At 41.7% G+C, this 144179-nt stretch overlaps 2 protein-coding genes across 10 annotated transcripts; both read left to right on the top strand.

Annotated features, from left to right (window-relative positions):
- Positions 1-1077: 1077 nt before the first annotated feature.
- On the top strand, positions 1078-54025 carry LOC123999216 (general transcription factor II-I repeat domain-containing protein 1-like). 6 transcript variants are annotated; one of them, XM_046304768.1, is made up of 27 exons: positions 1078-1179; positions 12995-13127; positions 19342-19483; positions 21590-21766; positions 22809-22995; positions 23143-23474; positions 23844-23927; positions 25277-25360; positions 25668-25851; positions 26727-26752; positions 26939-27065; positions 27385-27428; positions 27822-27902; positions 33088-33207; positions 38560-38613; positions 38977-39054; positions 40473-40656; positions 41208-41269; positions 41668-41748; positions 41981-42248; positions 42409-42437; positions 51487-51534; positions 51745-51822; positions 52007-52199; positions 52412-52449; positions 52577-52686; positions 52971-54025. In XM_046304768.1, the coding sequence occupies exons 2-27, from the start codon at positions 13002-13004 to the stop codon at positions 53037-53039; spliced, it is 3006 nt and encodes a 1001-aa protein (XP_046160724.1). In that variant the 5' UTR covers positions 1078-1179; positions 12995-13001; the 3' UTR covers positions 53040-54025. The 6 variants fall into 6 exon arrangements, with proteins under 6 accessions (XP_046160724.1, XP_046160720.1, XP_046160723.1 ...); XM_046304764.1 differs by lacking the exon at positions 1078-1179 and adding an exon at positions 1559-1848; XM_046304767.1 differs by lacking the exon at positions 1078-1179 and adding an exon at positions 1559-1843.
- A 4034-nt stretch (positions 54026-58059) lies between these two features.
- Positions 58060-83566, top strand: LOC124000192 (probable E3 ubiquitin-protein ligase DTX2). 4 transcript variants are annotated; one of them, XM_046306392.1, is made up of 10 exons: positions 58060-58878; positions 60265-60850; positions 68434-68492; positions 71092-71244; positions 72769-72836; positions 73480-73638; positions 77811-77837; positions 80048-80209; positions 80442-80531; positions 82809-83566. In XM_046306392.1, exons 1-10 carry the CDS (start codon positions 58566-58568, stop codon positions 83073-83075), a joined length of 1884 nt encoding a protein of 627 aa, XP_046162348.1. In that variant the 5' UTR covers positions 58060-58565; the 3' UTR covers positions 83076-83566. The 4 variants fall into 4 exon arrangements, with proteins under 4 accessions (XP_046162348.1, XP_046162350.1, XP_046162351.1 ...); XM_046306394.1 differs by lacking the exon at positions 71092-71244; XM_046306393.1 differs by lacking the exon at positions 77811-77837 and having other exon boundaries at positions 58064-58878.
- The last annotated feature ends 60613 nt before the right edge of the window (positions 83567-144179 follow it).

Genomic DNA, 144179 nt, shown 5'->3' on the forward strand with positions numbered 1-144179 from the left:
GTTCTATGTACAAAAGTGCTGTAATTTATAAAAGGTTCACCCGATATGGATGAAAATACCTTCAAATTAAAGCTGACAGTCTGCACTCAAACCCGTAGACATTGTATAAATTCAAATCCAAAGTGCTGGAGTACAGATCCAAAACAACAACAAAAATTGTCACTGTCCCAATAATTTTGGAGCTCACTGTGTATTGTGCACTACTTTTGACCCGGGCTCTACCCCTGGTCTAAAGTAGTGCACCATTTTGAATGCAGACTCTGTCTTTGGGAGAACATTATTTTGATGTGACTAATGTGGAATGTAAGACTTGGGGATTGACATTTCATGGGCAAAGTGTAGGGCTGGCCTCTGGTCAGTGAAACTGAAGCTACAAATTGTCATTGGATATTGTATATGGCCTTTTTCAGATAGGAAACACTTCGTACCCTTAATGCTGTAATGATTTCTGAGATTGAGTCATTAAATGTTAACAATGTGGGCAAAGGATTATGGTGTTTTATTTAATGTGCACATATTTTCTGATGTGTTAAGCATTTATTCATGTCGTGTGCAGACTACGTAATGAGCAGCTGACCAATTACGTAAGGCTTTAGCTCTGGGTTAACTGAGATTAGGCCTTTATTGAACACCCATTTACAATTTTCTCACTCACAAATAAATCCTGTTTGTAGTTTTCTTACCTGCTGGACATGGGCACACACACACACACACACACACACACACACACACACACACACACACACACACACACACACACACACACACACACACACACACACACACACACACACACACACACACACACACACACACACACACACACACACAGCTCCCACTTGGTGACTAATGGTGTCACAATAAACATTTGACTCAGTTGTGGAAGTGATGTATCCTTCATGGGAAAATGGCCATGATAGAGGCTGTGAAGCCCAAAAAAGTGCAGCAACAAATGCTGTGAAGGTGTTCAGAAATGTACTTCTAAAAGTGAGACCAGACAGAGTACAATACTGTACTCAAACACTAGGGGCAAAGTAGGCTGCTATTCATGATTTATGCACTTGGCCAATGTCACCAAGGATATGAAGTGAACTAGATCACATGCAAAGGGACAGTTTGGACACTGCTCAGGTGGCTGACCAAAATAGTTCACAATTCAACTCTTGATGATATACAGAGGTAACGTATTGTTATCATATTACATGTTGAAATTATATATTGTAGGTGTTCCTTTTTCACTATAGTTGAGTCAATTCTAAAAAGCATCTAAATTAATTGACCAAATAATACATTGTCCATTATATATAATCATCCTTTATAATACATTATATTAGTCCCAATTAGTTTTAAGACCAGTTTTTGTGCAGTCAAGTCTAAATATTTAGTTAAATGTTTAATGCGGAGTGTGATATTTGTTTGTTTGTTTTTACAACAGGTTTAACTCACGACCCTCTCCATGCGAGTTTCCCCCCATGGTTTCCCAGAGGTTCCTTAATCCTAGCTATATGTAAATTACAGCCAATAGATGCTGTTGTTGAGTTGGACCGGGATTAGTGGAGGCGAATGAGTTTCAATTTTACTGGATTAGCTACAGAACAAAGAAACGGGACACACTCCACTGTTAAAGAAAATAGAAAAAACGGGGGAAATAGAAAAATAATCTCGGTGATAACGTTTTGCTAACGAATTTTGTGCAGTAATGCTTCAGATTACAAGGTTTCGAAATCCCGATATTATTGCTAGATTTTAGATGGGAATTCTACCCAGCAATTTCGGTTGGATTAAACGGGGAATAACCATATTCCGAGATTGACAGTGTAAAACAATTTAAACGTTGATGTTGGTAAGGTATGCATCATGTTATTGTAACATTTATCAACATTCAAACATAAAACCGTGTCTTTTGTATACACGTGACTTTTTATGATTGAACAAATTGTGAAATTACAGATTAGAATTCTGGGGGAGGAGATGGGCCAGCTCGATTGAACCTTCTCGCTATTTCCATAGCTAGCTAGCTAGATGCGGACAATGGTATGGGCTAAACTGTATTTATGTTGCTAAATTGTGTATTTGATATGTGTACAGCCAACTGAGCAACATAATTTCGCAGAATGATACGATGTACGACGAGTCTTGGTTGGGTGTTCGCACGGATGGTTTAGCTAACGTTAGCAAGAAAGCGAATTTAGCTAGCTAGCCAGCTATCCGGTCATTGTTTTGTTGCCTGTTATTAGCTCAAACGGGTGGCATATTACATTTTGTGTGTTGAGTATAAATTAAGACATTTTTCAAGAGCACGTCAACCATTTTACTTTAGTGAAAGCTTACTGGTTAGCTACCTAGCCAGTTTAGCTAGCTAATTAAATTAGACTCGAGCGTTTTGTTCAATCTTGTCAACGTGATCTATAGCGAGCTAGCAGGCAGCCCACATAGACATTGGTTAAAAAACACTTTCACAACTGTCGTGCACAGTTTTCTCTTCCCAATCTCATCCACTATTTTTGCATTGATACTAACTACTCCTCTGGAGCTAACGTTAGGTAATTAGACTACATAGCTAGCTAGGTAGCTACAGTCAGGATTCAAAACTCCCCATTGTAGCTAACCTGGAGTAGGGCGTGTGGCTAGCTAGTGTACTATAGCCAGCAGATTCTGACCCAACTGATGTTATGATTGTTTAAACTGAGCTGCACTGGGGTCTACGGTATTCATTGTTAGATTAAGACAATGCGGAGCAGGCACGAGATATAGGTCGGTAAACGTACCTGCAGGGATGGGATGTGCCACTGTTATGCAAATTTGACCTATATCCAAACTGATACATTAAGAAGATTGAAATATTGCTATTTTACTGGAAAACTGCCCTTGTTCTAGGGCTAGATTGTAGAAGCCACCACTGCCATTCCAGCCAATCAGCTCCTTTGTTGTGGAATGGCACACAATGGCTGCTGTGGGTACTGCTAGCTAGCACGAGGATGAAAAGGCAGCTTTCCAGAAAAAAATAGCAGTCGTTCAATCTTCCGTGTTTAACAGGTAGGATAATGGGCCAAATCGGAGTACAATGCAATTTCTAAATCACTGGATTTAGGTATGTTTTCGACTCAGTGCAGCTCAGTGTAAACAAGTGTAACGGTAGGGTCTTAATCTGCTGACTAGCTAGTTTACTATCATGTCATGAAGATATCACTTGAAGTTCACCTCAAACAAGCTTCACATGCAGTTTACCCAATGCATGCATTACCTGAGACATGATGTAAAAGCAGCTAGCTACAGTAACCTATGCCCTGACAATAGATTCTAAATTATATTAATTTAGTAGCCACTCTTATCATACCTCTAATTGCTCCTGTAAATCGCTATGTGCCTGGCAGATGACTTGTGGTTACTGGCCCAAAGATCTTAACCGCGAGGCTACCTCAGTAAATATACCTCAGTAAATGTTACAAGTAGGAATGTGACAAATGGACAATTTTACTTTAAGGTGCGTGTAGCACCTAGGATATTTAGGAATTTTTGGATTGTAAATTAAAAAATGTCCATAATATATCTGCATCAATAGTGGAATGATAGTGTTTCACAGTCTTACTTGCCCACCAGTGTTGTGATATTCATCTATTGATTTCTCCTGCTGGTCTGGCATCTCAAAATGGGGAAAACTGTTTTGAGTTTGTGGCTGTGTTGTCTAGGGAAATCGGGTCAAGTGGCCAGTGTAGAAAGCGCTCTGTCATTTCCTGGTTGCTAAAACTTGTACACGGTTTGCTCAATTGCCATTTGCGTGAGAAAACATTGCTGTGAAATGTCTTTTCGATTTCAATAACAAACAATATAGTTTTTACAGCTGTTTGAAGCTGGTGGACCAAAACTGAAAGTAAAAGGCGCGAGTCTCTGCCAAATTGCAGGGGATGAGGGAGATTGGTTTTGAATGCAGCCTAGTGGTGTTGTAATTCACCGATCTTCCATTTAATGTTGAAACTTTAAAAAAATTGGTTTTCCCTTTAAACAACAAGAAAATAAACATACAATTCCACATCAATTCACAATGCAGAATAATGGTTATATTGCATATATATTAGAGGTTGACCGATTAATACGAATGGACGATTAATTATGGCCGATTTCAAGTTTTCGTAACAATCAGTAATCAGCTTTTTTGGACACCGATTATGGGCGATTACATTGCAGTCCATGAGGAGACTGCGTGGCAGGCTGACTATCTGTTATACGAGTGCAGCAAGGAGCCAAGGTAAGTTGCTAGCTAGCATTAAACTTATCTTATAAAAAAACAATACATCTTAACATAATCACTAGTTAACTACACATGGTTGATGATATTACTAGTTTATCTAGCTTGTCCTGCGTTGCATATACCATAAACATCAATGCCTTTCTTAAAATCAATACACAAGTATATATTTGTAAACCTGCCTATTTAGTTAATATTGCCTGCTAATATGAATTTCTTTTAACTAGGGAAATTGTGTCACTTCTCTTGCGTTCTGTGCAAGTAGAGTGTGGGTATATGCAGCAGTTTGGGCCGCCTGGCTTGTTGTGAACTGTGTGAAGACCATTTCTTCCTAACAAAGACTGTAATTAATTTGCCAGAGACTTAGGGATGCCACGCGTTAGATAAAATACGGAACGGTTCCGTATCTCACTAAAATAATAAATGTTTTGTTTTCTATATAATAGTTTTCCGAATCAACCATATTAATGACCTAAGGATCGTATTTCTGTGTGTTATTATAATTAAGTCTATGATTTGATAGAGCAGTCTGAGCGGTGGTAGGTAACAGCAGGCTCGTAAGCATTCATTCAAACAGCACTTTCCTGCATTTGCCAGCAGCTCTTCGCTGTGCTTCAAGTATTGCACTGTTTATTACTTTAAGCCTATCAACTCCCGAGATTAGGCTGGCAATACTAAAGTACCTATTAGAACATCCAATAGTCAAAGGTATATGAAATACAAATGGTATAGAGAGAAATAGTCTATAATAACTACAACTTAAAACTTCTTACCCGGGAATATTGAAGACTCATGTTAAAGGGAACCACAAGCTTTCATATGTTCTGAGCAAGGAACTTAAACGTTAGCTTTTTTACTTGGCACATATTGCACTTTTACTTTCTTCTCCAACACTTTGTTTTTGCATTATTTAAACCAAATTGAACATGTTTCATTATTTATTTGAGACTAAATTTATTTTATTGTTGTATTATATTAAGTTAAAATAAGTGTTCATTCAGTATGGTTGTAATTGTCATTATTACAAATATATCTAAAAATCGGCCGATTTAATCGGTATCGGCTTTTTTGGTCCTCCAATTATCGGTATCGGCTTTTTTGGTCCTCCAATTATCGGTATCGGCTTTTTTGGTCCTCCAATTATCAGTATCTGCGTTGAAAAATTATAATCAGTCGATCTCTAATATATATGACCTTCTCAGGAAATAATTTCAAAGTGCCACTGAACGTGCATATTGCTTTTATTTTTGTATTTTATTTTACCAGGTATGTTGACTCACGCTGACCACACAGCTCACATGCGTGAGCGCTGCAAAATACATTTACACATACATGTTATTCAATCATTGCACCCACCCTGACCGCGCACCCCAACGAGCGTCCGCGTGGCCAAGCGCTAAAATAGAAATAGGTTCTATTTGTGACGCTCAACGCGCGCTGTATGTCCAGCCTCTCCCATCTCCTCATTGGTTTTTAAGAGCATATACCCATGTGCCATCTCCTCATTGGTGTTTAGGAGCATATACCCACGTGGGTGATTGAAAGATTAACTGACATCCACACTACAGTCGGTTGTAGTAATGCATCGTAAAGATGGTTGCCAACCGCCATATAAAGTCCAAAGAAGTAAAAAGAAGCCTGAGGAAGGAGGAGAGATAACGAGAAAGGAATTCAGTTTACCGTTTTATTTGTGGATTAATTGTCGGAATAGAGGACCTTGTGCATTTCAGGTAAAATAACAACCCAATGTTGATATCCCAGGACAAATTAGCCAGCAACAGCAAGCTAGCTAAATTGCCATAAATGTTATTAATGCTTTTTGACCTGTCTATGATATTTCAATCTGCGTGTCGGTTTCGTGTCTGGTGTGGGTGTACAAAATCAACATGCATGTGTGCGTCAGCATGTAAGACGCCAACCTTACTAGTTACCACAGTCAGAAAGTCATATACCCAGCTTCTTTCTACAATTTATCTTCTTAAAATGTGATTTTAAACCTAACCTTAATCACACTGATAACCTTGTGCCTAACCTTTAAATGAAGACCAAAGAACACATAAAAAAAACTTTTTATGCATTTTTACGATATAGCCAATGTTGACATTGTGGCTGTGGTAACTAGTGGAAACCTTACTGAAGCATGTTATTCCTACTACTCTCAATTGGCCTCCCCTTACTCACAGGGAACTTCTTAGGATCTCTCTCCCTGGACCCATCTTCCTCTACTACTCTCTTCACTGCCTCTTCATATGACACCTGTACTACCTGGGGCTATATAGTGCTACCATTTTACTCACATATGTACCTACATATTTCAGCTGTGCAACCTGGAATTATATTATTTAGATGCCCCAAGTAATAACTCTAGCTTTATTATCTCAAATATTTGTCATTGTGCTCCTAAATGTCTTTGTGTGCACTTACAGTTTTCAACTTAGGTGTGCTCCTTGTAAAATAAAAAAGTCCAGCATAGAACCCTGCTACTCTGACCCTGGCAACCTTGACCTGTCTTTCTCTTGCTGGACACTTTTGATCTCCAGCAATATGGTTACCCCTACAGTTAACATGAACAGCTTTCCCCACTAATACTACATATTCCTTTGTCTCATGCCCTCCTGCACACTTCTCACATCTAGGAATCTCCCTCCTACACACTGCTGCATCATGGTCATAAGATGAACCTGTGAACCTCAGTTGTTCCGTGTGTTTGAACTAATCCAGAACTAGCTGGATCTCCAAACTGCATTCTGCTCCGACGTAGCAATCATCAACCAATGTGTGCAACGTCATCGACTGCAGGTGGGCACCAGACTACTATACCATATGATGTGGTAAGCTGATACGTAAAATACTTATCCAGGTGTTATAAGATCTGGCATACGTCAGCAACGTCTGAGCAGAGGAATGACTCATGGCGATGCCTATCCCACAACGCAGGCGTAATAGCCTAGCTGATGCAAGTCTACAGCCTCTGGGATCATGCCTGGCATGCCAAAGATCAACATAATTCATTAAAAGTCATGATCAGCACTGAGCCTAACAATTTAGATACCGTTGTGGTCTTCAAAAGGTCTCTGGGCTGTAATGGCTTGTTAAGGGGTATAAGCAAGTGTTGTGTATCAATAGCAGCGAGTGCCACAAGCCTCTTAGTGCAAAACCAGCTCAGAAAACCCTTATACCCCTTCTGAGTACATTGTAGCCGAATAACTCTGGCTAAATAATTATTGGGCAATTATTCAACAAGTAAAGGATCAGCTTAGCCCTCTGTAGCCTGCAGAGGTTTACATGACATGAAGGAAATAACAGTGCCGGCTTCCCGGGGGGACTCAAATGGGTTAGGATGTCATTAGCTGGAGCATTTAAGCACGGCAGCTAGAGCAGCATTTTATCATTTTAAGATCAAGGCGTTACTCTCATACCAGGGAAGTGTTCTGAAGTGTAGCCATACTGTTGTGGTTATTTTTTGTTTCTTAGGTAGAGGCTAGTTTATCTCACAATCAAGGCACAGGCAAAACATTTTAGGTACTGTAGCCTGGTGGTATCATACATGTTGTAAGACTAAGCTATATTTGGGCTACAGTCTGAAATGATTTGCTATAAGGCAAGAGAGGCTACAATTGCAAATAGTTGAGTTGTTTTTGTTTTGTCCTTGCCAAAGGTCAAAGATGGCAATGTTTTTTTTTTTAGATTTGCCCTTTTGTATTCCTATATATATTATAAATTACCAAAGCAACAAACCTAAAGCTTTTTCAGTCACATGCACCTACATTAATAATTGTGTTTGACATCTACAAGTGAAATTGGAACCGGAACCATATTGGTTCATTTGCATTTTTCCATCTCAACATCAGTGACTGTCAATTTCCATGCTCTTTGTTTTGACATGTGTACTTGTGACATTGCATTTGAAGTAGCCTCACCACTGCCAGCCAGAAAACACTTCATTTGAGTTCACTGGTGGCGGCTTTCTCTGGCTGCGAACAAAATGACGGTGCCCCCCTTCTCAATTTTTCGTGTGCTTCTGTTGCCTTAAAAATGGGAGTGAAAGAGGCCATCTATTTCGGTGGTGTAATAGTTTAAGGGGCTTATGTTTGCTGTTGGTTCAGGGGTCGGCCCTATTCAGACATGCATATTGGTGCAGTTGAGACTGTCTCTCTGTCTGCCCTCCCTCACTGTCTATGGTTTGGGGCTGCCCTGAAAGGCTAGGATAATGACTCCCAGTGTCTGGAGAGATTAAAGGCCGGAGCTGCATTGTTCAAATGCCTCGAGATTAGTTTCCAAGGAGCAGATTGCTGTTGCCATGAGAACGCAGTGCCTGGAATTAGGATGGGGGGGGTTCTTCTTTTTATATGCCCCACTCTTTCCATCCCACTTTTATTTACCCTTTCTTTCCTTGACTTTCTATTGACACTGATTATATTGTCCAGTTAACATGTTTGTGATGAATGTTAGGCCTACTCCCCTGCAAATAGACTAATTGACCCTTTTCTATGCCCCACCCCCTTGGTTACTGTTGAGCAAGAGCAACGTGAAGTTCATAGGTGCACATCAAATTTGGTGTCAGATGACAGCTGAGTCTATTTATTTTAAGACATACACTGTATACACTTTTTTCTAAAATGTTCCATCCTAAAAATGTGGAATTGATTTCTGTTCAAACAGATGGAAAGGTGGTCTTAGAAAACATCTAGCTGGGAATCTTAGAAAACATCTAGCAGGGAAAGTCTTAAAATGTATTAGAAATACATCAAACCACAATTATGTTAAAAACCCTGGCAACTATATCAACATTTTATATTGTTTTTCAGAAATTATTTTCATTCTGTAAGTAAAAATAAATAAATATGTATCCTAGTGTCTTGTCATTGTGTTACCATAAATCGACATATCTTTAAGATATTTTATAGTTTCTGTCCTTCATGAGGGAGGATAATGAAAGTTCACAAAAGTAACAAGTAATGGTAGACCTACCAATTAGTTTGTATTTTTGTGATAACAATGAGCTTTTTCGATTTATTAAGTAATTAAAACAAGTCATTCTGTTACCAAATTGGTAACATAAACCCTTAAAAATCGGTAACAGATTACTGCAACTGAATTGGCTACAATGGGAATTTATAGTAGTCACAAACCAGTTGGGTCACCTGCTACTATCCTCCCTTCCACTAGCATACTGTTAAGCTCAGCACAATGTTTTCTTTCTGTTTCTGTCCTGTGGTGGTCAAAACAAGAGTGTGAAAAACGTCTGGACAACCGCTCCCTCTCTCTCTTCTATCTCACTCTCTCCAGTTAATGTCAGCTCTCTCTGTCTTTTACTGACACCTACCCATGAGCCCCCTCTCTTTCCATACTGTAACCAGCCTTCTCACCCACAGAGCACCGACTGACATCAGACGATGAGAAGTAGTTGAAATTTGATCAGTCAAAATCTGAACCAATCATAAACAACTGTTTCACAAGTTTGGACAGCAGAGTAAAGAAAAGTAGAGTATAGTACTGTACAGTAGAGTTTAGAACAGTACAGTAACTCTACTGTGCTGTACTGTGATGTCTATGATTGGTACAAATTTGTTCCGGACCAACCACATTTGGTTTTGTTCGAGGGAGGAGCTCATTAGAATAATAGCCAGTGTGTAGAATAATACCCAAACATGCAAAGGAGGCTAGGAAATGTGTGTACCTATTTAGGATACATCACAATGAAGAGAATGATATTCATAATTGTGCATTTCTGTATAGTGTAGTGTTTGTATAGTGTTTGACATTCTTTTAAAGTGAAAAATCGGAATATCAGCGTCATTGGAACATTGCCCTATGACAACTCGGACAACATTTTTCTGGGAAGCCCAATTCCCCGTTCAAACTAGTGGAGAAAACCCCTCAGAATGATTTCAGACTGAGTTTTTATTACTCGGTGAAAATAAATAAAACACAAACTAACCTTTGCTAATCAGGAGCCTCTCGGATATGTTGTGGTGGACTGTTATAACAATAGCTTCACTGGAACCTGGTAAAATATATATTTTTTAGTGTGGCTAGCCACTGGATGACTGAATGCACTGTCAGCATGTAGCTACTAACCACTTTTGGAGCTAATGAATGCTCTCAAATCATATCCTGATGTTGACAGCAGATGAGGGTTAAATACATAATATAGCTAACTTAGCTAGCTAACATACATTTGGTGAAAACAAGGTATAATGAACTGGCTAACTAGCATTAGCAGCATTTTCAATGGTGGCCAGTGCAGCTAGCTAACAGTTTGTAACAGTTGCCATCAAATGGAGCACTGTGATTGATTGGGTGGGATTTAGCGAAGGTTCAAACGGCTGTCCGTTTCCCCAATTACATTGAACATTTAGGGCTGTTATGGTCATGGGATTTTGGGTGACTGTTATTTGTCAGCCAAATGACTGCGGTGATTGCTATAAAATATGCACTTTTTCTCTTTTCCACCGCTCCTGAATGCGGGGGGCTCAACGAGAAACGAGAAAGTTTCACCACATTGTTACCATGGAAACGGACTCAACCACAGGAATGCCTGTCTATCCCATCCATATATATCCACTGAGTGTACAAAACATTAAGAACTTGTTAAATCCACTTCAATCAGTGTAGATGGAGGAGAGCAGATGGGTTAAAGAAGGGTTTTTAAGCCTTGAGACAATTGAGACATGGATTGTGTATGTCTGCCATTCGGAGGGTGAATGTGCAAGACAAAATATTTAAGTGCCTTTGAATGGGGTATGGAAGTAGGTGCCAGGTGGACCGGTTTGAATGTGTCAAGAACTGCAGCGCTGTTGGGTTTTTCACGCTCAACAGTTTCGTATGGGTATTAAGAATGGTCCACCACCCAAGGACATCCAGCCAACTTGACACAACTGTGGGAAGCGTTGGAGTCGACATGGGCCAGCATCCCTGTGGAACGCTTTCGACACCTAGTGGAGTCCATGCCCCGACGAATTGAGGCTGTTCTGAGGGGGAAAAAGGGGTGCAACTCAATATTAGGAAGGTGTTCCCAATGTTTTGTACACTCAGTGTAGCATGACCATACTATTTTTAAGGTCCCCGTCTTCAGTCAGATGTTCGTTTCACATACAAAAAAAAGCATAAAGCATTTATGATGATCTTCATCTATAATCGCCTGTTACACGATTATACAATTTCCGTGCCAGCCCTAATTCGAAATTAGGCCTAATCAGGAGCAAATGGAATTTGGGTACATTTTTCTTTCAATTCCAACCTCTACAGGTATTTGCTGAGCTACCTTCTAAGGAGAGCAAATGAAGGATGAAGAGATTCAAATAAATATTCAGAGCTATCTTTAATTGGCTGACAAAGGCTTATCATAATTAGCTACTTTCGCATGTGTGTGATGGATTTGGGTATTAGCATATTACATGGAGGGTATTACCGCCACTTTTAAAAGCCTCTTAATGAGAATAAACTTCCCCCTCCACCCAAATGACCCCCATCCAACTGCCATGTTTTATCACTATTCAAAATGCAGCCAAACCTTGTTGTCAAATCAAATGGGCTTCTTGTTGTTTTATTGGTGCGATGAATGGCAGATCAACGTCGTGTGCATTTGGTTACTGCTCAATAATTTGTAGGCTTTAGCTACCTTAAATGGCAGGACATGACTTTGTCTACCTAGCATATGCCATATACTTAGACCATGGGTACACAACCTCCTTTTCTACAGACGTGGGTAAAACTGAATCATTGTTCAGTGTTTTACTCAGAACCGAGCTCTGGGGTGAAGTTTCCTCTAGTACAGATCTGGGATCACCAATCATAACATCAACCACTAGTGAGTAAAATTCTAAACTGACCCTAGATCACCCTAGATCAGTGGGGCGGCAGGGTAGCCTAGTGGTTAGAGCGTTGGACTAGTAACCGAAAGGTTGCAAGTTCAAATCCCCGAGCTGGCAATGTACAAATCTGTCATTCTGCCCCTGAACAGGCAGTTAACCCACTGTTCCTAGGCTGTCATTGAAAACAAGAATTTTGTTCTAAACTGACTTGCCTAGTTAAATATAGGTCAAATAAAAAATAAATATGTAATGTGGGTATTTCAGTGTGTTTGGACCCCAGGAAGAGTAGATTACTGCCTTGGCAGGCCAAAAAATGTATGGAAGTGGATAGGATATTTCCACGTCAAAGGTATATGGGTCATTAATTCTTTAAGCATCTGGTACAAATGTTGCCCCCGGCGATTCTTGTTCTCCCTTTGTCACATATCTGATAATATCACAGACATAATTGGCATTATTAAGCTTTGCAGTCAGAGCTCATAACCTCATTGCATCACTAGATTTGATATTGACAGCACATATAACAAATCCTGATTGAGCCTAACAAGAAACTGACAAAACCATTACATTCATTACATTACGGCAGGGTAGCCTAGTGGTTAGAGAGTTGGGCTAATAACCGGAAGGTTGCAAGTTCAAATCCCCGACCTGACAAGGTACAAATCTGTCGTTCTACCCCTGAACAGGCAGTTAACCCTCTGTTCCTAGGCCGTCATTGAAAATAAGAATTTGTTCTTAACTGACTTGCCTAGTTAAATAAAGGTAAAATAAAAAGTGTAGGAGCAACTTCATCCTACTCCCAGAAGTGACTGATGGGATGCAGACGAGATACCATCCACATTTATGTAATCTACACAGGCAGACACAAATGACTGTTTCGGTTCATCTTCTTGATAACTTCATGAAAGCCCTCTATTTTGTGTCCCCCCAGAAGAGGAATGGCACAGATGAGGAAGTCGGGATGTGACGGGATAAGGACTAACTCCCGGACTGAGCTGTGGGTCCCACAGGTGTCGGCCAGACAGGAGATCCTCACCAGCCTAGTGTCTGCGCTGGACTCAGTGGTAGGACCACTAACATACAGACATACACATACGTTATTAGTTTTGCCATGGAAAAAACATGAAAGATTGATTTGTCAGGCAGTGTTATTTCAATGACTTCTTACAAAATCAAATTTGGCAATTCCATGGGAGCTGAAAATATTTTTGGTAATTTGGATTGTTCTGGCAATTCTCACATTGGCAGGATGGATATTTGAAATGCTTTTTACATTTGTTTTGCAAACCATTAAAAACATGATTAAAGTGGTCATTTTTGGCTATTTCTTTTAGACCTATACATGCCCCCTGTAAGACCCTATGATCTGTGAACTACATGATACAGACAACATCTTGGTGTCATTATACTCCTTACGGTGTTCTCTCAAATATATGTATTGATTCCAAATTAAAATGTCACATTAATTTATTCAACATTAAAAATATTAATTTCTCAACTACCCATTTTAAGACTTTGTTTAGAACAATATACTCTAGAATTACATCAAATTGCCAGAGTGGGCTCTCTGCTAATTGTGAAGATATGCTACATTTTCTGAGCACCACCAACACAGTGAATGGGAAAATAAATTCAAAGGGAACTCCCGCTGCTGGTCACTTGCTGAATGTGCAATCCTAAAGGAGACTGATTGTAGTTAATGTTAATTTATATGTATAAAATGGGTCATATCATGAAAGGGTAACTCAACCCCAATTTCAGCCTTTGCCCAACCCCCTTCAATTAAAAAATGCAGTCAGGGGAGAAGTTGTGGGTGGGGGAAATTGCTCATAAACAGTCATTGTGGGTGTGGATAAACATAGTTGTACCTGATCCCAACACTTTCTCACTAAAGAGTACTTACCAGAAGTCCACTGGCACGCTCTGATAATAAAATGACGTGCAACGCGAGCAGTTACGGCTCTGTACAGTTAGCTCACTGTGGTAAGGTACCAACCAAGTTTCTGACATTACATTTTCAATTTAGCAGACGCTCTTAACCAGAGCAACTTACAGGAGCAATTATGGTTAGGTGCCTTGCTCAAGGGCACATCGACAGATTTTTCATCTAGTCTGCTGGGGATTCAAACCAGAGACCTTTTAGGTTACAGGCCCACCGCTCTTACCGCTAGGCTAGCTGTCGCCCCATCTATTGCCACTTGCGGTGTAAGTTCGAATACCCCATGGGGCACAAAATACATCTTTTGAAATTTGTATTTTTGGTACTGTGTTGGGAAGAAAAGTGCAATCGTCACCTTAAATGAAGATTAGGTGGTCAATTCAATCCAGCCCGCATTGCTGGGGCAGCAGGGTAGCCTAGTGGTTAGAGCGTTGGACTAGTAACCAAAAAGTTGCAAGTTCAAATCCCCCAGCTGACAAGGTACACATCTGTCGTTCTGCCCCTGAACAGGCAGTTAACCCATTGTTCCTAGGCCGTCATTGAAAATAAAAACAACTTCTTAACTGACTTGCCTGGTTAAATAAAGGTTAAAAATATATATTTTAATTGCAATATTTATGCAGTAGCTATTTTTCCAATGGTCAAATTAACTAAGATTGGTTTTGGGTACTGTATGAAAACCTACAACTGCTGCCGATGTGACCCCTCTCACAGGTATAATTTGACTTTTTAGAAGTGTGTGGGCACTGTATGAATGTTGTAAATAAGGGAGTAGCATTCACAACCATTGAACTATGAGCTAACTCTTCGTGGACTGTGCCACCAATCAGTAATAGTGGTTGGTAAAAAAAAAAAAAATACAACAATTTAACATGACCACCATTGTCATCTATTTCATTGTTACGATGGTGGTAGCTACGAATATAAATGTATAGTCCTCATAGCCTACATTTTTTTTCTTCGTAAAATCACCGATGTGTATGAAACAGTAAGCAAAAACATTGAATTTGGTCATATGCGGAAATGTTCCTTACACTCCACTTACCAGGACCATTGCCAAATTGGGTGCGCTGTCATCTGCTTTTATAATAAGCCTTGAGGTGTTACCACCCAGAAGAGTTTATTTCATACCGAACCCCTCCCTTGAGATGACATAGAGGGACCTTCTCAAGGTGCCTCTCTACATCATGATTTCAATGGTAGAGTTGAACCGCTAGTGGCAAAAGGAGCTAGATTTACTACTAAAATACCAAAAAATAGCACTTTTGTAGCGAACTGTCAAAATGAAGAACAGAATTGGAATGTTTCACTAGAATGCCAAGAGTGTGCAAAGCTGTCACAAGGGCAAAGGGTGGCAACTTTGAAGAATCTCAAATATATTTGGACTTGTTAAACACTTTTTGGTTACTAAATGATTCCATGTGTGTTAATTCATAGTTTTACATTCTTAACTATTCCACAATGTAGAACATAGTAAAATAAAATATATATGCAGTTGAAGTCGGAAGTTTACATCAACCACTCTACAAATTTCTTGTGAACAAGCTATAGTTTTGGCAAGTCAGATACGACATCAACTTTATGCATGACACAAGTCATTTTTCCAACAATTGTTTACAGACAGATTATTTCACCTATAATTCAATGCATCACAATTCCAGTGGGTCAGACGTTTACATACACTAAGTTGACTGTGCCTTTAAAAAGCTTGGAAAATTCCAGAAAATATCATGGCTTTAGAAGCTTCTGATAGGCTTGTTGACATAATTTGTGTCTATTGAAGGTGAACTTGTGGATGTATTTCAAGGCCTACCTTCAAAATCAGTGCCTCTTTGCTTGACATCATGGAAAAATCAAAAGAAATCAGCTAAGACTTCAGAAAAAAATGGTAAACCTCCACAAGTCTGGTTCATCCTTGGGAGCAATTTCCAAACGCCTGAAGGTACCATGTTTATCTGTACAAACAATAGTACGCAAGTATAAATACCATGGGACCACGCAGCCGTCATACCGCTCAGGAAGGAGACGTGTTCTGTCTCCTAGAGATGAACATACTTTGGTGCGAAAAGTGCAAATCAATCCCAGAACAGCAGCAAAGGACCTTGTGAAGATGCTGGAGGAAACGGGAACAAAAGTATCGATATCCACAGTGAAACGAGTCCTATATCGACTTAAAAGGCCGCTCAGTAAGGAAGAAGCTACTACTCCAAAACCGCCATAAAAAAAGTCAGACTAAGGCTTGCAATTGCACATGGGGACAAAGATTGTAATTTTTGGAGAAATGTCCTCTGGTCTGATTAACCAAAAATTGAACTGTTTGGTCATAATGACCATCGATATGTTTGGAGGTAAAAAGGGGGAGGCTTGCGAGCCGAAGACACCATCCCAACCATAAAGCACGGGAGTGGCAGCATCATGTTCTGGGGGTGCTTTGCTGCAGGAGAGACTCATGCACTTCACAAAATAGAGGGCATCATGAGGCAGGAAAATGATGTGGATATATTGAAGCAACGTCTCAAGACATCAGTCAGGAAGTTAAACTTTGGTCGCAAATGGGTCTTCCAAATGGACAATGACCCCAAACATACTTCCAAAGTTGTGGCAAAATGGCTTAAGGACAACAAAGTCAAGGTATTGGAGATGCCATCACAAAGCCCTGACCTCAATCCTATAGAAAATGTGTGGGCAGAACTGTAAAAGCATGCAAGGAGGCCAACAAACCTTATTCAGTTACACCAGCTCTGTCAGGAGGAATGGGCCAAAATTCACCCAACTTATTGTGGGAAGCTTGTGGAAGGCTACCCAAAACATTTGACCCAAGTGAAACAATTTAAAGGCAATGCTACCAAATAGTAATTGAGTGTAATCTTCTGAACCACTGGGAACCACATGTGATGAAAGAAATAATAGCTGAAATAAATCATTCTCTCTGCTATTATTCTGACATTTCACATTCTTAAAATAAACTGGTGATCCTAACTGACCTAAAACAGGGACAACTGAGTTTAAATGTATATCGAAATTAGTAGGTGTGTCCAAACTTTTGACTTGTACTGTATATACACTGCTCAAAAAAATAAAGGGAACACTAAAATAACACATCCTAGATCTGAATGAAATAATCTTCTGAAATACTTTTTTCTTTACATAGTTGAATGTGCTGACAACAAAATCACACAACAATTATCAATGGAAATCAAATTTATCAACCCATGGAGGTCTGGATTTGGAGTCACACTCAAAATTAAAGTGGAAAACCACACTACAGGCTGATCCAACTTTGATGTAATGATCTTAAAACAAGTCAAAATGAGGCTCAGTAGTGTGTGTGGCCTCCACGTGCCTGTATGACCTCCCTACAAAGCCTGAGCATGCTCCTGATGAGGTAGCGGATGGTCTCCTAAGGGATCTCCTCCTCCCACCCCACACCATGACTGACCCACTGCCAAACCGGTCATGCTGGAGGATGTTGCAGGCAGCAGAACGTTCTCCATGGCGTCTCCAGACTCTGTCATGTCTGTCACATGTGCTCAGTGTGAACCTGCTTTCATCTGTGAAGAGCACAGGGCGCCAGTGGCGAATTTGCCAATCTTGGTGTTCTCTGGCAAATGCCAAACGTCCTGCACGGTGTTGGGCTGTAAGCACAACCCCCACCTGTGGATGTCGGGCCCTCCTACCACCCTCATGGAGTCTGTTTCTGACCGTTTGAGCAGACACATGCACATTTGTGGCCTGCTGGAGGTCATTTTGCAGGGCTCTGGCAGTGCTCCTCCTGCTCCTCCTTGCACAAAGGCGGAGGTAGCGGTCCTGCTGCTGGGTTGTTGCCCTCCTATGGCCTCCTCCACGTCTCCTGATGTACTGGCCTGTCTCCTGGTAGTGCCTCCATGCTCTGGACACTACGCTGACATACACAGCAAACCTTCTTGCCATGCCATCCTGGATGAGCTGCACTACCTGAGCCACTTGGGTGGGTTGTAGACTCAGTCTCATGCTACCACTAGAGTGAAAACACCGCCAGCATTCAAAAGTGACCAAAACATCAGCCAGGAAGCATAGGAACTGAGAAGTGGTCTGTGGTCACCACCTGCAGAACCACTCCTTTATTGGGGGTGTCTTGCTAATTGCCTATAATTTCCATGTGAAATTTGTCAATCAGTGTTGCTTCCTAAGTGGACAGTTTGATTTCACAGAAGTGTGATTGACTTGGAGTTACATTGTGTTGTTTAAGTGTTCCCTTTATTTTTTTGAGCAGTGTATATTTAAAAACAAATTGGCGTCAGAAAACATTGTGAAGTGAACCACTGTGTAATATAGTTAAATATGTGTACATGCCAATACAACCAAAAGTATTTATACAGCAAAAATGGCTAGGGATTGTAAGAAGTTGGAAGAAGAGTCAATGAATAGAACAATATTCTAAATGTTGATTAAGTGTACTTTGAGCCTCACAGTAACACTAGGAAATGTTTTTCTTTATTCACTCTGAAGCTGTGTTCGAATACTCAAACTAACCGTACTATTTGTGACGTAAATTGATAATGTAGTATGCTTATTGGTCATAGTATGGATTTTAGTAGTATGCCAAAAGATGTACTGCATTCGCCAAATTACGAAGTATACAAGGAGTGGACACTATTTCCAGGCTCTTAGGGCCCATAATGTAATTATTCAGAAAATGGGTGTGGATTCACAACATTTTCAGATTTGAAGAAAATTGAGGAAAATATACTGCCGAAGTCCGACGAGAGCGGATTCAAATTCATTGCATTAACTAATTATGACAACTGTTGAGCAATGTAATGACTTTTCAAATAAGTTACACGTTATGGTGGCTGACAATTTGTTAGCTACGCTAGCCTTACAAACTACATAGCATATAATTTCTGCAGTTGCTTGTATATACCGATATGTAACGTTAGTTGGCTACTAACACATCAAACTTGACAGTATATTAACTATATGCTATCTAACGACCCAACATTTATTGACTTGATTATTCACGTCATTCTTAGCTTTGTTAAGTGGTATAGTCGTTATGCTTTCTCAATGGACATTGTTATTGAAGTCGTAAGATGTCTAGCTAGTAATTTGTCCGCTATGTTAACAATCTAGCAAGAAGTTGCATAGCAACAGCATCTACTTCCGGTAGAAAGACGAAGTGCTAGTACACTCAACTGAAATGATACCGTTCATTTACAGTATACTAAAATGAACTAATAGTATGTAGTATATACTCATTAAATATGTAGTATACAGTTTGTTAGTATGGGTTTTCGAACACAGCTTTAGTCTTGCTTGAGAAGGTGACCTATGACCTTGTCTTTTAACCTGTGTTCCAGTGTACAGCCATGTCAAAGCTCAATGCCGAAGTGGCTTGCGTCACAGTGCACGAGGACAGCGTGATCGCCGTGGGAACAGAAAAGGGAAGAGCTTTCCTCAACTCACGGAGGGAAATACAAACAGACTTCCACAAGTTTTGCAGTGAGTGCTTCGCTATGTACTGGGCAAAAAAATATGAATCTGGTATAATTTGCCCAAATCACATAACATGATATGGCTACATTTTTCACTTGGAGCACAATTGCTACAACATTTTCCTCACAGGTCCTGCTTTTGTCTTAGAGTTGAACTTAGTTTTTTTATTTTATCTGCGCCTAAAAATGTTTTGTCTTATTTAATTAAGTCTTATTTAAGTAATTCAATCTCTAGTTTTACATTTACATTTGAGCCATTTAGCATTTGCTCTTATCCGGAGTGTAGAACCATTTTTATTGTTTGTATCTCTGTAATGTGTCTCTATCCATGTAACTGTATACTGAATGTATCTGTAAACTTTTAAAAAATGGGACCACAATGGAAATAAGTCCCTGACTTTATTGTGCAATCCCAGTCAAGTTAAAAAAAAAAATGATGTACTGTGTAAATACGTATTTTTTCTTTTTTACTGATAAATAAATCTATCATTCAATTCTAAAGCAATTGAGAACCAGAATAGCCCAACTTTGAGTGAAACTGGCAAGGTGAAAAGTGGAGATGTACAGTGAGGGGAAAAGTATTTGATCCCCTGCTGATTTTGTACGTTTGCCCACTGACAAAGAAATGATCAGTCTATAATTGTAATGGTAGATTTACTTGAACAGTGAGAGAAACAAAAATCAGAAAAACGCATGTCAAAAATGTTATAAATTGATTTGCATTTTAATGAAGGAAATAAGTATTTGACCCCCTCTCAATCAGAAAGATTTCTGGCTCCCAGGTGTCTTTTATACAGGTAAAGAGCTGAGATTAGGAGCACACTCTTAAAGGAAGTGCTCCTAATCTCAGTTTGTTACCTGTATAAAAGACACCTGTCCACAGATGCAATCAATCAATCAATCAGATTCCAAACTCCACCATGGCCAAGACCAAAGAGCTCTCCAAGGATGTCAGGGACAAGATTGTAGACCTACACAAGGCTGGAATGGGCTACAAGACCATCGCCAAGCAGCTTGGTGAGAAGGTGACAACAGTTGGTGCGATTATTCGCAAATGGAAGAAACACAAAAGAACTGTCAATCTCCCTCGGCCTGGGGCTCCGTGCAAGATCTCACCTCGTGGAGTTGCAATGATCATGAGAACGGTGAGGAATCAGCCCAGAACTACACGGGAGGATCTTGTCAATGATCTCAAGGCAGCTGTGACCATAGTCACCAAGAAAACAATTGGTAACACACTACGCCGTGAAGGACTGAAATCCTGCATAGCCCGCAAGGTCCCCCTGCACAAAAAAGCACATGTACATGCCCGTCTGAAGTTTGCCAATGAACATCTGAATGATTCAGAGAACAACTGGGTGAAAGCGTTGTGGTCAGATGAGACCAAAATGGAGCTCTTTGGCAACTCAACTCGCCGTGTTTGGAGGAGGAGGAATGCTGCCTATGACCCCACAAACAACATCTCCACCGTCAAACATGGAGGTGGAAACATTATGCTTTGTGGGTGTTTTTCTGCTAAGGGGACAGGACAACTTCACCGCATCAAAGGGGCGATGGACAGGGCCATGTACCATCAAATCTTCGGTGAGAACCTCCTTCCCTCAGCCAGGGCATTGAAAATGGGTCGTGGATGAGTATTCCAGCATGACAATGACCCAAAACTCACGGCCTAGGCAACAAAGGAGTGGCTCAAGAAGAAGCACATTAAGGTCCTGGAGTGGCCTGGCCAGTCTCCAGACCTTAATCCCATAGAAAATCTGTGGAGGGAGCTGAAGGTTCGAGTTGCCAAACGTCAGCCTCAACCTTAATGACTTGGAGAATATCTGCAAAATCCCTCCTGAGATGTGTGCAAACCTGGTGGCCAACTACAAGAAACATCTGACCTCTGTGATTGCCAACAAGGGTTTTGCCACCAAGTACTAAGTCATGTTTTACAGATGTGTTTTTCTGGATTTTTTTTGTGTTATTCTGTCTCACTGTTCAAGTAAACCTACCATTACAATTATAGACTGATCATTTCTTTGTCAGTGGGCAAATGTACAAAATCAGCAGGGGATCAAATACTTTTTTCCCTCACTGTATGCCTTTAGTTTCTCATGCTTGATTCTTTCAGGGGTGCACTGTCTGCAAGGGCTGACCACAGTGAATGCCCATGCAAAAGTCCAGGAGAGTGAATCCAGCAAGCTTGGCAAAGAGGGCGGGCACGGCAAACAAAGGGCGTCAACAGATGCCCACTCTAACATCTTTGTCTTGAGGAAAATGGTGGAGGAAGTCTTCAGTGTGCTTTACAGTAAGGGCTTCAACATAGCTCACCAAACAAAGATATACTTTTTTAGGCCTGCGCTATCGGAATTATTTCTATTTTCTAATTTAGCTTCCTAATTTCTACCTTCTCATAATTGAAATCAAATGTTAAACACATGATTGAATGTTAATATTTACAGTAATTTGACATGCAAAGTTTCAGATGAAACGTTCCTTTTCTAATCTCTACCTTCTCATAACTAAAATCCTATTTCTGACACGTGATTGAATGTTTTTCTATTGTTAAATCAAACTTTATTTGTCTCGTGTACAGGATGCAACAGTTGTAAAACAGTCCAGCGAAATGCTTGCTTACAAGCTGTTTCTCAATAATGCAGCTTGTAAGTAAGCATTTCGCTGGACTGTTTTACACATGTTGATTCTTTAAAATTTTATTTCATGTGATTAGTAATTCATTTACGTCTGTCCCTCATCTTAAGGTCAACCCTCTTATGTGAACTAAACTCTCATTTATTATTGTGAAACTATTCCTTTAAAAAAAATTAAAATCTAAAGCAACATTGAACATCTAATGGTCAAATTATAGTGTAAAAGCAGGTGGAGCTTGCATTCAATTGCCACTTCCTGTTGCACACAGCAAGCTTCCATTCCTCCTGCCACAATGGGGTTTTATGGCTGATTTAAGATGAAATCATCAACCTTGTTACTGTCAACCCTGTAACTTTCTTTGGCACATAATAGGAACTTAATATAGTTTTTTTTGAGTTGGGGATAACTAATAGTTTTTATGATGTTGACATAATTTTTAAATTAGGTGAAATCAAAAAAACATTTGACCAAGTTACACTTCTCAAAAGGCACAGAATTAGTGGAACGACCAAGTAATAATAACAATAGAAGCAGCAGTGTATATATTATAGGTGAACGTGCGTGTGCATGTGTCAGTCATTTGACATGCCCTTTTCTAATTTTTAGCATCTCACAACAGAAAGCATGTTTCTGACAAGACATGGAATGTTGCCATTTACAGTCATTTGACATGCTGTATGTATGTGATAATTTTCCAGGTGAGGCTGTTGGGAAGAGCAATAGCCTAGTCCCTGTGCCTTATGAGTGGATCCTGAAGGACCCCAGCTCTGTGGTGGCCCACGGCCTGCCTGAGGGGATCGCCCTGAGGAAACCTGCTGAGTATAACACCAAGACCTTAATGAAGATCCTGGAGCAGAGCAACCGCATCTACTTCACTGTCAAAAGGTGATCTCACTCCATACAGTACCTCATGACGTACCTGCATAAATGGCAGAAGTAAGGCAGCATAATTAGGATTGATCCAGGGCTGGTCTTGTTATTGACACAGCTTTATCTTCTCCCGTTTCCTTCTTCTTCATCATCTGTTTATAGGGGAACAGAGGAGCCTTTGCGCGAGACTAAGTCCAGTGCCGGCAACGTCAGCAACCACAACTCCTTCTCGGGCACCACCAAGATCCTAGCCAAACACGGCCCAGCCTCCAAGCCTGCCTCCACCGCCCAGGAATTGTCCACCGCATCAGTCTCGGCCAGCAACTCCATGCTCTCCAGCTTCCTGTATGGCATGCCCATGTCCTCCCTGCCGCACCCTGACGGCAAGCTGGACCTCAAGCCCACATCCCTCCTGAATCTGGACAAAGACCGCCTGGGGGCCTGGGTGGCAGGGGCGGATAAAGGGATGGCCGCCAAGGACAGTTCCGACAATGGTAAGATATATAACGTGACCTCACAGGAAGAAGCTGTTGCTAAGGTAGCAGATGATGGAGATCCAGGTTACTACTGACAAACCCTTCACTATTTTGAGTCACCGTTCATTTTCTGTCTCTGTAATTTAATTAATTTGGCAGGGTTACTATTCTCCCTGTCATTTTTGCTAGTGGTTATACTACTGGCTGTCATTTCACATAATTTATTTGATCGAGAATCACTTTTGATGATGGACATTTTCATTTTTCAAAATTTGCTTGGCCTTGAAAGCATAATTTAATGGCTTTAAATAGGCTTTAAAATGTGCTTTTGATGCTACCCTTGTGAGTATGTTTATCAATGTTTAATTTCCTGCATTTTGCGGATAGTACTCCAAGGGGAGTTGGGCCAGAGTCCTCCCAGCATCCACGTCTCCAAGCGCCTCCTGTTTTCCCTCGTACATGAGAAGTCAGGTAGGCTTGAACTGAAACTGGATACAGACAGTAGGCCTGTAGGCCACATACTTTTCTCACCAACCCGTTTGTGCTGTCTCAGATATTTTCCATTCACATTGTTCATGGATGTAGCGTCTATGGTGGATGTGTAACCGGTACAGCTTAGCTCAGTTTGACTCTGCCCAGTAGTGTGAAACATTTTTTGAAAGGGGTCTTTAGGCATCTCACCCCACCCCCCCTGCCAGACAATACATATACTCTACATCCGGGTATAGACAATCTCTCAAATGTGGTCTTAGAGAATGACTTGTCGGCTCACTTAATGGCTCTTTTTGTCATGTGAATCCCACATTGCAGTTTATTAAAAACCAATGGTTTTCCCCTTACGCTATAGACTTCTCTCCTTTGTTGTATGACATGATTGAGAATTATAGTTTTTAATTTGTTAAAATTTGATTTCATATTATTTTTTACATTTTATACAGTGGTATGGCATTACCAAAATATATTGCAGTTTAGAGTGAAGCAAAACAGTGCACTTACACAGAGTATCTGAACATGTGCACAGTTGTGCTTCATGCTGCTGGAACATGATAGCTGCCTGACGAAAACAGTGTGAAGTTTATGCTAGCGTGTCATACTCTAAGTTGTGAGAGTTTGTCAGAGTTTATTCTACATAGTAAATTATTGGGTGGGCCGTCTAAGGCCATACAGTATATTTTTAGAAATACATTTTGGGGTTGGTAAAACACATTCAGTGTTAACTTTAAGGGATATTTTGGCACTTAGGTTCTTTATCTACTTTCCCAGAGCCACAAATTATTTTCTAATTGAATCCCTTATACCTGTAAATCCCATTCCAATGTTTAGGTAAAATGTAATTCCAAATTCAATATTATTCCACAAATTCAATTCCATCAGGCTGATAATGTAATTGTTCAGAAAGCCTAGCTAAACTGGAAATATAGGAATAGCAGTTAAAATTATCTAAAACAAATCCTGTTGTTGATACTAAGTGCATTATTTCCATTAACTGGGAAATATACAAATATTGAATTCTAATTCAATTCCAAATATTTCTTTTTTTACAATTCAAATAGAATTTAAATTCCATAACTTGAACATTTTTGAAATTCGAATTGATTTCCACGTAAATTTTCCACTTCATGATTGAATTCAATAATTGAATAGGAATTTAAATTGATTTGGATTTGACCCCAACCTTGATAACCACCACCAAAGCCCCTTTTTTGATTTAGAAAAAACCCCTCAGTGTACATGTGGAAAGTAGACATACAGATTGAAGAACTTTTATTTTTCTTCACCTATTTTCTTATGTTTACGTTATTCTCTTCTGCGCTCAACAGAAAAATGGGATTCGTTCATTCGAGAGACAGAGGACATCAACACGCTGAGAGAATGTGTGCAGATCCTGTTCAACAGTCGCTATGGTGAGATGGTCAACCACTATTTCTCAGCATGGTTTCCTATTGTAGGGCATTAGCAACAAACACTTTTAGGGTTTTAACAACTTTCCAGTTTCCCGGACCCAGATTAAGGTTAGTCTCAGTCCAAAAAGTACTTTCAGTGGAGATTCTCTGTGAAAACGTTTTACTATAGAATGCTTGTGTTTAGTCAGTTTCCAGCTGTCATTACTGCATATAAATCTATCCATACGTTATAACCTTATTAAGACCGCATTGTAGGGCCTCATGATTGAAATCCGTCAATGATTTCTGACAACCCCCTTATTTTCAGCGGAGGCCCTGGGCTTGGACCACATGGTTCCAGTGCCGTACCGGAAGATTGCCTGCGACCCAGAGGCTATGGAGATAATTGGCATCCCAGACAAAATCCCCTTCAAGAGGCCCTGTACCTACGGCGTACCCAAACTCAAACGCATCCTGGAGGAGCGCCACGGGGTCCGCTTTGTAGTGAAAAGGTAAACACTGATCTGAGATCAGTCTGGAAAAGTCTGTCATTTTTCTCTCTCATTCGTCACTCCAAAAATAAGAGATTGCACTGTAGTGTGTAGTGCACCCATATAAGGGCTGCATAACACATCATTCCAGGGTTGTGTTCATTAGGCTCCAAAATATATATATTTTTTACTGAAACAGGAAAGAACTACAACTAATGCAGTTGTCCAATAAGAAACATGCTCTAATGAAAACAATCCGTTTTGAGGACCACTGTTTGATGAGCTACAAAAGAATGCACAGCATCTCATCTATCTCTAATTTCCTATTTGGAAAACTGAATCAATGAAGGCAGAAGTGTCAAACCAGGCCATCTGTCGGTTAAATACCCTGCCCTCCTCTAATAGACAATGCCCCGCTGACTGGTAACCACCACCGCACACCACACAGCATGGTGCCTCCTGCTCTCTGACATATTGAGCCAACGTCTCGCTGTCATTCATCCCATTTGATGAAATAAATGTAGATTGGGCAACAGGCTTAGTTTGAGTTAACACCGGTATCAGCGCATGGCCCATGCACAAGGCGACATGGGCATGTCATTAATATTAATACAATTAGAGCAGATTGAAGATCATATTTTTATCCAGGAGAGATACACTCCTGACTTTGTTTTTGATATTTGTTGTTGTTACTGTTGTTTATTCAAGATGGCCCAGATATAGACCGTGTAGAGATGTCTGTTTAATCTCGTGACATGTTGTCTGTTCAGTTCCCTTGTTGACATGTGCACTGTTGTTCACCAACAGTTTACTACAGGGTGCTCTCCTTACTTGACTGTTATCAATGATCAATAATCACATTTATAAACAATAACAACCCTCTGTTCTCATTCCAGAATGTTTGATGAAAGGATTTTCACAGGTAATACTGAGTATTATTTTCATCTTGCATTGTTGATTTCTAAAGAGGCCCTTAGCATGCCTTTTAGCAATGGCATGTCCTTATTTTTCTTCTGATACCATGGATGTTTAGCTGTAATAGCTTGTAGTCCATCATGGCTGACCTGATTGATTGATCTGATTGATTCTGTTATGTTGTGTCACAAAGCTGCTGGTAAGGTGGCCAAGGAGGAGGGGAAGCATGACATAAACTCCACCTTTGAGGACGGTTTCCCTGACAACCTCCAGGTCCCGTCAGCTGCACTGGAGCTGGTCACCAATCCTCACAGCAGCAGGTCTGTACGCGAATCCTAGGACTTAGCCATTAATGTAGAGGGTGTAGTGACGCAAGATGCTATTTGGAATCATCAGAACAATCTGTTCCGCACCTGATTTTAGCCAATCTGCATCCAGAGCTGTAACAGACAATTAGATCAGAAGAGAATACAAACAAACATTTCAACCCGTTGTAATATATTGATAGAGCCATTCATTCATTGAATGCTACATGTCTATCACTTGGTAATGGAAGGCCATACCCTGACACACCATAATTTATCTATGCTAATGAATTTATGTTATAATTCGAAATTGTGCATTTGTTTTCCTTTTCAGATCTACAAGCTCTTGTGTGAGTCCATTGGCTGACTGCGAAGCAGGTTAGTGACAAGGCAATGCGATAGCATACTATAGTAATACTTTCATGCAAACCCAATAGGTGAACACAGGTTCGCACTCCTTTTTACAGTAGTCTAATACGTTTCATTTTGCATATCCACTCTTTAACTGTCCCTTGGGATTCGCAAATGAAAACTTAAGCCACCTGATACAGAACATACTTACTTAAAGCATTTGAAACACATCTATAAAAATCCAATGTCACACATTCTGGGAGAAAGATCTAGCTTTACCTCAGATGGAACCATATTCCCTATATAGTGCACTACTTTTGACCAGAGCCCCATGGTCCCAGGTCAAAGTAATGCACTATATAGTGTGCCATTTGGGAGGCAGCACTGCTATATGAACTGTTTTTACTGTTACTCTTTAAGGGCCTTCAGGAGATTGTATTCCCTTGAAAAAGATTAAAACGGAACCCCCAGATGGGGAAATCATCCAGGTGACTGTACCAGGTAAGTGGTGCACCTCCGTCATTATAGTACCTTTTGAAATAGCTTTAGCTGTTAAACCAGATAGCATCTGGGGAGCAGCAAGTCAATATAGCGTAGATATGCAGTACCAGTCAAAAGTTTGGACACACCTACTCATTCCAGATTATTTTTATTTTTACTATTTTCTACATTGTAGAATAATAGTGAAGACATCAAAACTATGAAATGACACATGGAATCATGTAGTAACCAAAAAAGTGTTAAACAAATCAAAATATTTTTTTATTTGAGATTCTTCAAAGTATGACATCTTTGCACACTCTTGGCATTCTCTCAACAAGCTTCATGAGGTAGTCACCTGGAATAACCAGGTAGGCTAGTTGAGAACAAGTTCTCATTTGCAACTGCGATCTGGACAAGATAAAGCAAAGCAGTGTGACACAGACAACAACACAGTTCCACATGGAGTAAACAATAAACAAGCCAATAACACAGTAAACAAATAAATGACACAGTATAAAAAAGTATAAAATACAGTGTGTGCAAAAGGCATGAGGAGGTAGGCAATAAATATGCCATAGGAGCGAATAGATCTGGAAGGAAAGGCGGCCAAATGAGGTGTTGGCTTTGGGGATGATCAGTGAGATATACCTGCTGGACCGTGTGCTACGGATGGGTGTTGTTATCGTGACCAGTGAACTGAGATAAGGCAGAGCTTTACCTAGCATAGACTTATAGATGACCTGGAGACGAATATGTATCGAGGGCCAGCCGACTAGAGCATACAGGTAGCAGTGGTGGGTGGTATAAGGTGATTTGGTAACAAAACGGATGGCACTGTGAAAGACTGCATCCAGTTTGCTGAGTAGAGTGTTAGAAGCTATTTTGTAGATGACATCGCCGAAGTCGAGGATAGGTAGGATAGTTAGTTTTACTAGGGTAAGTTTGGCGGCGTGAGTGAAGGAGGCTTTGTTTGCGAAATAGGAAGCCTATTCTAGATTAGATTTTTGATTGGAGATGTTCAATATGAGTCTGGAAGGAGTCTTTACAGTCTAGCCAGACACCTAGGTATTGCATTTCCATTAACAGGTGTGCCTTGTTAAGTTGTGGAATTTATTTTCTTGAAGCGTTTGAGCCAAACAGTTATCATGTGACAAGATAGGGGTGGTATACAGAAGATAGCCCTATTTGGTAAAAGACCAAGTCCATTTTATGACAAGAACAGCTCAAATATAAGCAAAGAGAAACGACAGTCCATCAATACTTTAAGACATGAAGGTCAGTCGATCTGGAAAATGTCACAAACTTTGAAAGTTTCTTCAAGTGCAGTTGTAAAAACCATCATTAAAGAATGGAAGACCCAGAGTTACCTCTGCTGCAGAGGATAAATTCATTAGAGTTACCAGCCTCAGAAATTGCAGCCCAAATAAATGCTTTAGAGTTCAAGTAACGGAAACATCTCAACATCAACTGTTCAGAAGAGACTGCGTGAATCAGGTCTTCATGGTCGAGTTGCTGCAAAGAAACCACTACTAAAGGACACAAATAAGAAGAAGAGACTAGTTTGGGCCAAGAAACACGAGCAATGGACATTAGTCCGGTGGAAATCTGTCCTTTGGTCTGACGAGTTCAAATTTGAGATTTTTGGTTTCAACCGCCGTCTTTGTGAGAGACGCAGAGTAGATGAACGGATTATCTCCGCATGTGTGGTTCCCACCGTGAAGCATGGATGAGGATGTGTGGGGGTGCTTTGCTGGTGACACGGTCTGTGATTAATTTTGAATTCAAGGCACACTTAACCAGCATGGCTACCACAGCATTCTGCCATCCCACCTGGTGTGCGTTCATTTGTTTTTCAATGACCATGCTGTGTAAGGGCTATTTGACCAAGAAGGAGAGTGATTGACTGCTGCAGATAACCTGGCCGCTACAATCACCTGACCTCAACACATTTGAGATGGTTTGGGATGAGTTTGCCCGCAGAGTGAAGGAAAAGCAGCCAACAAGTGCTCAGCATATGTGGGAACTCCTTCATGACTGTTGGTAAAGCATTCCAGGTGAAGCTGATTGAGAGAATGCCAAGAATGTGCAGAGCTGTCAAGTCAATGAGTGGCTGCTTTGAAGAATCTAAAATAAAATATATATTTGGATTTGTTTAACACTTTGTTTGGTTACTACATGATTCCATGTGTTATTTCACAGTTTTGATGTCTTCACTATTATTCTACAATGTAGAAAATAGTAAAAATAAAGAAAAACCCTTGAATGTAGTCTGTCCAAACTTTTGACTGGTACTGTATGTAAAAGGGAGTCTTGGAAAATGTTTTCTGTGTTTTAAGCGATCTGTCTTTTTCAGCCATATTTTTTTAAAACAAATTCTTATTTACAATGACTGCCTAGGAACAGTTGGTTAGCTGCCTTGTTCAGGGCAGAACAACAGATTTTTACCTTGTCAGCTCGGGGATTCAATCTAGCAACCTTTTGGTTATTGGCCCAATGCTCTAACCACTAGGCTAACTGCTGCCCCATTTTTGAGGGGTGCAAAAGACCATTTGTCACCGAAATATCACTGGATTGCTACTCTTTCATACTATTGCTTTTGCCTGGCATTTTTTCCGTTACCGCTTTAACAATGTTGTGAAATTGGGAAAAGTTATATTTTAATGCAGTTGAAATGTTTACAAATTACATGCGCTGAAATGAAAGCAACTTCCCAAAAACAAACATTCGGATTATAGTGATGTTATGTCTGATCTAGCTAGCAATGTAAAGTATGAATAGATAGGTGTAATCTAGAGCCAAGCGTGTTGATTTTTTTTTATCCAAGGGTATCCTGTTATTGACACACCTGTTGAATTATGCAAGAGAACGTGACAACAACAGTAATTAATGAGTTAGTCTAGACAGTGCAGGTAGGTCTAGACAGAACAAGTCTTTGGTGGTTGCAGCCCTGTGGTTGCAGCCCCATTAACCCCTTTGTTAATGTATTCTGTTAAATAAAGGTTACATATTATTTTTTTGAAATACAAATGTATTCATGTCTGCAAATACACCATGTGTTTATGCAAAGGAGGCACATATAATTGTATTTGTTTTAACACAAAATCTAAAAACAATGCCTGTTACCATTAGAAAATGTGCATATGAGTACATTCTAAGGAGAGAGAAAAAGTGACATTTGACAATCAATGTAATACCAGAGTTCCCATCCCTGAACTCCTCCAGTAAAAAATTGTATGCGCTATAAATTTGTGAATATCTGATGGATTTGAAAGATTCAAAAAGTTTGTAGAATCTAAATCCATTGTCCAGCTGTTGCATTTATTAGAATTAGCTTTTAAAACATTTTACCAATTTTGATGACCTTTACTAGATTGAGGTGGAGTGTTGGCCTGTTTGGGATAGGGGGCAGCATTTTCACTTTTGGATGAAATGCATGCCCAGAGTAAACTGCCTCTTACTCAGTCCCAGATGCTAATATATGCATATTATTAGTAGTATTGGATAGAAACATTCTGAAGTTTCTAAAAACTGTTTGAATTATGTCTGTGAGTATAACAGAACTCCTATGGCATGCGAAAACCTGAGAAAAATCCAACCATGAAGTGGGAAATCTGAGGTTTGTAGTTTTTCAAAGCTTGGCACAACGAACACACTGTCTATGGGGTTAAGTTGCACTTCCTAAGGCTTCCACTAGATGTCAACCGTCTTTAGACACTTGTTTCAGGCTTCTGCTATAAAGGAAGGGGGAATGGGAGCTGAATGAGTCAGGTGTCTGGCAGAGTGTCTCAGACTCGTGACGCGCGGTCCCGACAGAGTTAGCTCTTGTTCCAGTACTTTTCTGCAGACAATGGAATTTTCCAGTTGGAACATTTATTGAAGTTTTATGTTAAAAACATCCTAAAGATTGATTTCATACATCGTTTGACATTTTTCTACAACCTGTAATGGAACTTTTTGAGTTTGTCTGGACGTAGTGCCCACTCCTCATGAAGATGGATTACTGGGCTGAACACGCTAACAACAAGTGGCTATTTGGACATAGATTATGGACTTTCTGGAACTTTATGGAACAAATCAGTAATTTATTGTCGAACTGTGATTCCTGGGAATGCATTCTGATGAAGATCATCAAAGGTAAGTGAATATTTATAATGTTATTTCTAACTTCTGTTGACTCTAACATGGAGGATATTTCTTTGGCTGGATTGGGCTCTGAGCGCCATTCTCAGATTATGCTTTTTCCGTAAAGTTTCTTTGAAATCTGACACAGCGGTTGCATTAAGGAGAAGTCTAGCTTTAATTCTGTGAATAACACTTGTATCTTTTATCAGTGTTTATTATGAGTATTTCTGGGATTTGATGTGGCTATCTGCAAAATCAACGGATGTTTTGGAATCAAAACATTACTGCACGTAACGCGCCAATGTAAACTGAGATTTTTGGATATAAATATGCACATTATCGAACAAAACATACATGTATTGTGTAACATGATGTCCTATGAGAGTCATCTGATGAAGATCATCAAAGGTTAGTGATACATTTGATCTATATTTCTGCTTTTTGTGACTCCTATCTTTGGCTGGAAAAATGGCTGTGTGTTTTTGTGACTTGGCTCTGACCTAACATAATCATATGTTGTGCTTTCGCTGTAAAGCCTTTTTGAAATCGGACATGATGGTTAGATAAACTTATTGTTAATCTTTAATTTGCTGTATTGGACTTGATAATGTGTGAAAGTTACATATTTAAAACAAATAGTTTAGAATTTCGCGGAATGTTGTCGAGGGGTTCGGCTAGCGAAACGCCTGCGCTTCAAAGTTTAACAGGAATCCAATACCGCTGGATTTTACTTTGTGTGTGGGTGGTAGGAGGCGGAAGAGGAGTGTTATTCCACACCTGTTTCATTTACTCTGTCCTGATCGTCTATGTTCCCCAACCATATTTTGTGCCAGTTCGCGGGAAGTGATCCTGACAAGTTATTTCCTCTAGTTACCCTTGCCTTGTGGAGCTGTTTCCCTTTACACTTACCGTACTTACACGACAATGAAAGCAGTGGAGTTAGCAAGAGCATAAACAGATCTGGGACCAGGCTGGTACTGTCTCTCCTCTCTCACGTGACTGTCCTGATATCCAGTACTCTAACACTGTGCCGCATGTCTTTATTAAGTACCCTAACCATGTGCCGTCTCTCCTCCCCCAGATGCCAGTGTTTCAGTGGAGGAGCCAAGTGAGCCTCGGGCTGACCCAGTTGCAGCAGCAGTGTTGGCAGTGGCCACCCCGGCGCAGGCTGCTCCCTGCCGCCCTTTGGAGACCCACGCAGGTAACTGCAGCCTCGCCTTCCTTCTCCACCTCACGGCTGCACCAGGACAGCCCAGACCCGGCGCCAATGGGCCTACTACCGCCAACACGGTCTCTCCCTCTGTTAGGGAGCTAGATTACCAGCACACGTATGGAATCACTTTTCACAGATACTCCCTGCCTCCTTTCCCCTCCTCTCACACTTCCTACCCCACCCAGAGTCACTAGTACCCAGTATCATCTCTTACACCCCACCTACTCTCTGCCAAACCTGTAACACACTAAGGAAGTAATATGCCGGCTGCTCTGGACACACACTGTCCATCAGTTTTTTTTTTATCCCATTTTTTTATGGTATCGATGAATTTGGCTATCATCTTTGGAAATCAGACCTTTTTAAGAACTTTTTCATTTTAGAATATGATGGATGGTGCGGAGATCTAGTATCCATAAGCAATACCTCAGATTAAACACAGTTTTCACAGTAAAGCCTGTGTTCCCACAAAACATATTCAAAGAAAGATTGGTCAACAATTTTGCAAACATCCAGATTTGAGGTCGACCGATTATAATTTTTCAAAGCCGATACCGATTATTGGAGGACCCCCCCCCAAAAAAAAGCCGATGCCGATTTTAGAATAAAAATGTATTTGTAATTATGACAATTACAACAATACTGAATGAACACTTATTTTAACTTAATATAATACAACAATAAAATCAATTTAGCCTCAAATAAATAATGAAAGCGTTCAATTTGGTTTAAATAATGCAAAAACAAAGTGTTGGAGAAGAAAGTAAAAGTGCAATATGTGCCATGTAAGAAAGCTAAAGTTTAAGTTCCTTGCTCAGAACATGAGAACATCTGAAAGCTGGTGGTTCCTTTTAACATGAGTCTTCAATATTCCCAGGTAATAAGTTTTAGGTTGTAGTTATTATCAGAATTATAGGACTATTTCTCTATACGATTTGTATTTCATATACCTTTCACTATTGGATGTTCTTATAGGCACTTTTTAGTATTGCCAGTGTAACAGTATAGCTTCCGTCCCTCTCCTCGCTCCTACCTGGGCTCGAACCAGGAACACATCGACAACAGTCACCCTCGAAGCAGCGTTACCCATTGCTCCACAAAAGCCGCGGCCCTTGCAAAGCAAGGGGAACAACTACTCCAAGTCTCAGAGCGTGTGACGTTTGAAACGCTATTAGCGCGCACCCCGCTAACTAGCGGATAGGCTTGAAGTCATAAACAGCGCAATGCTTGAAGCACAGCGAAGAGCTGCTGGCAAAACGCACAAAGGTACTGTTTGAATGAATGCTTACGAGCCTGCTGGTGCCTACCATCGCTCAGTCAGACTTCTCTATCAAATCCTAGACTTAATTATAACATAATAACACACAGAAATACGAGCCTTAGGTCATTTATACGGTCAAATCCGGAAACTATCATCTCGGAAACAAAAAGGTTTTATTCTTTCAGTGAAATACGGAACCGTTCCGTATTTTATCTAACGGGTGGCATCCATCAGTCTAAATATTAATAATTACGTAAAATTCTGGCAAATTAGTTCGCAACGAGCCAGGCGGCCCAAACTGCTGCATATACCCTGACTCTGCGTGCAATGAACGCAGGAGAAGTGACACAATTTCACCTGGTTAATATTGCCTGCTAACCTGGATTTATTTTAGCTAAATATGCACGTTTAAAAATATATACTTCTCTGTATTGATTTTAAGAAAGGCATTGATGTTTATGGTTCGGTACAGTCGTGCAACGATTGCTTTTTTCGCAAATGCGCTTTTGTTAAGTTATCCCCCGTTTGGCGAAGTTGGCCTTCTTTGTTAGGAAGTAATAGTCTTCACACAGTTCGCAACGAGCCAGGCGGCCCAAACTGCTGCATATACCCTGACTCTGTTGCAAGAGAAGTGACACCATTTCCCTAGTTAAAATAAATTCATTTTAGCAGGCAATATTAAATAAATATGCAGGTTTTAAAATATATACTTGTGTATTGATTTTAAGAAAGACCTGGATGTTTATGGTTAGGTACACATTGGAGCAACGACAGTCCTTTTTCGCGAATGCGCACCACATCGATTATATGCAATACAGGACACGCTAGATAAACTAGTAATATCATCAACCATGTGTAGTTTTAACTAGTGATTATGATTGATTGTTTTTTATAAGATAAGTGTAATGCTAGCTAGCAACTTACATTGGCTTCTACTGCATTCGCGTAACAGGCAGGCTCCTCGTTGAGCAGGTGGTTAAGAGTGTTGGACTAGTTAACTGTAAGGATGCAAGATTGAATCCCCGAGCTGACAAGGTAAAAATCTGTCGTTCTGCCCCTGAACAAGGCAGTTAACCCACCCGTTCCTAGGTCGTCATTGAAAATATGAATTTGTTCTTAACTTCTTGGCGCACCCATCCCGTTAGTGGGATCATTTTCGTCAACATCCGCTGAATTGCAGAGCGCCAAATTCACAAAAGTTACAAAAGTCAGAGAAGCAATAAAATGAATTGCTTACCTTGGATGATCTTCGGATGTTTGCACTCACAAGACTCCCAGTTACACAATAAATGTTCCTTTTGTTCGATAAAGATTATTTTTATAACCAAAAACCTTCATTTGGTTGGCGCGTTTTGTTCAGAAATCCACAGGCTCGTGCAGGTCATGATTGGCAGATGAAAATTCCAAATAGTATCCGTAACGTTGGTAGAAACATGTCAAACGTTTTTTATAATCAATCCTCAGGTTGTTTTTACAATAAATAATCGATAATATTTCAACCGGACCGTAGCTTTTTCAATAGGAGAGAGAGAAAATGTCTACTCCAAGCTGTTGCGCATGCGAAACTCTGCTGGCACCCAGCCATCCACTGACGCGATGTGATCGTTCTCTCTCATTTTTCAGAATAAAAGGCTGAAACTATGTCTAAAGACTGTTCACACCATGTGGAAGCCATAGGGAAAGGAATCAGGTTGATATCCCTTTAAACGGAGGGAAGGCATGCAATGGAACAGGGAGGTTTCAAAATAAGAGGCACTTCCTAGTTGGATTTTCCTCAGGTTTTCACCTGCAATATCAGTTCTGTTATACTCACAGACAATATTTTGACAGTTTTGGAAACATTAGTGTTTTCTATCCTAATCTGACCTTTATATGCAATTATATTATATTTTAGTTTCATTTGGGTACGTTTTTCATCCAAACATCAAAATACTGCCCCCTACACTCAACAGGTTAACTGACTTGCCTAGTTAAATAAAGGTGTACAAAAACAACAAAAAATCGGCCAAATTGGTGTCCAATTAATACCGATTTCCGATTGTTATGAAAACTTGAAATCGGCCCTAATTTTAATCGGCCATTCCGATTAATCGGCCGACCTCTAATCCAGATCGGTTTCAGTTTCCTAATATAATAACTGCAATAGAAAACCTCTATTTATAAACAAATGTCATTTGAGAATTGACCAAAACCGGGTTTATTTTGTCCAGTTTGTGATTTTCACTGAAGATATATGTTTTTAATTTGGACTCTGTCTCAGGTTTGACGGTACAATTCATGCACCCTACACAAATTCTTGTCTCAACCCCGGCCAACGGCCCCTGCAGCCCAACCCCCTACCCTAGTCACCCACGCCCTAGGCCTAAACATCCATCCCCAAGCCCTGATTGTAGTCAAGTAGCACGAGGTAACTAAGGACACTTGAGTACACTACATTCTCTTTCTGAACCTCAATTCTAAATTGTGCTATACTTGTGGAACTATACTAGCCTGAGTGCCAGTCTGTTTGTGCTATCATGTCACTCATTGTCATGTTTGGCTCATTATTTGAACATTCGTAGAGAAGAGAAGAGGAAAGAAAAGGAATTTTACTCAAGTGTCCATGCTAACCTCTTGTCTAGATCCTTAGACATTTTGTTTGTTTTATTTGGTTGCTGTGATGTTATGTTCAAGTTTTTTCTTTTCCAACGATGATCATGAAGGGAAAAAACACAGGTAAGTGCAGAAAAATATCATGCATTTTTTTCTACATCATATTACCAGATTAACAAATTATGTACAACAATATCTTTGCCTTATGATCAATGGTGAGACACAATGTCAGGTTTTTTTTTTAAATCAAAAGGTGGCATAGGTGGTGGGTGTGGCAGGGGGTGCGTTCAGCCTGTCTGCACGGTTGAATTTTAGAGGGAAACGTTTTTTTGCATTAAGGCATTTTCCTGCAATTCTCCATGGAGTTGAGAGGACATGTGGCAGTTTTAAAGCTAATTTCCTGCAATTCTTTGCATGTTGAGATGTCTGTTACTTGAATTCTGTGAAGTATTTATTTGGGCTGCAATTTCTGAGGCTGGTAACTCGAATGCGCTTATCCTCTGCAGCAGAGGTAACTCTGGGTCATCCTTTCCAGTGGCGTTCCTCATGAGAGCCAGTTTCATCATAGCCCTTGTTGGTTTTTACGACTGCACTCAAAGAAACTTTCAAAGTTCTTGACATTTTCCGGATTGACTGTTCTTCATGTCGTCAAGTAATGCTGGACTGTCGTATCTCTTTGCTTTTTGAGCTGTTCTTGTCATAAAATGGACTTGGTCTTTTCCCAAATAGGGCTATCTTCTGTATACCACCCCTACCTTGTCACAACACAATGCGCTCAAACACATTAAGAAGGAAATAAATTCCACAAATGGACTTTTAACAAAGCACACCCGTTAATTGAAATGCATTCCAGGTGACTCCCTCATGATGCTGGTTGAGAGAATGCCAAAAGTGTGCAAAGCTGTCATTAAAGCAAATGGTGGCTACTTTGAAGAATCTCAAATATAAAATATATTTTGATTTGTTTAACTCTTTTTTTTGTTTGTTACTATATGATTCCATATTTGTTTTTTCATAGTTTTGATGTCTTCCATATTATTCTACAATGTAGAAAATAGTGTAGATTATAAGGATAAACCTTTAAATGAATAGGTGTGTCCAAACTTTTGACTGGTACTGTGTGTGTGTATGTATGTTTATCCTTATATATATATATAATATATATAATATAATATTTTGTCATGTCATAGTAAATATTTGTGTTTTTAGCAAATGTAAGCAACATCTATGTTTATCGGTAGCCTGTAAAAGTTAGTTGTTTTTTAATTTAATACGTCCTCCTCATTTTATATTTCCATTTCGGTTGACCGGTCAGTCTGTATTTCTGAGGTTTGTATCTTTGAGGTTCTACTGTTGTTTGAGCGTTGTCATTTTTTAAACAGTATATCTTGGCTTGACAAACAGTAGCATGAGTTGTAAGTACCAATGTGAAACCTTTTTAACTAGACTTCCCAACCCTGCTCACCTCTTTGCCGTCTTCCTTTCAGATGAAGCACTTTCATCTAAACCATCTTCTCAAGGCCTCAGAAGATCTTCAGAAGGTAAAAATAGGATGGACAACCTGTCTCTAAGATATTTCAGCTGTATGCACTGTGTTCTTACATTGGACAAAGCCTAACAAATCCATTTCAAATGATTGATTGTTAAAGGTGTAATCTGGGATTTTTCACTTTTGCTCTTTTAAATTGATTCTGGATTAATATAATGTATAAATGCCTCCATGAGTTTAGTTCAACTGTTTTATCACTTCAGGCCATTGTTGATTCAGACTGCAGTTTTAATGCATTGGAATCTGTTGTAACTTTTACATGTATCACATTCTTCTTCACTAATCAGGTCGTTTTCTACAGCTCTGAATAAAACACTCGTGAACATTTTTCTTCATTTGCTTTTTTTCCGGAAAGGAAATCTAGCTGAGGACATAGGTGAAATTATCCTCCAGCTTCGGAGGCAAGTGGAAAGCCTATTCAGCACTAAGTATGGTAAGCTGCCTAATACACTTACCTGCACACTCAATGTTCAGACTCTGGCCAAGCGAGAGCAACTGACTCGAGCAATAAATCATAAATTATAGACTTCATCAACCGTTTCTACACAGCCTCATAATTTTATGTCCTTGTTAAGATGCCACAGAGAAAGCAATGATTCTCCCAAAAAAATGTTTTAACAATCCTGGGTATAATTCCAGTTGGTGCTGTATATGAACGAATATAAATGGTTTTTACTTGAACAATCATTTGTTAGTTTACAATTGTACAATTTATGCTCTGTGCATGTAAAAACCACTGCCGGAAAGCCCTGAACACAAGATTGTAATTTCTGACTCACACAGTGGAGGAATATATTGCTGGTAGACTCCTCTACATGGTTATATGGCACGCACCACGTGGCACTTCACTTTTTAGTATGAGTAGCATTCCAGTTTAGCTCGCACTCAGCAGGCCATATATAAAACTCCCCTAGAGCTACAGAACAGACTAATTACCGCAACGCGCAGCCCCCACATATTCCATATTCCGTTCCTAAAATCTGCCATCAGTACAGTGTAGGGAATATCTTCGAGTAGCCCATAGAAGATGGTAGAATAAAATTCTGCTGCAGGTGATGCATCAACCCGCGCGGATCCATAAGACGAGCCATCCACACACACAGTTCAGCCCCAGCCATAGGACTCTATACAGTAACCATGACCTCTGTAGCGGCCAAACCTACTCTTTCCCATAGGCTTGTACTATCTATAGTAGGACAGTACCAGCAGTTAGCTTCCAACAGCTGGCAGACATGTTTACATTTGGTTAGTTTTATCAGTGTTATTTAGATGGAAGATGTGAACTACATGTGGTAGCTCTATAGCTAGTAAATGTTAGCATAGAGGTAGAAAGCTAGCTCTTTCACTTCCATGCTCACTGAAGCCTGTGATAATGCTCAGTCTGCTGATGCTGCTGGCTGTTTGAGATGCTTTAGAAGTCACGTTGATGGTAGCGACATTAATCACTTTGAGAAGCAAGTTCTTGCTGATGCCCTCCTTCCATTGTTGATAGCTGTGGAAATTCCCAGGGATTAAATATGACATGCAGATTGACCATAGACACCCAATTCGCCAAAATATGTTTTGAGTTAGTCTGATCGGAATCTGTGATGTCATCAGCCTCCCCCTTGCTTGAGGAACAATGGAGGGGAAATAGAGAACAAAAGAGGAAAGGCCCACCCTCCCACTTGTGCTATGCCATGACTTACCTGGACCACCTATTGAGATGTGCCTTTTGTTTAGTAAATCTGGTGTTTAATGAGGTGAAAAGGAGACTGGAGTGCCACTTTAAATATTGAACAGCATAGGGCTTTTGCATAAAATTAATCACCCATATTCCTCTCCATTTCCCATCCCCCTCTCTTTCTGTAGCCGAGGCCCTTGGACTACCTGAGTCTGCAAAGGTGCCCTACTCCAAGTTTCAGATGTACCCAGAGGAGCTGTGTGTCACAGGGCTCCCAGAGGGCATGACTTTCCGTAGGCCCAACTGTTTCGGAGCTGCCAAGCTGCGAAAGATCCTGGCTGTTGGCAGCCAGATCCACTTTGTTATCAAAAGGTCAGAGGCCATACATTGTCACGGGGGCAGGGTGCATTCCAATAATATCTCCTTTCTCCAGAAGTTTGCAGTTGTTCACATCCCTTCATTGATTTGAAAGGAAATGACTGATATATGGAAACCCTCTAGCCCTACACCAATCTAATTATTTTGTGGGGAGTAGTGAACAAGTACACACTTCAATAGGATTATTGGAACGCAACTAAGGTATTGGTCGCATTCCAGGCTGATTACATTGCAGATGTTGCATTACATCAACCAACGGTTGCATCATCGACTGCCCAGTCGGGCATCAGACTGCTATATCATATGATGTGGTTAACTGATGTGTGAAACACTTATCCAGGTGTTGTGAGATATAGAAGGCATCTGCAATATAGTCAGCCTGGAACACAATCCTTGTTTGGATATATTATTATTATTGTTGTATGAAGAGGATCTAGGTAAAACGTTGTATAAGTTGGTGCAGGAATTAAACACAAAAGCATTATTTGTGTGCAAGCTTCTCTTTATGAAGTTCTAACCATGTTTTGTTGTGGTATACTATACAGGCCAGAACTGTTAACAGATCTTGTCAAGCTAGAACCGCCTCCACTCCCAGCCTGTGATTCAGGTGACTACATCTTCATCCTAAATTCCAGCTGATTTAATGATTGTATCACAGTTGATTTGAACAATTTTAACATTCAAAAACACAAAGTAAGTTTCCAAACTAGATTAAACATCCCCACTGAATATAATGGCCAATATCTCAATAGTTTGAAATAAGTTAGAATTTTGGTTCAATGTCAATTCATTACTGAATTGATTGAGTGAAAATGGGCCCAGCCCTCTTATAATGTTCTCCACTGTGTCCTTTACCATTAGGCCCTTTTAAAGCAACTATTATTCTACACATGATCAGTTCAAAATCTTGAGCCCATAAATTAGAATTAACTCTGTAATTAATTAAAATTAGCTGGTAATTACACATTTAAGGCAGTGGTTTGGATCCATTCACCGCTTTTTTAGACTTTTTTTCCACAGACCTGGACTCCAAAGATGCTTTGTCAGAAGACGTAGGGGCTGCAATGCAGAGACCAAGCTTCCCAGGTAATAAGGAGACCAAGTACTTGATTCAATATCGGTACATTCATTTACCCTCCTATACTTTGAGTAATACATAGTGGATATCATTTGGAGCCTGGTTGCGATTGTTTTTTTCCTCTTGCTTGTTCACTTTTTCTCTAAAATGAGAAGCACTATTTATATGTTGCAAAGGTGTATATGAAATAAATTAAACAAAACTACTCCATCTGATGTTGTCATATGGTTCTGTTGACAGACAGCTTAGAGGCCAAGCTGTCTAGGATCGACCTGGCCAACACCCTGAGAGAGCAGGTCCAGGACCTATTCAACCGGAAGTATGGGGAGGCACTTGGCATCAAATACCCCGTCCAAGTGCCTTACAAGAGGATCAAGAGCAACCCGGGCTCGGTGATCATCGAGGGCCTTCCCCCTGGCATCCCCTTCAGGAAACCCTGTACCTTTGGCTCGCAGAACCTGGAGAGGATCCTGGCAGTTGCAGACAAGATCTGCTTCACCATCACCAGGTGGGTAGTTCTCCTTCACGTTTTCATGGGGTTGTGGAAATAAGACATATGGCAGGGATGTTCAGCTACTGGCCCTTGGGACAAACTATTGCTACTTTTCTTTTCTCCCTGGTAGTTGATTGGTTGATGTTAAGATTCCATCTTTGTTTATCTCTTGCAGACCTTTCCAAGGACTCATCCCTAAACCAGGTAACTCTCCATATATTTTATGAAGCAGATTAGAGGTCGACCGATTAATCGGAATGGCCGATTTAATTAGGGCCGATTTCATGTTTCCATAACAATCGGTATTTTTGGGCGCAGATTTAAAAATATATGTATTTATTATTTTAAACGTTTTTTTTAATAACCTTATTTAACTAGGCAAGTCAGTTAAGAACACATTCTTATTTTCAATGACGGCCTGGGAATGCTGGGTAAAACTGCTTTGTTCAGGGGCAGAAAGACAGATTTTCACCTTGTCAGCTCGGGGGACCCAATCTTACAATCTTAGTTAACTCGTCCAACGCAATAACGACCTGCCTCTCTCTCGTTGCACTCCACAAGGAGACTGCCTGTTACGCGAATCAAATCAAATCAAATGTATTTATATAGCCCTTCGTACATTTACATTTACATTTAAGTCATTTAGCAGACGCTCTTATCCAGAGCGACTTACAAATTGGTGCATTCACCTTATGACATCCAGTGGAACAACCACTTTACAATAGTGCATCTAAATATTTTAAGGGGGGGGGAGGGGGGTGAGAAGGATTACTTTATCCTATCCTAGGTATTCCTTAAAGAGGTGGGGTTTCAGGTGTCTCCGGAAGGTGGTGATTGACTCCGCTGTCCTGGCGTCGTGAGGGAGTTTGTTCCACCATTGGGGAGCCAGAGCTGATATCTCAAAGTGCTGTACAGAAACCCAGCCTAAAACCCCAAACAGCAAACAATGCAGGTGTAAAAGCACGGTGGCTAGGAAAAACTCCCTAGAAAGGCCAAAACCTAGGAAGAAACCTAGAGAGGAACCGGGCTATGTGGGGTGGCCAGTCCTCTTCTGGCTGTGCCGGGTAGAGATTATAACAGAACATGACCAAGATGTTCAAATGTTCATAAATGACCAGCATGGTCAAATAATAATAAGGCAGAACAGTTGAAACTGGAGCAGCAGCACAGTCAGGTGGACTGGGGACAGCAAGGAGCCATCATGTCAGGTAGTCCTGGGGCACGGTCCTAGGGCTCAGGTCCTCCGAGAGAGAGAAAGAAAGAGAGAATTAGAGAGAGCATATGTGGGGTGGCCAGTCCTCTTCTGGCTGTGCCGGGTGGAGATTATAACAGAACGTGGCCAAGATGTTCAAATGTTCATAAATGACCAGCATGGTTGAATAATAGTAAGGCAGAACAGTTGAAACTGGAGCAGGAGCATGGCCAGGTGGACTGGGGACAGCAAGGAGTCCTCATGTCAGGTAGTCCTGGGACATGGTCCTAGGGCCCAGGCCAGTTGAAACTGGAGCAGCAGCATGGCCAGGTGGACTGGGGACAGCAAGGAGTCATCATGTCAGGTTGTCCTGGGGCATGGTCCTAGGGCTCAGGTCCTCCGAGAGAGAGAAAGAAAGAGAGAAGGAGAGAATTAGAGAACGCACACTTAGATTCACACAGGACACCGAATAGGACAGGAGAAGTACTCCAGATAAACAAACTGACCCTAGCCCCCCGACACATAAACTACTGCAGCATAAATACTGGAGGCTGAGACAGGAGGGGTCAGGAGACACTCTGGCCCCATCCGAGGACACCCCCGGACAGGGCCAAACAGGAAGGATATAACCCCACCCACTTTGCCAAAGCACAGCCCCCACACCACTAGAGGGAAATGCAGTAAGCCAAGGTAAGTTGCTAGGTAGCATTAAACTTATATTATAAAAAACAATCAACCATAATCACTAGTTAACTACACATGGTTGATGCTAGATAATATCTAGTAATATCGTGTCCTGCGTTGCATATAACCTGACTGAGCATACAATTTATCTAAGTATCTGACTGAGCGGTGTTATGCAGAAGCAGGCGCATAAACATTCATTCAACATTCAAACAGCACTTTCGTGTGTTTTGCCAGCAGCTCTTCGTTGTGCTTAAGCATTTCGCTGTTTATGACTTCAAGCCTATCAACTCCCGAGCTGAGGCTGGTGTAACCGAAGTGAAATGGCTAGCTAGTTAGTGCGCGCTAATAGCGTTTCAAACGTCACTCGCTCTGAGCCTTCTAGTAGTTGTTCCCCTTGCTCTGCATGGGTAACGCTGCTTTGATTGTGGCTGTTGTCGTTGTGTTGCTGGTTCGAGCCCAGGGAGGAGCGAGGAGAGGGACTGAAGCTATACTGTTACACTGGCAATACTAAAGTGCCTATAAGAACATCCAATTGTCAAAGGTTAATGAAATACAAATGGTATAGAGGGAAATACTCATATGTTTTCATGTTCTGTGCAAGGAACTGAAACGTTAGCTTTCTTACATAGCACATATTGCACTTTTACTTTATTCTCCAACACTTTGTTTTTGCATTATTTAAACCAAATTGAACATTTCATTATTTACTTGAGGCTAAATTGATTTTATTGATGTATTATCATTTACATTTAAGTCATTTAGCAGACGCTCTTATCCAGAGCGACTTACAAATTGGTGCATTCACCTTATGACATCCAGTGGAACAGCCACTTTACAATAGTGCATCTAAATATTTTAAGGGGGGGGGTGAGAAGGATTACTTTATCCTATCCTAGGTATTCCTTAAAGAGGTGGGGTTTCAAGTGTCTCCGGAAGGTGGTGATTGACTCCGCTGTCCTGACGTCGTGAGGGAGTTTGTTCCACCATTGGGGAGCCAGAGCAGCGAACAGTTTTGACTGGGCTGAGCGGGAACTGTAGCGAGCAGGCCAGAGGTGGATGAACGCAGTGCCCTTATTTGGGTGTAGGGCCTGATCAGAGCCTGGAGGTACTGAGGTGCCGTTCCCCTCACAGCTCCGTAGGCAAGCACCATGGTCTTGTAGCGGATGCGAGCTTCAACTGGAAGCCAGTGGAGAGAGCGGAGGAGCGGGGTGACGTGAGAGAACTTGGGAAGGTTGAACACTAGACGGGCTGCGGTGTTCTGAATGAGTTGTAGGGGTTTAATGGCACAGGCAGGGAGCCCAGCCAACAGCGAGTTGCAGTAATCCAGACGGGAGATGACAAGTGCCTGGATTAGGACCTGCGCCGCTTCCTGTGTGAGGCAGGGTCGTACTCTGCGGATGTTGTAGAGCATGAACCTACAGGAACGGGCCACCGCCTTGATGTTAGTTGAGAACGACAGGGTGTTGTCCAGGATCACACCAAGGTTCTTAGCGCTCTGGGAGGAGGACACAATGGAATTGTCAACAGTGATGGCGAGATCATGGAACGGGCAGTCCTTCCCCGGGAGGAAGAGCAGCTCCGTCTTGCTGAAGTTCAGCTTGAGGTGGTGATCCATCATCCACACTGATATGTCTGCCAGACATGCAGAGATGCGATTCGCCACCTGGTCATCAGAAGGGGGAAAGGAGAAGATTAATTGTGTGTCATCTGCATAGCAATGATAGGAGAGACCATGTGAGGTTATGACAGAGCCAAGTGACTTGGTGTATAGCGAGAATAGGAGAGGGCCTAGAACAGAGCCCTGGGGGACACCAGTGGTGAGAGCGCGTGGTGAGGAGACAGATTCTCGCCACGCCACCTGGTAGGAGCGACCTGTCAGGTAGGACGCAATCCAAGCGTGGGCCGCGCCGGAGATGCCCAACTCGGAGAGGGTGGAGAGGAGGATCTGATGGTTCACAGTATCGAAGGCAGCCGATAGGTCTAGAAGGATGAGAGCAGAGGAGAGTTAGCTTTAGCGGTGCGGAGCGCCTCCGTGATACAGAGAAGAGCAGTCTCAGTTGAATGACTAGTCTTGAAACCTGACTGATTTGGATCAAGAAGGTCATTCTGAGAGAGATAGCGGGAGAGCTGACCAAGGACGGCACGTTCAAGAGTTTTGGAGAGAAAAGAAAGAAGGGATACTGGTCTGTAGTTGACATCGGAGGGATCGAGTGTAGGTTTTTTCAGAAGGGGTGCAACTCTCGCTCTCTTGAAGACGGAAGGGACGTAGCCAGCGGTCAGGGATAAGTTGATGAGCGAGGTGAGGTAAGGGAGAAGGTCTCCGGAAATGGTCTGGAGAAGAGAGGAGGGGATAGGGTCGAGTGGGCAGGTTGTTGGGCGGCCGGCCGTCACAAGACGCGAGATTTCATCTGGAGAGAGAGGGGAGAAAGAGGTCAGAGCACAGGGTAGGGCAGTGTGAGCAGAACCAGCGGTGTCGTTTGACTTAGCAAACGAGGATCGGATGTCGTCGACCTTCTTTTCAAAATGGTTGACGAAGTCATCTGCAGAGAGGGAGGAGGGGGGGGAGGGGGAGGAGGATTCAGGAGGGAGCAGAAGGTGGCAAAGAGCTTCCTAGGGTTAGAGGCAGATGCTTGGAATTTAGAGTGGTAGAAAGTGGCTTTAGCAGCAGAGACAGAGGAGGAAAATGTAGAGAGGAGGGAGCGAAAGGATGCCAGGTCCGCAGGGAGGCGAGTTTTCCTCCATTTCCGCTATTATATTAAGTTAATATAAGTGTTCATTCAGTATTGTTGTAATTGTCATTATTACAAATAAATAAATAAAAATTGGACGATTAATCGGCTTTTTTGGTCCTCCAGTAATCGGTATCGGCCTTGAAAAAAAATCATAATCGGTCAACCTCTAAAGCAGATATTCATATTTCTGAATAATCAAATCAAATTGTATTGGTCACCTACCTACACATGATTAGCAGATGTTAATGCGAGTGTAGCGAAATGCTTGTGCTTCTAGTTCCGACCATGCAGTAATATCTAACAAGTAATTACATTTACATTTAAGTCATTTAGCAGACGCTCTTATCCAGAGCGACTTACAAATTGGTGCATTCACCTTATGACATCCAGTGGAACAGCCACTTTACAATAGTGCATCTACATATTTTAAGGGGGGTGAGAAGGATTACTTTATCCTATCCTAGGTATTCCTTAAAGAATTACTTAAAATTAATCTAACAATTTCACAACTACCTTTGACACAGGTGTAAAGGAATGAATAAGTACATATAAATAATATGTACGTATAAATATATGGATGAGCAAGGGCCGAACGGCATAGGCAAGATGCAGTAGATGGTTTAGAGTACAGTATATACATATAAGATGAGTAATGTAGGGTATGTAAACATTATATAAAGTTGATTGTGTAAAGTCACAAGTGATACATTTATTACATCCAATTTTTTATTATTAAAGGGGCTAGAGATTTGAGTCAGTATGTTGGCAGCAGCCACTCAATGTTAGTGATGGCTATTTAACAGTCTGATGGCCTTGAGATAGAAGCTGTTTTTCAGTCTGTCGGTCCCAGCTTTGATGCACATGTACTGACCTTGCCTTCTGGATGATAGCGGGGTGAACAGGCAGTGGCTCGGGTAGTTGTTGTCCTTGATGATCTTTTTGGCCTTCCTGTGACATTGGGTGGTGTAGGTGTCCTGGAGGGCAGGTAGTTTGCCCCCGGTGATGCATTGTGCAGACCTCACTGCCCTCTGGAGAGCCTTACGGTTGTGGGTGGAGCAGTTACCATACCAGGCGGTGATACCGCCCGACAGGATGCTCTCAATTGTGCATCTGTAAATGTTTGAGTGTTTTTGGTGACAAAACAAGGACAAATTTCTTCAGCCTCCTGAGGTTGAAGAGGCGCTGTTGCCACGCTGTCTGTGTGGGTGGTCCATTTCAATTTGTCCTTGATGTGTAAGCCGAGGAACTTAAAACTTTCCACCTTCTCCACTACTGTCCTGTCGATGTGGATAGGGGGCTGCTCCCTCTGCTGTTTCCTGAAGTCCATGATCATCTCCTTTGTTTTGTTTACGTTGAGTGTGAGGTTATTTTCCTGACACCACACTCTGAGGGCCCTCACCTCCTCCCTGTAGGCCGTCTCGTCGTTATTGGTAATTTTTTTATATTTTTTATTTCACCTTTATTTAACCAGGTAGGCTAGTTGAGAACAAGTTCTCATTTGCAACTGCGACCTGGCCAAGATAAAGCATAGCAGTGTGAACAGACAACACAGAGTTACACATGGAGTAAACAATTAACAAGTCAATAACACAGTGGAAAAAAAGGGGAGTCTATATACAATGTGTGCAAAAGGCATGAGGAGGTAGGGGAATAATTACAATATTGCAGATTAACACTGGAGTGATAAATGATCAGATGATCATGTACAGGTAGAGATATTGGTGTGCAAAAGAGCAGAAAAGTAAATAAATAAAAACTGTGGGGATGAGGTAGGTGAAAATGGGTGGGCTATTTACCAATAGATTATGTACAGCTGCAGCGATCGGTTAGCTGCTCAGATAGCTGATGTTTGAAGTTGGTGAGGGAGATAAAAGTCTCCAACTTCAGCGATTTTTGCAATTCGTTCCAGTCACAGGCAGCAGAGTACTGGAACAAAAGGCGGCCGAATGAGGTGTTGGCTTTAGGGATGATCAGTGAGATACACCTGCTGGAGCGCGTGCTACGGATGGGTGTTGCCATCGTGACCAGTGAACTGAGATAAGGCGGAGCTTTACCTAGCATGGCCTTGTAGATGACCTGGAGCCAGTGGGTCTGGCGACGAATATGTAGTGAGGGCCAGCCGACTAGAGCATACAAGTCGCAGTGGTGGGTAGTATAAGGTGCTTTAGTGACAAAACGGATGGCACTGTGATAAACTGCATCCAGTTTGCTGAGTAGAGTGTTGGAAGCAATTTTTTAGATGACATCGCCGAAGTCGAGGATCGGTAGGATAGTCAGTTTTACTAGGGTAAGCTTGGCAGCGTGAGTGAAGGAGACTTTGTTGCTGAATAGAAAGCCGACTCTTGATTTGATTTTCGATTGGAGATGTTTGATATGGGTCTGGAAGGAGAGTTTGCAGTCTAGCCAGACACCTAGGTACTTATAGGTGTCCACATATTCAAGGTCGGAACCATCCAGTGTAGTGATGCAAGTCGGGCATGCGGGTGCAGGCAGCGATCGGTTGAAAAGCATGCATTTGGTTTTACTAGCGTTTAAGAGCAGTTGGAGGCCATGGAAGGAGTGTTGTATGGCATTGAAGCTCGTTTGGAGGTTAGATAGCACAGTGTCCAATGACGGGCCGAAAGTATATAGAATGGTGTCGTCTGCGTAGAGGTGGATCAGGGAATCGCCCGCAGCAAGACCAACATCATTGATAGATACAGAGAAAAGAGTCGGCCCGAGAATTGAACCCTGTGGCACCCCCATAGAGACTGCCAGAGGACCGGACAGCATGCCCTCCGATTTGACACACTGAACTCTGTCTGCAAAGTAATTGGTGAACCAGGCAAGCCTACCACTCTAGTGTCGTCTGCAAACTTGATGGTTGAGTTGGAGGCGTGCATGGCCACGCAGTCATGGGTGAACAGGGAGTACAGGAGAGGGCTGAGAACGCACCCTTGTGGGGCCCCAGTGTTGAGGATCAGCGGGGTGGAGATTTTGTTTCCTACCCTCACCACCTGGGGGCGTCCCATCAGAAAGTCCAGGACCAAGTTGCACAGGGCAGGCTCGAGACCCAGGGTCTCGCGCTTAATGATGAGTTTGGAGGGTAATATGGTGTTAAATGCTGAGCTGTAGTCGATGAACAGCATTCTTACATAGGTATTCCTCTTGTCCAGATGGGTGAGGGCAGTGTGATTGCGTCGTCTGTGGACCTATTGGGGCGGTAAGCACATTTCCTAACAAGTACATGACTTGTTAAGAAATGTCCCGTGTCAACTGTGAATAGATAGTGTAGTAGTTATAAACACTGAGTGTACAAAGCATTAGGGACACATTGCTAATATTGAGTTGCATCTCCTTTTGCTTCACACAGGAAACTGTTGTGTAGAAAACCCATCAGTGTTGCAGTTCTTGACACACTCAACCCGGTGTGCCTGGCACCTACTACCATACCCAATTCAAAGGCACTTAAATATTTTGTCTTGGCCATTCACCCTCTGAATGGCGCACATACACAATCCATGTCTCAATTGTCTCTAGGCTTAAAAATCCTTCTTCCCCTTCCTCTACACTGATTTGAAGTGTATTTACCGTAATTGCTGGACTATTAAGCGCACCTGAATATAAACCGCACCCACTGAATTATTAAAAAATATGTATTTTGTACATAAATACACCGCACATGTCTATAAGCCGCTGGTGCCTACCGGTACATTGAAACAAATTAACTTGGTCACTATCTTCCTCCTCCTGTGCACTGAAACCACTGAAGTAATCTCCTTCGGTGTCGGAGATGAATAGCCTCAGAATTGCTTCATACGATGTTGGATCGTTTTCATTGTCGCTCTCGTCACTTTCATCCGGAGGCAAATACCCCGCTGAGCTCATGCTTCCCCTTCAACACGCAGCAGTCCAGCCTTTCGAAACCAGTTGATGATAGTGGATTTTTTGACATTGCTCCACGCTGTCAGGACCCACTGGCAGACTTGACCATAAGTTGCTCTTCACATGCAGCCCGTTTTAGTGAAGGATTTCTCCCCACTTGTCATCCAAGACTCCCACTGAACAAGGAGCGCCACCTTAAATGCACAATTTACACTGATGTCGAGTGGCTGCAAATACTTTGGGCCATCTGCTTTTCTTCCCTCTGAAAGCCTTTGTTGTCTTTTTGCACTGAGTCAGTTCCTCACGCTGCTGTTTCCAACGTCTTATCATCGACTCATTAAGGCCAAGCTCCCGTGTAGCAGCTCTCTTTCCTTTTCCAACAGCCAGATCAATCGCCTTCAACTTGAAAGCTGCATCATATGCATTTCTCCGTGTCTTTGCCATGATGACGGTGACAAAATTACTACCGTAATCAGAATGATGGGAAGTTTGAGCACGCTCGATTTTACGTCACATTATGTGACGGTGCTCAGTTTTTTGGCGGCATGAATCTTGTGAAAGCGGGAAAAATCCATAAATTAGCCGCGTCATTGTATAAACTGCGAGGTTCAAAGGGTGGGAATAAAGTAGCAGCTTATAGTCCAGCAATTACGGTAACAAGTGACATCAATAAGGGATCATAGCTTTCACCTGGTCAGTCTATGCCAGGGAAAGAGCATGAGCAAGAATGTTTTGTACACTCGGTTGTATAATGACATTACATTTGTCTCCCTCTTAGCGCCTCGTCGGATCACTTTATTGAAGAAGGCCTACGCCTCAATAAGCGGTGAGCATTATAGTTGTGTTGCATATTCATTTTGATGCCGTATGAACACTTCATTTGAAATTGTCATGAATGCATGCACTAAATATGAGCATTCAGATACCCAGAGCAAGCAAAAACAAAGTAAACAGTGCACTTATCAGAGTCAACTGCATACATATATTTATTTTATTTTCCCACCAATTCTGTTTGACTCTCCTCCTGAAATGACAGATGAGGAAGAGGTCAACTGTATCGGTGAGAAAGTGATACTTCGCGAGCAAGTGAAAGAACTCTTCAACCAGAAATATGGTCAGTGTATATCCTTCATTCATACTGTATGCTTTATCTATCTTAGTGAAAAAGATTATTCTAACTTACATTCAAGTTTAATATTCACTTAATCTCTCATGATATCCATGCATGACTTAGTGAAAATTCAACCTAAGTTGAAGTTAAGATCCGCCCAAAACTGACTGAAAACATTCTTGTTAAGGTGATGCTTTGGGCCTGGACCACTCTGTCCTGGTCCCATACAAGCTGATCCGTGCCAGTCCCGAGTCTGTGGAAGTTAGTGGCCTTCCAGACGATATTCGCTTCAGAAATCCCAACACTTACGACTTAGTCCGCCTGGAAAAGATTCTTCAAGCCCGAGATGAGATCAACATCAACATCAAAAGCCAGCTACAGTGAGTGTCTGTGTAATTGTGATGATAGTGTCAATCTGAAGTTTGTGGAAATATCCCAGATTATGGATACAAAGTCTAAAATGTGAAAGAAGGACATGAAAGAACTGTACACTTTGAAATTATAGTGAAGACTCACTCTTAGGTAATGCCAGGCTCACATCTGGTCATTTACAGAAATTAAATTCCTATTTAATGAATTTTCTTTTCTACAGGCCTTTTGCAGAAATATGCACCCAAACATGTAACACAGGTAAGGATTGTTCTATAGTAACCTATTTATTTTAAAAAAATATATATTAAAAAAAAGCAATGCAGTCTATAACGACATGTACTTTAGCAGTATGTTCAAAAAGGCATTATTGTTTTTGTGTTTTAAGAAGGGAATGAGGTTTCTACCAATCGACGCAAACGCAAAAGAGTCCTGGAGAGCAGCCGGGTGTCCTTACCCTCCGAGTCAGGGGTATCAACCAATCAGATTCCAGTGATGGTACGTGGTAATAACAAAGCTATTATATAACAGTTTGTTGTATTTACGTGATCATTCTCAATCATTATCAAAAATACATGACTGAAATACTCTGATTTGATAATTTCGATGCAGATTACATTATATTTATAAATGTATATTATATTTGTAGGTATTAAAGGCATTTGTGAATGGCACTAATGGTTGTGTAATTGGACAGGAATTTGCTTCTGCAACAGCATAACTAGTCTCCCTCATGCTCACTCTAATGATCCTTCTATTGCTTTGTCTCTTTCTGCTTGTAGCAATGGCCCATGTACATGGTGGACTACAGTGGAGTGAATGTGCAAGTCCATGGGAAGGTGAAATACTAGTAGAGGAAAAATATGCTATGCTACAGGAAGAGAATAGACATGAGAGGACTTTATCAAAGCTGTACTTATAACCACATCTCCAAGTTTCAGCTTTGCGCGTGTGCTGTTGCTTAAATACTCTTCTGACTGAAAATATAGGTTTGGATGTGTGTTTTGGAATGGTGGCGATTGCCAATATTAGGTGGCTTGGGTGGAAAGGTGAGGAGGAACTATAGAATCTGTGCATAATTTGTTGCAGGATGCTTTCTTTTATTTTGTCTTCCCCCACAAGTCCTGATGGGCTTTCTTGATACACCTATTTCAATAGTGCTTAAAAAAAACACTATTCAAACCGACTGGGGTTATGTTATGGCACTAAGCTTATGGAACTCACAATTACTCACCCTTTTAGATCATTTTTATCAGATCCAACATGGAGACTTTCGTTACGGGGTGTAACTACGGCACAAATGTATTGGATCAATCTGGTTTTACAACATTCAGATATTTGTATGAGTATTTATTTATTTATTTTGAAGATGGAAAAAAAACATGTGCAGGGATGTAAATTACAATGTTCAGTAATCTAAGTACTGAATCAAATGTCTCTACAATGCTAACTACTACTGTATGTAACTCAAAAAGTATATCAGTTGAAATATGTTTGCCTTCAGGTGTGCGTACCGGTATTCTCCGTGGTAGGAATAACCCAAGGTGATAGCACTATATCTAAGAACAATTTCATATTTTGTATAACTACATGGATTTTCTTTTATCACAGTACTTGTACATGGAGTTGAGATTTCTCAACTCGGCTTTTCTTATGTTTGTTCCACATCTGCGCTAAGTTGAAATGTCTCATTAAGTCAACATGAATGTAACGTGTGTAAAAGAAAGAATGGTCTGTGTTATCCTGTAACGATTGTCTCTGGATTCACCAGTATTTATATGCTGTACCTTAATGCCATTTAGGCCTTTGAAATAAAATGTGTTGCCTTGCACTTTCATTGGACTGCAGTGACTTTGTGTGTGATGAATGCAAGTTAAAAAAAATATATATATCTATATATAATTCTAAAGAAAGTTTAAACCTACTACTTTTGTATTCGTATTGTGTCGTTGACTGTCATGGTATCATTAGAGAAATTAAAAGTATATGATGGAGCTTTGAAAGGACAATTGACAGCTAAGTGCTTTTAACTACCTAAGACTTAGAGGCTTAAACATTTTTAAATTACATTTAAAAAAAACATCTGGCTGTCAGTAGCTTATGACAACAAGGTTAATATTAATATAGACGCTTATACCACACAAAAAAAAAGCTAATCCTGTGTCAAACACTATACAAGTAACTTTAGCATATTTGACTCAGACACTTAAGATGAGTTTTAATTTTCGGTTTCATTCACATGTCCTCATTTGCCAAGCAACTATTGTTGTTCAGACACAGAAATAGAATGAATAGAAAGGACATTGAAGCTCTTGGGTGCACTCAAAATGTCTGACTGGTATTGTGGTGCAATAACTTCCCTGGTAATTTGAAATGTTCTATCAACCAATGCTGGATTGCCATGGTAATGTAGAATGTTCATTCAAAAGATGCCGATTTGGGCTATGCAATGGAATGTATTTTTTTATAATGTCAGTTGAGTTGACTCAACAATTCACAGCACATATTGAAAGGTACACGTCCTGCTTTAACTCTAGGTTGAAGACAACGGCATCACAATAATGCAGAGGTTCTACCGCTCCGAATCAACTATAGGACCAGCTCAAGCGTTGTAGCTACGCTGCCTAGGCAGAAGGCAAGCTGTCTGCAGCATATAAGGTTGGTGAAACAAGAAAACCATCTCGCTAGCTAACGTCTTGGTTGAAGATTACAAGTTTAAGATTTTACTGAGTTATAGTTCATATAAGGAAATCATGCATTGGCCCTAATTTATGGATTTCTCAAGACTGGGAATACAGATATGCATCTGTTGGTCACAGATACCTTAAAAAGAAAAAAGAGGTAGGGGTGGGGATCATACATATCAGTGTGGATGACGGATCACCACCTCAAGCTGAACTTCGGCAAGACGGAGCTGCTCTTCCTCCCGGGGAAGGACTGCCCGTTCCATGATCTCGCCATCACGGTTGACAACTCCATTGTGTCCTCCTCCCAGAGCGCTAAGAACCTTGGCGTGATCCTGGACAACACCCTGTCGTTCTCAACTAACATCAAGGCGGTGGCCCATTCCTGTAGGTTCATGCTCTACAACATCCGCAGAGTACGACCCTGCCTCACACAGGAAGCGGCGCAGGTCCTAATCCAGGCACTTGTCATCTCCCGTCTGGATTACTGCAACTCGCTGTTGGCTGGGCTCCCTGCCTGTGCCATTAAACCCCTACAACTCATCCAGAACGCCGCAGCCTGTCTATTGTTCAACCTTCCCAAGTTCTCTCACGTCACCCCGCTCCTCCGCTCTCTCCACTGGCTTCCAGTTGAAGCTCGCATCCGCTACAAGACCATGGTGCTTGCCTACGGAGCTGTGAGGGGAACGGCACCTCAGTACCTCCAGGCTCTGATCAGGCCCTACACCCAAATAAGGGCACTGCGTTCATCCACCTCTGGCCTGCTCGCCTCCCTACCACTGAGGAAGTACAGTTCCCGCTCAGCCCAGTCAAAACTGTTCGCTGCTCTGGCTCCCCAATGGTGGAACAAACTCCCTCACGACGCCAGGACAGCGGAGTCAATCACCACCTTCCGGAGACACCTGAAACCCCACCTCTTTAAGGAATACTTAGGATAGGATAAAGTAATCCTTCTCACCCCCCTTAAAATATTTAGATGCACTATTGTAAAGTGGCTGTTCCACTGGATGTCATAAGGTGAATGCACCAATTTGTAAGTCGCTCTGGATAAGAGCGTCTGCTAAATGACTTAAATGTAATGTAATGATGTAAATGATCAGAAAACCTGTCAGTATCTGGTGTGACCACCATTTGCATCATGTAGCGCAACATTTCTTTCACATAGAGTAGATCAGGCTATTAATTGTGGCCTGTGGAATGGAGTGCATCCCAAACATGTCTGGTGAGTATGCAGGCCATGGAAGAATGAACATTTTCAGCTTCCAGGGGCTATGCATTATCATGCTGAAACATGAGGTGATAGTGTAGGATGAATGGTACAACAATGGGCCTCGATCTCATGGCGGTATCTCTGCATTCAAATTGCCATTAATAAATGCAATTGTGTTTCTTGTCCGTAGCTTATTCCTGCCCATACCATAGCTCCACCGCCACCATGGGGCACTCTGTTCACAACGTTGACATCAGCAAACTGCTACCCCACACAATTGCCATCTGCCTGGTACAGTTGAAACTGGGTATCATCTGTGAAGAGCACACTTCTCCAGTGTGCCTGTGGCCATATATGGGCTCTTGAGTGGCACTGCAACTCAGTGATAGAGGCATCACTGGTTCAAATCCAGGCTGTATCACAACCGGCTGTGATTGGGAGTCCCATAGGGAGGTGCACAATTGGCCCAGCGTCATCCGGGTTTGGCCAGTGTAGGCCCTCATTGTAATTAAGAATTTGTTCTTAACTGACTTGGCTAGTTAAATAAAGGTTACATTTTTTTAAATGGATATAAATACAAAAATTAATCAAAGGTGAGCATTTGCCCACTGAAGTTGGTTATGACGTCAAACTGCAGTCAGGTCAAGACCCAGGGGAGGGTTACGAGGAAGCAGATGAGCTCTCAGATGGTCCCGTAGGTGAAGAAGCCGGATGTGGAGGTCCTGGGCTGACGTGTTTACATGTGGTCTGCGGTTGTGAGGGTAGTTGGATGTACAGCCAAATTCTCTAAAACAACTTTGCAGGCAGTTTATGGTAGAGAAATTCATATTTAATTCTCTGGTGAACATTCCTGTAGTCAGCATGCCAATTGCACACTCCCTCAAAACTTAAGACATCTGTAGAGTTGCCTTTTATTGTCCACGGCACAGGGTGCACCTGTGTAATGATCATGCCGTTTAATCAGCTTCTTGATATGCCACACCTGTCAGGTGGATGGATTATTTTAGCAAAGCAGAAACGCTCACTAACAGAGATGTAAAACACATTTGTTCACAAAATGAGAGAGAAATAAGTTTTTTTGTGTATATGTAACATTTCTGGGATCTTTTATTGCAGCTCATGAAACCAACACTTAACATGTTTATTTTAGTTCAGTATAGATAACTAACCCTGCTTTTAAGATGCCGAAAAACTGTTACATACCGATTTGTTTGAACAATAGGAGAAAAGGCCACTAAATTAAATTATATCAACTGCCCAAGGACCAGATTAGGCTAAACTCACGGTTAGGCTATTATGCCACGATGATGATGTAAAACTGTGGGTTTCGGTTACTCGACACATTTATGTGTTCGAACAACTTCATCACTTGTTTGTATCGAACTAGCTATGTGTATTGCGGAAAGCTTGCTCGTTAGCTTGTAGTAAGGACGAGTGAGCTGTATCGGTCAAAATAACAGCTATAATTTTCCTCTGCATTTGGATATTTATGCAAAACTGCAGATTCCACCAAGTAGGTGTAGTTATCGCCATAAACTACTTTGGGCCATTTGGTAGGGTGTCTCCCCAGCTTTTCGGTCTCTGTCAAGTTGAAAATACATAATATATATAGGCAAGCCAACAATAATCAACTTTTCTAAATACCTCGACATTTCCAAGGCAAGCAAAAACATGGAAGTAGTTACACAACATATCTAAGACTCGCGAATTAGATCTAGATTAATTTACCTTGATAGCCAGCCAGCTAACAGGCGAAAAAGCTACGCGAATTAGATCTAGATTAATTTATCTTGATAGCCAGCCAGCTAACAGGCGAAAAAGCTAGAAGTAAACAAACGGTGACTTAAGTATAACGCGACGGCTTTACCTTCAGCGTTAGAAGGTCTGGTAACAAATTAGTGGCTGAATAAAATAAAAAAATTAGGGTGATGCCCAAGTTACCCGTAATCGGGGGCGTGGTCATGTAAAGCTATGCCTCGCGGTGTGTATCTATTATTGGGTTTGAATGGGGAAGGCCCTTCTATTCATTCTATTTCTGTGGTTCAGACAGATTGGTGGTTGGTATACAATGTATGATTAGCATAGATATATACATTTCCGAATCGAAGGATTGCTTCGCCAAAATGTTTTTTATACGTTTGCTTGAACGTTTACCGACTGACCTGGAATCAGTCGTATTGTAAAAATGAGGCATTTTAAGAATCCAAGCTAGATGGCTAGCTTTGCTAGCGTAACGTTAGCCAATTTGCTAGCTAACCGTTAGCGGACTAATCGTGTAAACGTTAGTTATTTTGGTTTTCTAGCTAACGTTACATTTTACTGATGGGATACCGTTAGCTGGCAAGGTGTCCTGTAGTTTGTCCCTCTGACTTCCTAAACCTATCTAACGTTCGTTTACCAGCCTCCGCCTTATTTCCTTAACTATCGTTTCGTTTACTGGATTTGACGTAACATTAGCTGGCACTGGCTAGTAGCTGCAAGATATGGCCACTGCCTCTAGCTCCTGTGTGGGGAGAAATGTGTCTAGAAATGGACCCTCTGTCTCGACCCCGACCTCGGGAGCACCTGGACAATCACAGCCTATGGTCGTTGTATGGGAATGGCAGGATGATCTTGGCGTCTGGCTACCGTACAGCGGCCAGGTGAGCGGCTACATAGAACAATGTTTATCATCTCCGCGGGGACACAGGAGTGGGGGTCCTGGCTCCACCAGTATCTGGCTCGGACAATCAGATCCCAGTTTGTCGCCTTATCTTATAGACATACCAAGCTTGAAGCAGTTCCGCCAAGATACAGGTAAGGAAATTAAGCCACTGCCCTATGTATGCTTTACATTACAACTCAACTGAAGCCTTAGCTTAGAGCTTTAGTTTTAATGCCCTAACTAGCGCAGTGCTATATAGCTAGCTGTTGTTGTGATCATGTGTGAGCCACCATAAGCCAAACATAATCGCATTGCTAAACTTGATAACAGCTATAGCGAAGAGTCAGCTACTTGTCTATTTCCCAGCGATGGCAACGCTTTCTTTGGCTAACTAGTTAGCTGGCTAACTGTAACTGAAATCTCACAGATTATATTAAGCCAGGGATATACACTACGTGACCAAAACTGTGGACACTTAAATTACTCATCGAACATCTAATTCCAAAATCAAGTGCGTTAATATGCATTTGGTCCCCCTTCGCTGCTATAACAGCCACCACTCCTCAAATCCAACTTTATTGGTCACATACACATGGTTAGCAGATGTTATGTTAATGCTTGTGAAATGCTTGTGCTTCTGGGAAGGCTTTCCACTAGATGTTGGATCATTGCGGGGACTTGCTTCCTTTCTGCCACGAGCATTAGTGAGGTCGGGCACTGATGTCAGAGTATCAATTCATCCCAAAGGTGTTCAATGGGGTTGAGGTCAGGGCTTCCACATTGATCTCAACAAACCATTTCTATATGGACCTTGCTTTGTGCATGGAGGTATTGTCATGCTGAAACAGGAAAGGGCCTTCCCCAAACTCTTGCCACAATGTTGGAAGCACAGAATCATTTACAATGTCATTGTATGTTGTAACATTAAGATTTCCCTTCACTGGAACTAAGGGGCCTAGCGCTTCTTAATCAAAGCATTTACAGTTGACCGGGGCAGCTCTAGTAGGGCTGAAATTTGACGAACTGAGTTGTTGGAAAGGTGGCGTCCTATGACAGTGCCACATTGAAAGTCACTGAGCTCTTCAGTAAGGCCATTCTACTGCCAATGTTTGTCTATGGAGATTGCATGACTGTGTGCTCAATTATATACACCTGTCAGCAACAGGTGTGGCTAAAATAGCAGAGTCCATTAATTTGAAGGGGGGTCCACATACAATATATATGTATACACAAAAGTATATAAAATGGACAATCCATTTTAATGCAGACTAGATCTAAACATTAATAATCGAAAATGACAAATTACCCAATGGCTCATGATAATTTGATGGTTAAAAAGTGGGGGTGCAGATGCTCTGCTCAGGCGTTAATGGATGTTCAGTGTACTAAGTTGACATCATTAACCACACTACTACTAGACTAAGACTATAATTAATAAATAGTTTGGCATTCACAGATGTCTATTGCATAATCTTCTGTGCAAAGCACTTTTACCTCATGAGTACATTATTAATTCTGTGTTGTTCTTTTCTCTCTAGGGAAAACGCGGTCTGTACGCCGTCAATTGTTTGCCCAGTCCTCAGGCTTGGGTAGCGGAGTATATTGGGAGTGGGTGAATGACGAAGGAGGATGGACTCCATACGAGACTCGCACTTCTATCCTACTAGAACACAGCTACCAGGCACGGCAGGCCACGGCGGACATTGTCTCACACGGCTATAACTACATAGTGGACCTCACGGCGCTGGCCCAGGTCAACAAGGCCACGGGCTACCGGCGACAGGTACGACGGCAGGGTAACCTCCCCTACCCACTGGCATCTGGTGCATCCGTCATACACTCGGGCCCGGCCTGCTCCTGCCAGCAGTGTCTGAGCCACAGCAGCACTGGCCCCATGTCCAGCCGCTCGCGCCATTCCTTCTCGTCGGGGCAGCTGAGCCGGCCTAGCCTCCAGGTCCCTAGCAGGGCGACTGGAGCTCATCCCACCTCAGTGTACTCACCCTACCCCAGGAGGCCACTTTCTGTGGGGGGAATGGCGTGGGGAAGCCCCTGGCCACTGGCACCCTCCGCTAGTCAACTCCCTGGAGCTCAACTGGCCTTGTCCACCAGTGCCAATGGCTTAAGGTGGGTCCTCAGGTCCATTTTATGGCCTTTTCAACCAGCTTTGTTGACATTGTTTGAAAAGTAATTGTTGACTCATTTAGGAGCTTATCCATTTATACTAATAATCTTTGAGTTGAGTAAGGCATAGCCTACTGATAGAGGGTCTGATTGACATTTAGGCAGAGTTTACACAGGCAGCCCAATTCTGATCTTTTTCCCAATTATTGGCAAATTATCAGATCTGATTGCTCAAAAGACCAATTAGTGGCAAAAGATCAGAATTGGACTGTCTGTAAACGCCGCCTTAGACCCAATTGTTGTTTTGAACCAATTTACTTCTATGATCTATAATTTCATCTTGAGCTAAGTGACATATTGTTATGATTTGGGGTTAAACTGCAGTATGTCATAGAGTGCTGAATCTGAAAGATTCACAAACACTGTGCGAAAACACCAGGATAAGCTGTTTTGTTGACCTCCACTAAAGAGGAAGTGGTGTTACGCAGGATAGGAAACAAGATTTGTGACCCAAAGCTCTGCTTGGTCAATACGCCGCTGATGTTTTTAAAGGGTTACATTACATCAACTGCTGCGTGTCACACACACTTCCTCCCATTGTTGTCACCATGTGGTCCCTGGTTGTAGTAGGCTTAGGCTATGTCACACCATGTGACGAACAAAGCACCCGGACGAAAGCTTTTGAAGGTCATATAGCATTTTTGTTTTCAATAATACCTTAGTGGCACTATTTCTGAATGTTTTGAAGCAGACTTGATGCCACACAGCGCCTGCCAAATATTCCTAAAATAACTTGAGTGAAAAGTGGCAGCATTCAGCAATGTTGAACATAAACATTCACATTACTCCAGATCCTTATCAACTTGTAGAGAAAGCACACAAAGTACAGTGCATTCAGAAAGTATACAGACTCCTTTTTTCACTATTTATTTTTGCCCCAAAAAACAAAACAGATACCTTATTTACATAAGTATTCGGACCCTTTGCTGGGTCAACGATGTATGTACCTTCCAACAGGACGACGACCCTAAGCACACAGCCAAGACCACGTAGAAGTCGCTTTGGGACATATCTCTGAATGTCCTTGAGTGGCTGAGCCAGAAGCCGGACTTGAACCCGATCGAACATCTCTGGAGAGACCTGAAAATAGCTGTGCAGCAACGCTCCCCATCCAACCTGACAGCTTGAGAGGATTTGCACAGAAGAATGGGAGAAATTCCCCAAATATAGGTGTGCCAAGCTTGTAGCGTCATACCCAAGAAGACTCGAGGCTGTAATCGCTGCCAAAGGTGCTTCTACAAAGTACTGAGTAAAGGGTCTGAATACTTATGTAAATATGATATCAGTTTTTATTATTGATACATTTCTAAACTTGTTTTTGCTTTGTCATTATGGGGTATTGTGTGTGTATATTGATGAGGGGGTGAGAACAATTTAATCAATTTTAGAATAGGTCTGTAACGTAACAAAATGTGGAAAAGGTTCAAGGGGTCACAATACTTTCCAAAGGCACTGTATCTGACGCACTGGATTAGGGCTGGGAATTGCCAAGGACCTCACAATACGATATTATCGCAATACATAGGCTTGTAATTGCAATTCTAAGGGTTCTATATGTATTGCTATTTGATTGATCAAATATTGATCACTATATATCTGCTGCAGAGGGGTGAGAAAACAAGTTTTGATCAGTCAGGAAAATAAAAGTGCTGAAAACATGTTAGCTCACCACTTAATAAGATGCCGAACCAAATTTGTAGGATGAAAAATACTGGCTTTTTGGAGCAGGTACAGATGACTACTGGTAGCTAATGCTACCTACAGTATTAAAACTATATACACTGATTAAAAAAAAATGGAACACTAAAATAACACATCCACATCTGAATGAATGAAATATTCTTATTAAATACTTTTTTCTTTACAAAGTTGAATGTGCTTACAAAAAAATCACAAAAAATTTTTATCAATGGAAATCAAATTTATCAACCCATGGCGGTCTGGATTTGGAGTCACACTCAAAATTAAAGTGGAAAACCACACTTCAGGCTGATACAACGTTGATGTAATGTCCTTAATACAAGCCAAAATGAGGCTCAGTAGTTTGTGTGGCCTCCACGTGCCTGTATGACCTCCCTACAATGCCTGGGCATGCTCCTGATGAGGTGGCGGATGGTCTCCTGAGGGATCTCCTCCCAGACCTGGACTAAAGCATCCGCCAACTCCTGGACAGTCTGTGGTGCAACGTGGCGTTGGTGGATGGAGCAAGACATGATGTTCCAGATGTGCTCAATTGGATTCAGGTCTGGGGAACGGGCGGGCCAGTCCATAGCATCAATGCCTTCCTCTTGCAGGAACTGCTGACACACTCCAGCCACATGAGGTCTAGCATTGTCTTGCATTAGGAGGAACCCAGGGCCAACCACACCAGCATATGGTCTCACAAGGGGTCCGAGGATCTCATCTCGGTACCTAATGGCAGTCAGGCTACCTCTGGCGAGTACATGGAGGGCTGTGCGACCCCACACCATGACTGACCCACCGCCAAACCGGTCATGCTGGAGGATGTTGCAGGCAGTAGAACGTTCTCCACGGCGTCTCCAGACTCTGTCACATGTGCTCAGTTTGAACCTGCTTTCATCTGTGTAGAGCACAGGGTGCCAGTGGCGAATTTGCCAATCTTGGTGTTCTCTGGCAAATGCCCACGTTGTTGGGCTGTAAGCACAACCCCCACTTGTGGATGTCGGGCCCTCATACCACCCTCATGGAGTCTGTTTCTGACCGTTTGAGCAGACGCATGCACATTTGTGGCCTGCTGGAGGTCATTTTGCAGGGCTCTGGCAGTTAGTCCTGCTGTTGCCCTCCTACGGCCTCCTCCATGTTTCCTGATGTATTGGCCTGTCTCCTGGTAGCGCCCTCCATGCTCTGGACACTACGCTGACAGACACAGCAAACCTTCTTGCCACAGCTTGCATTGATGTGCCATCCTGGATGAGTTGCACTACCTGAGCCACTTGTGTGGGTTGTAGACTCCGTCTCATGCTACCACTAGAGTGAAAGCACCGGCAGCATTCAAAAGTGACCAAAACATCAGCCAGGAAGCATAGGAACTGAGAAGAGGTCTATGGTCACCACCTGCAGAACCACTCCTTTATTGGGGGTGTCTTGATAATTGCCTATAATTTCCACCTGTCTATTCCATTTGCACAGCAGCATGTGAAGTGTGTCAATCAGTGTTGCTTCCTAAGTGGACAGTTTGATTTCACAGAAGTGTGATTGACTTGGAGTTACATTGTGTTGTTTAAGTGTTCCCTTTTATTTTTTTGAGCAGTGTATATTACAGTTGATGTCGGAAGTTTACATACACCTTAATCAAATACATTTAAACGAAGTTTTTCACAATTCCTGACATTTAATCCTAATAAAAATCTCTTCGGTCAGTTAGCATCACCACTTTATTTTAAGAATGTGAAATGTCAGAATAAAATATTTCCTTCAGATTTTATTTATTTCATCACATTCTCAGTGGGTCAGACCTTGACATAAACTCAATTCGTTTTTGGTAGCATTGCCTTTAAATTGTTTAACTTGGGTCAAGTGTTTCGGGTAGCCTTCCATGAGCTTCCCACAATAAGTTGGGTGAATTTTGTCCCATTCCTCCTGACAGAGCTGGTGTAACTGAATCAGATTTGTAGGCCCCCTTGCACACTTTTAGTTCTGCTCAAACATTTTCTATAGGACTGAGGTCAGTGCTTTGTGATGGCCACTCCAATACCTTGACTTTATTGTCCTTAAGCCATTTTGCCACAACTTTGGAAGTATGCTTGGGGTCATTGTCCATTTGGAAGACCAATTTGCGACCAAGCTTTAACTTCCTGACTGATGTCTTGATGTTGCTTTAATATATCCACATTTCTCCTTCCTCATGATGCCATCTATTTTGTCAAGTGCACCTCCTGCAATAAAGCACCCCCACATCATGATGCTGTCATCCCCTTGCTTCACGGTTGGGATGGTGTTCTTCGGCTTGCAAGCATCCCCCCTTTTCCTCCAAACATAACGATGGTCGTTATGGTCAAACAGTTCTATTTTTGTTTCATCAGACCAGAGGACATTTCTCCAAAAAGTACAATCTTTGTCCCCATGTGCAGTTGCAAACCGTAGTCTGTTTTTTGTATGGCGGTTTTGGAGCAGTGGCTTCTTCCTTGCTGAGCGGCCTTTCCGGTTATGTCGACATAGGACATGTTTTACTGTGGATATAGATACTTTTGTACCTGTTTCCTCCAGCATCTTCACAAGGTTCTTTGCTGTTGTTCTGGGATTGATTTGTACTTTTCGCACTAAAGTACGTTCATCTCTAGGAGACAGAACGTGTCTCCTTCCTCAGAGGTATGACGGCTGTGTGGTCCCATGGTGTTTATTCTTGCATACTATTGTTTGTACAGATGGACGTGGTACCTTTAGGCGTTTGGAAATTGCTCCCAAGGATGAATCCAACTTGTGGAGGTCTACAATTTAATTTCTGACGTCTTGACTGATTTAGTTTGATTTTCCCATGATGTCAAGCAAAGAAGCACTGAGTTTGAAGGTAGGCCTTGAAATACATCCACAAGTACACCTCCAATTGACTCAAATTATGTCAATTAGCCTATCAGAAGCATCTAAAGCCATGACATCATTTTCTGGAATTTTCCAAGATGGGCACAGTCAACTTAGTGTATGTAAACTTCTGACCCACTAGAATTGTGATAGTGAAATAATCTGTCTGTAAACAATTGTTGGAAAAATGACTTGTCATGCACAACGTAGATGTCCTAACCGACTTGACAAAACTATAGTTTGTTATCAAGAAATGTGTGGAGTGGTTGAAAAAGAGTTTTAATGACACCAACCTTAGTGTATGTAAACTTCTGACTTCAGTTGTATATACAGTACCATACACATGTTTCTTTATTTTTTCTATTGTCTACTTTGTAGAATAAGAGAGCAGAAATCAAAACTATGAAATAACATATGGAAACGTGTAGGATGCAAAAAAGTGTTAAAACAAATCAATATATTTTCTAATCTTTAAAAGAGCCTCCCTTTGCATTGATGACAGCTTTGCACACTCTTGGCATTCTCCCAACATTCTTGAAGGAGTTCCCATATATGTTGTGCTCCTTAGTGGTGCAGCGGTCTAAGGCAATGCCTTGCAGTGCTAGAGGCATCACCACATAGGCCGTGATCGCCCAGGGCCCAGGGCCGTGATCGAGAGTCCCATAGGGCTGCGCACAATTGGCCAAGCGTCGTCCGGGTTAGAGGAGGGTTTGCCTGGGCTATTCCGTCATTGTAAAATAAGAATTTTTCATAACTTACTTGCCAAGTTAAATAAATTAAAATATATGTTGCACATTTGTTGGCTGCTTTTCCTTCACTTCGCGGTCCAACTCATCTCAAACCATCTCAATTGGCTTGAGATCGGGTGGTTATGGAGTCCAGGTCTTATGTGGCACTCAATCACTCTCCTTGGAGTCACTCCATCACTCTCCTTGGAGTCACTCCATCACTCTCCTTGGAGTCACTCCATCACTCTCCTTGGAGTCACTCCATCACTCTCCTTGGAGTCACTCCATCACTCTCCTTACACAGCCTGATAGGTGTGTTGGGCCATTTTCATGTTGAAAAACAAATCATAAACATACTAAGCACAAACCAGATGGGATGTTGTATCGCTGCAGAATGCTGTGGTAGCCATGCTGATTAAGTGTGCCTTGAATTCTAAATAAATCAGTAACTGTCACCAGCAAAGCACCATTACACCACCACCTCCATGCTTCACGGTGGGAACCACACATGCGGAGATCATCCGTTTACGTATTCTGCGTCTTACAAAGACATGGTGGTTGGAACTAATAATGTCACATTTAGACTCGTCAGACCAAGGACAGATTTAGCCTAGTCTGATGGCCATTGCTATGGTTTCTTGGCCCAAGCAAGTCTCTTCTTATTATTGGTGTCCTTTAGTAGTGGTTTCTTTGCAGCAATCGACCATGAAGGCCTGATTCACGCCGTCTCCTCTGAACAGTTGATGTTGAGATGTCTGTTACTTCAACTCTGAAGCATTTATTTGGGCTGCAATTTCTGAGGCTGGTAACTCTCTAATGAACGTATCCTCTGCAGCCGAGGTAACTCAGGGTCTTCCTTTCCTGTGCTGTTCCTCATGAGAGCCAGTTTCATCATAGCGCTTGATGGTTTTTGCGACTGCACTTGCAGAAACTTTCAAAGTTCTTGACATTTTCCGGATTGGCTGACCTACATGTCTTCAAGTAATGATGGACTGTCGTTTCTCTTTGCTTATTTGAGCTGTTCTTGCCATAATATGGACTTGGTATATTTTACCAAATAGGACTGTCTTCTGTAAACCACCCCTACCTTGTCACAACATAACTGTTTGGCTCAAATGCATTAAGAATGACTTTTTATTTTATTTACATAGGCAAGTCAGTTAAGAACAAATTCTTATTTACAGTGACGGCTTAGGAACAGTGGGTTAACCGCCTTGTTCAGAGGCAGAACGACAGATTCTTTACCTTGTCAGCTCGAGGATTCGATCTAGCAACCTTTCGGTTACTGGCCCAACGCTCTAACCACTATGCTAAAGAAATTCCACAACTTAACTTTTAACAAGGCACATCTGTTAAATGAAACGCTTTCCAGGTGAGTACCTCACGAAGCTGGTTGAGAGTGCCTAGAGTGTGCAAAGCTGTTATAAAGGCAAATGGTGGCTACTTTGAAGAATCTAAAATATACACTTTTTTTGGTTACTACATGATTCCATATGTGTTAATTTATAGTTTCATGTCTACACTATTATTCTACAATGTAGAAAAATAAGAAAATCCTGGAATGAGTGTGTCCAAACTTTTGACTGCTACTGTATACATATACACACTGTAGGTATCGGTTCACTAGATATGCGTAACTGTGGTAGGCTCTCTCTGCATGTGTTCTGGAATACTTGCAGCAGGACTTCTCTGCTTTTGCTCTGCTCTCTCTTGGGCACCACTGAACACAGGCCTCAGTGGAACAACATGACAGTTTTGGAAACCAGGAGGAAATACTGCACAGTGCACCGTAGTACCCCTGGCCATTGTCTGACGTGGAGCAGGAAAGCCAGATTTCTGGGGGTCCATTGTTCTCCTCCTCATGGGGGCAGGTTCAACTCTGAACACAGGCAGGCATGTTTTAGCAAGGCCACGCTAGCTCCCCATCCATCATTAATCAGAGGAAGGACATTTATCTTCTGTGGATTTCCTAGCTTTTTAGTTTAGAATGTCGAAAGTTGAGAAATTCAAATCGTAACCTTTTAGTATTGTTATTGATATAATTGTTAACCTGCAGTGACACGCCGCAGAACTATTCAATACAGATGATATCGTGGATGGATTCTGCAGTGTCTAGAGCTTTTTTTTTTTTGAGAGAGGAACCACCACATCAGTTCTTCATTTAATTGCTTATGCAATGGTGTGTACGGATTCGTATGTGTGCCTTTTGGCCTTCACCATGCTCCGTTAATGTCTGTTTTCCTGTTTCTTCTGCCACAGTATCCCCGCCATCCCTGTGCAACTGAATGGATCCACCAGTGTGAGCTCAGCCCTGGCAGGTAAAGAGGTCCCAAGTAAATTCATCCAATTTTCACATCCCCAATGGTGGTACTACCTGTATTCTTACAGTCCCCATCCATGTGAATTCTAGCGGTTTCGGTAAAGCATTGTTTTTCTTGTTGACGATGGCAGAACCTTCTGCTCCATGAGGTTACGTCTCAGTGTGAAAGTAAGAGGGTGAAAAAGTGTTGCGTTTTCACACTCATAAGTTTTAAAATCGATGTTCGTTGACATACTTTGTTTCAGCCAAATGTGTAGCCTATGGCAAGCTTTAGTAAGCTTATCTGATAGACCTGACAGATTTTAGAGGCACCGCTTTTGTTGACCAGTCATTAAAGCAGTGATACAGAGAACTCCTTTGTGATTTCATGGCAATGGCCTGTCACTGTCTATGGTGTGAAAGCCATTGTGTCTCTCTGGACAACTAGCCTAGCACCTCAGTTTATCGCTGTGCACATTCTCCACAGACCAGGCCCTTGTGCACCAACCAGGCTTGTTTCTTGTCAGTTGCCCAGCCCATGATGTAATTTATTTTCCAGGGTAGTCTCAGGGGTTTGTGGTCTTAATGAAAAGGAATAGTTAAAGCAATAGTTCACTTTTTTTCTTTCTCGTTACATTTTCCGTTACACTTAGGATGTTGTCGTTTTTTCCAAACCGTTTTTTTTATTTGTTATATGGTTATTTCGCAAAATGTCCTAGCTAGCAGGTAATCTTTTTACGCAAAAAAAAAATCTCATTCCTGTTGAGCCAGCAGATAGGCCACCAGAGAGACAGACTGAGCATATATACAGTGGGGCAAAAAAGTATTTAGTCAGCCACCAATTGTGCAAGTTCTCCCACTTAAAAAGATGAGAGGCCTGTAATTTTCATCATAGGTACACTTCAACTATGACAGACAAAATGAGAAGAAAAATCCAGAAATTCACATTTGTAGGATTTTTTTATTAATTAATTTGCAAATTATGCAAATAAGCAAGATTTCTGGCTCTCACAGACCTGTAACTTCCTCTTTAAGAGGCTCCTCTGTCCTCCACTCATTACCTGTATTAATGGCACCTGTTTGAACTTGTTATCAGTATAAAAGACACCTGTCCACAACCTCAAACAGTCACACTCCAAACTCCACTATGGCCAAGACCAAAGAGCTGTCAAAGGACACCAGAAACAAAATTGTAGACCTGCACCAGGCTGGGAAGACTGAATCTGCAATAGGTAAACAGCTTGGTTTGAAGAAAATCAACTGTGGGAGCAATTATTAGGAAATGGAAGACATACAACACCACTGATAATCTCACTCGATCTGGGGCGCCACGCAAGAACTCACCCCTTGGGGTCAAAATGATCCCAAGAACGGTGAGCAAAAATCCCAGAACCACACGGGGGGACCTAGTGAATGACCTGCAGAGAGCTGGGACCAAAGTAACAAAGCCTACCATCAGCAAGGTCATTGAAGATGAAACGTGGTTGGGTCTTTCAGCATGACAATGATACCAAACACACCACCCGGGCAACGGAGTGGCTTCTTAAGAAGCATTTCAAGGTCCTGGAGTGGCCTAGCCAGTCTCCAGATCTCAACCCCATAGATAGTCTTTGGATGGAGTTGAAAGTCTGTGTTGCCCAGCAACAGCCCCAAAACATCACTGCTCTAGAGGAGATCTGCATGGAGGAATGGGCCAAAATACCAGCAACAGTGTGTGAAAACCTTGTGAAGACTTACTGAAAACGTTTGACCTCCTGTCATTGCCAACAAAGGGTATATAACAAAGTATTGAAATAAACTGTTATTGACCAAATACTTATTTTCCACCATAATTTGCAAATAAAATAATTAAAAATCCTACAATGTGATTTTCTGGATTTTTTTCTCTCATTTTGTCTGTCATAGTTGAAGTGTACACATCATGAAAATTACAGGCCTCTCTCATATTTTTAAGTGGGAGAACTTGCCCAATTGGTGGCTGACTAAATACTTTTTTGACCCACTGTATATGCATGTGTGACCAACAGCAATTCAGCTTATTTTGCATGTGAACACTTTTGGTCCAGTTGGACTTTAGCTAAAATATTTTGTAGAGTGCATTTTTGAAGATTTTCTTTGTCACATTTTGTAAATATTTGTTTTTGTGCTCTTTTAAAACGTACCCTTAATGAAATAACAGATTTGTTCCCACATAGTTGGTTCAGGGATTCGACTCGGCAACCATTCAGTTACTGGTCCAACGCTTATAACCACTAGGCTAAATGCTGTCCAGAATCGAGGCAGAACCTTACAATATGGCTTTAAAAAGGAAATCTGTACCTTTATCACATCAGCCCACATTTATTACTGCTGAATGTTAGTCAAACACATTTTCTTTACTGTACAAACATTGAATCCAAATTACTTCTTATTCCTGAATCCAATGTTCTCTATTTTGACCAAGCAGAATTGGTCTGGAAGCTTCCCAAACTTCCCAATACTCGCCCTCTTTTCCCACCAGTCAGTCACTGCTTTATCCACCATGTCGCATCCCTTTGGTCCCGATCCCCTTCCAACCCCCCCCGTCCCCCACCCCCTCTGCATGTCTCCACCGGTCCTCCCCTGGCCACCCACTCCAGGCATAGCCTCCATTTTGATGTCAGCAGTGGGACTCGGCGTGCGCTTCATGACTGCCTCCTCCTCCGCTCCTCCTCCCCCCATCAGCAGCAGCAGGCCCGCGGGCTCCAAAAGTCGCAGCTCGGTTAGGAGGGAAAAGAGGCAGCACAGGACAGGTAGCTACGCCCCCCCCCCCCCCATTGTGGGCCTGCATCCAGCTCTGTGCCTTGTCACATCCAATGCTTTCCATTGTGTTGTCATCTTGAGTTATCCCAAACAAGTTGTAATATATGTTCAAATATGATTATGATTTTTTTTTTTATTCCTTGTGTTTTTGTGGTGGGAAACTAATATGCCTGCCAGGTGAGACATTGGCGATATCCGAGCTAGGAATTCCTATTCTCACTCAGTTTTAGGATCTCAATAGTCACTACACAAGACTTGGGATCAATGGGAGTGATGGGGGCAACTGAAATCAACTCATTGCTTTGGTTTGACTTGACTTAAAGGTGATTTGGCCCAAAATATATCATGGTTGCCCCTATCACTCCCATAGATTTTTCACTAGAGGTGGCTAAAGTTAGCTCAAGTTAGTAGTGGCTTTTTAAATAAACCTGAACCATGGATTACATTTCCCCTGGCTGATATACTACTATCAGTGTAAGGAACCATTTATCATTAAGTTGTGTGTGTATTTTATATATATATATATACATATACACACACATTTCAAAATGTAACCTGAAAAGGCATCTCAGGCAGTGTGTTTTTGATTGTTATCTGCAGGCTAGTATAGCGTCCTTTTATCTTACATGTGCTCACTCTTATCTCATTCCATCGCATACTTGTCTCTGTACAAATCATTTGCCCTCCCGTGACTCCCTCATTCATATCCACAAATCAGTGTTGTGATGTTGCTTGGCGGTGAACACCGTATTCATTAGCTAACAAACATTGGTGTGTTTCCTTCAGAACTAATCGTGTTCCTGCTTTTTGGATCCAGCTTATCTTCATATAATGCCTTTTTATTTTCGAAGGTGTTATATAAAGATGGCAGAGCGAACTGACATTCACAAATCGAACTCTGAGGAAGCATCCCAAATTGGCACCATATTCCCTACATAGTGCACTACTTTTGACCAATGTAGGGAAAAAGGTGGCATATGTGACGCATACTGAGGAAGGAAGAGCAAGAGGGTGCGTTTGGCACATTCGTAGATTAGTGTCAATATCTTACCCTCTTCTCTCATTCAGCCATAACTGTCAAACATGAATACTGTGTGTCTCAAACTCGTGTCACATTCTCGAGCAGTGCTCTTGCATGGTACAGATATGCCAACGAAGCCTGCCTAAAGTCTGAGCTGCAGCGAAGTGTGTAGGCTACTTCTGCAGAATGAGTTGGAAATTTTTGCTTTAGGCTTTCAGAAGGCAGAAATATAAAATACAGCGAAAATGAAGTGTCAGTTTAAAATGTTTTGGGATTTAACTATAGTCTATAAAATCTAGGCTATTATTTCTGTGAACATAATTTGTTCGCAAACTGCAAAACAACTAGGCAACCACTGTAGTTTCAACCACTGAAAGCCATGGATTTAAAAAACAAATGTCTATACAATTTCTGTCATGATAATACCACCTGTGTCCTGTGTATGTGGTTGGCTTCTCCCCAACTCTGTTCATTGTGTCCACTATCCTCTCAGTCCCCGCCCAGAAACCAGAGGATGTCATTCACCGCTACATGGAGGAAGTTGCCTCTGCTCAAGACGAGGTACGCATGTCAATGTCAATCTCCCTCCTCCCCTCGCATCTTTATTTATTTGTTTTTTTTGTATAGGGTGAATTTGCCCCTAGACGCTGATCTTAGGTCAGTTTAGCATTTTCCCCCCTAATGGTTAAGGTTAGGATTGGGGGAAGGGAATCTTATCCTAGATCTGTACCTAGGGGGAAATTCTCCTGAAGTAGTGCTCTTGCAGGAGAATCAGTCGTGTGTTTCCTCGTTCTGGTACACTGGAACTCATTGTAAACATGCAATTAATTACACCTGCTTTAGTTTGCATGTAGTCTCTCAGACTTAAACTATTTTTGTAAAAAATTATACATTCATGTGAAGGTGATGTGATTTTTTTTTTATACAAAGCAACTAATTGTATTTGTATTGAAGAAATACATTTTATTTTGCAAAGAATTTGCAGTATGCAGGTTGAAAGCAATATGATTTCTCTAAAATGAACACACGCTTGGCCTATTTCTAAAGCAGTATGAGCAAACCAACTGCTGTTTTGTATACAATACCCATCTGTATCCCCAAGTTATCCCAACCACAATTTCTAGACTTGCAATATAATATCATAGAGATCCTGTAATACTTGTTCTCATGTAATTGTATTATAACATTCTCCCTGTGGTTTCAGGACTGCATCATCTGTATGGACCGGCTGTCTTGTCCATCGGATTATGACGTGGCGTCTGAGGGAGCCCAGCCCATCCAGCCTGGCGCCGTGGGCAAGTTCAAGTGTGGACACACCCTCCACATGCTCTGCATGCTGGCCATGTACAACAATGGTACCAAGGTGGGTGCCACAGAGATCCTAAATGTAATTCAGTTGGTTGCCTGGAAGACACGAGTCCACATATTGTACTGCATGGAGGCATTAACATATTATAAGCCTTATAAGGCATTATAATGGCTTGTACATGCTTATAACAAGTAATGAAGCGTTGTACTTGCAGGCTAAAAGTTAAGTGTTACCCACAACGTGACATATTACAGTGACTTCAGAAAATATTCACACCCCTTGACTTTTTCCACATTTTGTTGGCCGGTGATTTGTCAAGCAAATAACTGCCGGTCTCACGGCAATTGACTGTTATTAAACACATGTAGCATCTCCTGGCTTCCGCTGATGTAGACCATAGGAACATCTACATTTTAAAAAGTCTAATAAATCCATGTAATATAGCCTACACCATCACAGTAAATCCATGATGTATTTTAGACAGGTCTAAAGAAACATGATATGAAGATGTTGTCTATTTCAAAGTCCATATGTTAGGCCCTGATTAGGCTATGCCATATGGCTGTGGGCTACGCTGTGGGTTACACTAGTTAATTTAGCCTACAAGATTTGCTTAGAATTCCATGCCATTATTTTATAGTTTTGAAGAATACAATTGAAAATGGCTGAATAAAATAAAGGATATTTTCTCAAAGATTTGAGTGCGCACATGTGGCTATTCTGTGTTGATCGGTTAACAAAGAAACGGGTATATTTGTAACTTTTGTTGTGATACAAATGTTGGGCTATATGTTGTGATTTTTTTGATACATTCTAAGGCTCCATGATGCGACTCCAATGATTTGAGAAAAAGTCACATGAAAGGCACGAGCTCTGCTTTGTTTTTTTGCGCAGGCTGTACATTATCAGTCTCTCATTCACAATTTGACAAGCACTTGACAATGCCTCAAATTTCCCGGCTAACCACCCTTTTTGTGGCCGTAATGCCCCCTAAAAACATCCCTGCCTTCTGCGGCCGCTGTGCCCTTGGGCTGAATATAATAATTATAATTCCCTTCTCCCCACTGTGTGTCGAAGCACCTCACTCACATGGCTCTCTGTCACATGATCGGGTCTTTCTCTTTCGACACATTGGGGACGCAACTGTGTGCGTCCTTATCCAATTCCAAAGTGCATATTGAAGATATTGGAAGAACTGTCCACATTTACTTTGTCAGCCAACGAGATGAGTAGGCCTAACAAACGGCAAAAGCACAAGCCTGTCAATCTACTATCCCCCACAGTACAAAAGTTGACTCATGTCTCTACACCTGATGTAAAGCGTATTAATGTGCTTCATTTTAAGAAGTGAATTGGACACTTTTAGTGGTGATACAAACATATAGGCTACATGAGGTGTGTGACTGATTTTAAAGTTGCGGGGAAAAAAGAAGCACTCTATTTCTTGCATCATTCACAAGTGATAGGCTAATATTGTCAGCCAGCGTAATATTCTTAATTTAATCTAGTCTTTACATATACTAAATAATCTGTGTGAAATTTGATTTAGAATGAACCATTATCATGCACCTGTCTTGAAACGGGCAGCTGAAAAATACATGTCCTACTTTCGCTAGCCTGTAGAAAGCTGATGAGATCCTCCAAACATTTAATAGAGGCCATCAATCTGTTTTCTCACGCAGTTGCATAGCCTATAGAAATGTTGCACAACATGGGCTCTCATGAAGGGTTTGATTACGTTTGCATTGATGTCAGTGATTTAGAGGGACAATGTAGTGTTGAGTACCAGGCAGTTAGCAAGTTTGGTAGACTACTAATGAGCACCATCAGCAGCATCGGAGCTTGGAGAAGCTTAATTACTGTGACTAAACGGTCACATGAAATTTGACTGCCGGTGTGGAGGTAATATGGTCATCGTAACAGCCATAGTTTTGAGTTTTAAGTATTCGCCTTTGTTATGGCAAGCCTAAATAAATTAAGGAGTAAAAATTTGCTTAACTCACATAAGTTGCATGGACTCACTCAGTGTGCAATAATAGTATTTAACATGATTACCTCACCTCGGTATTCCACACATGAAATTCTGTAAGGTCACTCAGTTGAGCAGTGAATTTCAAACACAGATTTGACCACAAAGACCAGGGAGGTTTTGCAAAGCAGGGCACCTATTGGTAAAAATAAAATAAAGCAGACATTGAATATCCCTTTGAGAATGGTGAAATTATTTATTACACTTTGTAGTGACTGGGTGTATTGATACACCATCCTAAGATACAGGTGTACTTCCTAACTCAGTTGCCGAAGAGGAAGAAAACCGCTCAGAGATTTCACCATGAGGCCAATGGTGACTTTAAAACAGTTACAGAGTTGAATGGCTGTGATAGGAGAAAACAACTGAGGATGGATCAACAACATTGTAGTTACTCCACAATACTAACCTAAATGACAGAGTGAGAAGGTAGCCTGTACAGAAAAAATATATATAATGCATTCTTGTTTGCAACAAGGCGGTAAAGTAAAGCAAAAAAATTGTCAAAGCGATTAACCTTTTGTCCTGAATACAAAGTTTTATGTTTGGGGCAAATCCAATGCAACACATTGAGTACCACTCCATATACAGTACCAGTCAAAAGTTTGGACACACCTACTCATTCAAGGGTTTTTCTTTATTTAAACTATTTTCTACATTGTAGAATAATAGTGAAATATGAAATATTCATATGAAATAACACATGGAATCATGTAGTAACCAAAAAATTGTGTTTTAGATTCTTCAAAGTAGCTACCCTTTGTCTTGATGACAGCTTTGCACACTCTTGGCATTCTCTCAACCAGCTTCACCTGGAATGCTTTTCCAAAAGTAATGAAGGAGTTCTCACATATTATAAGCACTTGTTGGCTGCTTTTCCTTCACACTGTGGTTCAACTCATCCCACATCACCTCAATTGGGTTGAGGTTGGGTGATTGTAGAGGCCAGGTCAACTGATGCAGTACTATCTTTCTCCTTCTTGGTCAAATAGCGCTATCTATAGTGCTATTTATTAGAGCGGGGTAAAGATTTTGTTCGATAGAAGAGAGATCTTAGCTGTGGTTTTCAGGCTTGCAGTTGTCCCGTCTGACCGTCCAATGGTTTGTTGGTTTGTATGTCAAAGCTTCGCAACAATGTTGCTACTAATTCATGCGATCCATAACAGGTGCGGTTCCAAACGTTCACGACCTAGAGCGGTCACACCGATCATTGAGTTAAATACTTTATAAACTACACACGCTGAAAATAAACAAGGACATCTGCAGCATAGCATTCACAACCAACTGTCGCGCCAACCAAGAGCCCCTCCCCAGAGAACTGAAAGAGCTGTCTGTCTTTATTTCCCCCTTCCTTACTGCTGATGCACTCTTAAAGTCGCACGGTGAAGGCTCCGTGCAGGATTTAGCCACAAGCCCTTACATAGCCTGGAGGTGTGTTTTGTGTCATTGTCCTCTTGACAAACAAATTATTTTTTATATTTTAGTTAGGCAAAGTCGGTTAGGAACAAATTGTTATTTATAATGTCGGCCTACCGGGGAACAGTGGGTTAACTGCCTTGTTCAGGGGTAGAACTACAGATTTTTACTTTGTCAGCTCGGGATTTGATCCAGCAAACCCCTGAGCTGACAAGGTACAAATCTGTCGTTCTGCCCCTGAACAGGCAGTTAACCCACTGTTCCTAGGCCGTCATTGAAAATAAGAATTTGTTCTTAATTAACCTGTTATGGATCATGCGCATTTTCGCAGCTAGGCCGTCATTGAAAATAAGAATTTGTTCTTAACTGACTTGCCTAGTTAAAGGTAAATCTCAAATATAAAATATATTGTGATTTTGTTTTTTTACTACATGATTCCATATGTATTTCATAGTGTTGATGTCTTCACAATTATTCCACAATGTAGAAAATAGTAAAATTATAGAAAAACCCAGGCATGAGTAGGTATGTCAACTTTTGACTGGTACTGTATGTAAATTACATATTTCTGTATTTCATTTTCACTTTGTCATTATGGGTTATTGTGTGAGAAATATAATCCTTTTTGAATTCAGGCTGTAGCACAACAATGTCAAGGTGCCTTCAAAAAGTACACTGTACAGTGTATTCGGACCTCTTGACTCTTTCCATGTTTTGTTACAGATTTTACTCATACTCTTTATTCTAACCCCCTTCTTCCATCTTGTCTCATCGCTGCAAGTCCCCAGCGGGCTCGGGAAAGGCCACGGTAGAGACATTATTTATTTGTTTTACCTTTCATTGAACTAGGCAGGTCAGTTAAGAACAAATTCTTATTTTCAATGACAGCCTAGGAACCGTAGGTTAACTGCCTTTCAGCTCAGGGATTTGAACTTGCAAACTTTCGGTTACTAGCCCAACACTCTAACCACTAGACTACCCTGTCACACCCCAAAACATGCTCCTTAACACCCACACCAATGTGTCGGCGGAGACACTTTCCAACTGTAGTAACACCTCTACCACTGCGATGCAGTGCCTTAGACCACAGCGCCACCCGGGAGACACATTACAGCCTTACTCTAAAAATGGATTCAAAAAATATTTCTCATCAATCTACACACAATATAACAAAGCGAAAAAAGTTTTTTCAAAATGTTTGCAAATTTATGAAAAACATAAAAGATTTATGATTTAAAAAAAAGATTTACATAAGTATTCAGACACTTTGCTTTGAGATTCAAAATTGAGCTCCGGTGCATCCTGTTTCCGTTGATCATTCTTTAGATGTTTATACAACTTAATCGCAGTCCACCTGTGGTCAATTCAATTGATTGGACATAATTTTGAAAGGCACACACCTGTCTATATAAGGTCCCACAGTTGACAGTGCATGTCAGAGCAAAGAAGCAAGCCATGAGGTTGGAGAAATTGCCCGTAGAGCTCCTGAGACAGGATTGTTTTGAGGCACAGATCTGGGGAAGTTACCCAATCATTTCTGCAGTGTTGAAGGTCCCCAAGAACACAGTGGCCTCCATCATTCTTAAATGGAAGACATTTGGAACCACCAAGACTTCCTAGAGTATTCAGACCCTTTAACCTTTACTTTGTTGTAGCACCTTTGGCAGCGATTACAGCCTCAAGTCTTCTTGGGTATGATGCTACAAGCTTGGCACACTTGTATTTGGAGAGTTTCTCCCATTTCTTCTCTGCAGAGTCTCTCAAGCTCTGTCAGGTTTGATGGGTAGTGTCGCTGCACAGCTATTTTCAGGTCTCTTCAGATTAGTTTGATCGGTTTTAAGTCTGGGCTCTGGCTGGGCCACTAAAGGACATTCAGAGACTTGTCCCGAAGCTACTTCTGCGATGTCTTGGCTGTGTGCTTAGGGTCGTTTTCCTTTGCCCCAGTTTGAGGTCCTGAGCGCTCTGGAGCAGGTTTTCATCAAGGATCTCTTTCCGCTGATCCTGACTAGTATCCCAGTCCCTGAAAAACAACCCACAGCATGATGCTGCCACCCATGCTTCACCGTAGGGATGGTGCCAGGTTTCCTCCAGACGTGACACTTGGCATTCAGGCCAAAGAGTTCAATATTGGTTTCATCAGACCAGAGAATCTTGTTTCTCGTGGTCTGAGAGTCTTTGGGTGCCTTTTGGCAAACTTCCAGCAGGCTGTCATGTGCCTTTTTACTGAGGAGTGGCTTCCGTCTTGCCACTACCATAAAGGCCTGATTGGTGGAATGCTGCAGAGATGGTTGTTCTTCTGGAAGGTTCTCCCATCTCCACAGAGGAACTCTGGAGATCTGTCAGAGTGACCATTAGGCTCTCGTTCACCTCCCTGGCCAATGCCCTTTCCCCCCAATTGCTCAGTTTTGGCAAGGCGGCCAGCTCTTGGAAGAGTCTTGGTGGTTCCAGACTTCTTCCATTTAATAATGATGGAGGCCACTGTGTTCTTGGGGACCTTCAGTGCCACAATTTGTTTTGCCTTGACACAATCCTGTTTCGTAGGTCTACAGACAATTCCTTCGACCTCATGGCTTGGTTTTTGCTCAGACATGCACTGACAACTGTGGGACCTTTTATATAGAAAGGTGTGTGTGCCTTTTCCAAATCATGTCCAATCAATTGAATTTTCCACAGATGGACTCCCATCAAGTTGTAGAAACATATCAAGGATGATCAATTTTGTCTCAGCGAAAGATCAGAATTCTAATGTAAATAAGGTATTTCTGTTTTTTATTTTTAGTAAATTTGATACAATTTCTAAAAACCTGTTTTCACTTTGTCGTTGTGGGGTATTGTGTGTAGATTGATGAAAAATATTTTAATCAATTTTAGAATAAGGCTGGAACAAAGTGTGGAAAAAGTCGAGGGGTCTGAATATTTTCCGAATGCACTGTACATGTGCCTTTTGGTATTTTGTAAAGAAAGTCTGCCTCCGTTGGGTGTCTTCTAAGGTGGTTGACTGCCTGTTCTCTATTCCAGGATGGCAGCCTCCAGTGCCCCTCATGCAAGACAATCTATGGGGAGAAGACTGGGACCCAGCCCAAGGGGAAGATGGAGATCTATAGAGTCTCCCAGTCCCTCCCTGGCCACCCTGACTGTGGAACTATCCAGATCATTTACAGCATCACCCATGGGATACAGGTACACACACAACATTTACATTTAAGTCATTTAGCAGACGCTCTTATCCAGAGCGACTTACAAATTGGTGCATTCACCTTATGACATCCACACAAGACACACACAATACACACAGTCACACAGTCACACAGTCACTCACTCACTCACTCACTCACTCACTCACTCACTCACTCACTCACTCACTCACTCACTCACTCACTCACTCACTCACTCACTTCCTCACTCTCTCCAGGGTCCAGAGCACCCTAATCCCGGGCAGTCGTACACCTCTAGAGGCTTCCCTCGCTTCTGCTTCCTCCCAGACAACAAAAAGGGCAGAAAGGTAAGCAGCTAACACTGCATCTATCTTACATCGAACCAACACACTGCAAACAGTTCACAACACCCTGGACGTGCTCGTAAGGGCACGCAACAGAAAATGAGCAGTTCTCATTGGACAAGTCCACGTAGTTCCTCCCTGTTTTAGTATGTTTTTTTCCAGTTTGCTCCCTAATGAACACAACATTTTGACTCTGTTCTGCTCATGTAACCGGTGCTGTACTGCACTGCCGTAGCTCCGCTGTGTGTGTGTGTGTGATCCTTTTGTAGCTCCGTTGGTAGACGATGTGGACTTCGGTGATCAGGCTGTTTTCAGTGTAATGAGTTTCTTCTGCTTCCATAAGAAAATATAAAAACATTTGTAGAGCACATATGTTCTGCCAATCATTTCCTCTCTCTACAGCAGACACAATACAAAGGACGGTGATCCGTCAAGGAGCTAGCCACCAGTCACACATACAACACACTAGCTAGCTAACAACCACATGTTGAATTCAAAATGTTATTATCATCTGTAAAAATAATACTTACAATACCATCAATTTGAGTAAACACTAAATGTACACCATTGTTTATGAACAAAACAGTGTGTCTTGTGCTTATTACATGTAACATTTCTGAAGACGACATAAAAAGCGTGCCTACCTCTATGCGTCCAAATTATTTGAGCATGCAGGACAAACCGTAAGTACGCGCTCCCCTATTTCCCAGGATTCAGGCAAGCATAATAACTTAACATGCTATATGAATATACGAACCTGGTGAAATTCACAAAATATTTGAATAATTGTTACACTCACACATTCCTCGTATGTGCAAAAACCAGTCTAGGAAATCTGACAACAGTTTCAAGAGGGAAAAATATTTCATTTTCATGTGTACCATTCAAAATAGTGAAACCTCTCACTTAAATATCTTGTTCCAATTCCTCATTACTATTTTAATTTGATTTGCCATTCATTGCGACCAACTCCGCTACTCTGTTGACTATATTTAATAAATGCTTATTTTACTGTACAGTGTGAGGTAATTGTTTTATTGATAATTCATCCAAATGTTCTTGCCAAAGAAATCCATTTCTATATCTGATTTCCTGTCGATGTGAAATCAAATGGGCATACCTCTACCATAACCTAGAGACAATGCAGACCACCTTAAAAGGGACATTCAGTATTTTTTAACTTAATGTTAGAAGGTTCCTCACCCTGAAACTAGTCTATGGGCCAGGATAAACATTAAAGGCGGCTGAACTGACAGATTTTGTCTCGGTTTTCCTCATTTAAGAACACAAGATTTGTGTGTGTGTGTGTGTGTTTCACACGTGGGAAGCGTTTGTACATTAAATGTATGCACACATGACTGTAAGTCGCTTTGGATAAAAGCGTCTGCTAAATGGCATATATTATTATATATACATTAACTATGGCAAAACAGTACCACAGTCACTTACTCGTCTAAATAACTTCAAAACATTCTAGCCTGCTCTGCTAGGGTGAGAAAAATGGTTAGAATGAGGTGTGAAAGTCGCTGTAAATTAGCTCATACTCTTTTAGTTCTATGTTCACTATTTATTTTGTATATAATATACAGTATTTACATTGTTTAAATTCCTCTCTGTATTGTCTCTATATTACATTTCTATATGTCTTTCTAGCAGCACCATTTTACCAAGTCAGATTCTAGGTATGTGTAAGTTTACTTGACGAATAAAGATGATTCTGAAGTACAGTATATAGGACTTTTGCTAGCCAGTGTGCGACCGTGGCAGTTAGGTCGCTGTTGGGGATTATCCAATTACACAATGTATGTGGGACAATATTTTCTAGTTCTCTCATTAAATGTCAAAAAGTGTACTTTCAAAGTATTTGTTTATTTTTAAATGATCCAGAAATTAATGTAAAATGTTATTAATCTAAACACAAATCATATTTCAGACCACATGGTAAGGTTTCAAATGACACCAAGACTGTCTTTAGCATCTACAGACTCATCATTGTAGTGTCTTTAAAGAAGGCCTGGGTAAGGCCAAAATGTCACATTTTTTAAATTTCAATCAATTATTTATCAATAATAATTTTGGGTAGACTTCAAAGGTATGCCAAACATCCTTACCCCAAAGGATATTTCAATGCATTTAATTTCAGGAATATCATAGATTTGGGCCAATCTCATATGGAGTTGCCCACAACAAACTTCCAGTAACTTTGGCCACCGCTGGCTAAAAGTCCATGACAGTGATGGGGGCATGTCATCTCTAATTTCATGTCTAATTTCATGTCAGGTGCTGGAGCTGCTGAAGGTGGCATGGACACGGCGCCTCATTTTTACGGTGGGAACGTCCAGCACCACGGGCGAGCCTGATACGGTGGTGTGGAACGAGATCCACCACAAGACGGAGATGATGTCCAACGTGTCGGGTCATGGCTACCCGGATCCCAACTACCTGGACAACGTGCTGTCCGAGCTGGCCTCCCAGGGGGTGAGCGATGACTGCCTCCTCAGACAGGAGGACCCCAGCCAGGGAGGAGCGTCAAACTCTAGACTGTGAAAACTGGTTATGGCTATGGAGCATCCGACTGTGAAACTGACCGTGAATCACTTTCCTCGTAATGTCGCAACTTCAACATAGAGAACATAAGGGATAAACCAAGTATTCACATTCCCACCTGGATGTGTTTTTATTAAGTATTCAATGCAAAGCGTATGTCTGAGTGCATTGTGCCGAATACTACACATACTGATAATGTGGGGTTTGACTTGGACTTTATTAGCTGCAGTAGTGCTCCATTAGCTCTTGGTTTAGTCACCTAGGCTGTTTCTCAAACGGCACCCTGTATACATCCCTATATTTGTAGTGCTATATATATATGTACACACACACAGTGGGGGGGGGTATTTAGGCAGCCACCAATTCAAGTTCTCCCACTTAAAAAGATCTCCCACGTATTTTCCACCATAATTTGCAAATAAATTCATTAAAAATCCTACAATGTGATTTTCGGGGATTTTTTTCTTATTTTGTCTGTCATAGTTGAAGTGTACCCATGATAAATTACAGGCCTCATCTTTTTAAGTGGGAGAACTTGCACAATTGGTGGCTGATTAAATACCTTTTGTGTGTGTGTGTGTGTGTGTGTGTGTGTGTGTGTGTGTGTGTGTGTGTGTGTGTGTGTGTGTGTGTGTGTGTGTGTGTGTGTGTGTGGCATTACAAAAGTCCTTTTTTCAAAGATAAGGGCGCTCCACTATATATATGTGTATATTGCTCAAAAAAATAAAGGGAACACTAAAATAACACATCCTAGATCTGACTGAATGAAATATTCTTATTAAATACTTTTTTATTTACATACTTGAATGTGCTGACAACAAAATCACACAAAAATGATCAATGGAAATCAAATTTATCAACCCATAGAGGTCTGGATTTGGAGTCACACTCAAAATTAATGTAGAAAACCACACTACAGGCTGATCCAACTTTGATGTAATGTCCTTAAAACAAGTCAAAATGAGGCTCAGTAGTGTGTGTGGCCTCCACGTGCCTGTATTACCTCCCTACAACGCCTGGGCATGCTCCTGATGATGGTCTCTCCTGAGGGATCTCCTCCCAGACCTGGATTAAAGACTAAACCAACTCCTGGACAGTCTGTGGTGCAACGTGGCGTTGGTGGATGGAGCGAGACATGATGTCCCAGATGTGCTCAATTGGATTCAGGTTTGGGGAATGGGCGGGCCAGTCCATAGCATCAATGCCTTCCTCGTGCAGGAACTGCTGACACTCCAGCCACATGAGGTCTAGCATTGTCTTGCATTAGGAGGAACCCAGGGCCAACCGCACCAGCATCTGGTCTCACAAGGGGTCTGAGGATCTCATCTCGGTACCTAATGGCAGTCAGGCTACCTCTGGCGAACACATGGAGGCCCCCCAAAGAAATGCCACCCAACACCATGACTGACCCACCGCCAAACCGTTCATGCTGGAGGATTTTGCAGGCAGCAGAACGTTCTCCACGGCGTCTCCAGACTGTCACGTCGGTCACATGTGCTCTGTGTGAACCTGCTTTCATCTGTGAAGAGCACAGGGTGCCATTGGCGAATTTGCCAATCTTGGTGTTCTCTGGCAAATGCCAAACGTCCTGCACGGTGTTGGGCTGTATAAGCACAACCCCCACCTGTGGACGTCGGGCCCTCATACCACCCTCATGGAGTCTGTTTCTGACCGTTTGAGCAGACACATGCACATTTTGTGGCCTGCTGGAGGTCATTTTGCAATTTTGCAGGGCTCCTCCTTGCACAAAGGCGGAGGTAGCGGTCCTGCTGCTGGGTTGTTGCCCTCCTACGGCCTCCTCCACGTCTCCTGATGTACTGGCCTGTCTCCTGGTAGCACCTCCATGCTCTGGACACTACGCTGACAGACACAGCAAACCTTGCCACAGCTCTCATTGATGTCCCATCCTAGATGAGCTGCACTACCTGAGCCACTTGGGTGTGTTGTAGACTCCGTCTCATGCTACCACTAGAGTGAAAGCACCGCCAGCATTCAAAAGTGACCAAAACATCAGCCAGGAAGCATAGGAACTGAGAAGAGGTCTGTGGTCACCACCTGCAGAACCACTCCTTTATTGGGGGTGTGTTGCTAATTGCCTATAATTTCCACCTGTTGTCAATTCCATTTGCACAACAGCATGTGAAATTTATTGTCAATCAGTGTTGCTTCCTAAGTGGACAGTTTGATTTCACAGAAGTGTGATTGACTTGGAGTTACATTGTGTTGTTTAAGTGTTCCCTTTATTTTTTTGAGCAGTGTATATATAGCGGCGCGCTCTTATCTTTGACCAAAGGATTTTTTTTTTTTTTTTTGGAACAGCCTGATGTTTCGCACCCCTTTTGACATGCTGCATGGAATGTACCAGCTCTCGCGGGGAATATAGAACATCAGTAGCACTTTTTTAGTTCTGACAGTGGATTTAATTAACACGTATGGTAATTACCAGGTTATCTGTGGTTGATAGTAAAAACATTTTTTAAAGTAAATTATGCAATTACTTTTTTTTTGTTTCTGTTGAGCAATGTACTTACTCACCAAATACACAGGCATATAACAAAAACAAAATGGTAGCAAAGTGAGTACTTGTTTGTGTTATAATGGAAGATTTTTGGCTGTAATGAAAGCACTGTAAAGGAACAGATTTGCCAGTAAATGCCAGTTACTTTAGAAGCATAACCCAGAAGAGAAACTTCTCACTTTGCTTTTTGTTTCGGTTGTATTTTTTATTTATTCTTAATGCATTATAATTGAAAGGTGGAATCCTTAGTTGCTACATCCATGTTTTACTTTTATTAATATTATGTACCCATCGATTCTTGAATAATATAACTTATAAATGCCTCATGCGCTTAGTTCAATTGTCATACCCCAACAGAACCCAAAATAGAACCTTGTTACTCTGTTTAAATAATGTACATTTAAACAAACTCTTCTGTATAGCCTCAACATGGTTAAAACTATACATTTGAATATAATGAATGATCAGTCCTTGTATCTATGAATTTGAGAGTGGTTATGTTTCTCCAGGCCCATCCCTCAGCTTTTTACCAAAGCACAGACGGGGTGATTGCTTTGTTTCAATTAAGGATTTTATCTTTAACCATTTCAAATGGGGAAACAAACAGATTTGTAATGCAGTCACTTGTAATGCAATTAAAGCGGTGCCCATGTTCATAAAGCATCTTAAAGAAGTTGTGCTGATTTAGGATCAGGTCCTCCCTGCCTATGTGACCTTATTCATTATGATCAAAAACGCAAAACTGATCTTGGATCATTACTAGTGTCCTACTCTGAGACCACTTTATGGGCCCTGATGCTTTGCTACACCCACTTACAGTGCATTCTAGGCAGTCATTGAAAATAAGAATTTGTTCTTAACTGACTTGCCTGGTTAAATAAAGGTCAAATTAAAAAATACAATTCGGAAAGTTTTCAGACCCCTTGACCTTTTCCACATTTTATGTTACAGCCTTATTAAATATTTTTTTCCCTCATCAATCTACACACAATACCCCATAATGACAAAGCATAAACAGGTTTTATACATTTTTGCAAATGCATAAAAAATAACTGAAATATTACATTTATGTAAGTATTCACACCCTTTACTCAGTACTTTGTTTGAAGCACCTTTGGCAGCGATTATAGCCTCGAGTCTTCTTGGGTATGATGCTACAAGCTTGGCACACCTGTATTTTGGGAGTTTCTCCCATTGTTCTCTGTAGACCCTATCAAGATTTGTCAGTGACCATCGGGTTCTTGGTCACCTCCCTGACCAAGGCCCTTCTCCCTCTTAAGAATGATGGAGGCCATTGTGTTCTTGGGGACATTCAATGCTGCAGAAATGTCTTGGTACCCTTCCCCAGATCTGTGCCTCGACACAATCCTGTCTGAGCGCTCCAAACAATTCCTTTGACCTCATGGCTTGGTTTTTGTCTGACATGCACTGTCAACTGTGGGACCTTATATAGACAGGTGTGTGGCTTTCCAAATCATGTCCAATCTATTGAATTTACCACAGGTGGATTCCAAGTTGTAGAAACATCTTAAGGATGATCAATGGAAACCGGATGCACCTGAGCTCAATTTCAAGTCTCATAGCAAAGAGTCTGAATCCTTATGTAAATAAGGTATTTAAAAAATGTTTTAAAAAAATGTTAAGTATAAATGTGCAAAAATGTAAATCTGTTTTCATTTTGTTGTTATGGGGTATTGTGTGTAGATTGAAGAAAGTGTTATTTAATCTGCCATGGAAAATACCACCAAGGACACCTGTAGTCATTCTTAAATTAATCAAAGCTGGAGGTCACAGTCAAACTTGGATGCATAAAGTACCAGTCTGAAGTGAGCTCTCCCGAGGCAGTTACGTTAGTTCTCTCATATTCCGCTTATTCATAATTAATTCATCATTAATGCTTGGTTCATGCATGTGACCGACCAGTAGCTCACAAGGCTTCTTTCCAAGCAGAGACATCCCTTTCGGTTCTCAAAACAATGTTCTGGGCGTACTGCCAAATTGCAGATACTGATAGTGAGGATTCCCCCCAGGCACAGTCAATCAGTCACTTGCATGAACCTAGTCAAATTGGTTATTAGAAAAGCACAAACCATAAAATGTTTCTTCACATAAAATGTTTATCACTTTTGTGACAATTGTTAAATGTCAAGGTAAGCATAGCTTCTATCAAAAGGTTCTATACTTGTATTAAAGTAAGAGAAATCAACACAACCAGATTCTTCAGCATTTCAAACCCTTCGTTTTGCGTTATGCAATCTTTTTTTGTTGTTGAATTTTTACCCCCTTTTTCTCCCCAATTTCATGGTATCCAATTATTAGTAGCCACTATCATGTCTCATCGCTACAACTCCCGTACAGGCTCGGGAGAGACGAAGGTTGAAAGTAATGAGTCCTCCGATACACAACCAAGCCACACTGCTTCTTAACACAGCGTGCATCCAACCCGGAAGCCAGCCGCACCAATGTGTCGGAGGAAACACTGTGCACCTGGCAACGTTGGTTTGCGTGCACTGCGCCTGGCCCGCCACAGGAGTTGCTGGTGCGCGATGAGACAAGGATATCCCTACCGGCCAAACCATCCCTAACCCGGACGACGCTATGCTAATTGTGCGTCACCCCACGGACCTCCTGGTCGCGGCGATTACGACAGAGCCTGGGCATGAACCCAGAGTTTCTGGTGGCACTTAACCACTGCGCCACCCGGGAGGCCCCCTGTTATACAATCTTAAGTAGTATGGTAATACTATCATCATAATAAAGGTTATACTTCTATTAACGGCAGTGAATTCCTCAAAAATACACACACATACACATTGTGTTAATTAGGCAAACTAAGTTCAAAAAACATCCTGCAGCCCATTTGGCAATCTGTTACAGGGATTCCATCCAAGTTGCGAGTGTCCACTCTGGTTGTGGGGAATTATTCTTAGCGACAGTGGCAATGTATTTAGTGAGATCAGTCATATTAGAAGTGGGACAAAAGTACAACATTCATCGCCAATGATTGCACGAGTGCCCCCTTGACCTGTAGAGCCAATTTACGTAATTATTTTATCATTGCCATATTTCTCTGTGTCTAGAGATCTCCCGAATTTGGTCTAGGGCACATGCAACTCCATACCCAGGTAAAAACACACCAAAGAACCTGGAGAGAAAAGGTAGTTGATTGCTTTGACTGGATGCTGTGTACAGGTTGCTGGCTCGGACTCCGGTCTCACGATAGAAGTGGTGAAGGACAGGGCCATAGTGAACGCCATTGTCGCCATTACTTCAGCTGGTTAGAGGGGTTGAGGCACACACTTCTCGGTCTAATTATCTTCCATGCATCTAGATACCATCTGTGGTCACCTTCGCCGTAACATCGAGAGAGGACAGACCAGAACAACAGTTTAGTCTAGGGCATTTCTGATTCAGGAAATCCAGCTCTTTACTGTATGACACATTAGTACTACTACCAATATTCTTAACAACACAGTTGAAACCATTTTTTGCAAATTGGCTTCTACTCCCCTATCATATTGACAATCTCACCCCAGACTTACAGGTTCAGGGCATTAGAGGGCTAATCATTAGGGACAAATCCCGACCATCCTGCAGACCCAATCTGGTGAGATTTTTATTGAAGCAAGACAAAAACAAAACAACAACAGTAAAATTGACTACAGACAGAATTGCAATGCTTTATAACTCAATTTTAAAATAGTTGCATCCCATAAGGTAACAGTAAAATAGACTAGAGACCGGGTTCCCTCATTCAGGGGCAGCTTTCTTTTGCTCTCGTGCTACGAATCACACACAGTACTGTTGATAAATTATAAACTACTTCCTAATTATCAGTGTTTATTACATTTAAATGTCACCCAATGTCTCTAGCCTTTCTAGAGTGGCTGATCAGGCCTCACCAGAAAGTCAGAACAGAGGTCAGACATTTTTCCACCCCATTAAGTGAGTTTTTCTTTCCCTGTACCTCAGACTCATTATTTAAAGACATTTCAAACATGTAACATTTTGTGTACCAGGCTTACATTGGATTTTTCAGTACATTTCTTTTCAAGATAATTTACATGTGTGCAAATAAAATTCAGACAATGCATACTAATTTTATTTGTGTGCCCTTTTAAGGTGCAATCTTACTAACCTGTGACAAACCCACTGAAACCAAAATAAAAAGACCCCACACAATAAATCAAACACAGTATTAGCACCACTAACAAATATTCATAGCAGGTGGGTTATGTGTGGGTGCTGGCGTGTGTGGTAAAACATGAGGTAAAAACAAATAAAATGGCCAGTCGTTACTTAATTTAGGAGTTCCCTTAACACATCTTACAGGCCCCCCCCTACTTTGTGCAATTTCCGCCTGAAGGAATACCCAAATCTAACAGCCTGAAGCAGAATATGCATATTCTTGGTACAATTTGAAAGAAAACTCTGAACTTTGTGTACATGTGAATTGAATGTAGGAGAATATAACACAATAGATCTAGTTTAGATAAAACAATGGAAAAAAACGTTTTTTATTTTTGTATCATGTTTAAAATGAACAAGATAAAACAAACATTCAGATAGGATGATGGGGACAATTTCAGTGAAAAATATAAGAGGGCAACAGTACTTGTGCAAAGTTTCAGAATGATAACTTCCAAAATGAGTGTGCTACATGACATTTATCATGAAGTCACCCAGGTGTCCCACACAAGTAGCCCAAATGTACCCAAGTGGCCAAATTGGTGAAGGTATACATTTTGAAACAAATAACTATATACAAAATACCAAAATGGTATTCTAACACCCCCCCCCAAAAAAAAAACGAGGGTTGACTAGTCTGTTTTTATAAATATGCAATGAAATTCAGATAGTGTTTAATAGTCACATGTACAGGGTTGCAGGGGTGATTGCAAGGTACAGTGAAAATCTTAGGTGCCAAAGTTCCAACATGCAGGACTAGGTGAAATAAAATAATGAAAATGGTATAAAAAAAGAATTAAAAAACACAATGGAGATGGAAATGGCACTACGTACATAATTGCATCAGTGTTGAATAAATAATATTCATTGGGCTGGAGGCAGAGTGAAGACTGTTTTGGGGGTGTGGGGTAATGACTATAAGGGGAGCAGCATGACCATTTGAAGGGACCAAGTGAAATGGAAACAATAAAAATTCAAATTAAGAAAAAAATAACATCCATATTAACTGCTGCAACAGTGATTTAATGTCATTCAGGGAGGTAGTGGGGGTGAATGTCCGTAGGGGGGAGCAGGTAGCTGACTAGTGGTGGCTATTCAGCAGCCTTATGGTGTTGGGGTAGAGACTATTGGCCAGTCTTCCACTTTTTGCCATGATGCTCCTATACTGCCTGTATCTGAGTGATCAATGTTATCAATGTTATTCTGTATAGTTTGGGCACGCTTTTCATCCGGACGTGAAAATACTGCCTCCTACCCAAGAGGTTAACTTCTTATGGCTAGGGATTCCGCTAGCGGCACCACTCGACAACATTCCGCTGAAAAGGCAGAGAGCGAAATTTTAAAAATATTTAGAAATATGTAACTTTCACAAGTGCAATACACCAAATTAAATATTAATGTATTGTTAATATAACCATCATGTCTGATTTCAAAAAGGCTTTACAGCAAAAGCACAACATATAATTGTTAGGTCAGAGCCAAGTCACAAAAACACACACAGCCATTTTTCCAGCCAAAGAGAGGAGTCACAAAAAGCAGAAATATAGATAAAAATTAATCACTAACCTTTGATGATCTTCATCAGATGACTCATAGGACATCATGTTACACAATACATGTATGTTTCGTTCAATACAGTGCATATTTATATCCAAAAATCTCAGTTTACATTGGTGTGTTACGTTCAGTTATGTTTTGCTTCCAAAACATCCAGTGATTTTGCAGAGAGCCACATCAATTTCCAGAAATACTCATAATAAACATTGATAAAAGATACAAGTGTTATTCACAGAATTAAAGCTAGACTTCTCCTTAATGCAACCGCTGTGTCAGATTTAAAAAACACAAAAACACTACGGAAAAAGCACACCATGCAATAATCTGAGTACGGCGCTCAGAGACCAAACCAGCCAAAGAAATATCCGCCATGTTGTGGAGTCAACATTAGTCAGAAATAGCATTATAAATATTCACTTACCTTTGATGATCTTCACCAAAATGCACTCCCAGTTTGATTTGTTTGATAAAGTTCATATAATTTATGTCCAAATTCCTCATCTTCCTGAGGCGCGAGCACTAGGTCCAGACAATGTCCAAAAGTTCCGTTACAGTCCATAGAAACATGCCAAACGATGTATAGAATCAATAAATCTTCAATAACGTTCCAACCAGAGAATTCCTTTGTCTGTAGAAAAGCAATGGAATGTGAGTTAACTCTCACATGAACGAGCGTCACGAGCTTGTGGCACTCTGCCAGACCACTGACTCAAAGAGCCCTTATGAGCCCCTCCTTTACAGTAGAAGCCTCAAACAAGTTTCTTAACACCATTGACATCTAGTGGAAGCCTTAGGAAGTGCAATTTGACCCCATGTATTCAATAGGCCAAGCGTTGAAAAATGACAAACCTCAGAATTCCCACTTCCTGGTTGGATTTTTCTCAGGTTTTTGCCTGCCATAGGAGTTCTGTTATACTCAGACATCATTCAAACAGTTTTAGAAACTTCAGAGTGTTTTCTATCAAATACTAATAATATGCATATATTAGCAACTGGGACTGAGTAGCAGGCAGTTTACTCTGGTCGCGCTTTTCATCCAAATGTGAAAATGCTGCCTCCTATCCCAAACAGGTTAAGGATAAACATAATACTTTACTGAGAAACGGTAGTCACAGGATCACAGTACACTTGAAAAACCACAAACACAAAGTCTCAAACTCACTCAGGAAACGATTTTAAATAATTCAAGCTTCTGCAAAGGACAACCAGAAAACACACTCTTTTAGCAGGGAAATCATATCGAGTAAATATGACACGCCTGAGTGTCGTTAACCAGTTCATCCTAGGGGGGCGCTGTGTCATTATTGGATAAAAAGACGTGCCAGTTTTAAGCGCAATATTTTGTCACAAAAAGATGCTCGACTATGCATGGAATTGATAGCTTTGGAAAGAAAACACTCTGACGTTTCCAGAACTGCAAAGATTTTCACTGTGGGATGGGGTTAACCCTGTGATAAATTCTACAGACCGGTAGGACCAGGGCCGGCTAGAGATGGGCAGAAGGTGGAGCAACCTAGCCGGTCGCTGACATGAGGACTTGCTTTGGGCACAGGTGGAGTATGCCGTAACGAAGGAGTTCACTTCCTCAATCATGTTGGGCCACCAGAATCTCCGCCTCAGGAACTCCAGTGTCCGATTAACCCTTGGATGCCCAGTTAATTTACAGGAGTGTCCCCATTGTAGTACTCGGGAACAGGCTGATCGCGGAACATAGTCTGTTAGTGGGACCCCTGTCAGGTTCTTGGGTCTGATCTTGTCGGACCGTGGTCTCAATACTCCATATCACTGGGGCCACAATGCAGGAGCTGGGGATGATGGGCTCAGAGTCCCTCTCCTCATTAGAGACATCGTGTTGGCGGGACAGGGCGTCTGCTTTCTGATTATTTTATCCCGGGCGATAGGCTAGTGTGAAGTTGAACCTGTTAAAGAACAGAGCCCACCTAGCCTGGCAAGCGTTCAACCTCTTGGCTTCTTGGATGGAGACCAAGTTCTTATTTTCTGTCCAAATCACGAAAGAATGAAGTGCCCCCTCCAACCAGTGTCTCCACCCCTCAAGGGCCCACTTAACTGCCAAGAGCTCCCAGTTGCCTACATCGTAGTTGCGTTCCACTGGCGAGAACCGCTTGGAGAGAAAGGCACATGGGTGCAGTTTGTTGTCCTTCTTGTTCCACCGTGAAAGGACCACCCCTGCTCCGGTGTCCGAGGCGTCCACCTCTACGGTTTGGACGGGTAGGATCAGGATGGATGAAGATGGGTCTGGAGGTGAAACGTCCCTTGAGCTCCCCGAATGCCCTGTCAGCCTAGGGGGCCCAGCAAAAATGACTCTGGGATATACATATGAGATGAATGATGTAGGGTATGTAAACATTATATTAGGTAGCATTGTTTAAAGTGGCTAGTGATATATTTTACATCAATTCCCATTATTAAAGTGGCTGGAGTTGAGTCAGTGTGTTGGCAGCAGCCACTCAATGTTAGTGGTGGCTGTTTAACAGTCTGATGGCCTTGAGATGGAAGCTGTTTTTCAGTCTCTCGGTCCCAGCTTTGATGCACCTGTACTGACCTCGCCTTCTGGATGATAGCGGGGTGAACAGGCAGTGGTTCGGGTGGTTGATGTCCTTGATGATCTTTATGGCCTTCCTGTAACATCGGGTGGTGTAGGTGTCCTGGAGGACAGGTAGTTTGCCCCCGGTGATATGTTGTGCAGACCTCACTACCCTCTGGAGAGCCTTACGGTTGAGGGCGGAGCAGTTGCCGTACCAAGCGGTGATACAGCCCACCAGGATGCTCTCGATTGTGCATCTGTAGAAGTTTGTGAGTGCTTTTGGTGACAAGACTAATTTCTTCAGCCTCCTGAGGTTGAAGAGGCGCTGCTGCGCCTTCTTCACGATGCTGTCTGTGTGGGTGGACCAATTCAGTTTGTCTGTGATGTCTATGCCTAGGAACTTAAAACTTACTACCCTCTCCACTACTGTTCCATCGATGTGGATAGGGGGGTGTTCCCTCTGCTGTTTCCTGAAGTCTTGGCTGATTTCGTTTGATTTTCCCATGATGTCAAGCAACGAGGCACTGAGTTTGAAGGTAAGCCTTGAAATAAATCCACAGGTACACCTCCAATTGACTCAAATTATGTCAATTAGCCTATCACAAGCTTCTAAAGCCACGGCATAATTTTCTGGAATTTTCCAAGCTGTTAAAAGGCACAGTGAATTATAAGTGAAATAATCTGTAAACAATTGTTGAAAAATTACTTGAGTTATGCACAAAGTAGATATCCTAACCGACTTGCTAAAACGACATTTTGTTAACAATACATTTGTGGAGTGGTTGAAAAACAAGTTTTAATGACTCCAACCGAAGTGTATGTAAATTCCGACTTCAACTGTATGTTAACATTTCCAAAGCAAGTGAAATAAACAAACAAAAAATAGCAATTATCTCTCTCTCGCTGTCTTGACATTTCTCACAGTTCAGTCACAGATGGTATGTAGGCTGGTTGATGGCACCTGCAGACCTGTTTGAGGGACAACTGGACGGAACTTATCAGAATTTTTGGACTTCAGCTGAGACACTCGTCTTGTTACCCTTCCTTCTATTTACTTCTTACATGTGTATTTAAATAATGAGTCCCTCTCACATAATGTGAATTACACCTACTGGCCAAATGCATCACCATGCACTTCAGCCTGCATTTCCTGTTTTCAGGCCTGGTTTAAAATGTTCAGGTAAAGCTCTTTGGATTAAGTGTCAAACTTGTGACACAGGCTTTACTGTTATGGTTATGTATGTACAATAAGGTATCCAATATTCTTAAATGTGACATGGGTTGAAGTTACTATCATTAATTCTGCATCAAGTCTCAAGTATGTAAGAATAGTAGTTTATAGAATAACCTGTGTTCTACTATTTTTGATCCACTTGATGGCAGTAATTTGCCACCACCTTCAAAGAGGTCTAATGTGTTTTTCTATTCAACCCTTCAAATACTGAGCAAATGTTCAAATGAATGAAATTCCCTGAATTTGCATTGCGAATGTTGCTTTGATGGATACTAGATTGGATTTATATAATTGATTTAAGTGTCATACATCTACCAGTGCCCAGCCCATATGGGCTTACAAGACACTACACAACAAAATAACATTATACATATTATAGACATACAATAATCATGGCCAGTGTTGATTTTAGCATGTATATCTTGGTGGGGCAAACTAAACAAATGTTTTTGGGGATGCATGCCAGCAAAGGCACAACACTAAACAATACATTAATTTAACTATAACCGTGATGATCTGTTCGGGCCTTCAGCGGAGTCTTGTCTGGCAGCAAAACAGTTCATTCAGCCTCATTTACTGCCTTAAAAAAAACATTGCTGACTTGCTTAGACAAATGTGGATTCTACTGACAATTGAGATGTACAAACTATGGCGTAAGGGAACGATGAGGGGGATGAGCCAATCCGTAATTTAGATTAAGACATTAATGAGTGAGCTAAGACGAACACAGTTCATTTAACTATTTGTTCAGCTCCTTTGAAATGTACAGTGACAGAATTCAGAACATGGGCCGTCCTTACACTATTCTACCTGTACTCCAAGTCAGAACCGTAGGATAAATTAAGGGTGCACATAAGCATAAATGAGCATAAATAAATAAGCATAAATGAAAGCTCTTACAATATTCGATCATGACATTTCTCCAAAACATGCTATAGGCTACATGTGCACCACCAAGTCAGAACAGTAGGCTAAGTTATGAGGGGGAAAGAGACCAAAATGATTAGGGTGAGGCACATGGGCTACTAACAGCTTACTACACAACATACGATTAGTATTACTTTCTTAGCTACAGTATACATATCTCCTGGGGATATTACATCATTTATGCAGGAACATGCAGGACATTTTTGCACTCACCTTGTTGCGCTATGCTAATATGAAAAAGAAAGTGATACTGCGGTCATTTTTGTGGGCAAATGTTGTCAACAAAGTCTGGCATTCTCTGGATTTATGTGCTTTCAAGACAACTGGGAACCTAGGAAAAAAACAAGGTTGGATCATGACGTCAGTGATCTTCAGGTCGGAGCTCTAGAAAGTGGCCCAAGTTCCCGACTTGGATGACCGTTCAAAACGTATTTTCCAAGTCGGAGCTAGTTTTTTTCCCAGTTGTCTTGAATTCACTGAAGTCTGAGAATTCACAGTTCCAAGTTCCAAGTTTACAGTTGTTTTGCTAGTGATTTCTTTGCAACGCTTGCAATTTGCCACTGATTCATTCTATACCCCTCATTGTTGAATTTGCTATTTACAGCTTGTTGTGTAATGTTTATGGACGATAAGCACCGATACATTTGATCTATAATTTCTCTTCGATTGAAAAGGATTTGCCAGTAGATTCTCGACATGATTCATGATGATGTCTCCTTGTCTAGCTTGCTAGCTAAGCTTTTAAAGTATGTTGTTGACATGATCAGTCCAATCAAAGCTACGGTAGATATAACGTCATTTTATCTGTGGCCAATGACCTTGAGCCTTCTTGGATGGGCACTTCTAATGTAAATCTATGGCAGCACCCAAGGGACTTGAATTTTCCAGCTCTCCCTGTAGATTTTGCAGTGACGTAGTGTCCCCATGAGTGACAGAACACTGAGCCAATCACAGTGCAACTAGAGACCATTACCAACCCCTACGCTCTGTATCTTACGCTGGCTGCCCCACCACCACAGAAAGCACTGGGCTAGGCTAACACACCTGCATGTTGGAGCTGCCTTACTCAAGAAAAGAGACCATGTTTTTTATGTAGCTTTATTAACTCGTTATTTTATTTTTTATTGTTTGCTAACTGATATGTGACATGTATTCATGCCAACATAACATGCAAAACAGTCAACAACAAAACATTTGTTTATTTTTTGTAAAATTATTTGTTTTTGCTAAACATGACAGGTTCCCACTAATCACAGCAAGTACAACTACCATCTAGCCACACTACACAACAAGTACATTTCTCCTTCTCCAGGCATTGTGAACAAACTCAAACATGCCCTGTCTGAAACAGATTTCAAGCCTCTGCTCATCGAGGAACCAGAATACTTCAGGGTTATCAACAAAACTTTTACAAAAAAAGAACATGTCTCAGATCGTCATACAGAGGACAATAAAATACAAAATGGATTTTGTTTTTTGATTCCCCCAAGATCACACAGTAAGCAAATGATCTCTTCAGGAACTCTGATATATCTACCCATCTCTATAGCCAGAGGGAGGATGCCAGATCTGACTTGTGCACAAACTGACCTTTGGCTTTTTGTTAGGTTCAGGTCGGACCAGTGGAGGCTCCTCAGAGGAGGAAGGGGAGGATCATCCTCCTCAGTGAATTTCATAATATAAATGGTAAAACATTTAAAAAGTAAATATTTTTAGATAAAACTATACTAAATATATTCATCCCCAAATAATTGATAAAAACAAACTATTTTGCATTGAAGGTCTACAGTAGCCTCAACGGCACTCTGTAGAGTAGCACCATGGTGTAGCCAGAGGACATCTAGCTTCCGTCCTCCTCTGGGTACATTGGCTTCAATTGAAAACCTAGGAGGCTCATGGTTCTCACCTCCTTCCATAGACTTACACAGTAATTATGACAACTTCTGGAGGACGTCCTCCAATCTATCAGAGCTCTTGCAGCATAACCTGATATGTTGTCCACCCAATCAAAGGATCAGATAATGAATCTATTACTGAATGCGTAAGCTACAGCTAGCTAGCACTGCAGTGCAATGCATACAAAGGTGGTGGGTAGTTGACTCAAAGAGAAAGACAACAGTTTTGAACAAATTAATTTCTTCCAAAATGAAGGAGAAGCAAGACAGATGGATGGAGTGTCATTTTTAGTTTGATTCACTTGTCTAACACATGCAGCTAGCTAGTTTAGCCTACTCAAAAACCCTGCTCAAACAGAGATGCTGTGTTAGCTAGCTGGCTATGACTATCCAACACAACACAGGAACTCTTATCAAGTCAAGGTAAGCTTTTGTTTTTACTAGTTTATTGCCATCGGGGCCCGCCGGTGTAAGTGCTAAATTAATAACGCATTAGCTATGTTGACTATGCCTTTACTTTCGCTAATATGGTGACAATGATGTAGGCTGTGTGTAGCGGTTATGATATGGTTTGGCTTGGAAAGGTTTTTTCACCTGTTCACATTCAGCTGATGTGTTGTGTATTGAAGTCATTGAAGTGCATGGAAGGTCTCCCGAGTGGCGCAGCGGTCTAAGGCACTGCATCTTTTCCGTTGTAAACACAACTATTGCTGCGCCAATTGGCCTACTTCTCTGGTGTACAATCTTAATTTAATCACCCTGATGTTACAGGAACTTTCCATTCATGGGATAGATTGTAGCAACTTCATGATGGGTATATGGAAAATTTGAGTATCATGTAGTAGACTAAACCTATCTCTGTTACGTTGAACTGGGTTAATGTAATATGAATGACAGTCATCCAATATGCTGTAATAGAAATAAGTCATGCTCATGCGAAAATAAATTATGTCCTCCCTCATCTTAAACGGCACCAACCGCCACTGAGGCGGACATACGGTTCAGCGGCATAGTTCTCTTTGATGAGTGTACATTCTAAGTTTAAACCAAACATCAACTGTCCATTTTTCCTTGTGGATCAGAAAAAGCTAGTCCTTGATTTGGTTAACACCACATGGTAATTAGTTCCTGAATATACAGTTGAAGCCGGAAGTTTACATGCACTTAGGTTGGAGTCATTAAACTTGTTTTTCAACCACTCCACAAATGTATTGTTAACAAACTATAGTTTTGGCAAGTTGGTTAGGACATCTACTTTGAGCAGGACACAAGTCATTTTGCCAACAATTGTTTACAGACAGATTATTTCACGTATAATTCACTGTATCACAATTCTAGTGGGTCAGATGTTAACATACACTAAGTTGACTGTGCCTTTAAACAGCTTGGAAAATTCCAGAAAATTATGCAATGGCTTTAGAAGCTTCTGATAGGCTAATTGACATCATTTGAGTCAATTGGAGGTGTACCTGTGGATGTATTTAAAGGCCTACCTTCAAACTCAGTGTTTCTTTGCTTGACATCATGGGAAAATCAAACTAAATCAGTCAAGACGTCAGAAACAAAATCGTAGACCTCCACAAGTCTGATTCATCCTTGGGAGCAATTTCCAAACGCCTAAAGGTATCATGTCCATCTGTACAAACAATAGTACGCAAGTATAAACACCATGGGACCACACAGCCGTCATAACGCTCAGGAAGGAGACGCGTTCTGTCTCCTAGAGATGAACGTACTTTGGTGCTAAAAGTGCAAATCAATCCCAGAACAACAGCAAAGGACCTTGTGAAGATGCTGGAGGAAACCGGTACAAAAGTATCTATATTCACAGTAAAACGAGTCCTATATCAACATAACCTGAAAGGCCGAATCAGCAAGGAAGAAGCCACTGCTCCAAAACCACCTTAAAAAAAGCTAAACTACGGTTTGCAATTGCACATGGGGACAAAGATCGTACTTTTTGGAGAAATGTCCTCTGGTCTGATGAAACAAAAATAGAACTGTTTGGCCATAATGACCATCGTTATGTTTGGAGGAAAAGGGGCAAGCCGAAGAACACCACCCCAACCGTGAAGCACGGGGGTGGCAGCATCATGATGTGGGGGTGCTTTGCTGCAGGAGGTACAGAAAATAGATGGCATCATGAGGGAGGAATATTCTGTGGATATATTGAAGCAACATCTCAAGACATCAGTTAGGAAGTTAAAGCTTGGTCGCAAATGGGTCTTCCAAATGGACAATGACCCCAAGCATACTTCCAAAGTTGTGGCAAAATGGCTTAAGGACAACAGAGTCCAGGTATTGGAGTGGCCATCACAAAGCCCCGACCTCAATCCTACAGAGAATTTGTAGACAGAACTGAAAAAGTGTGTGTGAGCAAGGAAGGCTACAAACCTGACTCAGTTACACCAGCTCTGTCAGGACAATGCTACCAAATACTAATTGAGTGTATGTACACTTCTGACCCACTGGGAATGTGAAAGAGATAAAAGCTGAAATAAATCATTCTCTTTACTATTATTCTGACATTTCACATTTTTTTAATAAAGTGGTGATCCTAACTGACCTAAGATAGGGCATTTTTACTAGGATTAAATGTCAGGATTTGTGAAATGTATTTAAATGTATTTGGCTAAGGCGTATGTAAACTTCCAAAATCAACTGTAAATAAGTGAAGTATGCTGCAAATAAGTTTCACAAATGTATAACAATTCTCTAGCCCACAGATATGAGTCGAACACATTTGTTTTTTGTGATTCTGTGTTCTGACACATTTTATCAGTCTGTTCCTAGATATGTCTGGTTGTGATTCAGTCACATGCAAAGTTAAAGTATTATACAAAGTGTGGAATGTTGATTCCCCCAATTACTGTCTATCACTTGCGCCAATAAATATCTTAAACATATACAGATAAAGGTGTGGTCTGTACTTTGTGAATGTTCCATTTTGATATCACAAATATTCCCATTTGTTCTCTCTGCTGTAAAATAAAGATGTGTTTTAGAATTACTTCCACAGACATATAGGGTGGCAAAAAAGTATTTAGTCAGCCACCAATTGTGCAAGTTTTCCCATTTAAAAAGATGAGAGGCCTGTAATTTTCATCATAGGTACACTTCAACTATGACAGACAAAATGAGGGGAAGAAAATCCAGAAAATCATATTGTAGGATTTTAAAATAATTTATTTGCAAATTATGGTGGAAAATAAGTATTTGCACAATTGGTGGCTGACTAAATATTTTTTTGCCCCACTGTATGTTAAATACTCATGCACTTTCTCATTGAAAGAGAGGGGAGGGTTCAGAAAATAAAGAGGCGAATGCCTGAGGCTACAGTCCATTAACAAATGACCAGCCATGCCACCACACTCACCTGCAGTACATTCCTCTCCCCATCCCCACCTACTTACCCACATGCAATTCAAGGAAGATCTTAGTCTGTATTCACAAAGTGTCTCAGGGTAGCATTGCTGATCTAGGATCATTGATCAGGTCCCTCTATGTAGTCAGCAGATGCAGCTGCTGTTTCAGCACGGAGTGCCGCGCCCAATTATAGGAAAAGTCACATGTAATAAGTAATTGTGGAGATGACACAATTTTCTTAATTTTGAATTGTCTTTTGATGACATTTTATTATAGGAGATATCATTCTGATTGACTCTTCGCCACAGTGCACAAAATGTTTCCAAAAATATATTTTCATGCCCTCGCTTATGTACATCTAAAACTCATCAGCATTGGCAACCAAAGAAATGTGTGCTTTCATGGATAGAAACAAATATTTTGGGAATTCTTATTTTTAAAAAAGATAGACAAAAAGGCCTATTTAATTAATGTGACCTAAAACAAATGACTTCATATTCATCATCTCCGGCACCACCCCAACATCAATATGTGAAAATGGTGTGTTTCTATGTTTTGTATTAAAAAATACAATTGATAATTGTTTCCATTGACATCCGCAACTAATTAGTAAGCAATTAGTTGGCAGTGCCTACTTGTAATTGGTTAAATTCCTACGAGGCACACCGATGATGTCATTGGAAACACTTATCTTCTTCTGTCTTTTAGAAACAGACCATTTTCACTTATGTTGATGTTGGGGTGGTGCTGCAGATGATGAATATAAAATATTTTGAAATGTCCCTTTAAGTTAAATTGCATGTAGTAACTTTTAAAGTCCTCTGGATGGCAATAGAGATCAGTAATTAACCCTGGAGTCCATATGAGACCTTCATGTGGAACCTTGAAATGACAGGTGACAAGTGTATTCAAACAAACACGTAGCATTAAAAATGGAGGCAGTCAGACTTGTATCAGAGTTTTTACTTTTTTTATTTTTTTTACAGCCAAGGCCCATACCCACAAAGCATCTCAGAGTAGGATTGATATCTATACCTTTTAGGTCATAATTAATACAATTATATGGATTGATCCAACATAATCATTTCTACTCGAAAGCATTTTATGGATACTTGCCCAGTTCCATACAGTTTAAGTCTTTATTTTAAGTATGGGACCCACAAGGGTATGACAGGTTTGGACATGGCACAACAGGTCTAGGTTTGGGGCCCTCAGCCTTGGCTTTGACTAACATAATGGTATAGAACACACTGATCTCTCCCTCTTTTATTTGTCTTTCTCACTTGCTCTCTTTTCTGAAGGATCAATATATTGGAAGTAGAATGCACGGAAGGTCCTGGCCAACCCCCAGGACCTTCCGGGGCGGCAGGGTAGTAACCGAAAGGTTGCAAGTTCATATCCCCAACCTGACAAGGTACACATCTGTCGTTCTGCCCCTGAACAGGCAGTTAACCCACTGTTCCTAGGCCGTCATTGAAAATAAGAATTTGTTCTTAACTGACTTGCCTAGTTAAATAAAAAAAGACCCACAGGCCCTTCAAAGAGGAAGAAAGAGACCACGGTAAAATCGTTTTACCTACACAATTAAATTTTTATGTTAAATGTACAGTATATTGGCAAAGCAATGAAAGTTGTGGATGTGACTACCCTATTAAAAGGCTAAATCAAAGTTTGTCTCAACTGTTGTAGTAACTTGTGAATTTGGAATTTAATTAGGAACTTCACTAACTAATTAGGATACAAACAATACAGTTTATAAGTATGTGTAAAGCTATAAGATCCGTATCATCGTAAGATAAAACAAGTTGGAATAATTAAACACTTTGATGCCAAATTGTTCTCTTCCCAAAGAGACTACGAGGAGGTGGTCCAAGTCTGTGATTGGGTTGGATGCAGTGAGAACCACCATACAAGAACTCTCTGAGCTGCAGCAGGTCTCAAAGCCAAAAGACTCATTCATCTGCCTTGTGTGCAGAGGTAAGATATATGAAGAGCATTTCACAATATATCCTCAAGTGAACACTGTTTGAACAGTTCAGATTGTATTATTGGAAGCTTGGGCAAGAGTGAGTTTCCATCATATTTCTTCTACTAGTCATTCTTTCAAATAGGTGAAATGTGAACAAGTGCACATTTTGGGACGAAGGAGAGAGAACTGTGACATAGCCTATAGATTGCAGACTAGCGTCCTGGCCAAGGGGTGTACTTGTACATCAAGCTGCCTCACACTACACGACAGGAGGTTGAGGGCCCTTAACTTTATTGTCTGATATACCTTTCCATTTTATACAAATCACATCCTTGGTACATATTTGATTGGCACATTATAGTTGCCAAATCTATCCTTTAACCCAGTGTTTACCCTGGTCCTTGAGTACCCCCAACAGTACACGTTTTTGCTATAGTACCGGACAAACGCTGTGGGGGATTTTTTTAAATTAGCATTACTTTAAATGATAGGTATGTACAATCCTGTTACTCTGGTTGTGTAAGTTGCTGTTTTCACCTAAACTCTGTACCTAATCCACAAGGGCTGTGCACATCTCGTGTTCTTACCCCCACCCTCTGTACTCTGAAACTTGCATGTTCGGAACAAGGTATCTTTGTTCCGAACAAAGTTTCTCCTTATCCTCTAGTCTAAGAACAAACCGTTTTTAGGATACGCAGGAGAACACAGAGGACAGAGGATATTTGACCACCTTATCCAGTAGATATCGGTTGGTTCGATGTAAGTCGCTCTGGATAAGAGCGTCTGCTAAATGACTTAAATGTAATGTAATGTAATGTAATGTTCGACACATTGAGACAGTTGTGGTGGATTAAGGAAATGAAACAAGGTTGGGCTGTATAAGGCAAGCCCCAACTCAGAATCATTGAGCTCTCACTCTATTCACTCGTGTGTGTGTGGTGTGACCTGCTCCCCTATTAATATGTTTTGAATAAAGAATATAACCTGATTGTTAATGGTTCATCTCTCTTCTCATTATTGATTAGAATTTCCACGACAGCATTTGGCGACGAGGATGGGATGTGCAACTTTACTTGCTGACCACTCCCGAAGACCTGGATAAACTGTGCACAGGGGATTCCAAATTGGAATTTCACGGAAGCCACACTCCTGAAGGAGCAGCCTGAAAACCGCCTAAGGATCTGAAGGGAAGCGGGGTGGGTGGATACCACATTGTTAAGGGAATTTTTATCAATTATGACTAATTCTGTATACATTTCAATCAGGCCTGACGAATCAGAATACTATTATGTTACTGCATATGTACTAATCAGAATACTATTATGTTACTGCATATGTACTAATCAGAATACTATTATGTTACTGTATATGTATGAATTTTCTTTTTAATTTTAGTTCTGAATATAATGTGTGCAAAAATCAAGAATGAGAACAATGACGGTCTGTTCCTTGGTAGAAATGAATTAACTATATCTCCAGACTGACTAGAATGCTAGTCTAACTCTGTCTTTCAGTGAGCAGTAAAGGTTGTTGATGATGTATACCCAGATCAATAAAAAGGCGTATTTTAATTGGCTGATGTAACTACATGAAGTTCATGATGATCATCCAGAACTCACAGATAGACAGACACACACACACACTGACTTTAACTTAATTGGATATTGTTGTATGTGTAATCAATAGCTGAGTTATGCAAAGTGGCAGACAGGTAACCATTTATAGTAACTACATTAATTAATTTACTCTGTCAATAAACACCATCAGCCATCAGAATATCTAGCTAAATTAGCTACAGAAAGTAATGGAGAAATCTAACGGGCAGCTTCATCTTGTAGCAGGTTGAGGGACTAACTTATTTCCACTAGCTACTACTAGCTAGCATGACTATAGCCATTAAGCATATAGGGCAGGCTAGCCAACCTGCTAGCTAGCTCACCAGCTAGTGCAATCAAACTTTGTTCAGTTGTTAAGTTTGTTCTATTGGCATGCTAACTTCATAATAAGTTCTGCATCTTAGCTAACATGAATATTTTTATCTTCCAGTTTATCTCACAATCTAATCCTTTCTTTTTTAATGCCAACAGGCTTTAAACACACACCCTAAGCCCATGAATATTGTATTAGGGGGCATGTAATTCCGGATATGAAAAATAAAAATGTATTTTTCTGTTATTCCATTTCAAAATTTGACACTAGAAATTAGAAAACAAGTCGATTTCCATTTTTCCATTCGACTCTGAAATCAAAGTAACAAAATGTACACGGACCTTGTAGGGGCAATGGGGTGGTTTGGGATTCACTAACAATTTTTGCAAGAGGGTTTCATTGGTCCTCATCTCGAGACACTTCATTCATGATAAATGGAGTTAGCAGTGAGTTAGCCTGCCCTAGAGCAGGTTAGTTCTGAAGTATTCGTTGCCATAGAAATTTTCCTGGCTAAAAGATAAGCCACTTTCTTGGTACTGGTTAAACTCAGAGTTAACGCCTCTAACTCCTCAAACCAGGTACATAGTATAGCCCTCTGATTCACTTGCTATTTCCATGTTCAATGAATACATTCAGACAGGTTATGGAACAGTTGAACAGACATAGAACTCCTAGACATGGTGAGTTGACTTATTCTTAGGAAGACTAGTTTGTTTAGTAAGGACACACAAAACATACCACAGTAGTTATTTTATGGCTGGTTATGACACCTACATAAGACTGTCAAAACCTAGCACACAAGGCAAAACATATTGCATTATACTGTAGCTTACTTGTTTATGTTATATAACATTTTTAGAAATAGACCATATTAAATTATCATTGTAATTGCTCACATTGATGTCGGGCATGCACCACTCCAGTGCTGTGTTTCTGATGAATGTAGGAGCAGATTTCAGGAGCAGGACAAGACACCCTCTTTTTGACTGATTACTGACATAAGGGCATGTACGTGAAATGCCTACAATATCTGTCTTATATGATTATGATGCTCATAATGCTTCTTGACGGTGTCATAAAGTGCATTTTCTTAGTCCAAGTAACGTGACATAGGATGGTCATAATGCTTTATGACATTTTCATAAAGTATATTTTCCAGAAGTTGTTTAAAATATGATAGAACAAAAATGACTGTAAAGAATTCCTTACAACAACAACAAAGGACTTAAGAAACTTTAAGACGAAAGGAAACTTCTTGGCAGGGAAAAAACATCTGAACAAATGTGGGGTTTGACACTCTTATGTACTGTAGGTGTCATAACCAGCCATAAAATAACATAATAAATGTTACAACAGGTGTAAATATATGGGTCATGACAGTGTTATGACCATATTATGACAGGTTATGACAAGCTGGTTATGACAAATTATATGGTTATGACCGTGTCATAACAGGTTTAATGACACTGGTGTGTAAATGTAAGTAAAGTGTTATCGAATCCTTTCTATCTATGAAATGAAACACTGTAGTATGTGATGTGGTGCTACTTCTCCTGTAGAGGGCAGCATTGTATCATCAAATTTAGAAACCAGCAATGAGACACGTTCACACTCCCTTACATCAAAGATGCCACATGCTGCTCAGATATTCATGGGTACCTTTCCATGATGTCGCCACTACATCTGTATGAAATATAGATCAGTCAGTTGTTGAATATTATCAGAATATCTTCCCTTTTGGTTGAGTCATCCTGTCAAGTCTTGAATATTTCTTCTGAGAATCTGTAAGTGGTTTTTCTCACTTCAAATTAATCATGTTTCTATTGTTTTTTCAGTCTTTTTTTAGTTGACTCCATTCTTGTTTGTTATGCTAATTAATTATGCTCCCTCCTTGATGCCACCCTATCATCATAGCCCCAAACTCTCTAGATAAACATGAATGCTAATCAGTTTTGTTTTGAAATTGCACCTATTCTACTAACATAACTCTCAACAGTAAGTTGAGACCTGACTGAGTTTTTAAAAATATATCTATATTTTTGTAGGGGAAATGTATGGATGAGTAACTGACGGCCCGCTGCCCCCCTTTTGTAGGCATGCAGGTTGCCAGTTGCACATCCCTGCAGTGGGGGTGGAAGCTATAGTGAGCTTTGATTGGTCAATAGTGCTGCAATGTCATGGAGTATTTGCATAAAGTTCAACTTTCCCCAACTTTGGTTCCGCTCCGTTCACACTCCCTCACCCATGCTCGCATCGTCCAATGGTCCCCCCATCCACCCACTTCACTTCCATCCTTTGAAAATGAATCGGGCTCCGTTATTTCACCCCCCCCCCCCCCCCCCCCAACGTGTTACGTGGAAATGCACTGTAAGCGATTCAAGTCGTTGCCTTCGCTGAGGGAAGGACACTCCATTCCAACTGCACTGACCCAAGTCTGGACAAATTACTATCTACTTCACTGGCTAGGTTGAGGTTTTTCCATGGGTGAACGACCTCATTGCTGAATGGATAGATAAAGTTATATTTGAAAGACAATTGTTCCTATTTGAAAGACTGTTGCAGTAAATATTGGACAACATCATCAGCAATCTCTCAGGGTTGAGGATGATCTCTTTTTCACAGGTTTTGCTTGTAGTGGGTCCTGTTGTGGCTGAGCAGACTGATCCTGCAGCCACAGACACGTCCACAGACAATGCAGGTCAGGTTGGAGGGAAGGGAGTGTCGGTTTTGTTGGTGGGTTGAGGGTCCTTACATTTCTGCCTTTTTTTCATTGGCCAGAGTGATGCGGGTGAGCATTTAAATGTGAGGGGGAACAATTGTGTGGGGTATCTGTAATAAATTGTGTGTCTTAACAATCAAGCAGTCCCTTAACCTCAATGAAATAGAGTACATTTAGTTTGTCTCATAATATTTTACACACAAGTTAATGGATTAAGTCAAAGTTTATTTTTGCAATAACATCTTAGACTTTCATCTTAGACTTTCATAAAAGCTTTTCAAGCATCAACTTCTAATCTATTGGTTGCTCTTTGAAATATTTACATTTGATCAGTATAGACCAGTAATACTGTACATGCACCATTTTACATTCAGAATTATAAAAGCCTCTCTGATCAAGCTTCATAGAGTCTTATTAAGTATGCCATTACTTCTGATGTTAAAAGCATATTAGAAGTGAGATCAAAACTCGTGCCTCTCCCTCGGCAAGGCTTTACATTGCTTAAATAGTCTGACTCTCCAACTCCTACAGTACAGAGAAAGAGAGATGCCGCAGCCCATAAGACAGGATCTACTCAGCTCCCACATTCCCATTTCAATTTCCAGGGGATGAGAACCTCGCTGACTATCTTTATTAGGAAACATCTATGCTGTTTGTTGTCTGTAATTAAAATGAAGCTTAGGGATGATGATAACTTGCTTGGACCTGAGGCATATATCTTCCTTAGATGGGATCTCAGCGCTGACTCAAGAGGATTTTCCCTCCCCTGTCCTCTGTCTCTCTATATTTCCTCTTTAATAAATATATTTTAATAGATATGAAAGAAGAATGGTTTGCTTTTCTCCCATTTCATACAATATAAGAGTAAATGACTGATGTAAATATAATAAAGAATCTTCATATAACAAAAACACATGTCAGAGGATTAATTGGGCTTTCCATTCAATTTTTGTATAATTATTTTATAATGTACAATAATGTCCATATTAATGCAATAGCATAAATATTTACTGCATTACAACACTGATGTCTTAAAGCTAAAGACTAGCATTCGAAAAACAACTAATCAGCTGCCCTACCACTTATTTAGGCATACAGCTGAGAGATGGGCTAATTCAATTGAACCCCTCTCAACTTTCAAAGACAGTACTCTAGATGCAAGGACTGACAGTCCACAACCTCCACATGATAGTTGTAACCATGTTATGAAGCTAGACATTGTTTGTTTAAATTACATTTTTTTAAACAATGGCGAAACACAAGCTTATATTTTGGGTTCTGATGAGGTAAGACTGTTGTACAAAGCAGTTGTACTAGACAGTTGCACTATCATGAGGTAACAGGAGGTTAGTGTCACCTTAATTGGGGAAGACGGGCTCGTGGTAATGGCTGGAGCAGAATAGGTGGAATGGTATCAAACACATGGTTTGATGCCATTCCATTTGATCCTTTCCAGCCATTATTATGAGCTGTTCTCCCCTCAGCAACCTCCACTGCATAAGGTATTTATAAGTGATATTCTTCAAGACTCAATGGCTAGATGTCATTCATTTAAAAGTCCAAAAATGGATGTAGTATATTTATTTAAACTTTATTTAACTAGGCAAGTTAAGAACAAATTCTTATTTACAATGACCGCCTACCCCGGCCAAACCCGGGTGACGCTGGGCCAATTGTGCGCCGCCCTACTAATCCCAGACTGTAGCTTTAATGCCAGTACCATCCATTCCAAGTAGTTGGGCTAAGGCAGACAGGAGTCTGCACTGTATACAAAGTCAGTGAGAGCTCTGGCATAGACATCCTAGCTGGAGGCCACAAAAGCACACACTAATGTCTCTTCTCTCTCCATATTTTATGAAACCAATCATTAGAGCTTCTGCTTCTCTTTTTATGTCTTACATTTTCCTGTCTAAACAGAGCAAAAATGTAAATGCAACATGTAAAGTGTTGGTCCCATGTTTCATGAGCTGAAATAAAATATCCCAGAAATGTTCCATAAGCACAGCCCCATGTCGCAAGGATCTGTAAACAATTCCTGGAGGCTGAAATTGTCCCAGTTCTTCCATGGCCTGCATACTCACCAGACATGTCACCCATGTTTGGGATGTTCTGGATCAACATGTACGACAGCGTGTTCCAGTTCCCGCCAATATTCAGCAACTTTGCACAGCCATTGAAGAGGAGTGGGACAACATTCCACAGGCCACAATCAACAGCCTGATCAACTCTATGAAAAAGGAGATGTGTCGCACTGCATGAGGCAAATGGTGGTCACATCAGATACTGACTGGTTTTCTGATCCACGGCCCTACTTTTTTTTAAAGCTATCTGACCAAAGGATGCACATCTGTATTCCCAGTCATATGAAATCCATAGATTAGGGCCTCATTAATTTATTTAAATTGACTGAATTGTAGCTCAGTAAAATCTTAGAAATTATTGTTTTGTTTATATTTTTCTCAAGAATCGATGACTACCTTCGATGAGTCAAGGTAAAAAGCTTAGAAGGCAACTCCCATAACCATATTAAGACCGCCATTGATAAATAGTCAAAAGCATTCCGTTGTAATATCTGTATGTCAAGTCAACGAATCTAAAGACTTTCCTGCATGAGTAAGTGTTTCTTTCTGGCTGGGCCACTTTGCATTTTCCACCACAGTGTCATGTTTCATTTCTATAAGTGTTGACTCACTACTCCACAAAATGGGCAAGCAGTGTTCACAACTCTCTGAGGCTACAGTAGGTGCAACAGCCTGTCTCAAACACAAAATGGAATCAATTTGCCTCTCATTGCCGCCACTATCAGCTCATTACTACAGCCAGATGCGTCGGGTCTCGGCTACTCCTTTGAGTGCGGCTGAGAAGAATTCATTACATTTGCACAGTAGAAAAAAGTGACGTGTACGCCTTAGGTGAAAGCCTTGTGCATTGTTTACCTGTCTTTCCATAATATGTCTCACATTTCCCGAGATACTACATTTTGGTGCCTTATTTACACGTATAAAATGGGTAGTTTGGATCCTGGATGCTGCTTTTTTTGATAGGCGTTAGTTATTCACGATAATCCACGGGTAATGCCTGCAGAGTCTACCTGACCTGGGTTCAAATACAGTGTCAAATAATTCACCTGGGCTTGATTGAGCTATTGTGGAGGAATGGACCAAAACAGTAGCCGTAAAAGTGAAAACCTCGCCCCTTTTTTCATATGCTTCATAAACAGTGAAATTCTTACTTAACAATGCAGTGAGAAAAAAATATAAAATGAATTATAACACAAGGAATAAATACACAATGAGTAATGTTATCTTTGCTATATACATGGGGTAGTCAATGTGCATGGGTAAGAGGTAATTGAGGTAAATATGTACATATTCATTACCTTTGTAAAGTATTCAGACCCCTTGAATTTTTCCACATTTTGTTACATTACAGCCTTATTCTAAAATGTATTAAATAGTTTCTTTCCTCATCAATTCACACATAATTCACCATAATGACAAAGCAAAAACAGGGTTATAGATATTTTTGCTAATTTATCATTAGAAAAAAACTGAAATATTACATTTACACAAGTATTCACACCCTTTGCTCAGTACTTTGGGGCGGCAGGGTAGCCTAGTGGTTAGAGCGTTGGACTAGTAACCGAAAGGTTGCACGTTTGAATCCCTGAGCTGACAAGGTACAAATCTGTCGTCTGCCCCTGAACAGGCAGTTAACCTACTGTTCCTAGGCCGTCATTGAAAATAAGAACTTGTTCTAAACTGACTTGCCTAGTAAAATAAAGGTAAAATGAAAAAAAAGCATTAAAACTTTGTTGAAGTACCTTAGGCAGCGATTACAGCCTTGAGTCTTCTTGGGTATGACGCTGCAAATTTGGCAGACCTGAATTTAGGGAGTTTCTCCCATTCTTCTCTGCAGATCCTCTAAAGCTCAGTCAGGTTGGATGGGGAGCATCGCTGCACAGCTATTTTCAGGTCTTTCCAGAGATGTTTTATCAGGTTCAAGTCTGGGCCACTCAAGGAAATTCTGCCATTCCTGTGTTGTCTTGGCTGTGTGCTTAGGGTTGTTGTCCTGTTGGAAGGTGAACTATCTGAGGTCCTGAGTGCTCTGAGATTTTCATCATGGACCTCTGTACTTTGCTCCGTTCATCTTTGCCTAGATCCTGACAAGTCTTCCAGTCCCTGCCGCTGAAAAACATCCCCATAGCATGATGCTGCCACCACCAAGCTTCACTGTAGAGATGGTGCCAGGTTTCCTCCAGGCGTGAAGCTTGGCATTCAGGCCAAAGAGTTCAATCTTGGTTTCATCAGACCAGAGAATCTTGTTTCTCATGGTCTGAGAGTCATTAGGTGCCTTTTGGCAAACTCCAAGCAGGCTGTCATGTGCCTTAACTGGGAAGTGGCTTCTATCTGGCAACTTTACCATAAAGACCTGATTGGTGGTGTGCTGCAAAGATGGAAGAACCTTCCAGAAGGACAACTATCTCCACAGAATAACTCTAGAGCTCTGTCAGTGACCATTGGGTTCTTGGTCACCTCCCTGACCAAGGCCCTTCTCCCCTGATTGCTCAGTTTGACCGGGCGGCAAGCTCCAGGAAGGGTCTTGGTGGTTCCAAACTTCTTCCATTTAAGAATGAGGGAGGCAACTTCAATGCTGCAGAAGTGTTTTGGTACCCTTCCCCAGATCTGTGCCTCGATACAATCCTGTCTCGGAACTCTACAGACAATTCCTTTGACCGCATAGCTTAGATTTTGCTCTGACATACACTGTCAACTGTGGGACCTTATATAGACAGGTGTGTGTGTGCTTTTCCAAATCATGTCCAATCAATTGAATTTACCACAGGTGGACTCCAATCAAGTTGTAGAAACATCTGAAGAATGATCAACGTAAACAGGATGCACCTGAGCTCAATTTCGAGTCTATAAAAAGGTATTTCTGTTTTTTATTTTTTATAAATGTGCAAAAACATTCTAAAAACCTGATTTTGCTTTGTCATTATGGGGTATTGTGTGTAGATGGCTGAGGAAATGTTTTTATTTAATCCATTTTAGAATAAGGCAGTAATCTAACAAAATGTGAAAAAGTCAAGGGGTCTGAATACTTTCCGAAGGCACTGTAGATAGGGGTAAAGTGACTAGGCAACAGGATAGATAATAAACAGTAGCAGCAGCATATGCGATGAGTCAAAAGAGTGAGTGCAAAAAAGTCCTGGTAGCTATTTGGAGAACTATTTAGCAGTCTTATGGCTTGGTGTTAGAAGCTGTCAGGATCTTGTTGATTCCAGACTTGGTATATCGGTACCACTTGCCGTGTGGTAGCAGAGAGAACAGCCTATGACTTGGGTGTCTTGAGTCAACACATCCAAGGTTACTGTAAACAGAAAAGTTGCAAATCTGATGTTGAAGAGAGATCTCATTAAACATATTTTACTAATGTAAATCCACCCTTTGTATTTGGACACCAGTGAGCCATTACAGACCATTATGTCATAGAGCCCAAGACCCTTTGACTGGCTAGTAGGTGGGGATCGTAGAGAAAGCCTGGCTCTAAACCAGTATAAACCTTTGGCCCTCATTATACTTAATTTCCCAAGAGCAGAAGCATAAACTTAACCAGGCTGTTAACAAGCACAGGCTCTATGAATCAGCTCCACCACAGGCATACTAACCAGGTGTAATTTCAAATGTTCAGTGAAGTACATCACAAATGTTATGTATGACATAGACATATGCAAAGAAGTAGGACATTTTTATTATTTTATCCATGTCATTAACTTGAACATTTTGGGCCAGTTTCCCAGATCCATCAATTTGATTTTGGTATAAAAATAATGCTCAATTGAGAACCTACAGGAAACTGGTGTCACACCCTGATCTGTTTCACCTGTCTTTGTGCTTGTCTCCACCCCTCTTCAGGTGTCACCCATCTTTTATCATTTCTGCCTGCCTGCCTGCCTGCCGTTCTGTAGCTTCTCACACCATCCTGGATTATTGACCTCTACCTGCACTGACCCCGAGACTGCCTGCCCTTCTGTACCTTGTGGACTGATCTGGATTACTGACCTCTGCCTGCCCTTTACCTGTCATTTTGCCTGTCCACTGTTCTAGTAATACACTTTTGTTACTTCGACACTGTCTGCATATGGGTCTTCTCCTGAAAAGTGATACTGGCCCCTTCGCTTCCGCTGCACAGACACTATAACTGCGGGATTGACATTCTCCCAGGCACCACTCCGCCCCGTGGACGACTGCACTTTCAGTCATGTCCGGAGACCAAGACTATGGAAACCTACATTGAGGACTCCCTAGTTGCAGTGTTCATCCGTCCTTCTGCCTCCCCCGCCTGCGCCTGTGCATTGATTTCCGGGGCGTCAACGTCATCACAGTGAAGAACTGGGGGGCGGAACATCCGTTCATTGTGTGGACAGACCACAAGAACCTGGAATATCTCCGAACCACCAATAATCTCAATTTCAGGCAAGCTAGGTGGGCCCTGCTTTTCACCCGGTTCAACTTTGTTGCCACATGCAAGATCTGTGTGTAGAACAAGACTCCCCTGCAAGCTCCGGCTGGTCTCCTTCAACCTCTACCTGTTCCTCACCGTCCCAAGTCTCACATATCTCTGGACTTTGTCACTTGTCTCCCCCCATCTGATGGCAACACCGTCATCCTGACTGTAGTGGACTGGTTTTCCAAAGCTGCCCACTTCATTCCTCTCCCAAAGCTACCCTCTGCCAAAGAGATGCCCAGCTCATGGTGCAGCATGTCTTCCGGATCCATGGACTCCTATTGGACATAGTCTCCGACCAGGGTCCTCAGTTCTCGCCCCATTTCTGGAAGGCTTTCTACATACTCATTGGGTCGTCGGACAGCCTATCCTCCAGTCGGGTTCCACCCCCAGTCCAACGGCCAGTTGGAGTGAGCCAACCAAGACCTGGCAAAAAGGGTGGGGTTATATCCTTCCTGTTTGGCCCTGTCCGGGGGTGTCCTCGGATGGGGCCACAGTGTCTCCTGACCCCTCCTGTCTCAGCCTCCAGTATTTATGCTGCAGTAGTTTATGTGTCGGGGGGCTAGGGTCAGTTTGTTATGTCTGGAGTACTACTCCTGTCCTATTCGGTGTCCTGCGTGAATCTAAGTGTGCGTTCTCTAATTCTCTCCTTCTCTCTTTCTTTCTCTCTCTCGGAGGACCTGAGCCCTAGGACCATGCCTCAGGACTACCTGACATGATGACTCCTTGCTCTCCCCAGTCTACCTGGCCGTGCTGCTGCTCCAGTTTCAACTGTTCTGCCTCATTATTATTCGACCATACTGGTCATTTATGAACATTTGAACATATTGGCCATGTTCTGTTATAATCTCCACCCGGCACAGCCAGAAGAGGACTGGCCACCCCACATAGCCTGGTTCCTCTCTAGGTTTCTTCCTAGGTTTTGGCCTTTCTAGGGAGTTTTTCCTAGCCACCGTGCTTCTACACCTGCATTGCTTGCTGTTTGGGGTTTTAGGCTGGGTTTCTGTACAGCACTTTGAGATATCAGCTGATGTACGAAGGGCTATATAAATACATTTGATTTGATTTGACCTGGAGATGACTCTACGCTGCCTGGTCTCTGCCAACCCCACCACTTGGAGCCAGCAACTAGTGTGGGTCGAATATACCCGCCTCACCCTTCCTTTCTCTAACACGGTTCTCTCGTCCTTTGAGTGTTCCCTGGGTTATCAGCCCCCACTCTTCCCGGAGAAAGAGGAAGAGGTCGGCGTAACCTCGGCCCGGTTGTCTTGTCTCAGGCACAGGGTATGGCTTTCCATCCGAGATCTGCCCATCTGGGTGGAGTCCCTCAAACTTTCCCCTTGGTTTATTTAGCCCTTCTACTGTTTGTCTTCTGTTGCCCCATACCCTCCATATCCATGTCTCATAGCCATTTGTCTCCTGTTTCCACATTAGAGTATCTAGCTGGTGGTTGTAAAATTAGATTTGATTGCCTCAGAAGACATACATTAAAAACAAGATTAAAACCCTCATCAAACATGATGGATAACTGACATCAGACTAGGACTGCATCAAAACATAGTGGTTAAAAATCTCATTACTGATGGCAGAAATTCCCATCTGCAGTTTGTAGCATTATGGTTCCTCAGTCATAGGTTACATCCCACATGGCACCCTATTCCCTATGTAGTGAACTACTTTTGACCAGGGCCTAAAGGGTAGTAGTGAACTACATAGGGACTAGTGTGCAATTTGGAATGCAGACATAGTGTGCTTAAAAAGTCTCATTGCTAATGGCAGAAATTCCCATCTGAGGCTTTCAGCATTATGTAATGAAAATCTCTTGCTAAAAAGTGCAAAGCTATGTATGTAAATACAGAAAATATGCAAATACGGGAGGCTTTAGGGTTTCTGCCCATTAAAAATAGACATGGTGCATCAGTGAGTCAAACTTAAGTAAAATCGACTGCCATCCACAGACGATGGACTGTCTTCCCTGAAAGTACAATTTAATGTTGTTGTTGGCAATTACAAAAGGTTTGTTGGATCAATACGTCTCGGGAACAATGAACAATGTGTGAAGATCAGAGTCTTACAAGGTCTAGCTAGCTGTATTCCTTTGACTGAGATGTTTAATCATACTTGATTAGTAAGTGCTATAAAAATCAGAATCAGCGAGTAAGTATGAATTTTAAAGGTAGTTTCAATTCTTTCAAAATAATGCTTTATCTTGATAATCGTGGTTAGGCGTTACCACAAAAATAGCTTCTTTGCAAAAAAATATTCCTAAAGCAAGAATTTTGCTTGGACTGTCTGAGAGTGGTCTGAGTGAGGGGCCTAATTGGCCTTATGGGAGGGATATGTAACCTGAAAACTAGCTGTTATTGGCAGGGAGGTTTGAAATTCTCTTTATTGGTCTATTAACTTACACCGCCTGCCCCCATCCCACCAAAACAGGCTGACATTTCAGGCTTTTCAAACAGCTTTTAAACTAAAAGCACAATATCATGATTTCCAAAATGTCACAGTTTTATTCTAACCTCATATTGTGGACATATACATAACCCACAGGAAAATTACATTTTTGACTGCACTGGGCATTTAACCCCACTGACTCAAGAGCTATGACATTAACTAAATCATTAAAACTGGTAATATGACATTGAAATTAGTTATTGCATTAGTTATTATGTACAATAAGGAATGGGATAGGGGTACAGATAAGGCATAGTGGTTTGGTCACTACTGGGCTTGGGTCAATTACCCTCTTGATAGAATTCGGTATTGATATCTGCCCAGCTCTGAATAACCCTGCCTGTTCAGTCACTTAACCCTGTGTATATTTTACCTCTTGCTCATAGTAGCAAAGATAATAACCTACAGTGCCTTCAGAAAGTATTCATACCCTTTGAAATATTCCACATTTTGTTGTGTTACAGCCTGAATTTAAAATGGAGTAAATCGATTTTTTCTCTCACCCATATACAGTGCATTCGGAAAGGATTCAGACCCCTTGACTTTTTCCACATGATTTTACAACCTTATTCTAAAATGGATTAAACACTTCACACAATGCCCCACAATAACAAAACAAAAACATCATATTTACACAAGTATTCAGTACTTTGTTGAAGCACCTTCGGCAGTGATTACAGCCTCGAGTCTTCTTGGGTATGACGCTACAAGCTTGGCACACTTGTATTTGGGGTGTTTCTCCCATTCTTCTCTGCAGATTTTCTCAAGCTCTGTCAGGTTGGATGGGGAGCGTCGTTGCACAGCTATTTTTAGGTCTCTCCAGAGATGTTTGATCTGGTTCAATTCCGGGCTCTGGCTGGGCCACCCAAGGACATTCAGAGATATATCCTGAAGCCACTTCTGTATTGTCTTAGCTGTGTCTTAGGGACGTTGCCCTGTTAGAAGGTGAACCTTCGCCTGAGTCTGAGGTCCTGAGCGCTTTGGAGCAGGTTTTCATCAAGGATCTCTCTGTACTTTGCTCTCTTCATCTTTCAATCGATCCTGACTAGTCTCCCAGTCCCTGCCAATGAAAAACATACCCACAGCATGATGCTACCACCACCATGCTTCACCGTAGGGATGGTGGCAGGTTTCCTCCAGATGTGAAGTTTAATTTTCAAGCCAAATAATTCAATCTTGGTTTCATCAGACCAGATAATCTTGTTTTTCATGGTCTGAGAGTCCTTTAAGTTCCTTTTGACAAACTCCAAGCTGGCTGTCATGTGTCTTTTACTGAGGACTGGCTTCTGTCTGTCAACAAAATGCCTGATTGGTGGTATGCTGCAAAGATGGTTGTCCTTCTGGAAGGTTCTCCTATCTCCACAGAGGAACTCTAGAGCTCTGTCAGAGTGACCATCGGGTTCTTGGTCACCTCCCTGACCAAGGCTTTTCTACCCTGATTGCTCAGTTTGGCCGGGCGGACAGCTCTAGGATTAGTCTTCGTGGTCCCAAACCTCTTACATTTAAGAATGATGGAGGCCATTGTGTTCTTGGGGACTTTAAAGCCTGCAGACATTTTTCAGAGCTCTAAGGACAATTCCTTCGATCTCATGGCTTGGTTTTTGCTTTGACATGCATTGTCAACTGTCGGACCTTATATAGACAATCCTGTCTCGGAGCTCTACGGATGATCAATGAAAACAGGATACAAATTAGCTCAATATCGAGTCTCATAGCAAAGGGTGTGAATACTTATGTAAAGAAGCTATTTCTGTTTTTAATTTTTAATACATTTTCAAACATTTCTAAAAACCTGTTTTTGCTTTGTCATTCTGTGTAGATTGATGAGGAAAAATATCAATGTAATCCATTTTAGAATAAGGCTGTGCATCAAGGGGTCTGAATACTTTCGAATGCACTGACACACAATACCCCATAATGACAGTGAAAACCTGTTTTTTTTATTTTTTTGCTAATTTATTGAAAATGAAATACAGAAATATCTCATTTACAAAAGTATTCGCACTCCTGAGTCAATACATGTTAGAATCACCTTTGGCAGCGATTACAACTTTCTGGGTAAGTCTCTAAGAGTTTTTCAAAAATATTCAAGCTCTGTCAATTTGGTTGTTGATTATTGTTAGACAGCCATTTTCAAGTATTTCTATATATTTTGAAGCCAGTTTTAAGTCAAAACTGCAACTAGGCCACTCAGGAACATTCAATGTTGTCTTGGTAAGCAATTCCAGCGTAGATTTGGCCTAATGTTTTAGGTTATTGTCCTTATGAAAGGTGTATTGATCTTCCAGTGTCTGGTGGAAAGCAGACTGAAATAGTTTTCCCTCTACTAAGCTGGAATTGTTTTAATATGGTCATACCATGGATCATTTAGCTATTTGATTTGGATTTTTAGGACCGTTTAGATATACAGAGATGGCCGCCTCGCTTCACATTCCTAGGAAACTATGCAGTTTTTTTTTTTTTTACGTGTTATTTCTTACATTAGTACCCCAGGTCATCTTAGGTTTCATTACATACAGTCGAGAAGAACTACTGAATATAAGATCAGCGTCAACTCACCATCAGTACGACCAAGAATATGTTTTCCGCGACGCGGATCCTGTGTTCTGCCTTACAAACAGGACAACGGAATGGATCGCATGCAGCGACCCAAGAAAACGACTCCGAAAAAGAGGGAAACGAGGCGGTCTTCTGGTCAGACTCCGAAAAAGGGCACATCGCGCACCACTCTCCAGCATTCTTCTTGCCAATGTCCAGTCTCTTGACAACAAGGTTGATGAAATCCGAGCAAGGGTGGCATTCCAGAGGGACATCAGAGACTGCAACGTTCTCTGCTTCACGGAAACATGGCTCACTGGAGAGACGCTATCCGATGCGGTGCAGCCAACGGGTTTCTCCACGCATCCCGCCGACAGAAACAAACATCTTTCTGGTAAGAAGAGTGGCGGGGGCGTATGCCTCATGACTAACGAGACATGGTGTGATGAAGGAAACATACAGGAACTCAAATCGTTCTGTTCACCTGATTTAGAATTCCTCACAATCAAATGTAGACCGCATTATCTTCCAAGAGAATTGTCTTCGATTATAATCACAGCCGTATATAACCCCCCCCCCAAGCAGACACATCGATGGCTCTGAACAAACTTTATTTAACTCTTTGCAAACTGGAAACCATTTATCCGGAGGCTGCATTCATTGTAGCTGGGGATTGCGCAATCAGGGGTGGTAAAACCTTGGATCATTGTTACTCTAACTTCCGCGACGCATATAAGGCCCTGCCCCGCCCCCCTTTCGGAAAAGCTGACCACGACTCCATTTTGCTGATCCCTGCCTACAGGCAGAAACTAAAACAAGAGGCTCCCACGCTGAGGTCTGTCCAACGCTGGTCAGACCAAGCTGACTCCACACTCCAAGACTGCTTCCATCACGTGGACTGGGACATGTTTCGTATTGCGTCAGATAAAAATATTGACGAATACGCTGATTCGGTGTGCGAGTTCATTAGAACGTGCATCGAAGATGTCTTTCCCATAGCAACGATAAAAACATTCCCTAACCAGAAACCATGGATTGATGGCAGCATTCACGTGAAACTGAAAGCGCGAACCACTGCTTTTAATCAGGGCAAGGTGACCGGAAACATGACAGAATATAAACAATGCAGCTATTCCCTCCGCAAGGCTATTAAACAAGCTAAGCCTCAGTACAGAGACAAAGTGGAATCTCAATTCAATGGCTCAGACACAAGAGGCATGTGGCAGGGTCTACAGTCAATCACGGACTTCAAGAAGAAACCCAGCCCAGTCACGGACCAGGATGTCTTGCTCCCAGGCAGACTAAATAACTTTTTTGCCCGCTTTGAGGACAATACAGTGCCACTGACACGGCCTGCAACGAAAACATGCGGTCTCTCCTTCACTGCAGCCGAGGTGAGTAAGACATTTAAACGTGTTAACCCTCGCAAGGCTGCAGGCCCAGACGGCATCCCCAGCCGCGCCCTCAGAGCATGCGCAGACCAGCTGGCCGGTGTGTTTACGGACATATTCAATCAATCCCTATACCAGTCTGCTGTTCCCACATGCTTCAAGAGGGCCACCATTGTTCCTGTTCCCAAGAAAGCTAAGGTAACTTAGCTAAACGACTACCGCCCCGTAGCACTCACTTCCGTCATCATGAAGTGCTTTGAGAGACTAGTCAAGGACCATATCACTTCCACCCTACCTGACACCCTAGACCCACTCCAATTTGCTTACCCCCCAAATAGGTCCACAGACGATGCAATCTCAACCACACTGCACACTGCCCTAACCCACCTGGACAAGAGGAATACCTATGTGAGAATGCTGTTCATCGACTACAGCTCGGCATTCAACACCATAGTACCCTCCAAGCTCGTCATCAAGCTCGAGACCCTGGGTCTCGACCCCGCCCTGTGCAACTGGGTACTGGACTTCCTGACGGGCCGCCCCCAGGTGGTGAGGGTAGGCAACAACATCTCCTCCCCGCTGATCCTCAACACGGGGGCCCCACAAGGGTGCGTTCTGAGCCACCTCCTGTACTCCCTGTTCACCCACGACTGCGTGGCCACGCACGCCTCCAACTCAATCATCAAGTTTGCGGACGACACAACAGTGGTAGGCTTGATTACCAACAACGACGAGACGGCCTACAGGGAGGAGGTGAGGGCCCTCGGAGTGTGGTGTCAGGAAAATAACCTCACACTCAACGTCAACAAAACTAAGGAGATGATTGTGGACTTCAGGAAACAGCAGAGGGAACACCTCCCTATCCACATCGATGGAACAGTAGTGGAGAGGGTAGCAAGTTTTAAGTTCCTCGGCATACACATCACAGACAAACTGAATTGGTCCACTCACACTGACAGCGTCGTGAAGAAGGCGCAGCAGAGCCTTTTCAACCTCAGGAGGCTGAAGAAATTCGGCTTGTCACCAAAAGCACTCACAAACTTCTACAGATGCACAATCGAGAGCATCCTGGTGGGCTGTATCACCGCTTGGTACGGCAACTGCTCCGCCCTCAACCGTAAGGCTCTCCAGAGGGTAGTGAGGTCTGCACAACGTATCACCGGGGGCAAACTACCTGTCCTCCAGGACACCTACACCACCCAATGTTACAGGAAGGCCATAAAGATCATCAAGGACATCAACCACCCGAACCACTGCCTGTTCACCCCGTTATCATCCAGAAGGCGAGGTCAGTACAGGTGCATCAAAGCTGGGACCGAGAGACTGAAAAACAGCTTCTATCTCAAGGCCATCAGACTGTTAAACAGCCACCACTAACACTGAGTGGCTGCTGCCAACACACTGTCATTGACACTGACCCAACTCCAGCCACTTTAATAATGGGAATTGATGGGAAATGATGTAAATATATCACTAGCCACTTTAAACAATGCTACCTTATATAATGTTACTTACCCTACATTATTCATCTCATATGCATACGTATATACTGTACTCTACATCATCGACTGCATCCTTATGTAATACATATATCACTAGCCACTTTAACTATGCCACTTTGTTTACTTTGTCTACATACTCATCTCATATGTATATACTGTACTCGATACCATCTACTGTATGCTGCTCTGTACCATCACTCATTCATATATCCCTATGTACATATTCTTTATCCCCTTACACTGTGTATAAGACAGTAGTTTTGGAATTGTTAGTTAGATTACTTGTTGGTTATCACTGCATTGTCGGAACTAGAAGCACAAGCATTTCGCTACACTCGCATTAACATCTGCTAACCATGTGTATGTGACAAATAAAATTTGATTTGATTTGAAATATATATATATATTACATTTGGCCTTTACTACTATAACCCATAGAAACACATTTAATAACTCATGAATAACTGATGAATGGCAAAAACAAATAAATCATAAGAAATAACGTTTTGAAGTGTGTGTCCAATATCTAGGAGATATAAGAAAGCTCAAGAAATATTTTCGTTTTTTGGACACATTTAACCCCTTCTTTTGTTGGCACACAACTACATACTTCCATGAATTTGTATTCGGTACCTTCAGATGAGTCCCGTGACATGTTTGGGGGTCATAGAGCAAAACGGAGAACACCATCGTGTTCATGAGAGTCTCATTGTAAATTCAGACTGTAACACCACAAAATGTGTAAAAAGTCAAGGGTTGTGACTACTTTCTGAAAGCACTGTAAGTGGCTCTGTACTACTATAGCGAGGTAATCTCTTCAGTGAGATGTGTGCCTGACATTTTTAGCCCCAGTTGTCTAACATCCACAAAAAGAACGATACAACCATACAGAGCAACATTTAAGAAAACCTGAAATACAGGAAAAATCTTCGTATTGCACACTTTGTTTCTCCTGCTCGGATGTGGCCATGACCTTTCCTGCAGATGCCGCCTTGCTTCCCTCTCCACACAGCAAAGGAAAGAGACATATTCAGACTCCTTGCTAATAGTCAGTGCTGCTTCCAAGAGACAGCAAATCAACAGTGGACACTGAGGCAGGACCGTTGCACACAGGGTCACAGCGGGACAGAGCCAATATGGCTGACAAGCTTCAACCGAGGACCCGAAAATATACTGCTCCTTGGGGGCACGCTTGGCTTTCTTTCTTTTTTTTTTACCATGCAAAGACAAGATTCTTCCTCCAATTCCATTAGAGGAAGGAAAATAGTATTAATAAAAGATCAGCCAATCAAACATGCCGCGCTCTTGGGCGGTCTTGAGCGCTCTTTTTTTCCTATGTTATAGAGTGGGTTGCTGAGTGTATTGTGTGATTTATTCCTCATATTCCAGCAGTGGTAAAAATCCAATCATGCCTGGTGAGGAAGAACTCTGACTCTCCTCCTTTCCCATCAGCCTCCTTTATTTACCCGTGTTTTACTCACGGGCGGAACGCTATTTGTGTTTGAGCGGTTCATTAATGGCATACCTGCGGTGACAAACGAGTTACCCAAAATGTTTACCCATTTGGTTGTTAGGAGGGTATTGATTTTAGAACCTCATCTCTCCGTCCCGGGACACACAGCGATGAATCAGTGGCGAGCAATATAGTTCGCCCATTTATCATCACAAATCAAACACCTCGGTTGCATGTTCATTAACCGAATGGCATGCAAATACATAGCTTTCCCACACATAATGCTGATTACTTGGATTCGCAAGGATATTCATGGATTTTTGTGCTTCATTTCCATCTATTGAAAATGTACTTCGCTCTCTCCCTACACATCACTATCACCTTTAACTTTAAAAGAATAGTACATTCATCGCAGTGAAAAGAAGAAATCAGAGTGGTGCAAAATGAACTCCTATGGACAAACTGACTTCTCTCTCTTATTACACTGAACAAAAATATAAATGCAACATGTAAAGTGTTGGTCCCATGTTTCATGAAATAAAATATACCAGACATTTTCCATACGCACAAAAAGCTTATTTCTTTCAGATATTGTGCACAAATTTGTTTATATCCCTGTTTGTGAGCATTTCTCCTTTGCCAAGATAATCCATTCACCTGACAGGTGTGACATATCAAGAAGCTGATTAAACAGCATGATCATCACAGAGGTGTACCATGTGCTGGGGACAACAAAAGGCCACTCTAAAATGTGCAGTTGTCACACAACACAATGCCACAGATGTCTGAGGGATCCTGCCATTGGTATGCTTTCTGTAAAAATGTCCACCATAGCTGTTGCCAGAGAATTTAATGTTAATTTCTTCAATGTTGTTTTAGAGAATTTGGCAGGACATCCAACCGGTCTCACAACCGCAGACCACATGTATGGCGTTGTGTGGGCGAGCTGTTTGCTGATGTCAATGTTGTAAACAGAATGCTGATGGTGGCGGTGGGTCTATGGTATGGGCAGGCATAAGTTACGGACAACGAACACAATTGCATTTTTTCGATGGCAATTTGAAAGCACAGAGATATCGTGACGAGATCCTGAGGCCCATTGTAGTGCCATTCATCCGCCGGCATCACCTCATGTTTCAGCATTGTAATGCAGCAGAGCCCCACGTCGCGAGGATCTGTACTCAATTCCTGGATGCTGAAAATGAACCTATGGGCCCTGCTCAAAAGTATTGCACTAAATAGGGAACAGGGTGCCATTTGAAAAGCAACCATGCTGAAAGTTTTTTAGTAAGCTGGGCTAAAATGCAATACTGAATTCAATCTCTCTCCAACACATAATTATGATTCCCATTTAGACCTGAAGCAACCTCCTGTGCACCCTCTCTCCAAACAATTATGTAGACTCAAGCCCAATAAAGAAGAAGTAAACTCATTTCACAAAACCATTAAGCATTTTCAATCTGGCTACACTCTATTTAATTATCCAAACTCAGAGAATTAGGTGAGCGATGTCTCCGCCAACTCCAATGTCTCCACATAGATAAACCAATGTCACCATGGTTACAGAGACCAGAGCTCTTCAACAGGCACTCAATATTTTCCTTATAGAGAAGTTCACTATCCTCCCTAACAACTGCTAGGCCTACAGTGCATTCAGAAAATGTGCAAACCCCTCAGCTTTTTCCACATTTTGTTACATTACAGCCTTATTTAAAATGTATGAAATAGTTTTCCCCCCATCATCAATCTACACACAATACTCCATAATGACAAAGACATTTTAGATTTTTTTGCAAAAAAAGTATTCAGACCCTTTACTAAGTACTTTGTTAAAGCACCTTTGGCAGTGATTACAGCCTCGAGTCTTCTTGGGTATGACACTGCATGCTTGGCACACATGTATTTGGGGAGTTTCTCCCATTCTTCTCTGAAGATTCTCTCAAGCTCTGTCAGGTTGGATGGGGAGCATCGCTGCACAGCTATTTTCAGGTCTTTCCAGAGATGTTTGATCGGGTTCAAGTCCGGGCTTTGGCTGGGTCACTCAAAGACATTCAGAGACTTGTCCCGAAGCAACATCTGCATTGTCTTAGCTGTGTGTTTAGGGTCGTTGTCCTATTGGAAGGAGAAACTTTGCCCAGTCTGTGGTCCTGAGCGCTCTGGAGCAGGTCATCAAGGACCTCTCTGTACTTTGCTCTGTTCATCCTCGATCCTGACTAGTCTCCCAGTCCCTGCTGCTGAAAAAAATACCCACAGCATAATGCTGCCACCACCATGCTAGTAGGGATGGTGCCAGGTTTCCTCCAGATGTGGTGTTTGGCATTCAGGCCAAAGCGTCCAATATTGGTTTCATCAGACCAGAGAATCTGACAGTCTTTCGGTGCCTTTTGGCAAACTCCAAGCAGGCTGTCATATGCCTTGTACTGAGGAACGGATTCCGTGTGGCCACTCTACCATAAAGGCCTGATTGGTAGAGTGCTGAAGAGATGGTTGTCCTTCTGGAAGATCTCCACAGAGGAACACTGTAGCTCTGTCAGAGTGACCATCGGGTTTCTGACCAAGGCTCTTCTCCCCTGATTGCTCAGTTTGGCCGGCCGGACAGCTCTAGGAAGAGTCTTGGTGGTTCCAAACTTCTTCCATTTAAGAAAGATGGAGGCCACTGTGTTCTTCGGAACATTCAATGCTGCAGAAATGTTAAGGTACCCTTCCCTAGATCTGTACCTCGACACAATCCTGTCTCGATGCTCTACGGACAATTCCTTCGACCTTAAGGCTTGGTTTTTGCTCTGACATGCACTGTCAATTGTGGGACCTTATATAGACAGGTGTGTGCCTTTCCAAATCATGTCCAATCAATTGAATTTACCACAGGTGGACTCCAATCGAAGTTGTAGAAACATCTGAAGGATGATCAATGGAAACAGGATGCACCTGAGCTCGAGTCTCATAGCAAAGGTTCTGAATACTTATTTAAATGACGTATTTCTGTTTTTTATTTTTAATAAATTTGCACTTCTAAAAACCTGTTTTCACTTTGTCAGTTTGAGGTATTGTGTGTAGATTGATGAGGGCAGAAAAAATATTTGATCCATTTTAGAATAAGGCTATAACGTAACAAAATGTGGAAAGATTGAAGGGGTCTGAATACTTTCCGAATGCACAGTATCCCATAATACTTTTGCAATGTTCATTACCTCAATTTAATTCAGGGTGAGAACAGTCTCTGACAAATCACAACTGTAAGCGTATGTCAAAACAAGAGAAGTTTATAAAAATACAAAAATACAATTTGCATGCAATGCAAGCTCCAGATTGTGTGTGCAATGTCATATGAAGGATGAGATAATGTGATATGATTCCACCGAATAAGGTGTCGTGTATTGCACTGACAGTGATATACCTTGCAACCGGCTGCCGCTTTTTACATTTTTTATAAATTTGCAAACATTTCAAAAAAACTGTTTTTGCTTTGGCATTATGGGGTATTGTGTGCAGATTGATGAGGGGAAAAACGATTTAATACATTTTAGAATAAGGCTGTAATGTAATAAAATGTACATATTATGTGCATCCCATGTGGCTTTAGCCATTTCAGATGTTAATGTTCTGCAGAGTCAAGTATATTTCACTTGGAGATGCAGTACTTGTCGGTCTGGCACGTAAAATGTATTGTTGGGTAATCTTAATATCCTGTCATGACAGGCATTATCTTGAGACAGATTTGGTCTACAGACGGTCCGTATGTACACACTAGGATAGCTCTGTAGAAATTTCAAGGGCAAGACAATCTCCCCTGTCTGACAAGTGCCATTATTCTTTGAACGTGATTGGAGCTGATTGCATTGCATATGACCTGTAATATTAGATACGGTCAATTGCGACTCCTTCAGTCTTTTCTCCTCAGTCTTTGCTTTCTAGATTGATGTCTTTGAGTCCTAGCCCACAGATACATTAAGTCCCTCGTTTGAGTTTATTCGTATCTGTGTCTGATGCAAAATCATTCTCTCTACTATTATTCTGATATTTCACATTCTTAAAATAAAGTGTGGATCCTAACTGACCTAACACAGGGAATTTCTACTAGGATTAAATGTCAGGAATTGTGAAAAACTGAGTTTAAATGTACTTGGCTAAGGTGTATGCAAACTTACGACTTCAACTGTATACTGCAAAAAGGTTTCACAAACAATTGATAACAAAAATGCCCTGTTTTAGGACAGTTAGGATCACCACTAAAGCCATGACATAATTTTCTGGAATTTTCCAAGCTGTTTAAAGGCACAGTCAACTTAGTGTATGAAACATCTGACCCACTGGAAATAATTGTCACGACTTCCGCCAAAGTCGGTCCCTCTCCTTGTTCGGGGGGTGTTTGGTGGTCGATGTCACCGGCTTTCTTGCCACCGATGATCAACTTTTCATTTTCCATTTGTTCTGTCTTTGTCTTATCTTTTCTTACCTGGCTTCACTCACCAATCACTTGTTTATTATCTAACCCTTTGTTCCCCATGTTGTGTTTGTGAGTGATTGTTATTTGTTACGTGGATGATTGTCAGGCGTTGCACTTTTGTTTTAGACCATGTTTTGACACTTGTATGTGTTATGTGCTGTCGTTTGGTAACCGGTGCGCCTGTTTATTATACTCTGCTCTCCTGCACTTGACTTCGCCTCCCATATACACGCATTACAATAATATGTCTGTAAACAATTGTTGGAAGAATTACTTGTGTCATAAGCAAAGTAGATGTCCTAACTGATTTGCAATAACTATCGTTTGTTAACAAGAAATTTGTGGAATGGTTGAAAAACGAGTATTAATGACTCCAACCTAAGTGTATGTAAACTTCCGACTTCAACTGTACATACAAATACCTCCTTTTTTAGGATATAACTTATATATATATATATATATATATATATATATATATTTGAATTTAACCACAATATTTGTTGTATTATCTATTCTGTATTTTCAGGTGGATTTAACTGAAATTGCAACCAACTTTCTAACGCTTGTTTGAAAAATATTTTCGAGATTATTTAGTTTTCAAACAACAGAAAGTGAGCAGTTGTAATCTGAATAAAGAGAAAAGGGCCATTCTTGAACATGGGGTGAGACATTCCTACCTATTTACTAGAGAACCAGGTCTAATGCTTTAATATTTAATCATTTATGCCCCATGTATGCCCTTTTAATTTTGTCTGGCTTGCCATTCCAAATAAAATTGAATATTTTTTGTTCATATAATCTAAAAAGCAGGTCACTAGATGTAGGAAAAACCATAAGCAAATAGGTAAACTGCGATATGACTAAAGAGTTAATCAGAGTGAGTTTTCCACAAATAGACAGGTATTTTCCTTTCCATGGTAGCAAGATCTTATCTATTTCTGTTACATTTCTATAAAAATGTATTGGAGTGAGATCATTTCTTTCTTTCGGGATTTGTATATAAAGTGTGTCCACATCCCCGTCAGACCATTTTTATTGGTAAAATACACAGTAATGTAAAAGTTGCATTTTTTTGTGATTCAAAATGTATTATATTACACTTTGGTTTTAATCCAGAGAGGTTAGCGAAAGTATCTAGATCCTCCATGAGGGTTTGGAGGGATTCTAATTGTGGTTTAAAAAAACATGAATCATCAGCATACCTTTGTTTTTAAGACACACATTTCTAATCCCTTAATATTATTGTTGGGTGTAATTTTAACAGCTAACAAATCGATTGCAATAATAAATAGATATGCCGATGGTGGACAACCTTGTTTTACTCCTCTTGACATTTTAAAACTTTCTGAGATGTAGCCATTATTTACTATTTTACACCTAGGGTTACTATACATAACTTTAACCCATTTTATAAGAGATTTTCCAAAATTGAAATATTCAAGACATTTATATATAAACTCCAGTCGTACTTTATCAAAAGCTTTTTCAAAATCAGCTATGAAAACCAGGCCTGGTGTCCCCGATATTTCATAGTATTCTATTGTTTTCAGTACTTACTGTCTTATATTATCTCCAATGTATCGTCCATGTAAAAAACTTATCTGATAAGGATGAATAATATCTGACAATACCTTTTAAATTCTATGTGCCAAGCATTTTGCTAGAATGTTTGCATCACAACACTATAGTGTAAGAGGCCTCCAATTTTTTTAATGGATTGGAACTTTATAAATACCACTTGGATCCTGTTTCAGTCAATTTTTTTATGGACTGGATCTTTATATTTCCCACTTGTATCCTGTTTCAGAAATAATGAAATCAGACCCTGTTGAGTGTCCGATAATCTACCATTTACAAAGGAGTGGTTAAAACATGCTAATATTGGTCCTCTGAGTATATCAAAAAAAGTTTGGTATACTTTCACTTGTATGCAATCCAGCCCTGGAGTTTTCCCAGCCTTAAAGGCTTTAATTGCATCAAGAATTTCCCCCTCTGTAATTTGTCCTTCACATGACTCTTTCTGTACAGATGTTAATTTTTATTAATAGGAAAAAAATCCATCGCAATTATCTTCGGTTAGTGGAGATGGAGGAGACTGAAACGAAAATGTGCATATTTCCCCATATTCCATCCAGTTTGCTTTATTTTTTATAATATATTACACTGGATCTTTCTTGAAGAAGTTCCTCCGTTTCTTCCTATAACGTTCTTCCTTCTTCCTCTAACTTATTCTGTGCCTCTATCGTACAGTTTTTATTGCAATCTAACTGTATTGTTAGTTTTTCAATTTCCTTTGTTAATATAAACTATTTTGATCTTAATTGGTTTTGTTTTATAGATGAGTACTTCATTGCATGGCCTCAAGGCACATTTAAAAGTATCCAATACAATAAGGGGATCTGCTGTACCTATGTTATGTCTGAAAAAGTCAGTTAAAAATGATTCTGTCCTAGTGTCACGCTCTGTCCATAGAGAGCCTTTTATTCTCTATGTTGGTTAGGTCAGGGTGTGATTAGGGTGGGTTATCTAGGTTGTTTTATGTCTATGTTGGCCTGGTATGGTTCCCAATCAGAGGCAGCTTTTTTTTCGTTGTCTCTGATTGGGGATCATATTTCGGCAGCCATTTCTCCACTGTGTTTTGTGGGATCTTGTTTGGAGTTAGTGCATGTTGCACCGGTTTGTTGTTTGCACCGGTTACGGTTCGTTGTTTGTTTCTTTTTTAAATTTAATTTTCATGAAATCACAAGTGCAATATAGCAAAACACAGTTTAGCTTGTTGTTAATCCACCTGGCGTGTCAGATTACAATACATATTTCCGGCGAAAGCATAACAAGCATTTATGTAAGAACATCTCTCTCAGTAGACAAAATATTACAAACACGAGCAGCCAAGTAGATTGGTCACGAAAGTCAGAAAAGCAATAGATTTAATCACTTACCTGTGATGATCTTCGGATGTTTGCACTCACGAGACTCCAAGTTACACAATAAATGTTCCTTTTGTTCCATAAAGATTATTTTTATATCCAAAATACCTCCATTTGTTTGGCGCATTATGTTCAGAAATCCACAGGCTCCAGCGGTCACGACATCGCAGACACAAAAATTCCAAATAGTATCCGTAATGTCCACAGAAACATGTCAAACGTTTTTTTATAATCAATCCTCAGGTTTTAAAATATATATAATCGATAATATATCAACCGGGACTGTCGCTTTTTCAATAGGAGAGGGAGAGACAATGGCTACCCCACTCTGTTGCGCAAGCAAAACTCTGCGAACACCCAGCTATCCACTTACGCAATGTTATCTTTCTCGCTAATTTTTCAAAATAAAAGCCTGAAACTATGTCTAAAGACTGTTGACACCTTATTTTGTCTACTGAGAGAGATGTTCTTACATAAACGCTTGTTATGCTTTTGCAGAGGAAAATGAATCTGGTTGATATCTCTTTAAAAGGAGGGAAGGCATCCAATGGAACAGAGAGCTTTCAGGAAGAAAAGCACTTGCTAGTTTGATTTTCCTCCGGTTTTCGCCTGCAATATCAGTTCTGTTATACTCACAGACAATATTTTGACAGTTTTGGAAATGTTTGAGTGTTTTCTATCCTAATCTGACAATTATATGCATATTCTAGTTTCTAGGCCTGAGAAATAGGCAGTTTCAAATTGATACGTTTCTTAGCTAAAATGAAAATCCTGTCCCCTACACTCAAGAAGTTAACGATTACAAGTGTCATGACATTGCCCTCATTGGTTACAGCAAGCCCCATCCCCCTCTCTCTGTCTCCCACACTCAGGCTGCTGTGACCTCAGGTCGTAAATCCCTGGAGGAGATTATCTCCTCATGGCCACAGTATAGAGACAGTGAGTTTTCATAGAGAGAACAAAGGAATTTCTTCCACCTCACAGAACTCGAGGTCCGAACAACATTTATGTTCTGGAGAAGGTATAAAAGATCGGTGAAGAATCCAGCTACGAACTGGTCCATTTGGTACAACTTTGAGAAACTCATTGGAGACAATACGGCCACATTGCCATAACGCTGTTTATATAATAGCCTCAGATATGAGGCTTATGTCTAATTGTTGTACAGGAGGAATGAGGGAAAATATAACTATTTCTGAAATTATAGGATGCTATGTATTGATGTAATGTGAGAGAATTGTAGTTCTGTGTAAAGTTTCACTTAAGTCACTGGCACGCCCCCATGAACACAGCCAGGATTTGGCGCCATGAGACAGCCTTTTTCTGCTCTTCCGAATAAAACCCCCACCTTGAGAATTTCTCAACAGACCATGTTTCTCTCAATTACGAGAGCACAAAGGTTGCAGACCAGCTTACCTCGATAACGAGAGGGCCAAGGTTTGAGACCAGACTGCTGAATCTTTTAACTATCCCACGTGGTTAAACTCTTAGACTATCGATACCGACAGAATAAGAACAAGTCTTTGATATTAATTACTAGTCTGCAGCTAGGAATTCGGTATCATTGAACGGGAAACTGACAACTGCCGAAACATCTATTCTATAACGACATGAATGAATGTCACTGAACTATCCATTCTAACCACGACAGAGAGCGGACAGACTCTCCAACAGAAACAAACTTTTCAACAGAGATCCCGACGACACACTGAGCGTAAATATATATATTGATTGCAATTGTTCCTGAATGAGTGAGCGTTCATGTGCAAAGGATTAGCATTTCAATTGTTATAATTATCAGCTGTGTGTTGTCTTATCTCAGTCGACACCCACTTCCCTTTTTGTACACCAAGCCGCGATGCCGGTTTAGCCCACTAGGGCACATCCGCTATCATTTCCTTGTAACTATCTACTGTTTGTTAATTTTTTTAACCTTTATTTAACTGGGCAAGGCAGTTAAGAACAATTTCTTATTTTCAATGACGGCCTAGGAACAGTGGGTTAACTGCCTTGTTCAGGGGGAAGAACGACAGATTTGTACATTGTCAGCTCAGGGATTCGAACTTGCAACCTTTCAGTTGCAAGTCCAACACTCTAACCACTAGGCTACCCTATGCATTTCTGTGAATTACTTAGTTAGTAAATAAATGATTTTAGACAATTTATGTATGGATGACTCATAGTGAAGACGGGGTTCGTGCAGATAACCAACAATTTACAACGTTTGGAATGAGACTAACGTGAGGTAAAATAAAGGATAGGATGCATGTTTGGAACATATTTACTCTTTGCAAGTTTCCTTCTTTTCACTCTGGTAGGTTAGTATTGTGGAGTACAAGTAACTACAATGTTGTTGATCTATCCTCAGTTTTCTCCTATCTCAGCCATTGAACTCTGTAACTGTTTTAAAGTTGCCATTGGCCTCATGGTATAATCCATGAGTGGTTTCCTTCCTCTCTGGCCAACTGAGTTAGGAAGGATGCCTGTATCTTTGTAGTGACTGAATCTATTGATTCACCATCCAAAGTGTATCAATATTGAGGAGTATTTCTGTCTATAATAAAGCCCTTTTCTGGGGAAAAACTCATTCTGATTGGCTGGGCCTGGCTCCCCAGTGGGTATGCCCTCCGAGACCCACCCATGGCTGCACCCCTGCCTAGTCATGTGAAATCCATAGATTAGGGCCTAATGAATTTATTTCAATTGACTGATTTACATATATGAACTGTACCTCAGTAAAATCTTTGAAATTGTTGCATGTTGCATTTATATTTTTGTTCAGTATATTTAAAACGACTTATGACAGCTTATGATGTCATAATATATTATATAGACATTGTAAAGGCTTTATGAATGCATGCATAAGAACACCTACAATAAAGTTTTACTGAAAAATCTAAGTTTTCAGACATTTTCACTCATCCTACAGGGAAACTGCACTGGTAGAATAGCATGTGTTTATTTTCATATATTCTCAAAGGCTTCCGTTTTTAAAATAGGGAGCTCTTCTTCCTCCTGTATTTGCATAGCCTCAACGTACATGCATCATGGAATGAAATGTGATTTGCATTGCCCCCATGGAGCACGTATTTCAGGTCACCTATGCAGATGTTTGAAGAAAATATGTAAAACTTAAAGTATTTAAAATTAGACATACAGTGGGGTCCAGAATGATTGGATCCCTTGATAAAGATAAACGAAAAAAACGGAATAAAATAAAGTCTACAAATCAAATCAAATCAAATTGATTTATATAGCCCTTCGTACATCAGCTGATATCTCAAAGTGCTGTACAGAAACCCAGCCTAAAACACCAAACAGCAAGCAATGCAGGTGTAGAAGCACGGTGGCTAGGAAAAACTCCCAAGAAAGGCCAAAACCTAGGAAGAAACCTAGAGAGGAACCAGGCTATGTGGGGTGGCCAGTCCTCTTCTGGCTGTGCCAGGTGGAGATGATAACAGAACATGGCCAAGATGTTCAAATGTTCATAAATGACCAGCATGGTCGAATAATAATAAGGCAGAACAGTTGAAACTGGAGCAGCAGCATGGCCAGGTGGACTGCGGACAGCAAGGAAAGGAGTCATCATGTCAGGTAGTCCTGGGGCATGGTCCTAGGACTCAGGTCAGTTGAAACTGGAGCAGCAGCACGGCCAGGTGGACTGGGGACAGCAAGGAGTCATCATGTCAGGTAGTCCTGGGGCATTGTCCTAGGGCTCAGGTCCTCCGAGAGAGAAAAAGAAAGAGAGAAGGAGATAATTAGAGAACGCACACTTAGATTCACACAGGACACTGAATAGGACAGGAGAAGTACTCCAGATATAACAAACTGACCCTAGCCCCCGACACATAAACTACTGCAGCATAAATACTGGGGGCTGAGAAAGGAGGGGTCAGGAGACACTGTGGCCCCATCCGAGGACACCCCTGGACAGGGCCAAACAGGAAGGATATAACCCCACCCACTTTGCCAAAGCACAGCCCCCACACCACGAGAGGGATATCTTCAACCACCAACTTACCATCCTGAGACAAGGCTGAGTATAGCCCACAAAGATCTCCGCCATGGCACAACCCAAGGGGGGGCGCCAACCCACACAGGATGACCACATCAGTGAATCAACCCACTCAGGTGACGCACCCCTTCCAGGGACGGCATGAGAGAGCCCCAGTAAGCCAGTGACTCAGCCCCTGTAATAGTGTTAGAGGCAGAGAATCCCAGTGGAAAGAGGGGAACCGGCAAAGCAGAGAAAGCAAGGGCGGTTCGTTGCTCCAGGGCCTTTCCGATCACCTTCCCACTCCTGGGCCAGACTACACTCAATCATATGACCCACTGAAGAGATGAGTCTTCAGTAAAGACTTAAAGGTTGAGACCTTTAAGTGGTGTGGGGGCTGTGCTTTGGCAAAGTGGGTGGGGTTATATCCTTCCTGTTCCACAGTGTCTCCTGACCCCTCCTGTCTCAGCCTCCAGTATTTATGCTGCAGTAGTTTGTGTCGGGGGGCTAGGGTCAGTTTGTTATATCTGGAGTACTTCTCCTGTCCTATTCGGTGTCCTGTGTGAATCTAAGTGTGCGTTCTCTAATTCTCTCCTTCTCTCTTTCTTTCTCTCTCTCGGAGGACCTGAGCCCTAGGACCATGCCCCAGGACTACCTGACATGATGACTCCTTGCTGTCCCCAGTCCACCTGGCCATGCTGCTGCTCCAGTTTCAACTGACCTGAGCCCTAGGACCATGCCCCAGGACTACCTGACATGATGACTCCTTGCTGTCCCCAGTCCACCTGGCCATGCTGCTGCTCCAGTTTCAACTGTTCTGCCTTACTATTATTCGACCATGCTGGTCATTTATGAACATTTGAACATCTTGGCCATGTTCTGTTATAATCTCCACCCGGCACAGCCAGAAGAGGACTGGCCACCCCACATAGCCTGGTTCCTCTCTAGGTTTCTTCCTAGGTTTTGGCCTTTCTAGGGAGTTTTTCCTAGCCACCGTGCTTCTACACCTGCATTGCTTGCTGTTTGGGGTTTTAGGCTGGGTTTCTGTACAGCACTTTGAGATATCAGCTGATGTACGAAGGGCTATATAAATACATTTGATTTGATTTGATTTGACCGAGTTTGCGTCTCTGACATGGGTTGGCAGACCGTTCCATAAAAATGGAGCTCTATAGGAGAAAACCCTGCCTCCAGCTGTTTGCTTAGAAATTCTAGGGACAATTAGGAGGCCTGCGTCTTGTGACCGTAGCGTACGTGTAGGTATGTACGGCAGGACCAAATCAGAGAGATAGGTAGGAGCAAGCCCATGTAATGCTTTGTAGGTTAGCAGTAAAACCTTGAAATCAGCCCTCGCTTTGACAGGAAGCCAGTGTAGAGAACCTAGCACTGGAGTAATATGATCAAATTTTTTGGTTAGAGTCAGGATTCTAGCAGCCGTATTTAGCACCAACTGAAGTTTATTTAGTGCTTTATCCAGGTAGCCGGAAAGTAGAGCATTGCAGTAGTCTAACCTAGAAGTGACAAAAGCATGGATTAATTTTTCTGCATAATTTTTGGCCAGAAAGTTTCTGATTTATGCAATGTTACGTAGATGGAAAAAAGCTGTCCTTGAAATGGTCTTGATATGTTCTTCAAAAGAGAGATCAGGGTCCAGAGTGACGCCGAGGTCCTTCACAGTTTTATTTGAGATGACTGTACAACCATTAAGATTAATTCAAGATTTGATTCAACAGAAGATCTCTTTGTTTCTTGGGACCTAGAACAAGCATCTCTGTTTTGTCCGAGTTTAAAAGTAGAAAGTTTGCAGCCATCCACTTCCTTATGTCTGAAACACATGCTTCTAGCAAGGGGAATTTTGGGGCTTCACCATGTTTCATTGAAATGTACAGCTGTGTGTCATCCGCATAGCAGTGAAAGTTAACATTATGTTTTCGAATAACATCCCCCAAGAGGTAAAATATATAGTGGAAACAATAGTGGTCCTAAAACGGAACCTTGAGGAACACCGAAATTTACAGTTGATTTGTCAGAGGACAAACCATTCACAGAGACAAACTGATATCTTTCCGACAGATAAGATCTAAACCAGGCCAGAACTTGTCCGTGTAGACCAAATACTGAGCTATAATGTATGCTCCAAAAAATACAAATTAATATTATTTTACACTAATACACTTGGTCAGAGAAAGATGTTGTTTAACATGTCATAAAAAATACTGCATTTCCTGTTTTCAATACTCCAACACCTTCTACTTGCAAGGTTAATGACACTGAGGCTTTTTCAAAAATATTTTATGAGATTCGAGAACACATTGGAAGGGATCTTAGACCATTCCTCCAAACAAAATTCAAGTCCGGAGACTGAAATTGATTTATTTTCTTTTCTTTCACCTTTATTTAACCAGGTAGGCAAGTTGAGAACAAGTTCTCATTTACAATTGCGACCTGGCCAATATAAAGCAAAGCTGTTCGACAGATACAACGACACAGAGTTACACATGGAGTAAAACAAACATACAGTCAATAATACAGTATAAACAAGTCTATATACAATGTGAGAAAATGAGGTGAGAAGGGAGGTAAAGGCAAAAAAGGCCATGGTGGCAAAGTAAATACAATATAGCAAGTAAAACACTGGAATGGTAGTTTTGCAATGGAAGAATGTGCAAAGTAGAAATAAAATAATGGGGTGCAAAGGAGCAAAATAAATAAATAAATTAAATACAGTTGGGAAAGAAGTAGTTGTTTGGGCTAAATTATAGGTGGGCTATGTACAGGTGCAGTAATCTGTGAACTGCTCTGACAGTTGGTGCTTAAAGCTAGTGAGGGAGATAAGTGTTTCCAGTTTCAGAGATTTTTGTAGTTCTTTCCAGTCATTGGCAGCAGAGAACTGGAAGGAGAGGCGGCCAAAGAACGAATTGGTTTTGGGGGTGACTAGAGAGATATACCTGCTGGAGCGTGTGCTACAGGTGGGAGATGCTATGGTGACCAGCGAGCTGAGATAAGGGGGCACTTTACCAAGCAGGATCTTGTAGATGACAAGGAGCCAGTGGGTTTGGCAACGAGTATGAAGCGAGGGCCAGCCAACGAGAGTGTACAGGTCGCAATGGTGGGTAGTATATGGGGCTTTGGTGACAAAACGGATTGCACTGTGATAGACTGCATCCAATTTGTTGAGTAGGGTATTGGAGACTATTTTGTAAATGACATCGCCAAAGTCGAGGATTGGTAGGATGGTCAGTTTTACAAGGGTATGTTTGGCAGCATGAGTGAAGGATTCTTTGTTGCGAAATAGGAAGCCAATTCTAGATTTAACTTTGGATTGGAGATGTTTGATATGGGTCTGGAAGGAGAGTTTACAGTCTAACCAGACACCTAAGTATTTGTAGTTGTCCACGTATTCTAAGTCAGAGCCGTCCAGAGTAGTGATGTTGGACAGGCGGGTAGGTGCAGGTAGCGATCGGTTGAAGTGCATGCATTTAGTTTTACTTGTATTTAAGAGCAATTGGAAGCAACGGAAGGAGAGTTGTATGACATTGAAGTTTGCCTGGAGGGTTGTTAACACAGTGTCCAAAGAAGGGCCAGAAGTATACAGAACGGTGTCGTCTGCGTAGAGGTGTCATGTTTTGTCTTATATTGTCTTGTCATTATGCTTTCCCTTCTGTTCGTTTCCCCCTGCTGGTCTTATTAGGTTCGTTCCCTTTTTCTATCCCTCTCTCTCCCCCTCCCTCTCTCTCCTCTCTCTATCGTTCCGTTCCTGCTCCCAGCTGTTCCTCATTCTCCTAACTCACTCATTTAGTCTTTTCACACCTGTCCCCTATTTTGTCATCTGATTAGAGTCCCTATTTCTCCCCTTGTTTTCCGCTTCTGTCCTTGTCGGATCCTTGTATGATGTTCGCTGTGCTGTGTCATTGTCTCGCCCTGTCGTGTCTTGTCTCCTTCAGATGCTGCGTGTGAGCAGGTGTCAGAGTCTGCTACGGTCGGTGCCTTCCCGAGGCAACCTGCAGTCAATGGTCGAGTCTCCAGTCTGTCCTCGTCACTACGAGTGGATTTAAGTTTTTTCATGTTTTGTTTTCTGCTTTGATTGTCCAGGAGTATTGCTTTTATCCTTTACTGGAATAAAGACTCTGTTTTCGCCAAGTCGCTTTTGAGTCCTCATTCACCTGCATAACAGAAGGATCTGACCAAGAATGGACCCAGCGACTACGGATTCTCGTAACACTGCCGTCGAGATCCAGGGACCTATGCTCGGCAGACACGAGCAGGAATTGTCTGCTGCTCGTCATGCCGTTGAGACCCTGGCCGCTCAGGTTTCCGACCTCTCTGGACAGTTCCAGAGTCTTCGTCTCGTGCCACCAGCTACTTCCTGGTCTGCCGAGTCTCCGGAACCTAGGGTTAATAACCCACCTTGTTACTCCGGGCAGCCCACTGAGTGCCGCTCCTTTCTCACCCAGTGTGATATTGTGTTCTCTCTCCAACCCAACACATACTCAGAGAGAGAGCTCGGGTTGGTTACGTCATATCACTCCTTACTGGCCGGGCTCGAGAGTGGGGCACAGCTATCTGGGAGGCAAGGGCTGATTGTTCTAACAATTACCTGAACTTTAAAGAGGAGATGATACGGGTTTTTGATCGTTCAGTTTTTGGTAGGGAGGCTTCTAGGGCCCTGGCTTCCCTATGTCAAGGTGATCGATCCATAACGGATTACTCTATAGAGTTTCGCACTCTTGCTGCCTCTAGTGACTGGAACGAGCCGGCGCTGCTCGCTCGTTTTCTGGAGGGACTCCACGCAGAGGTTAAGGATGAGATTCTCTCCCGGGAGGTTCCTTCCAGTGTGGACTCTTTGATTGCACTCGCCATCCGCATAGAACGACGGGTAGATCTTCGTCACCGAGCTCGTGGAAGAGAGCTCGCGTTAACGGTGTTTCCCCTCTCCGCATCGCAACCATCTCCTTCCTCCGGCTCAGAGACTGAGCCCATGCAGCTGGGAGGTATTCGCATCTCGACTAAGGAGAGGGAACGGAGGATCACCAACCGCCTGTGCCTCTATTGCGGATTTGCTGGACATTTTGTCAATTCATGTCCAGTAAAAGCCAGAGCTCATCAGTAAGCGGAGGGCTACTGGTGAGCGCTACTACTCAGGTCTCTCCATCAAGATCCTGTACTACTATGTCGGTCCATCTACGCTGGACCGGTTCGGCTGCTACATGCAGTGCCTTGATAGACTCTGGGGCTGAGGGTTGTTTTATGGACGAAGCATGGGCTCGGAAACATGACATTCCTCTCAGACAGTTAGGGAAGCCAACGCCCATGTTCGCCTTAGATGGTAGTCATCTCCCCAGTATCAGATATGAGACACTACCTTTAACTCTCACAGTATCTGGTAACCACAGTGAGACTATTTCCTTTTTGATTTTTCGTTCACCTTTTACACCTGTTGTTTTGGGTCATCCCTGGCTAGTATGTCATAATCCTTCTATTAATTGGTCTAGTAATTCTATCCTATCCTGGAACGTTTCTTGTCATGTGAAGTGTTTAATGTCTGCTATCTCTCCTGTTTCTTCTGTCCCCTCTTCTCAGGAGGAACCTGGTGATTTGACAGGAGTGCCGGAGGAATATCATGATCTGCGCACGGTCTTCAGTCGGTCCAGAGCCAACTCCCTTCCTCCTCACCGGTCGTATGATTGTAGTATTGATCTCCTTCCGGGGACCACTCCCCCTCGGGGTAGACTATACTCTCTGTCGGCTCCCGAACGTAAGGCTCTCGAGGATTATTTGTCTGTTTCTCTTGACGCCGGCACCGTTGTGCCTTCTTCCTCTCCTGCCGGGGCGGGTTTTTTTTTGTTAAGAAGAAAGACGGTACTCTGCGCCCCTGCGTGGATTATCGAGGGCTGAATGACATAACGGTTAAGAATCGTTATCCGCTTCCCCTTATGTCATCAGCCTTCGAGATTCTGCAGGGAGCCAGGTTCTTTACTAAGTTGGACCTTCGTAATGCTTACCATCTCGTGCGCATCAGAGAGGGGGATGAGTGGAAAACGGCGTTTAACACTCCGTTAGGGCATTTTGAGTACCGGGTTCTGCCGTTTGGTCTCGCTAATGCTCCAGCTGTTTTTCAGGCATTAGTTAATGATGTACTGAGAGACATGCTGAACATCTTTGTTTTTGTCTACCTTGACGATATCCTGATTTTTTCACCGTCACTCGAGATTCATGTTCAGCACGTTCGACGTGTACTCCAGCGCCTTTTAGAGAATTGTCTCTACGTGAAGGCTGAGAAGTGCGCCTTTCATGTCTCCTCCGTCACTTTTCTCGGTTCTGTTATTTCCGCTGAAGGCATTCAGATGGATCCCGCTAAGGTCCAGGCTGTCAGTGATTGGCCCGTTCCAAGGTCACGTGTCGAGTTGCAGCGCTTTCTAGGTTTCGCTAATTTCTATCGGCGTTTCATTCGTAATTTCGGTCAAGTTGCTGCCCCTCTCACAGCTCTTACTTCTGTCAAGACGTGCTTTAAGTGGTCCGGTTCCGCCCAGGGAGGTTTTGATCTCCTCAAGAAGCGTTTTACGTCCGCTCCTATCCTCGTTACTCCTGACGTCACTAAACAATTCATTGTCGAGGTTGACGCTTCAGAGGTGGGCGTGGGAGCCATTCTATCCCAGCGCTTCCAGTCTGACGATAAGGTTCATCCTTGCGCTTATTTTTCTCATCGCCTGTCGCCATCGGAACGCAACTATGATGTGGGTAACCGAGAACTGCTCGCCATCCGCTTAGCCCTAGGCGAATGGCGACAGTGGTTGGAGGGGGCGACCGTTCCTTTTGTCGTTTGGACTGACCATAAGAACCTTGAGTACATCCGTTCTGCCAAACGACTTAATGCACGTCAAGCTCGTTGGGCGTTGTTTTTAGCTCGTTTCGAGTTTGTGATTTCTTATCGCCCGGGTAATAAGAACACCAAGCCTGATGCCTTATCCCGTCTCTTTAGTTCTTCTGTGGCTTCTACTGATCCCGAGGGGATTCTTCCTTATGGGCGTGTTGTCGGGTTGACAGTCTGGGGAATTGAGAGACAGGTTAAGCAAGCACTCACTCACACTGCGTCGCCGCGCGCTTGTCCTAGTAACCTTCTTTTCGTTCCTGTTTCTACTCGTCTGGCTGTTCTTCAGTGGGCTCACTCTGCCAAGTTAGCTGGCCATCCCGGCGTTCGAGGTACTCTTGCTTCTATTCGCCAGCGCTTTTGGTGGCCTACTCAGGAGCGTGACACGCGCCGTTTCGTGGCTGCTTGTTCGGACTGCGCGCAGACTAAGTCAGGTAACTCTCCTCCTGCCGGTCGTCTCAGACCGCTTCCCATTCCTTCTCGACCATGGTCTCACATCGCCTTAGACTTCATTACTGGTCTGCCTTCGTCTGCGGGGAAGACTGTGATTCTTACGGTTGTTGATAGGTTCTCTAAGGCGGCACATTTCATTCCCCTCGCTAAGCTTCCTTCCGCTAAGGAGACGGCACAAATCATCATCGAGAATGTGTTCAGAATTCATGGCCTCCCGTTAGACGCCGTTTCAGACAGACGTCCGCAATTCACATCACAGTTTTGGAGGGAGTTCTGTCGTTTGATTGGTGCTTCCGTCAGTCTCTCTTCCGGTTTTCATCCCCAGTCTAACGGTCAAGCAGAAAGGGCCAATCAGACGATTGGTCGCATACTACGCAGCCTTTCTTTTAGAAACCCTGCGTCTTGGGCAGAACAGCTCCCCTGGGCAGAATACGCTCACAACTCGCTTCCTTCGTCTGCTACCGGGCTATCTCCGTTTCAGAGTAGTCTGGGTTACCAGCCTCCTCTGCTCTCGTCCCAGCTCGCCGAGTCCAGCGTTCCCTCCGCTCAGGCGTTTGTCCAACGTTGTGAGCGCACCTGGAGGAGGGTGAGGTCTGCACTTTGCCGTTACAGGGCGCAGACTGTGAGAGCCGCCAATAAACGTAGGATTAAGAGTCCTAGGTATTGTCGCGGCCAGAGAGTGTGGCTTTCCACTCGTAACCTTCCCCTTACGACAGCGTCTCGTAAGTTGACTCCGCGGTTCATTGGTCCGTTCCGTGTCTCCCAGGTCGTCAATCCTGTCGCTGTGCGACTGCTTCTTCCGCGACATCTTCGTCGCGTCCATCCTGTCTTCCATGTCTCCTGTGTCAAGCCCTTTCTTCGCACCCCCGTTCGTCCCCCCCCCCGTCCTTGTCGAGGGCGCACCTATTTACAAGGTACGTAGGATCATGGACATGCGTTCTCGGGGACGTGGTCACCAGTACTTAGTGGATTGGGAGGGTTACGGTCCTGAGGAGAGGAGTTGGGTTCCATCTCGGGACGTGCTGGACCGTTCGCTGATTGATGATTTCCTCCGTTGCCGCCAGGATTCCTCCTTGAGTGCGCCAGGAGGCGCTCGGTGAGTGGGGGGGTACTGTCATGTTTTGTCTTATAATGTTTTGTCATTATGCTTTCCCTTCTGTTCGTTTCCCCCTGCTGGTCTTATTAGGTTCGTTCCCTTTTCTATCCCTCTCTCTCCCCCCCCTCTCTCTCCTCTCTCTATCGTTCCGTTCCTGCTCCCAGCTGTTCCTCATTCTCCTAACTCACTCATTTAGTCTTTTCACACCTGTCCCCTATTTTGTCGTCTGATTAGAGTCCCTATTTCTCCCCTTGTTTTCCGCTTCTGTCCTTGTCGGATCCTTGTATGATGTTCGCTGTGCTGTGTCATTGTCTCGCCCTGTCGTGTCTTGTCTCCTTCAGATGCTGCGTGTGAGCAGGTGTCAGAGTCTGCTACGGTCGGTGCCTTCCCGAGGCAACCTGCAGTCAATGGTCGAGTCTCCAGTCTGTCCTCGTCACTACGAGTGGATTTAATTTTTTTCATGTTTTGTTTTCTGCTTTGATTGTCCAGGAGTATTGCTTTTATCCTTTACTGGAATAAAGACTCTGTTTTCGCCAAGTCGCTTTTGGGTCCTCATTCACCTGCATAACAAGAGGTGGATCAGAGACTCACCAGCAGCAAGAGCGACCTCATTGATGTATACAG

This window comes from Oncorhynchus gorbuscha, linkage group LG16 (assembly GCF_021184085.1).
Source record: "Oncorhynchus gorbuscha isolate QuinsamMale2020 ecotype Even-year linkage group LG16, OgorEven_v1.0, whole genome shotgun sequence".
Taxonomy (NCBI): domain Eukaryota; kingdom Metazoa; phylum Chordata; class Actinopteri; order Salmoniformes; family Salmonidae; genus Oncorhynchus; species Oncorhynchus gorbuscha.

What these genes read in the sequence shown, in the direction of transcription:
- LOC123999216 (XM_046304762.1), top strand. Translation starts at nt 4,167, where the DNA reads ATGGGCGATTACATTGCAGTCCATGAGGAGACTGCGTGGCAGGCTGAC. An exon ending in AGACTTCCACAAGTTTTGCA is followed by an intron (nt 19,484 to 21,589) that starts GTGAGTGCTTCG and finishes TGATTCTTTCAG; the next exon opens with GGGTGCACTGTCTGCAAGGG. An exon ending in ATTGGCTGACTGCGAAGCAG is followed by an intron (nt 27,429 to 27,821) that starts GTTAGTGACAAG and finishes TTACTCTTTAAG; the next exon opens with GGCCTTCAGGAGATTGTATT.
- LOC124000192 (XM_046306392.1), top strand. Translation starts at nt 58,566, where the DNA reads ATGGCCACTGCCTCTAGCTCCTGTGTGGGGAGAAATGTGTCTAGAAAT. An exon ending in ACCAGTGCCAATGGCTTAAG is followed by an intron (nt 60,851 to 68,433) that starts GTGGGTCCTCAG and finishes CTTCTGCCACAG; the next exon opens with TATCCCCGCCATCCCTGTGC. An exon ending in CGGGCTCGGGAAAGGCCACG is followed by an intron (nt 77,838 to 80,047) that starts GTAGAGACATTA and finishes TCTCTATTCCAG; the next exon opens with GATGGCAGCCTCCAGTGCCC.